The sequence below is a fragment of the Lepidochelys kempii genome, chromosome 4, assembly GCF_965140285.1.
Source record: "Lepidochelys kempii isolate rLepKem1 chromosome 4, rLepKem1.hap1, whole genome shotgun sequence".
Classification (NCBI taxonomy): Eukaryota; Metazoa; Chordata; order Testudines; family Cheloniidae; genus Lepidochelys; species Lepidochelys kempii.
The window spans coordinates 51249251-51383728 of NC_136383.1; the positions used below are offsets into that span (position 1 = coordinate 51249251).

The 134478-nt window shown below is 43.2% G+C and overlaps 1 protein-coding gene across 4 annotated transcripts; it reads right to left on the minus strand.

The window, feature by feature from the left end:
• Positions 1-18899: 18899 nt before the first annotated feature.
• Positions 18900-103607, minus strand: TBC1D9 (TBC1 domain family member 9). 4 transcript variants are annotated; one of them, XM_073341201.2, is made up of 21 exons: positions 102582-103607; positions 81006-81116; positions 65167-65285; positions 62763-62991; positions 61256-61517; positions 60066-60273; positions 55977-56183; positions 52701-52871; positions 51971-52121; positions 48518-48732; positions 40337-40454; positions 39004-39289; positions 36709-36838; positions 32877-32975; positions 32689-32757; positions 30894-31134; positions 29795-29860; positions 26634-26720; positions 24741-24815; positions 24513-24613; positions 18900-21145 (listed from the first exon to the last, which is right to left on the minus strand). In XM_073341201.2, the coding sequence occupies exons 1-21, from the start codon at positions 102706-102708 to the stop codon at positions 20432-20434; spliced, it is 3786 nt and encodes a 1261-aa protein (XP_073197302.1). In that variant the 5' UTR covers positions 102709-103607; the 3' UTR covers positions 18900-20431. The 4 variants fall into 4 exon arrangements, with proteins under 4 accessions (XP_073197302.1, XP_073197304.1, XP_073197305.1 ...); XM_073341203.2 differs by lacking the exon at positions 81006-81116; XM_073341204.2 differs by lacking the exon at positions 55977-56183.
• Positions 103608-134478: the final 30871 nt, after the last annotated feature.

Genomic DNA, 134478 nt, shown 5'->3' on the forward strand with positions numbered 1-134478 from the left:
ATAAATGAACTCTGATGCCCCTCCTTTCCATTGAGGGGAACTGCTCTACAGTCACCTAAAGTGGAGCATCCACAGGGACAGTCCTTGAAGAAGAAGAAAAGGTCACTCACCTTACGCAGTAACTGAGGTTCTTCGAGATGGTTGTCCCTGTGGCTGCTCCACTATCCCCCCCACCCCCGTCCCCACTTTGGAGTTTCACATTGATCCTCTGGGGTAGAGGAGGAACTGGGGGATGGTTGGCTGTACATGCTAGGTAACCGCTCGGAGCAGCATGGCCAACGGGCACCGCTACTACAAATCTCTGATTAGAAGCAGAGGGCGCCAAGACACCTAAAGTGGAGTACCCACAGGGACAATCATCTCTAAGAACCTGAGTTACTGCACAAGGTGAGTAACCTTCTCTTCCCACATAATTCATCACACAATTAACTCCCTCACCCCCTTTGGGGTACCAGCGTAGGAAGACAAAGTATTCTGAAGGTAATGATATTGGAGATCTGTGTGTCACTTTGCTGGTGGAAGAAGTTGTGCCCCCCTGGACTCGGACGGAGGTCTAGTCCAAGCCCTGAAAACTAGATTAAAGTCCCAGGCTGGAGCGGGTGGTGTCACATGGGGGAAGAGAGTCCCAATGCCCTTAAAGAGTCTACACATTAGTGGTTGAGCAAACTCCAAGTGGGAAGCCATTTTCGCCAAGAGATGTACCTTAAGGGAGCTGAGTGAGAGTTTAAAATGTAGTGCAAAATCAGAGGGAGGAAAGATGAGGTTGGGTCTGTCTGTTTGGAATGGTACAAACTTGGAGTCATTTCCATTGTGTAGACAGGTATATGGAGTGGTCAGCTTGTGGTTGTGTTGCAACATGTGTTTCAGCTTGTCAGAGCATTCTGCTTCTAAGCCTTGGAACAAAGAAAGATCCAAACCTGGAGGCAGAGGACCCATGGGATGGGGTGAAGGGTCAGCCCATTGTTTTGAGAGAGCGGGTGAGGAATGGGCTGATATCAGAGGAACAGGAGGGCATATTGCCATCTGCATCAGGTAAGGGAGCCAGACTTGTCATAGTCAAGAGGGGTAATCACAATAACTCTCGCTTTGTTTCGTTGAATTTTCAACAGAATCTTGGATAGGGTAGGGAACTGGGAAAAGACATACAAGTGAGCCCTGTCCACTGGGAAGATGAAGGCAACTGCCAGTGAATGTTTCCCCAAAGGGTGGCTATATCTTGAAGCACCTGTGAATTCAGTATACACTCATTGTCGTGAGAAAATTCCAACTGAAACGGTTGGTTATCCCGTTCTGTATCCCTTGTAGATAGACAGCTGAGATGAGCACACTGTGATGGGTGCATCAATTCCAAAGTTTGAATGCTGTCTTGCCTAGGGAGGGAGATCTGGCAGCTCCTTGGCAGTTTATACAAAACATACAGGTCACATTAAGTCCATCATAACCTTTGTGTGTCGTTTTTGATGAAAGGCAGAGTTTGTGCACAGGCACTCCTGACAGCCTCTAACCGCAAAACAGTGATATGGAAGGTCATTTCTGTGGAAGGCCATTTGTCCTGAACCTTGTTGTGTAGGTGAGCTCCCCAGCACACTAGGGAGACGTGTCCCAGGGTGGTGAATGTGGGTAGTGAGAGGAGCGCTCTCGCTTGTACTGCATCAGGTTCGTGCTGATAAAGTTCAGTCACTGTACCGGGGTTAGTATGCCACTACAATTAAGTGAACCTTGGAGACTACCTTGTGTGGAGCAGTCTGTACCTATAATGATCCTGCCCCAAAGGTAAGCAGTAGGAAATCTCCTGTATGATGGTTGTATTGAGATATGGAAGTAGGCACCCTGTAAGTTCAGGGTTAGAAATCAATCTCTTTGCTCTAGAGCTGGTCCAAACTGCTGTGAAGTAAGGTAAGGTGACTTCTGAGAGGCGTGACAGGTGTATAGATGGCAGCTGATGCTGTAAGGTATCATTATTCAGGCCCCCGACCAGCTCATCAAAGTGCTTATAAGAGGCAGTTTGAGAGGTCATGGACTGGGGTGCAGACTGTTCTCACTTCTGAGCCTTGGGCCTCTTACACTGTGGCTCATAACAGTACAGAGATGGTGAGTATTGAGAAGATTGCAATCTGTGGTGTGGTTGAGAGGTAGATCTTCTCTTCTGTTCCACAGTGTAGATTCCTAAGGAGTATAGTGCAGTCCGAGAATCCTTCAGGATGTGGAGAGAAAATCTGTCTTCTCCGCAAAGAGTTTGGCCCTTCAAATTGGAAGTCTGTAGCTATTTGGGCAATCTAGAGAGGTGTAGCTAACAAAAAAAAAACCAAAAAACACAACAACCCACAACTCACCTCAGTACCACTGTCATGGAGACTGGGCGGGCAGCTGTTAACAGCTACATCCAGTGGTGTCTCTAGGACCGGTCTGGCTATTAACTGACCTTCTCTAAGAACGGTCTGAATCTGTTCTTTTTGTGTTTCCCAGGATGTTTTTGAAACATCCTGGGTTTCCCAAGATTAAACAAAATTGTTTTGGCCATGACAGTTTGGTAATTTATGACTCTAAACAGTAATGTTGTTGATGAATACGCCATCTTGCGAAGCCTGATCACATGGAGTTGACTTGGCATTATGTTGCTTGCTTCATGTATTAACCACATCCACTATGATGGAGTTGGGTTGCGGATGTTGAAAACAAAGTCTGCCTCTTTGGGTAGAGATGTAGGGTTGTTTTTGTTTACACTCTGTTGCTGGTTGGTGCGATGGAGGCTGGCTCTGCCAGATGATTTTGGTAGGATCTAGAATCGGCTCATTAATTGGGAGGACAGTTCTACATGAGAAGGTAGTGTGCAGAATTTCCATCAACTTGCGATGTGTATCTGCCACCTCCTGTAAGGGAATCTGCAGCTCGTCTGCCACCCTCTTGGTAAGATCCAGAAAGTTTTTAAATTTTCACCTCGTCTTGCGGGGTGGGCAGCACAGTCTCATCTGGGAGAGATGAGGAGAAGTGTGCTGAAGAGGTAGCTTCCTCTTCAGATGTGGGGTTTTTTTTCCCCTTCCCCCTTCTTTCCTGTTCTGAAAAAGCTTTCTCCTGTACTGGTTCAGGTGCCAGGCTGTAGCAAACCATCTGGTGGACTCCCTAAGAGACACCGGAGATGGTCGCGCCATGTGTGTGTCTATATCCGAAGAGTTACAATATGGCCTTGGGAGGGAGAGGCAGAAAGGCAGGCACGGGCGGTTGGTGTGATGGAATTGGGGGTAACCCTTGTAGTGTGATGGTGGGCCAGCTTGAGGGGCCAGGGAATGATCTTCTCCTGGCCAGTGTCAGATTCGTCGGTGGGTAAGGGTGCCGCTGACTGGGGTATTGGCAGTATACAGCCCAGTGCTAAGAGTGATTCTGGGTGCCGGGACGTGCTCGATACCGCAGTCCTGGTACCAAGTAATGAGGGTTGTGGTTCTTCCCCAATCATCAGGTCTCCAGGGTACCAGAGCTCATGCAGTACCATGGGTTCATTTGGTACCACAGAGGAGGGTCTGTGGTACATTGTCAGTACTGATAGTTGGGCAGAGTACTCCCTAAATGAGAGTTTTGCCCAGTACAAAAAGTTTGTTGGTGCCACATTTTTAGAGATGGTATGGTAATTGCCTCTCCCTGGGTACTGAGGCCACAGGTCTCCAGAATATCAGAGTACCTGTGTTACCATGGGCTCATCCAGAACCCCAGAGGAGTGTCTGTAGTTGGTATCAATGGTTGGGAAGGTGCAGAAAACTTCCTAGATGGGAGTTTCGTTGCATCTGGTACCAAAGGGTTTCTCTATGCTGCTCTTTTAGAGATGGTATGGTAACTGTCCCCTCTCCTTAGGGGACGGTAGAAGCCCCTGGTGTCTGGGTGTGGAAACAGAGCTGACAGCAGGGCTTCTCTGTGTCGCTCTTTTAGCGATGGTACAGTAACTGTGCCCTCTCCGTGCAGTAGTTGCCCAGAGTAGAACTCAGAGCAGCACAGAGCTCACAGAAGCCCCTTGTTGGTGCAGAGCTCAGAGCAGGGCAGAGCTCACAGCAGGAAGCCCCTTCTCAGGTTTCAGCTTTGGTGCCCAACCGTGTGGCAGCTGAGCTCACAGCAGGAAGTTAGAATCATAGAATATCAGGGTTGGAAGGGACCTCAGGAGATCATCCAGTCCAACCCGCTGCTCAAAGCGGGACCAATCCCCAATTTTTGCCCCAATCCCTAAATGGCCCCCTCAAGGATAGAACTCACAACCTTGGGTTTAGCAGGCCAATGCTCAAACCACTGAGCTATCCCTCCCCCTAAAGGTTCCTCTACTGGTATTGTCCTACCGAGATGGCCGCACTGGGGAACTCCCCTCTGGCTGGCCAGCTGCTCAGAGGAGCCTTTCCAGGGGGAGTCTGCTGGTGCCTTCTTTCTCTCTCTTCTCCTCTTCATCTCTCGACCCCTTTTGAAGTGAAGGGCTCCGAGGATGATCTGGGGTCAGCACCCACCGGAGTTCTCTGCAGACTGAAGTGTTTTCTCAAGAGGGAGGAATTTTTACTTCTGCTCCCAGCTCCTGTGAGGCTGCCATTTTAGGTGTGACAGCTAACGCACTTCTGTGAGGGTCTCCCAGGCACAGTGAGTGTCTGGCCATGACAGGAACTGACTCCTGGCAGGAGAGGCACCGCTTGGAGCAGAGAGAGCCAGGCAAGCCCTGGGCAGGGGCGGGGGTCATCCTCCAGCAGGGAGGAATATGCGCAAGAACATCCTCTTTACTTTTTTTTTTTAACTGAAAAATAATTATGAATCGGGCGGGGGGGGGGGGGGGGGGAGAATGCCTCCAGATAGGGAAGGAAAGTAAAGTTCTTTTCCTTTTTCTCTTTTCTTTTTAAACCAAAGGAATAAAATAAAATGAAACAAAACACTAGCCTGAGTACTTTTAAGGAGAATAAAGGTAACAAAACAAACCCTACTTATGCTAATGACACAGATAGGGGCAACTGCTCCTTCAGGCAGAGGCCAAAGGCGGTAGAGAAGGAAGTGAGGGGGGGTTCCCCTTGCAGCGCTAAATAGCCTGGAGGCAGACCATGAGGGAGGGAGAATACATGCGCAGGCTCAACGGACACTGCTACCAGAAAGAAAAGGAGGACTTGGGGCACCTTAGAGACCAACCAATTTATTTGAGCATAAGCTTTCGTGAGCTACAGCTCGCTCATGAAAGCTTATGCTCAAATAAATTGGTTGGTCTCTAAGGTGCCCCAAGTACTCCTTTTCTTTCTGTGAATACAGACTAACATGGCTGCTACTCTGAAAACTGCTACCAGAAATCTCCAATTAGAGGTGCAGGGGCACACAGACACCTAAAGTGGAGTACCCATAGGGACACTACTCGAAGAAGGAAAGGCTCATCCTCATTTTTCACATATTGGAACAACTTACCACAGGTTGTGGTGGATTCTCCATCACTGACAATTTTAAACTCACAATTGGATGTTTTCCTAAAAGCTCTGCTCTAGGAATTATTTTGGGGAAGTTCTATGGCCTATGTTATACAGGTCAGACTAGATGATCACAATGGTAACTTGTGGCCTTAGAATCTATGAATCTGTACTCAGCACAGGATTGGAATACAAAGATGAGTGACAATTAAAATGATTACTAATATGAGCCAGTGGATTTTCACCAGTCCCAGTTCGGCAGATGATTACTAATGTGACTTGACCCTCCAGATAAGCCACAGATCCCACAGCTCCAAATGTCACCATTGCCTGGTGGATCAGGATGACCACCACAGAAAGGGTGACGGGTAGAAAGGGCACCAGAGAAAATGTAGGAGAACCAGGAAAAAAAAAGAAAAGAAGGGGGTTGTATCTAGGGCTGTCAAGTGATTAATCGTGCTGTTAAACAATAATAGAATATCATTTATTTAAATATTTTTGGATGTTTTCTACATTTTCAAATATATTGATTTCAATTACAACACAGAATACAAAATGTACAGTGCTCACTTTATATTTATTTTGGATTACAAATATTTGCACTGTAAAAAACAAAATAAATAGTATATTTTTCAATTCATCTAATAAAGAGATTGCAGTACAGTACTTGTATCATGAAAATTAAACTTACAAATGTAGAATTATGTAAAAAAAACAAACAAACCCTGCATTCAAAAACAAAACATTGTAAAACTTTAGAGCTTACAAATCCTCTCAGCCCTACTTCTTATTCAGCCAATCACTCAAACAAGTTTGTTTACATTTGCAGGAGATAATGCTGCCCACTTCTTCTTATTTGCAATGTCACCTGAAAAGTGAGAACTGGTGTTCTCATGGCACTGTTGTAGCTGGCATCACAAGATATTTACGTGCCAGATGCGCTAAAGATTCATATGTCCCTTCATGCTTCAACCACCATTCCAGAGGACATGCATCCATGCTGACGACGGGTTCTGCTTGATAACGATCCAAAGCAGTTCAGACGGACACATGTTCTGGCTCAGATGATGAAAATGATGCTACCAGTAGAAGGTTGATTTTCTTTTTTGGTGGTTCGGATGCTGTAGTTTCCGCTTCGGAATGTTGCTCTTTTAAGACTTTCAAAAGCATGCTCCACACCTCATCCCTCTCAGATTTTGGGAGGCATTTTAGATTTTTAAACCTTGGTTTGAGAGCTGTAGCAATCTTTAGAAATATAACATTGATATCTTCTTTGCATCTTTGCATTTTGTCAAATCTGCAATGAAAGTGTTCTTAAAACGAAAATGTGCTGGTTCATCATCTGAGACTGCTATAACATGAATTATGTGGCAGAATGCAGGTAAAACAGAGTAGGGGACATACAATTCTCCCCCAAGGAGTTCAGTCATTAAGTAATTAACACATTTTTTTTTAAATGAGCATCATCAGCATGGAAGCATGTCCTCTGGAATAATGGCCAGAGCATGAAACGGCATACGAATTTTAGCATATCTGGCACATAAATACCTTGCAATGCCGACTACAAAAGTGCCATCCGAACATCTCTGTTCACTTTCAGGTGACATTGTAAATAAGCAGCGGGGAGCATTATCTCCTGTAAATGTAAACAAACTTGTTTCTCATAGCGATTGGCTGAACAAGAAATAGGACTGAGTAGACCTGTAGGTTCTGAAGTTTTACATTATTTTGTTTTTTGAGTTCAGTTATGTAACGAAAAAAAATCTATATTTTTAACTTTCACTTTCATGATAAAGAGATTGCAGTACAGTACCTGTCTGAGGTGAACTGAAAAATGTTATTTCTTTTGTTTCACTTTTACAGTGCAAATATTTGTAATAAAAATAATATAAAGTGAGCACTGTACACTTTGTATTCTGTGTTGTAACTGAAATCAATATATTTAAAAATGTAGAAAAACATCCAAAAATATTTAATAAATGTCAATTGTTTAACAGGGAGATTAAAACTTCAATTAATCACAATTAATTTTTTAATCACAATTAATTTTTTTGAGTTAATCATGTGAGTTAACTGCGATTAACCGACAGCCCTAGTTATATCAGTATTCAGTTTATCACCATCTACAACCAAAAGTCTTTAGTCCAGTTTCCCTATAAGATCTCTTACCTCTCAGGCAAGTCCACAGCTCATAGAATAATAAAAATGTAGGGCCAGAAGGGTCCTTAAGAAGTCATCAGCCCAGTTCCCTGCACTGACACAGAACTAAGTACACCTAACCTGTTCTTAAATACCTCCAATGATGGGGATTCCACAATCTCCATTGTGTTCTAGAGCTTAACTACCCTTAGCCCTGGTCTACACTTGGACTTTAGGTCGAATTTAGCAGCGTTAAATCAATGTAAACCTGCACCCGTCCACACAATGAAGCCCTTTTTTTCGACTTAAAGGGCTCTTAAAATTGATTTCCTTCCACCCCTGACAAGTGGATTAGCGCTTAAATCGGCCTTGCCAGGTCGAATTTGGGGTACTGTGGACACAATTCGACGGTATTGGCCTCCGGGAGCTATCCCAGAGTGCTCCATTGTGACTGCTCTGGACAGCACTCTCAACTCAGATGCTCTGGTCAGGTAGACAAGAAAAGAACCGCGAACTTTTGAATCTCATTTCCTGTTTGGTCAGCGTGGCAAGCTGCAGGTGACCATGCAGAGCTCATCAGCAGAGGTGACCATGATGGAGTCCCAGAATCGCAAAAGAGCTCCAGCATGGACTGAATGGGAGGTACGGGATCTGATCGCTGTTTGGGGAGAGGAATCCGTGCTATCAGAACTCCGTTCCAGTTTTCGAAATGCCAAAAACCTTTGTCAAAGTCTCCCAGGCCACGAAGGACAGAGGCCATAACAGGGCCCCGAAGCAGTGCCGCGTGAAACTTAAGGAGCTGAGGCAAGCCTACCAGAAAACCAGAGAGGCGAACGGTACTCTCCGGGTCAGAGCCCCAAACATGCCGCTTCTATGATGAGCTGCATGCCATTTTAGGGGGTTCAGCCACCACTACCCCAGCCGTGTTGTTTGACTCCTTCAATGGAGATGGAGGCAACACGGAAGCAGGTTTTGGGGACGAAGAAGATGATGATGAGGTTGTAGATAGCTCACAGCAAGCAAACAGAGAAACCGGTTTTCCCGACAGCCAGGAACTGTTTCTCACCCTGGACCTGGAGCCAGTACCCCCCGAACCCACCCAAGGCTGCCTCCTGGACCCGGCAGGCAGAGAAGGGACCTCCGGTGAGTGTACCTTTTAAAATAGTATACTTGTTTTAAAAGCAAGCATATGAAAGGATTAATTTGCCCTGGCATTCGTGGCTCTCCTGGATGTACTCCCGAAGCCTTTGCAAAAGGTTTCTGGGGAGGGCAGCCTTATTGCGTCCTCCATGGTAAGACACTTTACCACTCCAGGCCAGTAGCACGTACTCGGGAATCATTGTACAAGAAAGCATTGCAGTGTATGTTTGCTGGCATTCAAACAATATCCGTTCTTTATCTCTCTGTGTTATTCTCAGGAGAGTGAGAGATCATTCATGGTCACCTGGTTGAAATAGGGTGCTTTTCTTCAGGGGACACTCAGAGGTGCCCATTCCTGCTGGGCTGTTTGCCTGTGGCTGAACAGAAATGTTCCCCACTCTTAGCCACGGGGATGGGGGAGGGTTGAGGGGGTAGCCACGCTGTGGGGGGAGGCAAAATGCGACCTTGTAACAAAAGCACATGTGCTATGTATGTAATGTTAACAGCAAGGTTTACCCTAAAAGACTGTAGCCACTGTTTTATAAAATGTGTCTTTTTAAATACCGCTGTCCCTTTTTTTTCCTCCACCAGCTGCATGTGTTTCAATGATCACAGGATCTTCTCCTTCCCAGAGGCTAGTGAAGATTAGAAAGAAAAAAAAACCACACTCATGATGAAATATTCTCTGAGCTCATGCTCCCACACTGACAGAGCACAGACGAATGCGTGGAGGCAAATAATGTCAGAGTGCAGGAAAGCACAAAACGACTGGGAGGAGAGGTGGCAGGCTGAAGAGAGGGCTGAAGCTCAAATGCAGCCGCAGCGTGATGAGAGGAGGCAGGATTCAATGCTGAGGCTGCTGGAGGATCAAACCAATATGCTCCAATGTATGGCTGAGCTGCAGCAAAGGCAGCTGGAGCACAGACTGCCGCTACAGCCCCTGTGTAACCAACCACCCTCCTCCCCAAGTTCCATAGCCTCCTCACCCAGACGCCCAAGAACGCGGTGGGGGGGGGGCCTCCGGCCAACCAGCCACTCCACCACAGAGGATTGCCCAAAAAAAAGAAGGCTGGCATTCAATAAATTTTAAAGTTGTAAACTTTTAAAGTGCTGTGTGGCATTTTCCTTCCCTCCTCCACCAGCCCTCCTGGGATACCTTGGTAGTCATCCCCCTATTTGTGTGAGGAATGAATAAAGAATGCATGAATGTGAAACAACAATGACTTTATTGACTTTGCAAGTGGTGATCGAAGGGAGGAGGGGAGGGTGGTTAGCTTACAGGGAAGTAGAGTGAACTAAGGGGCAGGGGGTTTCATCAAGGAGAAACAAACAGAACTTTCACACTGTAGCCTGTCAGGTCATGAAACTGGTTTTCAAAGCTTCTCTGATGCACACCACGCCCTCCTGTGCTCTTCTAACCACCCTGGTGTCTGGTTGCGCGTAACCAGCTGCCAGGCGATTTGCCTCAACCTCCCACCCCGCCATAAACGTCTCCCCCTTACTCTCACAGATATTGTGGAGCACACAGCAAGCAGTAATAACAGTGGGAATATTGGTTTCGCTGAGGTCTAAGCGAGTCAGTAAACTGCGCCAGCGCGCCTTTAAACGTCCAAATGCACATTCTACCACCATTCTGCACTTGCTCAGCCGGTAGTTGAACAGCTCCAGACTACTGTCCAGGCTGCCTGTGTACGGCTTCATGAGCCATGGCATTAAGGGGTAGGCTGGATCCCCAAGGATAACAGGCATTTCAACATCCCTAACAGTTATTTTCTGGTCTGGGAATAAAGTCCCTTCCTGCAGCTTTTGAAACAGACCAGAGTTCCTGAAGATGTGAGCGTCATGTACCTTTCCCGGCCATCCCACGTTGATGTTGGTGAAACGTCTCTTGTGATCCACCAGAACTTGCAGCACTATTGAAAAGTACCCCTTGCGGTTTATGGACTCGCCGGCTTGGTGCTCCGGTGCCAAGATAGGGATATGGGTTCCGTCTATGGCCCCACCACAGTTAGGGAATCCCATTGCAGCAAAGCCATCCACTATGACCTGCACATTTCCCAGGGTCACTACCCTTGATATCAGCAGATCTTTGATTGCGTGGGCTACTTGCATCACAGCAGCCCCCACAGTAGATTTGCACACTCCAAATTGATTCCCAACTGACCGGTAGCTGTCTGGCATTGCAAGCTTCCACAGGGCTATCGCCACTCGCTTCTCAACTGTGAGGGCTGCTCTCATCTTGGTATTCATGTGCTTCAGGGCAGGGGAAAGCAAGTCACAAAGTTCCATGAAAGTGCCCTTATGCATGTGAAAGTTTCGCAGCCACTGGGAATCGTCCCAGACCTGCAACACTATGCAGTCCCACCAGTCTGTGCTTGTTTCCTGAGCTCAGAATTGGCGTTCCACTGCATGAACCTGCCCCATTAGCACCATGATGCATGCATTGGCAGGGCCTATGCTTTCAGAGAGGTCTGTGTCCATGTCGCCTCCTCGCCCGGTATCGCTCTGCCAGGTTCTGGTGCTGCATATACTGCTGGTAATGCGTGTGGTGTTTAATGTGCTCCTAATTGCCAAAGTGAACTGAGTGGCCTCCATGCTTGGCTTGGTATGGCGTCCGCACAAAAAAAGGTGCAGAACGATTGTCTGCCGTTGCTCTGAGAGAGGGAGGGGCAACTGATGACATGGCTTACAGGGAATTAAAATCAACCAAGGGGGTGGCTTTACATCAAGGAGTATTTCAGGCAGGACTTCACAGAGGGTTCCAATAAGAAATGGTGCACCTAAATAATTGTTCTTATTGGAACAAGCAGGTTGGTCTGGCCTCTGATTGATACATGGCTAGGTTTACATACGGTGACGGTTACGTGAGCGGGCTCCATGCTTGCCGTGGTATGGCGTCTGCGTGAAAAAAAGGCGTGAAACGATTGGCTGCTGCTGCTTTCACGGAGGGAGGGAGGGAACGGGGGCCTGACGATATGTACCCAGAACCACCCGCGACAATGTTTTAGCCCCATCAGGCATTGGGATCTCAACCCAGAATTCCAATGGGCAGCGGAGACTGCGGGAACTGTGGGATAGCTACCCACAGTGCAACAGTCCGGAAGTCGACGCTTGCCTCGGTACTGTGGAAGCACTCCGCCGAGTTAATGCACTTAGAGCATTTTCTGTGGGGACACACACACTCGAATATATAAAAATGATTTCTAAAAAACTGACTTCTATAAATTCGACCTAATTTCGTAGTGTAGACATACCCTTATAGAGATTGAAGTGTTCGCCACTGAATGCATCCGATGAAGTGGGCTGTAGCTCACAAAAGCTTATGCTCAAATAAATGTGTTGGTCTCTAAGGTGCCACAAGTCCTCCTTTTCTTTTTGCGGATACAGACTAACATGGCTGCTACTCTGAAACCTTATAGTTAGTTTTTCCTAATATCTAACCTAAATCTCCCTTGCTGCAGATTAATCCCATTGCTTCTTGTCCTATCTTCAGTAGACATGGAGACCAATTTAACTGGTCTTCTTTATAACAGCCCTTAGCATATTTGAAGACTTATGAAGTCCTCCCTCAGTCTTCTTTTCTCAAGACTAAAACATGCAAAGCTTTTTTAACCTTTCCTTTTAGGTCAGGTTTTTCTAAATATTTTATCATTTTTGTTACTCTTCAATTTGTCCACTTCTTTCCTAGAGCGTGGCACCTCAAATTGGACACAGTACTCCAGCTAAGGCTTCACCAATAGCAAGTAGAGTGGGACAGTTACCTTTCATGCCCTACATATGACACTCCGATTAATATTAGCCTTTTTTTCAACTGCATCCATTGTTGACTGGCCATATTCAATTTGGGATCCACTATAAGCCCCAGCTCTTTTTCAACACTACCACCACCAAGCCAGTTATTCCCCATTTTGTATTTGTGCATTAGATTTTTCCTTTCTAAGTGAAGTACTTTGCACTTATCTTTATTGAATTTCATGTTGTCGATTTTAGACAAATTCTCTAATTTGTCAAGGTCGTTTTGAGATCTACTCTGTCCTCCAAAGTGCTTACAATCCCTTCCAGCTTATCATATGCAAATTTTATAAGCATGCTCTTTACTCCATTTTCCAAGTCATTAATGAAAATATTGACTAGGACCAGACCCAGGACTGACCACAGTGGGATCCCACTAGGTACACCATCCCAGTTTGACAGTGAACTATTAATAACTATTCTTGTAATATAGTCGTTCAACCAGTTGTGCACCCAATTTATAGTAATTTCATCTAGACTACATTTCCTTGATTTGTTATGAGAATATCATGTAGGATTGTATCAAAAGCCTTACTAAAAAGCAAGATCTATCACCTCTACTGCTTCCCCTTTATCTACTAGGTCAGTAACCCTGTCAGAGAAGGAAATTAGGTTTGTTTGCCGTAATTTGTTCTTGACAAATTAATGCTGCCTATTCCTTATTACTTTATTCTCTTTCAAGTGCTTAAAAATTGATCAATACCTGGAATTATACTGGAATGAATTAAAGTTAGGGTGACTGGTCTATACTTCCCCTGATCCTCTGTTCCCCTTTTTGAAGAAAGAGGATGGCTGAGGTCCCAGAGAACTTGAGAAGGGCAAACATAAAATCTAAGAGTTGTCCAAAGTAATTGCTAATGGTTCCAAGATTGCTTCAGCTAGTTCTTCAAGTACCTTAGGATGAATTTCATGATGCCTTGCTACCCTGAATATATCTGACTTATCTAATATTCCATAACCTGGTCTTTCCCTAGTTTGGCTTGTATCCTTTCTCCCTTGCTGTTAATATTAATTGTGTTGAGTATCTAGTCACACCTAATCTTTTTAGTGAAGACTGAAGCAAAATAGAATCATAGGACTGGAAGGGACCTCAAGAGGTCATGTAGGTCAGTCCCCTGCATTCATGGTAGGACTAAGCATTATCCAGACCCTCCCTGACATGTGTTTGTCTAACCTGCTCTTAAAAATCTCTCATGATGGAGATATCATAACCTCCCTAGGCAATTTATTCCAGTGCTTAACTACCCTGACAGTTAGGAAGTTTTTCCTAATATCCAACCTAAACCACTGTTTTTGTAATTTAAGACCATTGCTTCTTGTCCTATTCTCAGGGGTTAAGAAGAACAATTTTTCTCCCTCTTCCTTGTAACAATCTTTAATGTACTTGAAAACTGTTATATCCCCTGAGTCTTCTCTTCTCCAGACTAAACAAACCCATTTTTTTCCAATCTTCCCTCATGTTTTCTAGAGCTTTAATAATTTTTGTTGCTCTTCTCTTGACTTTCTCCAGTTTTTCCACATTTTTCCTGAAATGTGGTGCCCAGAACTGGACACAGTGCTCTAGTTGAGGCCTAATCAGTGCAGAGTAGAGCAGAAGAATTATCAAAGGTCTTACTACAGTGTAGATATACCATATCTACCATTTCCCACCTATCCACAAGGCTTGCTACCCTGTCAAAGAAAGGTATTAGGTTGGTTTGATATGATTTGTTCTTGTCAATTCCATGATGACTGTGGGTCATCACTTGATTATCTTCTAGGTGTTTGCAAATTGATTACTTATTTACTCCATTATCTTTTTGGGTACTGAAGTTAAGCTGCCTGGTTTGTAGTTCTCTAGGTTGTCCTTATTTTCCTTTTTATAGACAGGCAAATATAGTGCCATTTTCTAGTCCTCTAGCATCTTTCCTGTCTTCCATAACTTTTCAAAGATAATCCTAATGGCTCAGATACCTTCTCAGTCTTTTTGATGTCATCACTTATTAGCTCTCTTTTCCTGCTAAGTAGATGACCTAACTTTCCATAGTCTATCTCTTGTTCCTAATGTATTTAAAGAAACTCTACTTATTGCCTTTTATGTCTATTGTGAGGTGTAACTCATTTTGTGGCTTAACGTTCTGGATTTTTGTCTCTACATGCTTGTGTTATTCTTTTGTACTTCTCAGCAGTTAGTCCTTATTTCCACTTTTCAAAGGATTCCTTTTTGATTTTCAGGTTATTAAAGAGCTCCTGATGGAGCCATATTGGCCTCTTACTATTCTTCCTATCTTTCCTTCACCCTGGGATAGTTTGCAGTCGTATCTTTAATTCTGTCTCCTTGAGAGACTGCCAGTTCTTCTGAACTCCTTTCTCCCCGCTTAGATTTGCTTTCCATGGGACCTTATCTACAAGTTCTCTTAATTTGCTAAAGTTTGCTTTTTGAATTCTACTGTGCATATTCAGCTGCTCTCTCCTTTGAATAATGAAGCCATCATTTCATGATCACTTTTACCCAAATTGCCTTCCACCTTCAGATTCGCTACCCATTCTTCCCTGTTGGTCAAAAGCAAATCTAAAAAAAATGGCTGTCACCCTAGTTACTTCTTCCACTTTCTGAAACAAAAAAATGTCCCCAATACTTTCCAAGAAGTTATTGGAAATTATGTATTTTGGTGTATTCTTTTTCCAGCAGTTATGTGGGTAAGGCCCCTCATTAATACAAGATCTTCTGTGTTGGATATTTCTGTTACTTGTTCTAGAAAGCCTCATGCACCTACTCTTCCTGATTTGGTAGTTTATAGTAGACCCCTACCATGTTGTCATCTGCCATAATCTTTGCCCGGAGACTTTTCACTTGTCTGCCTCTCACCTCCTTCTGGAGGATAGCAAAAGTGTATATATATTCATGAATAATGAAGCACTTCCTTCCTTCTTATACTGCCGGTCCTTGAACTAGAATGCTCTTCACCAATATTGCAGTCATGAGACTTAACCCACCAAGTCTCTGTGATGCCAATTAAGTCATAATTTAGTTTATGTACTGATCCTTTCAGTTCCTCTTGAACTGCATTGCATTTGTATATAACCATCCAAGATGCTGGGCAGATTCCACCATCAATTTCCTTCTTGGTCGTATGTCACTACTGTAATTTTCCATAGTCCCCCTCCCTGCTGCAACATCTAGCCCTCTGTAAGGTTGTCTTTTTTGGGGGGGGGGCTTACCTGAGGGCATTTGTCACCTGCCCCCTTTGAACCTAGTTTAAAAGTCTCCTCACAAGGTTCACAAGTCAGTGTGTGACTCCCTTTCTTGGTCAGGTGGACCCCATCTCTTTCCAGCAGACCTTCCTCCCAGAGCAGCATCCCATGTCAAGGAAGTCAAAGCCATCCCATTGACAACATTTGCACAATCATGCATGCATCTTCAGGATGCATGTGTCCCTGGCTGGGCCCTTACTGGGAGGATGGACAAGAACAACCTGCACCCCAGTTCCTTCCCTCTCACTCCTAGAGCTCTGTAGTAACTCTTAATGAGCTCAGTGTCATACCTGCCCATGTAGATCATCCATGCCCATATGGATGAACGGCGTGGGGTAGTGGTCAGAGGGATGAATGATCCTCAGTTTCTTTCTGTAACATCCTGAACACAGGCTCCAGGCACCTCTTGAGAGATCATGTCAGGTTGGGACATGGATGTTGCTGTCCCCGAGAAGGGAGTCCCCAACCAGCAGCACCCTATGCCTCCTCTTCTTGGGTGCAGTGGCCATGAGCTTCCGAGCTTTGGAGACAGGTGGCGCCTCCTCAGTTATTGAGATCTGTTCCTCACGTCCTGTTGCCAATACAGCATATTGGTTCTTCAGCTTGACAAACGGGAACTGGGTAGGGTGTGGGGCATTGTCTACTTTTTGAGGTGGCCAGCAGCCTGACTTCCCCCCCACACCCCTATAGAGCCACTGGTTTGCCTTCCTCCTCCTGAGCTGCTGTAATCATCTGTGGTCAGCAAGCATCCTCCATCCCAGATGTTTCCAGGGGCATCCTGTCAATGAAGTCCTTGCACTCCCAGATGCTATGCAAATGAACCACCTCTGCCTGCAGCTCTCTTACCTGGTTACTGAGGGACTTCACCAACAGAAACTTCACACCAGGTGGCTTCCAAGGAAGGCAAACCCAGTCCATGCCCAACTCTCCCCAAATTCAGTGCCTTTTTCCATGAAGTGATTGCATCCACTCATGCCCATTTCTGGAGCTATTTTTATCACTCGTGCAACATCTGTCTTCTTAGGTGTTGCCTGTCCACTCTCTGGAATTAAGTGGGTCTGGGCTTATGTAAACCCCAGATTTCTCTCACTTCCAGCAGCCTCTGGGAGGAGTGGTTAACTGGAGTTAGGGTGACCAGATGTCCCGATAAAATTGGGACTGTTCCGATTTTTAGTTCCTTGTCCCAACCGATGCACGGTTGGGGAAGCCATTTGTCCCGATATTGTGGGGTTTTTTTTTGCGCTTCAGCAACTCCGCTCCAGCCACTTTTGGTTTTTTTGTTTTGCTTCCCCCATGTGACCCAATATTTTGTCCGTTTCATCTGGCCACCCAAACTGGAGTCAGCTACATCTTCTTATGCCAACTACCAATTACCAGCCAACCTTTCTAACCCACTCTTGGCCCAATTACACAGGAAACCAAGGCCCCCCTCCCCAAACAAAAATAAACACAAAATTTCCTCTTACAGGGAAAAACAGCTCATTAGGTAGGAGAAGCCTTTCCCCCTGCTCACTGCATACAACTTTTCTGAAGCTTGCTTCTCTGCCCTCTTTTTTCTCTCCCATTGGAAAAGGTTTCTAAAGGTCACAGGCTGCCCTTAATTAGACTCAGGTGTCCATAATTAACCTGAGATAACCTCTTTCGGGTCACAGGAAAAAGGGCTTTAACCATCTAAGGCTGATACACCTGCCTTCAACCACCCTTCCAGGGCTCCTTCACAGAGCCATGAGCGTGGGCATGTACCTGGTGCAGGTTATCCCGTTCCTGATGTGGTGTGCGGGAGACCTTGACGCATGTCTGTCTATAGTGTGCCAGGTTGCAGCCCCTATTCCGGCTCCTCCAGAACCTCATTAAGGTTTTGGCTTCACTTTTCTATATATGCACACCCAATCTGTGGCCCCACATGGTCACGGGACCACCTCATCAACCTCCTCCTAGCCATGGCCCAAGTGGCTATTAATAACACTAGGGAGAGGTTGGCTGAGGTGGGGGGGGGCTGCGACTGTGGGACCCGTTTTCATTCTTTCATCTGTTCACTCATCCGGGCAGAGGTCCTCTGGGCAGTGTCCGCTGGCTCTTTGGATGCTTTTGAGGAGCAGTGGGCACTGTCTGGGGTTCTCTGCTCAGTGTCCCCTTCTGGTTCCCTAGTTTTGGCCCTTTGACCCCCCCACACCTGCTCCTTCCCCCACCCTTCATTGTCCCCTGACTTTAGTTGAGTTCTGGGCTCAGTAGCTCCTCCCCAGGCTGTGAGTGGGCTTATGCCTGCCCACTTCCCAGCACCCAGTAGAAACACCCTTCCAGGGCTCCTCCATGGAGCCATGAGCATGGGCATGGGCATATATCTGGTGCAGCTTATCCTGTTCTCTATGCCTGTCTCTTTTGTGTCATGAGGGAGATCCTGGCACACGCCTACCTTGAGTGCATCAGGTTGCAGACCCTATGCTGGCTCCTCCCAAACCTCCTTTTGTGTTTTTGGCTGCACTCCTCCCCCTACATTATACATGGACACCCCATCCGTAGCCACACAAAGTCACAGGACCTCCTCTTCAACTTCCTCTTAGCGATGGCCAAAGTGGCAATTTCTAACACCAGGGAGAGGATGTTGGCTGTGGGGGTCCTCTGCGACTGTGGGGCCTATTTCCATTCCACTCTCCGCTCACTTATCTGGGCAGAGTTCCTCTGGGCAGTGTCCGCTGGCCCCCTTGATACCTTCGAGGAGCAGTGGGCGCTGTCTGGGGTTCTCTGCTCAGTGTCCCTTTCAGATTCCTTATTTTTGACACTTACATCTGTCCTTGTCATTTTGTCTGTTGTCCGCCATACCTGTGTCATGGGCTCAGTGGATCCTCTCCATAGGTTGGGGGAGAGTCGTTCAGGTGTGGGTGGGCTTACGCTCACTTCCTGGAACCCAACAGGACCACCCTTCCAGAACTGTCAGGGCTGCCTTTTTCACAATACATTAATGCCTAGTTCACAATGCATATGCATACCTGCTCTGCTAACAGTCTGACTTTGTAGACAGGCACCTCAGTTTAGCTGTACCTTTACAAAAAAACAAACAAACTTCATTTTTGTAATTTAAATAGAAGAAGAGTACATATCAACTTGTGCCTTAGAAACATACAGCAAAAAATCACGTCTATAAAATCAATTAGGTTTTTTAAAAAGACACAATAATTCTAGCTTTCTAAATTTAAACACAACAGGGAAAATGTTTAATGAAATTCTGCAATGTGAGAAACTTCCGCTGAAAGATTGTCACATCTGAGCATATTCCTGTTACAAACACACAAATATTGAAAAAAAATGAAGTCCTGAAACAATTGACATTTTGTGTGCTGAAATCAATAGTTGGAGATCCCAAGTCATTTGCTCCACAGAATTTCCACTGCAGAACTGTGTATTAAAATACAATCACCTAATTTCCCATTGAGCATGGGTTTAACAGTTTAAAAAGGAACCAAATTCTTTGCTGAGTGTATTTAATTTGTTCACATATAGCCTATCTGTGGTTAAAGATCACATCTGACAGTTTTTAAATGATTCTTTTAAAACAAAAAAATAATTAAACAGCAGCTTTGGATAACAAAATATAGAACAGTTACATGGATATAACGTACAGTGATATAAAAGAAACCCAACAGTTTTCTGGTGAAAATATTTTGAAGACAGCAAATAAAACGTAGGCATGTAGGAATGATCCCGAACTAAATAACTGCAAATTAGAAAACATCAAACAACATAAAAAAAAATCTTGAATATTTGTATAAAAGAAACAAGGATTCAAAGTGCAGGTGCTCCAGCTTTCATGTTAACATAGTCAGTAAATTGATACAGGATAATATATTATATAGAGTGACAGTGTTCTCAGTAAGACTTTAAAACATTCAGTTACATTATTTTGCAGATTTTTTTCAGTTTACGTTATCTCTACTTTCCAGTGCTGTAAATGAAGACATAGGCAATACAGGTTTTTCATTTCTTACACTACCGAAGATATATGATTAGGTTGGTGGTAAAGGTTAGTTTTGCGAGCTGAATAATATTAGCTATGCTGCAGATCCAGCTATAGAAGTACTTTTATACTTAAATGTTTAAAAACATCTTTTCCACTTTAAAAAAGGGATACTCCCAATCTGTTGAGAAACCTGTCTGTAACTTCCTTAAGCAAAGAAAGGCAGGTCCCAGGAAATCTCTCTGGAGGATGTGTTTTATATATTTAAAAACACAAAATCAAAGCACTCATTAAAACCATTAGCCTCTTAAAAGAAAAAAAAAGACAGACATCCCCCAGGGATGCTGAATGGCATTTACTTTTCTTTCAGGTCCTATACAGATTGAGTGTCCCCTTTACATTTTAGAGAGCTCCCGTTTCTTGTCAAGAATCAGGCCTTTTTGATACGTCTGTTTTAAAAACGTACACAAATATCTGTCATTCCATTTAGAGTTACAAATTGAAAACTAATCTTTACCATTTTTACACCGACAGCAGGGTTAATAATTCACACATTTCACTGACAACTGTATTTTTTCTGTATGTTGAATAAAAGGTGCATTCTTGTAACATTTCTCACAAAAAGTGATTACAATTCAGGGGAGTTACATCTGCACCCCACCATTTTCACTTTAGTGAAAACTATCATGTTTTAAAATACCAGGACCTGTGTCAGGTACTAATAAATATGTAAAAAAAAATTTAAAACAAGAGACCCCCGACTGCCCTTTCATCCCGACAAAGTAGAGATCTCATAGTCACTTGTGGAAGTTATTGGCTTGCCCATCATCCGTATGTTCTTTGCATTAGTAATTCTAGCCATCATGGCCGCAGGCTTGTCAAAGTACCTCACCAGCGCTGGTTCAGTCAAGAGGGAGGCTAAAAATTGCTCAAAGGTGATGGCCCAATCTCTGTCAATGCTAGTGCTTCTACGCAGAGAAGTGTTGTGGCTGCTTTGCACCAAAACTGTATCTTCACCTATGTCCTCACAGTGAAGCTTTTCCTCCTCATGCGAGCCTGCACTCAGTACTGAATAGGAGGACATGGAGCTGTCATCTTTAGTATCATCATCAGAAATAAGCATGGAAGAACAAGCTCCATTGTCCCTGGGAGAAGAGTCTTCAAGCTTAATGTCTTCCATCTGTGCACTCAACGCGTTATCAGTGCAAACTGTCTCCTCCTCATTAGCGAAGGATTCACGCTGGTCAAAACCATACTGCTGGTTCCCCTCCTTCTTCTGAAACAACATGCTCTGAATAGCTTTGCTGCAGTTGTTACTGCTACTGTCTGTATTTTTTGTGGGCTGAACAGTGAAGAGCTTACCAACTTCACCAATCTCCAAAAGCAAACTTGTCACAGCAGCAGTGGCATGGTATAGATCTTGTTCATTGGGATCTTCACTGAACATGTTGTACATTGTCTTGCACAGTTCAATAAATTGCCCCTAAGAGTAGAGGATAAAATTAATTTTAGTTAAAGGAATGGCAGCACATATAGTCTTTGAGATTTGGGTATAAATCAGTTTAAAGAAATGTATGTGACACACTGGGGATCAAATAATTCATATGATGAAGTAAAAGTTAGAAGTAGTCTAGGTATTTTAGAATATTTTCTAGTATTCAAGAAAATTATGTATTTCTCCAAGACATTTCCATCAAATTGCTGGATTGAATTATTCTCCACCTCCCAAGCTAGTACAGTTTCCCCTGCCTTAGCCTCAGGCAACAGTGGAGGAGAGTCAGTGCTTCTGGTTGCTCATTCAGCATTACCCTTCTGACCAGAAGAATAGTGGCACCAATCTTAGTTCTCACCAAGCCATAAAGGAGAGAATTAAAAATGGAGCATTTGTCCTATAGGACTCCCAACAACATGAAAGTGTAGAGTAGGACCAGGCACCATTGAGTGTCAGGGTGGCTAAAAATCAATAATTATAAATATTAATTTTAAAAAAATCTGATTTTTTAAGTTTAAATTAAATACATTTTTCTTTTTAAAAATAGTCAAACCACTGAGCTGGTGGAAGTCCTTGACTAACCACCTGGAACTAGAATTTGCTGAAGTGCTAAACCAGTTTTGACAGCAGTAGCCTTTTCTGCAGATGCAGAGAGAGTATTTTCTTCATTTTAATTTATTCAAGTAGTTCAATTCAATGTCTAGTCCACTGGAAGTTCAGAAATTGATTCTGAGTTGGTAATGCAGGCTTATTTTCCCTTTACCAATCTATAAATAAAAACAAGGTGTGAGAGGACGACATCTACTAGTTCTAAAAATCTTAAAGGACATTGTGACCATAAACTTCAGTTCAATCACTAACTAGAGATAAAACTTTGTTTTCATTAATTAATTAAAACTATCTTAAATATAGTGGATACATAAGGATGGAAAAGTAAGTTTATCAAAACATGCTTTTGCATTTAAAACTAACCGGTTTATTAAACATTTTAAAATGCTGTTTTAGGGCATTTTTAATTCAATTCCAATTTCCATCCAAATGCAGCTTGACATAACTCATGAGTAAAAAATTAACCATCTAGTAAACAAGAAAAGCATCATTCACCATTTTGTAACATAAAAGAAGTAAAAATTAAGAATCTGATTTAAATGTTTTGTTTACCCAGGGTTTTCAGAACCCACAGCAGGGGTAACTTAACTGTTTCACTCCATGTGGTGTCAGGAATAAATCAAGGGGAACACAGCAATTCTGTCTGATAAATGATTAATGCAAGTAAGCGTGCTTTATCTAAAACTGCAGTTTATGAGATTTAAGCACACACAAACATAAGCAATAGGTTTAGAACATCCCAGATATTTACCTAAAATCTGGAACAGTATTGAGTAATCAACAATAGGTATGCAGTGGCCACTTGCTCACCCGCTGGGGAGGAAAGGTGTTACGAAAAATGTCTCTCAAGATGACTTCAGAGGACTGTTCCAAAATACACCATATTAGCTAGTCTTTTATAACTTCTACAAAACACATGGGTCATTATGATCCCTACTAAATCATCACTTTTCCTAACTTTTAATAAACTTCTATATCAAAGGTGCTCTGACTCAAGGTCTTCCATCCACCAAGGTTTTCAGTCTCACTTGTTGACTTGATTTTCCCCTCCTCCCATTCTGATTAGCAGAAATTGCAAGCTAGTTTTGACCTTGCCTCTAAAAGCCTGCTTTCCAATTAAACCTTAACTATGTGGTGTTCTATTTTATTAATTCATGGTGGCTGAATGCACATAATATGGTTGCAGTTGGCTTGATCACATTCTGGGGTACACACACCCCTCAAATCCAGGGTAACAGTGTGTTAGGCCACATAAGAGCTTAAATAAATGTGTATGGATATAGAATATTCTTCTGGTTAGCAAAAGGAAGCACCAAATTTAATGTAAAGGCCATATTTAATTGCAAATCAACATATTTTAACAGTTACCAACCAATGAGAATCATCTTTTCTTTAGGAAAATAACTAAAAAAAAATATCAGGTTTCCTGCTTGCTGGTTTAAATCATGATTTAAATTGGTGATTTTAATCACTTTGATTTTAAATTTAAATCAATCTTCCCTATTGATTGAAAATGGTAATCCAGATAAACAGTGGCGTTTCAGTCTTTAAAACAAAGTAATCAGATATGGAGGAAATATATTGCATAAGTCCGAAGAGGGAATAATTAGAATTAATGGGATGAAAAGAATTGTTTAGGCTCTATGAGTGTGTGTACCCTGCAGCTGGGAGCATGCTTCCCACTGTGGGTCGACAGACATGCGCTAGCTCTGCTTGAGCTAGTCTGCTAGCAGCAGCAGCAGGAGGTAATGCAGTCGCCCAGGTGGTGGCTCGGTGAATCCGTACCCAAGGCATTGGGCAGGCTTGTACTTGGGTAGCTAGCCCAGGTCGCTGCCTGTGCTGCTGAGGCCACACTAGCTCAATCAGAGCTAGCGCGTGTCTGTCTGTCCGCACGGGGGAGCGCGCCTCCAGGTGCACTGTAGACATACCTTTAGACTGTGGAATCCTCTCCCAATGGAAATGGCAGAAGGCTCATCTCTTTAAAAAATTAAAGATGGATTGGACAAACTACAGGACAATTTACTGTAGGGAATAATCCTTCACTTCCCCCTAGTGAAAGGAATAGCTGCCCAACAAGGCTATGTCTCTACATGTAAAACACTACAGTGGCACAGCTGTGCCCTGTAGCGCTTCAGTGTGGACACTGCCTACGGCGATTGGAGGGCTTCGCCCATTGGTGTAGGTAATCCACCTCTTTCATAGACCTAGTGCTGTGTACACTGGGGATTAGGTCACCTTAACTGCACCACTCAGAGTGGGGATTTTTCATACACCTGAGCAACACAGATAACTTAATTTTCTAGTGCAGACCAGGCCATAGTCTTTACAATCTCAAACTTTAGTGGGTTTAAGGAATGAAACAGTCAGTCAATCAGTTTTTCCCCTCACAAGAATTTGTCAATAGAACACAGGAGATCATTATTTTTGAATTTCTGGGATTGGTACTCTCCTTCCAAAGCATCTTTTTATAAAAATTCCACAGACATACATGAATGATATACCATTTATTTTTATCTTGTAACAGAAGTTTGGACGGCCTGATATTGAATATTACCAACTTGCACCCTTTGTTCCCACCATTCCTCACCCCCAAATAGCCATTCTAATATTTGCAATATTTTTAAATCAAGTTGTCATATGAACCTGCAATTTGAATACTAACATTTGCTCAATCTACTATATATTCATTTTGGCATGCGACCAAACTTCTAGTGTTTATGAAAAATAACTAAATGTCAACAGAATTTACCTGATTCAGTTTGGGTAAATCCTTTGCATTCTTTACTTTGGATTTATTCTCTTGACTCCACATTCTCAGGTAGTTTCGATTTTCTTGTGAGTTTTTCTTACCTAATGTCAGTGAAATTGGCCAGAAAAGAGGAAGACAAAGTCCATCATGAGGTCCTGCATTAGCATTTTTTCTTTCTTCAGAAGAATTAATCTTTCAAGCAGTAAGATATAGAGAGAAAATATGTACCTTTGTCTGGTTTCAGGCTCACTGTAACAAACCCATCGTCTGCCCCTTGTTTGTTCCTGCTGTCAAGGCCAACAACTATTGGAAAATATTTACAAAACGAGAGATTTATTGTAGATTCATGTGAACTGTATTCATGTTTACAGAGCAAAACAAAGTAGAATAAGCAAAGTTTTACATTTATGAAAGGACACAGTCAAGAACGATAGGACTAAACCATGACCATTTTTGCTTATTTTTACATCTGCTTACAACTTCCATGTAATTAATAAAATAAAGACATGTACAAGGACCATCTTTGTGTACAATACAATGCCCAGGGCCATGATTAAAGATTCCACCAAATAAATATCACCACCATCTGCTTACAGTGATAGCCATATGATAACTTGAATTTATAATGTACATCTAATTGCTTCTCATACACTCTGTCCACTAAGCGATCTCCCAGGAGACCACTTCTAATATTCCAGTCAATCATCAGCTATAGTTTCAAACAACCTTCAGAAAAAAATGTTTTCTTCTTTTCCCAAAAATTATAGAGGCCCAATGTGCATGAGGGGCAATATTCAATCCTCAGACAGTGACAGGCACTTCAGGGTTGGAACCAGGAGCTTTAAACCACTGGAAAGGAGAGATTTCCCCGCTTCCTAATGGGGGACACAGCAAGCTTCAGACTTCAGAAGTTGTTGTATTATGATGTATTAAAAATATATTTTAAGTAGATTTTAGAGGTTTCTTATTATAGCTTCTCTCTTCATCCAAGCTCTGTACAGGGATACACGTGATATTTCCTAGATTCCAAGGCCAAAAGGGACCATTCTGATCACCTAATCTGACCTCTTGTGTAAGACAAGACACAGGACTTCCCCAAAATAATTCCTAGAGCACATCTGTTAGAAACAAACATCCAATCTTGATTTAAAAATGGTCAGTGATATAGAATCCACCACAACCCTGGGTGAATTATTCCAGTGGTTAATTGCTCTCATTGATAAAAATGTACGCCTTATTTCTGGTCTGAAATGGTCTAGCTTCGACTTCCAGCCATTTTATAAGCTGTTTTTTTAGGCAGAAGGACCTAAAATTTAATAGCAACAAAGGATGAACTTTTAAAGGGTCTCAGCATTGGCCTAAGTCAGCTCCTATTGACTTCACTGAAATGTCCACTCAAAACATCTAAAGACCCATTAAAACACTGCCAAAATGGTTTATCTTTAAAATATGACACACATGCAGATTAAAGAATGCATTCTATGTTATGAAATTTCAGAGACCCTAATTTCTGCAGCTGCTGTTCCATCTTCAGCCCCACTCTTCCAATCGCATTGGGTGCTGAAGCCACTGGAACCAAATAAATAAGATCTGCAGGCTGGCAGTGAAACCTCTTCCGCAACACACAGGGGATGCACAGGCACTATGCTCATGTCTATCCCCAGTCAGCCCTTGTGAAGGCTCTGCACACCATGGAGAGATTATACCTTATAGCCAGATACAGCCTCTCACTCTCTCAGGGTACTGTCCACATGCATCAACACATTTAAACAAGATTCTACTCCCTTCACAGCTTAACATACTAATTTTGATCCTTCACAAAGTCAGACATGCTGAACCTGTGACTACCACCACCACCACACTGATGGCATTATCCTCGAGAGTAATTCTTCATTACAGCATTGAAGGGAGGCCTTATTGAAAACACACACACATCTTCAGATATCACAGAGAACAAACACTAGTCATATACATTTGTTTTTGCATAGAATATTTTATTTCTTCATTTTAATCCAATGAGAAAGTAGCCATTTAAAAGTAAGGTTATTAGTGTTAACAAGTATTTAGGGTCTTGAACACCGAAAAGACAAGATAATGCTCTTGCAGAGAAAAGTCACCTACCATGTGTATACTCTGGTGTGATGTCTTCAAAAAAGTACTGAGTTGCTTCAAAAGCAGAGTCTGGCTCTTCTTGCTCAGGAGATGGATCTGTGTGATGAGAGAGAGCGAGAGAGAAATTACTGCATTGTTTAATTAGAAAAACAAAGTAGATTTGTGTCAGTGTAGAGTTTCACATTTTAAGAAGCATAGTACCACATAATGAGGCTAACCCCACTTAGGATAGTAAAAAAGACAAATAACCCCTCATGTTTCAGAGAGAAGCCAACCACTACCTGATGTAGTTAGAAAGAAGCTACTTCTGTGGGCAGATTATTTCATAATTGTCCACTAAATGGATTTCTTGTACCTTCTTCTGAAGATTCTGGTACTGGTCACTCACTGGGAGAGACATGCACTAAATGCCTGAGTCACTAGGACATTTCCGACCTATGTACCCTCAAAGTCAAAGCACTGGTCTGCTGTGCAAAGTGCAAGTAAATGGGTCTTACACAGGAGATCCCTGTGGTCTTAGGGAAAGGAATTGTCTGCTTCTTTAGGGTGCAAAGCAGTTTCTCTGAGCAGGTACTTCAGCCCATAGGTGGTACGAGTGGCTGCTGTGGCTCCCTGACCCCTATGGGGGATTTGGCCCATTGATCCAGAGTATTGGGTCTTTGCCCCTCCCCTTCCTGCACTACATAGCTGTCAGAGAGCTATTCCAAAACACTACTCTGTGATTCTCAATGGTATGGATTCCTTGCACCCAACCCCACCTCTCTAGTCACCACTGCAGAGTAGAACTGTAGCAGTTCTGTTGTGTTTAAGGGATTGCATCTTTCGTTCTAATAAGTTCTTCCTGGGAGAAAAACTGAATGCTTTGCTCATTAATAGAGAGGCACTGAATATCCTAACTTGTGTTGCGCGTCTGAAACTCTTTCTGCATCAAAGGTTTGGCTTGTGTGCCTGTGTAATTGAGCTTCTCAACTCTAGAGCAGTTGGGATATGAGCTAGGTACCTTAATGAGGGATAAGACACCTATCAGTTCATCACTTGGATAGAGGGCAGTCCCCTCTCTTCAGTGGATACATGTTACTCGCACCGAGCCAAACTGCCTGCCCTCAGTTTGGGCCTGGCATGAGTATTAGGAAAATTGAGAGATATGTAAGTTTGACTCCCACACCCACAAACTCTTTTAGACTTACACTCATGCTACTGATGCATCTAAACTGGTGTCGCTTACAACTCCAAGAGATGGCTCAATTGGGTACAGTGCTCTATCTTCTTAAAGGACTCACCTATCCTCCCACCCCTCCTGACCAGACATGCCAAACCCGCAAAAAAACAAACAAAAAAACTCACAGAAATTGGGCTTGTTTTTAGCTTAATTGGCTTGTGAGTTGCTTGTTGGCTAGTTTTTGGCTTGTAGCTTGTTACTTCTTTTTTTTGATCTGCTCCCAGCAAGCAAGGGTAAAGGGGGGGCAAGCAGGGGCAAGGAGGGGGGGAAAAGAGAGTCAGGGGTGCACAGCGGGCCCACCACAGTCCCAGACTGCAAGCCAGGGGGGGATCTAGTCACAGAGAGTTGGGGTTCTTAGGGATTGGCTTGTTTTGGCTTTGTTTTGAAATGGGATTAGCTTGATTTTTGGCTTATTGTGAACGTCGGGGTGCTTATTTACCCCGTGAAAGTTGGCAACTGTGCTCCTGACTAGTAAACAGCTGTTTATTTAGACTTTCCTGTATTCTCTTAGAGCCTTACTTGGCCTTTCATCCCTAAACTTTTCTTACTCTATTAATAGAATCAGAACTGGAAGGAACCTTGAGAGGTCATCTAGTCCAGTCTCCTGCACTCTGTGGTAGGACTAAGTATTATCTAGTCCATTCCTGACAGGTGTTTGTCTAACCTGCTCTTAATCTCCAATGGTGGCGATTCCACAACCTCCCTAGGCAATTTATTCCAGTGCTTAACCACCCTGACAGTTAGGAATTTTTTCCTAATGTCCAACCTAAACCTCCCTTGCTGCAATTTAAGTCTATTGCTTCTTGTCCTATCCTCAGAACTTAAGAAAAACAATTTTTCTTCCTCCTTCTTGTACAACCTTTTACATACTTGAAAACAGTTATGTCCCCTCTCAGTCTTCTCTTTTACAGACTTAAAAAACCCAATTTTTTCAATCTTCCCTCATAGATCATGTTTTCTAGACCTTTAATCATTTTTGTCCCTCTTCTCTGGGCTCTCTCCAATTTCTTCACATCCTTCCTGAAATGTGGCCCCCAGAACTGGATACAATACTCCAGTTGAGGCCTAATCAGCGTGGAGTAGAGTGGAAGAATTACTTTTTGTGTCTTGCTTACAACACTCCTGCTAATACATCCCAGAAGGATGTCTGCTTTTTTTGAACAGCGTTACATTATTGACTCATATTCTGTACATCTGTGTGAATTCTAAGCAAAGAGTTTACTCCTTGCTTGCTGGAAACAAAGTAGGCCCTCCATAGCCTATCACAGGCTGGAAAGGCAAACCAAGTGCTCTCATTTTCATAGCTACCAGGACTTTCAGCTTTGTGGTTAGTTTTATTTGACTTGTAATTCAATAAAATTGTGTCCTAAATAATTTGAGCAATTAATGAGTATCTTCATTCATGCTTGCCCCAGAGGCAGTACATATTAGAGACGAGGGGCTCCTTACGTATCTTCCAGCACTCAGGCATCTTCAGCAAGGTACTTAAGCAGGTGTGTAATTTTAACCACATGCAGCCAGTGGGACTACTCACACGCTTAAACTTATGCACAGGCTTAGGTACCTTGCTGACCTGGCTTCAGACAGGACTAGTTTCTTCGATGTGATACCCACAGTGAGTCAGTGGAATTATACTACCCAATTTGATGGGCACAACAGCAGCCACTAACACTCAGGAAAACAAGCAAATGTCTATAAAAATGGCCCATTTATGATGAGCAGAGCAGAAGACTGAAGTATGCATGAAGATCCCCTGGACTCATCGTGAGGTGAGGACAGAAGCTCTTCTGTTTGACTGCTTCATGAACTTACTATCGAAAGGAAATTTCACTCTCCCATTTTTTAGCTGGGAAACTAGGGTTTTTTAATTGGGAAAAGAGAGATTAAGGAACTATATTCCAATTTTCTATTTTGACTGAGAAATCAGCTATTTTAAATGTCTTTTACTCACCAGGCAATACATGCATTTTATAGAGCAGCTTCAGTTTCTCTGTAAGATCTCCATGACATGCTGTACCTAAACAATATCCCATTGAACATATTAGTGTTATTAGCAGCTTTTATCAGAAGAGTTCTTAGAGATTTACAAACATTTATGAATTAATCCTCAATTATCCTGTGAGGTAGGAAAGTATCTCCATTTTACACAGGAAAGCTGAAACAGAGAAGTTAGGTGACTTGCTTAAGATCACATAGTAAATCTAGTCTGTGGACTAGGAATAGAACACAGACCACCTGACTCTGAGTTCTGTGGTTTAAACACTAACTCACTTCTTTACTAGAAGAGTGTTTACATTTGCAGCTCTCAAAAATAGTCATCATCACATTACTACATTGATGGCCATAGGGTTTTCTGTTTAAGAACAACTTTTTTGTGGGAGCCCCAACTGCACCCACAGTGACCAAACAAGGGCATCCTAGGACTTGGCTCAATTAGATGTTTGCTAGAAAAGACCCAGGATAACAAGACTGTGATCAAAGAGTAACCAAGAGATAAACTATTCTCTGCTATTATGTTAGCCTCAATCGAAATGTTATTTGGCTTGTGGAAAAATGAGTAAAATGAAATTCAAGTACTTCACGGCAATTCACTAGATGTTGGAATTTTTTATTAGAAAAATATTTAGATATTCAATATTATGTATTTCTAGAAAATTAGATAATTTCAGTTAGATGGAGATTTATTTTACATTACAGCTGACTATGAAAACCTAATGCCATTAAGTAGAATTAAAACAGCAAATATTTCTTGGGAAATATCAACGAGTGCAATCTACTGGAAGCATAAAACCAAAAATGCAGAAAGATATTAGGCCAGAATACCAAGCCAGCCTTAACCTTTTCCTCTTTGGAAACCAATGTTAGTGACATCATAATGTTATTTTAAGTATAATTTTAATGTTTGTAACTCTCTAAATTCCATCTGTTTATATTAAACTAGTGCCAGTCACAGTTGGAATAATATCAGGGTTTCTGACAGACTGGTTCACCCTGAGTAATGGACTGTATTGCTCAGGTTAATTCATTCCTATTGTATAAATTCTCCTTACTTAGCCCAGAGACAAATTCACGGAAGTTGATTAGAGAATCTCCATTGTCATCCAGCAGTCTGAATAAGCGTGCAGCTAGCACATCGGAGTGAGTCCCACATGCCCAAGGAAAGAGGAGAGCAAACATCCCCTTGAACTGCTCAAAATCAATACGGTACTGTTCCAGATATGGCAGGCTGGGGTCATGACGGTCAAAAGCATTGCTGTTCCCTCCCCAGTAGCAGCTAGTCAGATGTTCTGCCTGAACAGAAGGCAAATGCTGTAAGATTACCATTGTTTCTGTAAACAGCTCAACAATATCACTAAAAATAAATACATTTAAAATAACATTAGCATTTGAGTTTAGCAGATTCATTTCTGACCAGCACTGACATTTCTTAAAAAAAAGAAAAAAAGAAACAAAAAGACTTCCCCTTACACAGTGCAATGCCAAATTCCTTTATGAAGCAGAAAAGAATTCAGCTCTGCTTCCCAGAAAAACATAGTAGTAAAAATTTTTTGGTCAAAGCGAGATGTGACTACATATATATACACACACACCCACACACACAGAGATATGATACGCTCAATCTTGTTTTTTCACAGCTACATATTGTTTCAAGTTAGGAAAGTAGCTGATTACAAGATACTTGTAAAACAGAATTTTGCTGTCTTTAGTTTAAAGATTTCCTTGGCATTTGCAGAAATACTTGCTTTGTCTTAGCGCCTAATCCTTCTCCTATTGAAGTCAATAAGGGCTTTAAAATTGATTTCAATGGAGGCAGAAGCAGGGAAATAGGCCCTGATCATGCAGTGTGATCCTGGATTCTTTCACAGGCTCACCAATTTCACAGTCCTGAGTATACTTGGGTGCAGGAATCCAGTCTAGAGACTCATATTGCAGGACCGGGACTGTAGTAAGTATGGAGACTAGTTACAGGAGATTCACGAGAAAATATGTTCTCTTTACCAGAATATTCAAGAAACTCAATCCTGGCCAACCTACTGCAGTGTGTGTCACTCACGGACTGAGCAAGGGTAAGGATTAACTGTGAGGATAATTAACAATTGAAACAACATACATCGAGATATGGAGGATTCCCTTGAAGTCTGTAGATCAAGACTGAATGTCTTTCTAAAGGATATACTCTAATTTAACCAAACTTTATGGACTTGAGGCAGGAATTACTGAGTGAAATTCTATGGCCTGTGGTATGCAGGAGATCAGATTAGGTGATCATAATGGTCCCTTCTGGCTTTGAAATCTATGACTATTTTTACTCCTCCCCAGCTTTTACTTACTATTAGAACACTACTTCAAGAGAGCCTCTGGACAGAAAATTAAACTGCAGAAGGTTCAGTATAAATTAAAACCATCAATTGTAGCATGTAGCAAGTACCATGCAAAGTAAAGTTACAGGCTGTCCAATTTAGCTTAAGGAAGATATTTTGGGGTCAGATTTTCAGAACTATGCCCACAAATCAGGTAGACAGACAAAGAAGGTTTTGGAGGCTGACTGAAACTGTGACCCAGAATGTCGGTCTTTCCCTTACTTTTCTACTAACTGATGTCTTCAGGATAATACATTTTTCTAATCAAATTAGTTTGAAAAATAATTATTTCTTTCGTTTTAAAAAATGGCTCTTTTGTATTTCAATTATATCTAGTTGCAAATTCCAGTTTGTGTCTGGGCACACGACAACACCGAATAACTCACAAATTTAGATCAATTCATTAGCAGACAGAGTTTTCATGTCAAATCTAAATGTTTATTTTTCCTGTATGCACGTGATCTTATCTTGACTACAGCTTTACCTTGAAAAGAGCATAGAGTTCCTCCAGTTCATCAATAGTAAAAGAAGTCTCAGTCACAATGGTTCGCACCTTTGGAAATGTAACATTAAAAATTAAAAGCTTCCTATATATGTGCCATTTGAAAGATATTTTTATTTCAGAAATCAATTGACCTTAATCTTAGCAAGAATATTTTTCCAAGGACTTACCACATTGCGCTTAGTGGTGTCCTCAAGAGTCTGGATCACCTTCAGTCTTTGTTTAAATCTCATCTGTTCAATGAGATCTGCTCGTATACTTCCAAATTTCTAAAAAGGAAGACAAAATGGATCCTTTAGATTGTGTGCTAGTACCTGGAATACTTTGATTTCCTTTTATGCATAAAAAAATAAAAAAACAAACAATTCATTCTGTAAGCGTTCAGAAATTATGTAAGATGAATATCTCGGACAAACATTGTGTGACATTAAAGACATTTTTCTAAACATATGACTTACAAAACAGCTGAGTTTTCAGGAATTTGTCATTAGATTTTCTTTTCCTCCACCATTTCATTTCCATTTGCCTCCCAAGCATTTCAGAAGGGATATAAACCCTCATGTTTTAGGGCATCAGGTAGAAGTTCGCTTAGAAAGAAACTTCCCCTATAGGCAGTTACTCCATAGCTATTAATGCAGAATTACTTTCAATTTCCTCTAAAACACTTCTTATTTGCCACTGTTGGAGACAGGATATAGGGCTACATGGATCATTGGGTTGATCTGATATAGCAGTTCCTATATTACCAAACAACTGTCCAAATCCAAATATGAGGAATGAAATTCAAATTATGGGTAAAAAATTTCGAGAGTGCTTAAATGACTTAAAAGCTTAAGTGTCACTTTCAAAAGTTACCTACTTACCTTTTTTATAGGACTTTTCATCTGAAGAGATCAATGTGCTTCACAAAGGAGGTCAGTTTCATTATATTCCCATTTGACAGGTAGGGAAACTGAGGCACAGACAGGTGAAGTGACTTGCCCAAGGTCACTCAGCTGGTCAGTGGCAGAGAAAGGAGAGAACCAAGGTCTCCTAGTCCAGGGCTCTATCCACTAGACCAAAGTTCTCTCCTCAACGTATGCACAACTTCCAAAGAACATTAATATGCTACACCTGCATGCCAGGTGAAAGAGAGTGCGGGCAAAAATATAATACTGAGAACAGTACTCATTGTTCAATGGACCTACAGCACTGGCTCATGCTCTCACATCCATGAAACTCTGTCCCACAGATCTGTTTCTATGGGCTGTCAATAGAGATTTCCCCCAACACGAACATCTCTGTAATATGGCCTTTGAAGAAACCCAGGGACAGCTTTTAGCACGAGAAATAGCACCAGCAACCTAGGGTGCCACATATAAAAGTCATGGAGAAGCCTGCTGCTGCTAGTGCATCAGATTGTGATATGCATTCCAGAGTGAGGAAGTGGGGGGTACCATCTTAAGTACATCAGGATCGGTTAATATATTCTTAGGCAATCAAATAATGTTCAAGCTGTGACATTCCTAAATCATCTGTACGTCTACAAATCACATGAGAAGTAGCAGGATGTTTTCCCTGCTTTATTTGTTAATTTTCCAATTAAAATTGGAAAGCTTTTGAAAGACAGACAGTTAAAGAGCCCGGTTAAATAGTTACAAGTATTTTTAAACACAAAAGTGCAGATGAAAGTATGGAAAATCTTTAAAAAAAAAAAAAAAAAGTCAAGAGTGAAATTTTCAAAAGCAACCAGTGACTTTGGAGTCTAGGTCCCATTTTAAAAAATGACAGGCACTTAGGAGACAAAGTCCCAGTTTAAGTCAATGAGTCCTAGAAAATGGGACTTAAGAGATTTTGGAAATGCTACCCCAGCTCTTTAATTGTGCAACAAGTTTGCAGGATTGCAATTACTTTTATAGTAATACAGAGTAATACCAATCACTGTGGATTGTGATTTTATTACAGGATCAGATAAAATGAGAGGTTTTGCATTTTAATAAATCCAGCATCTTCGATAATAGCAAAGAAAGTCATTAGCAAAATAGAATGCATTTGTTGATATGTTAAGTGGAAAGTCCCTCTGCCTCTGTAAAAAAAATCCTCCACCCCCCACCCTACAGGTACAATGTTCTATTCCTGCCTCATATACCATGCTAGGGCATTGGTTCAATACGGACTTTGAGAAGAGTTCTACCCATTGAATTGCCAGCACTATTTTCTGAAGCACCTGAGTTTTCACTAGAGGTTTCTCATCCAAGTGCCCAACCCTCCTTAGCTTATGAGATTGGACAGGATCACAGCAGTGTGATAAATGGCTAAATATTATGCTACAGTTAATAGCATTCCCTCACTGAGTTCTCAGATTCATCGTTTCCCTCCTCCCTTCCCCCAAGGCAAGTGTCATGGGATAGTTGGTCAGATAGAGTCTGCCTTCCTTCTGGAACAAAAAACATATTATATCCCTTACTCTAAAGGAAAAACAGTCACCTTTCACTGTACATCTTGCTATTTTTATACAGCTTTTAATAAAGGGCAAGTGACAAGGGTTACATTGTTATCCATGTGCCTCTGACAAGCTAAAATACTAAAAATACAGCAAATAAATGTTAGCTTAATGGCAGCTGGAGATTTCCTGATATTTACAACACATTTGTCTCTTTTGTATGTTTATACCAAGTCCAACACAATGGGTCCCCAATCCCAATTGGGTACAAGAAACTTAAGGCCAGGAACGTAAGGGTCACTGAACAACAGAGGGCCCTCATTGTCTCTTGAAAATTTTGGCAGTTTAATACCAGGAAACACCACCACCAATACATATATACTGCAAGCTGATTTAACAGCCTACTTTCAAATAGAATACAAGTAAAAAAAGATGCAAGTTTATCTCTGATATAATTCCACTGACTTCAGTGCCATTACACTAGGGATACATTTGGCCTTTTTTCTGTAAGTTTCTATTCAACTAGAAAGAGCTATGAACTTTTGTACTACATATGTCCACAAAAGACAGATTGTGGCTCCGCATGAGGCCAGTTTATTCATCTAAATATAGTCAAGGCCACAGAAGCGCTCTTAAATGGTGTGGGATTCAAAACAAGGCAAAATGGGACGGCAGCTTTATATAAATGTCTGCCCCTCCACTGCCAGTTTGTATTCTTACATCATTAGAGAGGGGGGAAATCCTCACACCCTCAGATTTAATTCACCCTCAATGTGGAATTCACTATTGCTAAAGCCTGCAGCAGATTTCTGGTGCCTTTTACACAGCTCAAAAATAATTATTTTTTCTGAGACGTGGAGGACATAGGGAAGGTATCTGAAATACCTGTCAGGGTTTTAGATGGCTAGGATCATTCTACATTTTGATTTAAAATATTCATTAGTTCTACATGGCACAGGAAAGAAAAGAACCAATGAATTTCCCATAAAGGAGAATTTGCGCTCCTGTTGTTGGTCCTGAGTTAGAAATCAGCGTTTAAAAATTAAGTGTCAGGGATATTTTCTGAAAGTTTTATTGTGTAAAATTTAATTTAAGGATTAGACAAAAATCCTTACTCTTTTGATGTTCAAAGTTTTAGTCCATTTTTTCTTGGACTTTACTATGTACTTTATGAACATTAACTAGTTAGTCTGGTATTGTGGCTTTTGCCAGGAGTTTTCCAACGCTGAGTTATTTCTGCCTTTGTCAAAATTAGAACTGGTTGGAAAAACTGACAGAACCATTTTCTGTTGGAAAATTCTGTTTCAACATTTTGGGAACATAAACATTGATTATTTGTTCTGAAGCAATTTTGTATTATAATATATAATATTGCTATAATATAATATAAAATAAGTTACATCAAAATGAAACATTTTGATTAATCCAAAACAATAGTGTTCAGAATACTCCTTTGGAGAACTTTGAAATGTTCAGGTTTTGCTCTCATTCAAAATAAAACCAAAATTTCAATATCTCAAAATCCTTCATGAAACAGAATTGTTGTCCTCAAGCCAGTTCTAGTCAAAATCCTAAATTACCTCATAGGAAGTTCTGATGAGTCTGAAGATATCCACCTCAGGATAAGGCTCTACATCATCGCTGAGGAGTGAGTGAAGGTGAGGGATTGGTGGCAAAGTACTGTCCTTATTAGTCACACTGTCCAAATACCTGATTGGGAGAGAAGAAAAAAAACCTAACTGAGAAAACTTGGGACACATTTTTCCTGAGGATCAATAGCATCAGGATTACATATAGACTGACTTTACATAAGTATGATCAAACCACTCAATTATTCTGTGATTTGGACAAAGATACCTATTTTGCCAACTCGTAACACTCCATTTCTCCCCAGAGCTGCATTAGTTGTTTACCTAAACCACATTTACCAAGAAATATATAAAATCCATCTGATCACAATAAGATGTCCACAATTTGCCAGTGATTTCCTCAACAGAATTTTGAAATATTTTTGTTTGAGTGGTCTTACACAAATAAAGATGTGTGGGGCACTATCCACCTCATTCCTGTTGGAACAGGGGATGGTGTACTTGATTCTCAATACCCCCTGCCTCTCTCATCCCCTAAAGAGATTAAAGAGTATCAAGTGCTTATCCTTCTTGCCAGTGTAGCTGCTGTAAATCACCTTGCAGCCACAAAAAACTTCCTTTCATAACTCCTCAGCAACGGTTGGGGCTTAGTTCTGAGAGGAAAGATGAGATGACCAGGGCTTTTTTTTTTTTTTTAAATAATACTAAGTAAATTATAAAAAACCAACACACATAACATCAGCACTCGTGCTTGGCTATAAATTACCCTGAGCCTCACTTAAAAAAAATTAAAGAACCTGATTCAGCAGCACCTTGAAATCTAAACATTGACACAAAATGTCAGGAAATCAAATGTGTCATTCAAGGTTACATAAAGTGGTCTTAGTTCAGAATGAATGACTCATCCAGGTTTACTAACCTGCCTCACGTTTTTATCCCTTCATGAGCCTTTCAAGATCTATTGCATTCTCTGGCAAGTCTATTTCCAACAATAGTTACCCCTGAATTCAGGTATTTTTCCTACTTGCACTTAAAAGTTAACAGTCAAAAGGATGAAGTAACAGATTCCAGATATCTAACCAAGACCTGCTGAAGATCCCTACAAGACAGGTTCAGAAGAATATTCTAGAAACTACAAAGGAAAAAAAATGGTTTTGTTGAGCCTGGCTAATAGGAGCAGTTGTGCATAATTCCTTTGTAGACTTTTAAGGTGGCTGTAATTTTCTGAAACTTTGTTCCACTAGGGCAGTGGTTCCCAAATGTTAACCACCTGCGAACCCCTTTCACGAAAATATCTAATCTTGCAAACCCCCTCCTAAAAATTAATATTTCCAGGGATTTTCTCCTTTACCTGAGCATAAATGATAGAAGCAGTGATCTAGAAAATAATTTTTTATGACACGTTTATTACACACTATTTATTATTACATCATCATCTATCATTATATTAGTAATTTTATTACATTATGAAAACAGCAACACTCTTCCAAGATTTCACTTCTGTACCTCGTATCACTTCGATTAAGCCTCCTACATGTTTCATCAAGGAGTACCAGACATGAAACAGCATGAAAGTATTTAAGATGACAACTCAATTAAAGAGTTCGTCCCACAAGCATTCGGGTCTTGAGCAGTCCAGACAAACAACGCAAGACTACAACGAAGCTTAAACTTGTTCTGCCAGGAAGTCATGGTCACGGGGCTCGGGCTGCTGGCTCCCAAGCCTGGGTGCCTAGGGACAGCTCTGTCCACGATTAGAGAATTTTTTCTGAGAACCCTCTGATACATATCACAAACCCCCAAGGGTTCATGAATCCCAGTTTGGGAACCACTACCCTAGGGGTATGTCTACACTACAGCGGCACAGGTACAATGCTGCAGCTGCATCTGTAGTGTCATCATATAGATGCTTCCTACATCAACGGAAGGGGTTTTTCCATCAGTGTAGTTAATCCACGTCTCGATTTGGTGGTAGAGCTTCCATTGATCTAGCCGAGTCTACAGTGGGGAATTAGGTCAACCTAAATACATCACACAAGGCGCAAAATTTTTCATAGCCCTGAGTGATGTAGCTAGGTTGATCTACTTTTTAGGTGAATACCAGGCCTAGATAAGAAGATATGGTCACTCAGAAATATATGAAAAGCCTTTTTTGACAAAGGAACACATAACTCCTGTTACAGACAAAAAGGATTTCAAGCATCTAAAAGACATCATCAGCTTCTTGGTAAATAAGTTAAATGCACTAAAACCGGAAGCAGAGCTTTGGTTTTGTTCAATAAATACCTTCCCAGGACTGTCATTGCTTCTCCATCATCTTTACAGTTCAGCAGCTTGTCCACATTAGCATCCAGCACAGCAAGAGCTAACTGGAATATCACCTTTATTCCTTCATAGAAGAAACAATCCACAACCACCACAGCACTTTCAAATGGCATTACACTGAGGAAAAGCGTGAGGAACCAGGACAGTGAAATTGTGGAGATAACACCCAAGTCCTGCATGCAGTCATAAAGCTGTGGAACACAGTCCCGGGCCAGCTCTTCAAAAACACCTTGATCCACCAGAGCTCCTGTTGGAAATAAGTAACATTGGGCACGCACAAATTTAGGATCAAATGAATACACATTTAGACCCATCTGGGAAAAATATTAGAAGAACATTCTCCAAGATGCTTATATACATTTCCTTACCACCAGAGAAAGGATAGATCCTTCTCTGTTATTAAATTGTGATAAGCACCAAAAAAAAGCAAAACACTATTATACAGAAAACAAATATAATAAACACAGAGCCTAGAAAAAGGAAACAGGGTTTTTTCTTGTTCTGAAACCCGTTCTTTGGCACCTGTAGATAAGGCACCCACCATTAATGGTGGAATTCTACTTCTCAGCATCGCAGGAGTGGTGGTGGGAGAGGCAAGATAGGGGGAGGAAGGAGAAGAGTTTGTTAGTTTTTTTCATTATTAAGGAAAATTTAGTGGTTGTTCCCTGTGGTGGCACAAAGCTGAAGAGCTTCTATAGAACATACACACCACACAGGCAACAGCAAACACAAGTATCTCCACACCACTACCTCTGGGACTGAGTGGGTAAGCTCAGTCATTGGTGCCTTTGCTAGGTAAGTAACAATGATTTTTGTTATGGAAGTGGATTGAAAGCATCAATTCATTTCATGCAAGCCAACAGCCAGTCATAAGACAGTAAAGGCTTTCAGTTATTAATGTCCTTTCAAACCAACAACCTAGAGGTGTGTGGTAATACAACCTTCTCCTGTAAACTACCCAACCCTGCCCCTCACCACATTCATTTGGTAATTATATTATATCCTCTGTTCTCTACACTTAAAATTCTAGCCTCCAACCTCCTTCTGACCTCTTTAACCTAAAACAAGTCAAGTCGAGTCCATTGTAGAATTCTGTTTTACCTCAAGCAGGTGAAGAACTAACACAAGCAGAATATCTACTTAGGTAGCTGCTTCCAAACTTCTGAACTAGCTATTTCATTCTCTCATCTGTTAGCAACAGTTCTGACCATCTGATTATTTCAAAATAAAAATTAACAGAACAGGCTTCTGGATATTTAAGGACTTTTTGGAAAAAACAATCCCCTTAACATACCAACAACTCTTGTATTGTAGTAGTCTGGCAGCATGCGTTCACACAAAGCCACAAGCAGCCAGAAAGCTTCCTCCTCTTTTGCATACAAAAGAAGTACTGAAGTGACAATATTCATGGCCTACAAGAATGAAAAAATAAGTCACTAGATGTAATTTCTAAATTCTCTTGGCATATCTAGTGCTACAAAGTCTGAACAGATAAGAATTTATGCAAAGTCAGAAATTAGCCATGGATCTACCCTGAAGAAATTTCACTTAAAAATTACTATATATTCTGCTATATTCACCAGTCCAAATTCTTTTGGAAGTACAGCAAACAATGTTTTCCTAATGTTCCTAATGAGAAGTTTCTTCAAAACATCTGAAAATCAAGACTCTGGATGTTATTGCTTCTTTGCACAATCAATTTATTGTTCATTCTTCACGAGTTCAACTGTTGAGTTGTACTGAGGGAGGTGCATTCTCTCCAGGGCTGCGGCTGAAGGAACTGTGCCTCATTCAACCATAATGCCTCTTGGAGCCCTGGGGAGTGCAGATTCTACACCATTTTTTGCAAGGATGCAGTCTACACACCCCAGGCTTTCTGCCAGTGCAAAACAAAACCAAAAAACCCAATGGAGGTCATGCTCTCCACTGATGAGGCAAATGTTTGTAGTAGTGGTGCCAGTCTTGAGCACAATGGAGCAGAAGGACTGTAAGTATGCTCAGTCTGTGTGTGTGTGTGTGTGTGTAAGGAGGGAGATGGGGGCAAGGATCCTTGTGACCCATTTCCTCCATCTTACACAAACGTCTGGCACAATGTTGCTCTGTGTTTGTTTGCTCTCAGTCATTTTAAGTGTTTGTCTAACTCCTTTGTCAAGGCCAGAAGGCCTGAAAAAATGACCTACTTTGATAATATTTCCACGTGAGAGTTTGAATCTTGAGGAACAGATTGGTTATTTTAAATCCTAACTTAATAGGAGAGATGACAGATGGTGGGCAGGTATAGTACCAGTTTGTTTTCTGTGACTGTCCCAGAAGAACACATTTTTAAAGTTATTTCATTGTATTTTAACTCCCCCAAAATGAAAGTTAAATATTTTTAAAAACACTAATTTAGTTCTCAGTTAAAAACTAAGAAATTCTGATTCAGATCCCTTTTCAAGGTCTGTCAATTCATATATACTGATCCATTCCCAACACTTCATTATGATGCAGTCACACACTATCCTTTTCTCTTTAGTCTTGTTTACTATTTATATAATGCTTTAGAGTTTGTATACTTGCTATAACTGTCACTAGGTTTGTGAAAGAATAAAACGTACTTTAATACCATGATCCAGGACTACTTATAATTTCACTCCTGACTGTGAGGGCCAGGGTTACAAGTGTGCTCCTGTTGCCACTATTCCAGTGTTCATTGTCCTACCATTCCCCCTCCCTTTTTTTTATTATTATTATTAACAAAAGATACTTCAAGTAATGTTGAGTGATTTCTTCTTTATGAATTGATGATGATGGTTAGAATACTTTGCATCTCCCTCTGTATTTTTCATTCAGGGATATTGAAGTGCTTTACAGTCAGGGATTAAATTAGGCCTCACAACACTCTTAGAAAATCAACAAGTATTATTCCCATTTTGCAATCAGGGAAGCTAAGGCACAGAGATATACAAAAGGAGACTGCAGTCTTGTACTCTAACGGTTGTGACCAGATAATGCTTCCAGACTTCGAAGAGAAACTGCTGCTCAATCTTAGCTACAGCAGAGCTGCACTCTGCTATAATAGCTTATGTGATACCTTGTTGTTTTCCTTAACACTGCTTGCAACTACGGCAAAAAGAAGGTTTTGAAGCAACTAAGATACGATGGAACATTTGAAATACAAGGAACTTTTTCTTGAAATGGAACGCAAAGTTTCTTACCTGATCATTTTCTGTTAGCAGCTTCTCTCTGAATTCATTACTCATGGGCCAAAGCCCCCTAAATGTGGCGTTTGGAGGCAGTCCAATGTTGTGCTGGAGACTCCAAGACTAAGCTCTGCCCTTCTGCTCAAGCTACCAAAAGAGCTCCTCCACAGCTGCAGATAACACTAACAATTGGTTGCTGGAATGTAAGATAACTTGATACACTATATTAATTTAACCTTAAGACAATATATGTATGAATCTCCCTTTGGAGAAAATGTTCAGTTTATATTTTTATTTACAAGACCACCAGGATGGGTTGAATTCAGAGAGAAGCTGCTAACAAGGAAAATTATAATGTAAAAATTTTTTCATTTTGTTGCACATGCAGCTTCTCTCCTCATTCATTACCCATAGGAAGTAGTGAACAGTGAATCCCAGAAGTAGGGACAGAGTTTAATTATCGTAGTAGCACAATAGCCAGGAATTGCAGTACCCGGCCCACAAAAAGCAAGAGTTAAACTAAGAAGTTATGTGGAAACCAACCCAGTAGCACCTTTGCAAATCTTCCCCAGGCTCATACACTTCCCCCCCCCGAGGGCCTCTAGGAATTTCTGTTAATAGTTTCCTAGATGCGTAGCATGCTAACGGATGCAGGATTTTTACATCTTGGCTGCAGCAACCTGAGTCCCTAAGGCCTTGGCATTTTGGACAGAGTAAGATGAACAGGGTACAACTGGCATATGTAATCTATACACTAGAGATGAATCTTCAGAGCTCTAGGAACGCCCATTTATGTCACAATCTTCCGAAGGGTAGAACCAAATGACGGGAGACCTATTTCTCAGGAATTGTGGAAAAAGGAGTTTACCTTGAGCAGAAAGGTTTCTGGAGCTGTAAGAATATTTTTTTCCTTATGACAAAGGCATATCTTGTATGGATATGGAAATTAATTCCAAAACTTGCCTTTTTCAGGTAATGGTGACTAGAAAGGCCAGCCACAGGCTTGTCTAAATTAGTCAGTGTAATTAAACTTGGCAACTGATATTCAAATGGAAGATCCAATGTGGTTGGCTACAAGGCTGGTATCCACATCTCTATGGTGTTTGGTTGCGGGACTCCAAACAAATCTCCTGGAAAAACTCTAGTGTAGCTGAGATCACCAGACCTTTGGGATTATGATCATATTGGTATTACAGAAGCCTCTAGAGGTCAGGGTCTATTGTGCTGGGCAGTAGAGGTACAAAGAGGCAGTTCCTGCCCCAAAGAGCTTCCTGTTTCCCCTCACACCTGAAATGTAAATTTGACCAGATCAATGAATGAAATATCCTGGTTGAGTTCTCTCTGAACACCAAACTGTATCAGAGGCTAAAGGAGAATCCATGCTGAAGTACTCCATGCTCTTCTGATGCTCAGGCTATTAGCGGTAGATGTTCCCAGTCTGAATGAAGGAGTCCCAGCTTCACAAGGTCTGGTGTTTTCTATAGGTACAATGTGGGGGTCTTGGCTATCTAGCAAGTCCAAAGTGCCTTCTTACGAGGAGGACTTAAACTCTCCCTTTTCCTCTTTTCTGTATGCGTTATGTACGCAGTGTGGAAAGGCAGCAGATTCTTCTCTTCCCAGGCCTTTATTTCCATTGCCAAGGAGCAGCTTCGTTCCGTGGTTTCAGAAAGGATATAAACACTTATGACTCAATTCTAAGCCAACCTCTGATGGGAAGTAAGAGGAGACTTTCTCTGTGAATACTATAATTGCCTGCTATGTGGTTTCTTGCACCTTACTGGTCACTGTCACAGACAGGATACTGGACTTGATGGACTACTGGTCTGACCCCATATGTCCACATGGCCATGTTTGTGGGTTTTGCCTTGTCTTTTTAATTTAAAAAGACACACCCTGATAGAGATGTCAAAATGAACTGAAGGATACATATGATAAGATTTTGGAAATCTGTCTTCCAAGTACGCTTGCTTCCATATGAGTACACATGCGTCTAGAGTTGGGTTGGCTTTCAGCACGTTGTTTGAAATTACCTGCCCACAAAGAGGCACTGGATGTTATCTGAGAATGACAAAACCATGCACTTGAGGCAATGCGAAGTTAAGTAAGTCCTCAGAAGGAATTTAACTAGGTGCATTTCGAGAAATCCTGCTCAGGGGATGAAGCTGATGCATAGCACCCTAACATTTGGAAACAATTGGCTACTGATGACCCCTCAGGAAATGATGGATGCAATGAAGTTTTGGATCTTTGCAAATCTTTACCATTATGATAAAATTACAACCAGGACCAGGACCTCTTGGAGAGCAGTTCTCTGCATTGGGATCAAAAGTTCCTCTGGATTTTCAAGAGCTAATGGCAGTTCTTCCTTTAGGAACAGGTCTGTTTCTCTGGATGCGATACTGATTGGTATGTTGCCTATGCCTGGGTATAGATGCATTACATACAATCTGTGCCTACCACCGCCACTTATGATTCTGGGTGCAGAAGGTAGATCAGAAGGAAGAGTCCTCCACAGGAATTCTGAACTCTCGCACACAAATGCTCTGTGTCATACTGAAGGAAAACTGATCTAGGTTTCTTTGAAAGCATCTTCTCCAGATTCTTCCCTCTCCCAGGGTAACAATCCTTTCTTGGATACCCTTGGTGTTAGAAGCAACCAATAGTTGCTAATGCTGCTTTCAACAGTGGGCTGAGGCCTGTCCGCAATCTCAGACAGAAATTTCTCTACCGTTTCCCCCAATAGCTCCTCTGCACAACATATCCATTTAGGACAAGCAACGGCAATCCAGGGATGTAACAAGGCTTTCTTGTAGCCACCAAGTGAAAATCCACTGCTTGGTACAAATCACAGGCAGAACCTGAGACGTCTTACTCCAAGCAAGGCTCAGACCTCTAGACAGTTAGCCTCTTGTTTTCCACAAAGAAGGCATTCTTTATTAAACATATGAAAAATGTGTGTTCTGAAGGCTACAGCTGAGGCTTTGAAACTGCTGTGCAATGTATCATTAGTACTATGGTCCATGGAGTCTTTTGGAAGGAAGTCCCCTTATGCAAGTGTGACTATGTCTTTGACTGGTGGACCTACTGCTGCAACAACCTTAGACTCCCCAAACTTATGAAATTTCTTTGTTTTATATAAAACATTTTAGTTTAATCAGATATCCTCATTTCAAACTTATCAACAGGAAATGTGTCTAATAATGCTTGAAGAGGAAGATATTTTATTAACATTAATGAGTTCCTTGCAAGCTACTGCCAGACATCCTTGTAGGTTTTTGTGTTTTGTTTTGGTTGGGATTTTTTGTGTCCAATGCATGTGTGGTACTTCTTCCCTGACTGTTTATAGGGAGGAGGTAGTACACTATTTATCCTGGCACGGTGACCACACAATAGAGCAGGGGTGGGCAAACTTTTTGGCCCGAGGGCCACATTGATGTGCAAAACTGTATGGAGGGCCGGGTAGGGAAGGCTGTGCCCCCCCAAACAGCCTGGTCCCTGCCCCCATTCGGCCCTCCCACTTCCCGCCCCCCTCAGAACCCCCGACTCATCTAACCCCCCCCCACTCCTTGTCACCTGACTGCTCCCTCCTGGGAGCCCCCTGCCCCAAACCGCCCCCCCGGGACCCCACTCCCCATCTAACCCCCCTGCTCCCTGACCTATCCACACCCCCTACCCCCTGACAGCCCCCCCACCCAGGATTCCCACGCCTATCCAACACCCCCTGTTCCCCGTTCCCTGACTACCCCCCCACAGAACCTCCGCCCCATCCAACCACCCACTGCTCCCTGTCCCCTGACTGCCCCCCGGGACCCCCTACCCAACCCCCCCCCACTGCGCATGCCACCGCCACCCCCTTACCATGCCCCTCAGAGTGGCAGGAGCTCGCAGCCCCGCTGCCCGTGCGGCGGCATATCCACATGGCAGGGGGAACAGCGGGGGAAGGGCCGGCAGTGAGCCTCCCGGGCCAGGAGCTCAGGGGCCGGGCAGCAGCGTCCCGCAGGCCAGATGTGGCCCGCCGGCCATAGTTTGCCCACCTCTGCAATAGAGGAAGGGATACTGTTGATACCGATACCTCAATTGTGGAGGTAGCTTGCTAGACGTCTCCAGGGAACATGGAAGGCTGCCTTGCCTGCTTCCCCAGGCTGCAAAACGTCCAAGTAAGTGTAGTAGGGGCAACTTAGTACAAACTCAGGACTTTACACAGGAAAACAGACTCCCTTTGAACATGGGAAGGGATTTCTCACTTACCCCTCTGTAATCCCCTTGTGGCGCAGAGGGATGTGGAATCCTCATGTGCCTCTGTTCTGGTCACAGACTGAGTGACCTCCTAAGGCTTTAATGTGGAGCCAGCTCGGGGAGCAGGGGAGGGGTGGAGAGAGAGAGAGAGAGACACACACACAAACCCCTTTCCCTGGCAGAGCAAGGAGTTATTGCTGATGATCAGAAGGCACAACTCCCATTCTGCTGCTGTCTGAAATCTGAGCTCATCCCCTGGCACAGTGCGGGTTCTTGGGCTGAAACTCAGAAAGCCCCAGGCACACTTTCCATTCCTCTGCAGCCAGAGGCAGAGCTGCACAGGAGGAACAGGCTCCTCTGCAAGCCTCAACATGCTGAAGCGTGTGGGAGAGGCAATGGGAATGATACAGAGCACCGTGATCCTAGGAGACAAGCCCTAGCAAACACTCCCTCAGGGGACAAGGCCAAGGAGGAGGGGTCTTACCCCGGATTTTCACCTCATTTGTTCATTAACAATACTTGCAAAGACACACTTGCTTTTGCTTCTTGGAAGTTTCTGGTGTTTGCAAGACTTACCCCAGAGTTAATCCCGATTCACAGTGGGAGGAAGAGCCTCTGCTTCTTTCCCCAGGGAGCTGCAGGGTAGGGGAAACTCTGGATCCTTTCAGGGTTTTTACCCCTTCCAGCACAGATCTGTTCTGCGACCAACCCCCTGAGCTGGCCAGATAGCTTCCTCCTTGTCCTCAGATGCTCTCCCCGAAAATTCAGAAGCAAATGATTGGTCTTTTCTGCACTGGAGTCATGGCTTCTCAGGACAAGGTGGGAACCTGACATGCCAGTCTGATTCTGAGCCCCATGCCCTAGCAGTGCAAAGGTAGGCTGGCTGGTCACAGGCAGGGCATCATTCACCCCCTGTAGAACCTGTAAGTGCTGCCTCACAAAGGCAACACGGATTAGATTTAAGCCAGGTGTTTGCAAGACAGCTTTGCCATGCTTGAGTGGGGGCAGAGGAGTCCAGCAGGGAGGTGCTGCAATGGCAGATCCAGGTGGTAGGAACCACAGTGCTGCTATTTATCTAATCTGGGGGAAGAGGAGGAGGAAGGTTATAAGTCACAACTGCCTGAAAACAAAGCAAAGGAAAGGTTTTAAAATTAAATGGTCTGGAGAAACTGAACCACCAATTTGTTCCACTTTTGAAAGGAGAAAATCGGTTGCTTGTCCTGAGCTGAAGGGCAGAGTTTAATCCTGGAGCCTCCAGCAACAACACTGGGCTGCCGCTGAATTCCACAGGTGGGAGCAATAAATAGCCCATGAGTAATGAACGAGGAGAGAAGCTGTGCAACAGGCAAAAATGTTACTAAAAGGACTTTCAGGGTCATTCACAGAACATCCCTTATTAAGAGTTCATTCTGACACTTTTTGATTATTATTTTAATTAGATGCACTTGGGGACAGATCCTTAGTCATCCTTACACTGGCCACTATATTTATGGGCACACAAATCTGCATATACAAACCAGTATGCACAACCAGTTAGTGCCTCTGGAACCTGAGCTTGCGAACAGTTATGCTAGCATAGACTCCTGTGCAGAGTCCAACTGAAGCGAAGAGGACTCTGTGTAGATCCAGGGTTCTCAAACTGAGGGTTGTGACCCCTCAGGGGGTCGCAAGGTTATTATATGGGGGAGTCACAACCTGTCAGCCTCCACTCCTAAACCCTGCTTCTCCTCCAGCATTTATAATAAAGTTAAATATAAAAATGTGTTTTAATTTATAAGCGGGGGGTGGGGGGGTCACACTCAGAGACTTGCTGTGTGAAAGGGGTCACCAGTGCAAAAGTTTGAGAACCACTTATAGATGCAGGAGTCTGTACTAATGCAACTCTTTGCAGGATCAGGGTTTTGTGCAAACAAATCGGGAACCTAAATGTTCATGTGCATGATCAAATATATCAACTGTGTACATTAGCATGCAGCCACTGATTGAAAAACCAACAAAATAAATAGACAGGAATAGGAATTCTAGATCTTGAAAAGATGGCAAGACATTTCCATTACCTGACAATATCCTATGTTTGGATTTCTGAAAGCATAAGCTGTTAATACTCTCCTCAGGGCAGCAATACCCATCTCATTCTGGAATGCAGGGTGCTCTGGGAGAGAGCGGTGCAAATCTCTCTCAATCTCTTCTGTGGCAAGGTTATACTTCCCCATAGATTTCTCCACGAGGTCCTCATAATAGCCAGGGTGGGTGGCCATCTCATTAATGGCTCCTAGGAGCAGGAGAGAGCAACAACAATGAAGCAGGATAATTAAGTAAGGGCTAACAGACATAGTATAGTCACATTATTTTCTTTTGTTCCCTTAGTTCAGACATCTTGAATGGAAATTTTAAAATAGAAACAAAGTTTGAAAATACGTTTAAAATGTTATAATTTTAAAGAGGATAAATTTGGCCTGGCACTCATAAAAACACCAGCTGGTTGCCTTTTCCTTTGGGTACATTTTAAAAAGCGGTTTCACATAATGATAAAAGACAAAAATAAACCCTTTCCTTCTGTAGGGCAGAAATGCTCAGCATGCTGAACAGCAGTGGAGCTTTAACAGCTGCCACCACCACAGTGTCCTTCCCCAGACTGGAACGATCTGTATGCTACTGGTAGCACACTCCTAGCCTACTGGCTGGCACCCTGTTCACATGCAGACTACCACGAGACCACCAGCCACATCTATCTCTAAGTCATTTACAAAATAGCTGCTGGTTCTATAGAGCTTTTCATCTTCAGAGCAATTTTTAAAACATCGTTCAGTCAATTCTCACAGCATCCCTGTGAGCACATAGTATTATCCTTATTTTGAAGAGAAAAAAAGAAGCAGGGAAGTTAACTGACTTTCCCACAGCTACAGAAAGAGTCAGTGCTGGAGCCAGGATTAGAACTCCGGAGATCCAGATTTGCAGCCCTGTGTTCAAACCATTAGACCACACCTTCCTCAACCAAAAAGTCTCTATTTAAAATAACACCAACCTTTTTTCTGTCCAGTATACCTGCTCCCTCTCCATGACAAATATCTCCACCTATAGGTCAGTTTTAATTTAGTTATGAAACATGGTTAAGGTTTGACCTACTTCAAAAACTAGAACCATATCTGAAATGAGTTTAGAGGACAACTGTGTTGGTACCAGGAGACCAGGTATAGATGTATCTGTAGCATATACAGGGACTTATTGTCCAGAGTTTTTTCCTTAATGTGAATTATTTCCCCTTTTCATTTTAAGCCATTTAAACTGTTTTAACTCTGGTAACTAGTGCATGTTAGGCTAACTATCTTCCTCCAGTTGATTTGTTCCCCAGACACTAATGGACATCTTTGCTCATCCATGGGCTATGCTGTCAATCCGTCAAGACACAGAAGGATGCATCACATTTATATAAATGTGAGCAAATTGTAGCTATCCTATCTACAAAGGTCAAATCTGTACAGATTGTATCAACCACCTCTTTTTGACCTCACTTTAGCTATGATGCAAATGATCATCCCCTCTTACACTGTAATAGCTGTTTAATATATGTTTGAGGGGGTTCTATATTTTAAACCATTAATTCATTTTACACAAGCAAAGTATAAACTTGAATAACTGACAGATAACAAGCAATTACCAAAGGATAAAAGGTCAAGTGGCTGACTGATGTTCAAACTACATGTCGAAGTCTGAATAGGGAAGTCTGCTTTCACTGTCTATGCAAATTGGAATAGCCATCTAGAAGCTAAGATAGCTGAACATAAGAACAGCCATATTGGGTCAGACCAAAGGTCCAGCTAGCCCAATATCCTGTCTTCTGACAGTGGCTAATGCCAGGTATTCCAGAGGGAATGAACAGAACAGGTAATCATCAAGTGATCCGTAGACTAGGGACACCATCCCTGCCCATCTTGGGCTGAGAGCCATTGAACCAAACTGCAAACCCTGTATATAATGGAAACCACTTCAAGCCAAGGGTGCGACAGCAGCACCAATGGCTCTGCTACGTTTGATTCTCCACCTGCAGGAGTAAGGTTCCTTCTGAGGGACCTTATGCCAGTGGTGTAAGTCAGAGATGCTCCTGTGCAGCCCTAGCTTCACTTGACCATACAGCCCTGAGTTAAGGAGCTGCAACTGGCTCACTGCAGCACCCTCTCCCATCCCTTCCATCTAACTGCAGCTCAGAAAGAATGGAGAATCAAGCCGTTGACATACAGTGGTTTAATAATTTAAAGGATCATCCATTTTCTAAGTGCATAAAGATAGTCTGGCTTACAAGACAGAACAAAGGGCCTGGAGCTTGGAATTCCTGAGTTCCAATCTTTGCTCTGCCAATGACTCATTGAGAGACCTTGAGCAAATTATTTAACCTCTTCATATTGGTTTCCCTATCTGTAAAGTGGGAACAATACTTGCCAGCCACACAAAGGTGCTAAGGAATAGAGTTATTATATAGCATGTTCCAGCTGCAAAGCACAAAATATTACTACTCATTATTAAGGATAAGATTTTGCCACAGAGATCACAGAAGTCATGGATTCCATGACTTTCAGAGACCTCTAAGACATTTTTTGCCTCAGCCCCGGGCCCTGGGGCAGTGAAGCTGAAGCTATTAGCTGCTGTGAGCCCGGGAGCTCTGAACTGTCCTAGGTGACAGGGGCCCTGGAGTTTAAGCTGCTGTGGGTAGTGGAGGTCTTGCAGCTCTCAGCCACCACAGCCAGCGGGAGCCCTGGAGCTCCAAGCTACCTGCCCTGGAGTTGTCAGCCGCTGGGTGCGATGGGGCTGCAAAACTGTCAGCTGCCATCACGGGCGGTGAGGGCTGGAGCTTTTAGTCTCTCCCTCCCCCACCTATTTTTAGTAAAAATCACAGACAGGTCACAGGCTTCTGTGAATTTTTGTTTATTGCCTGCAACCTGTCCATTACTTTTATCAAAAATAACCATGACAAAATCTTTACCACACTCATTATATATGAGTGACAGAATCAAGACATCCTCACAAGTTAACCTGGTCAAAACGTACAAACAACTTGGCAGTTTCATTGGGTCCAGGCTCAGTGAATACCTTGTTTATAACATTGCTCTGAAGAGACCTGTAACTTCATTGTTTTGACCTGCTCCTCTACTTGCCGAGGGATTTTTAATTTTCGTTTTTGAGGCCTCAAACCACTGTAAATTCTTCAAGGCATGGACTGGTATCATTTTGTGTAGCACTGGGTACACTGGGCCAGATTTTCAAAGGTATTTAGGTGCCTATAGATGCAGGTAGGTACCTCTGGGATTTTCAAAAGCACCTAAATCGGGTTAGGTGGCTAACTCCCACTGACTTCAATGAGAGTTAGCCACCTAACCTTATTTAGGTGGTTTTGAAAATCCTACTAGGTGCCTCCCTGCACCTTTCGGAGCCTAAATACATTTGAAAATTCAGCCCAGTGCCATCTCTCATACTATAGCTCATGACCTATGACAAGGTTCTAAACTGGAACCTACCTGAAAGCAGCAGCCAAAGTTCCCCTCTCATGATTTCTGGAATGCCTTTCAGCACAAGGTCTCTTGTTTTCTCTGTCCGATACATGCAGAGACCCTGACCATACTCAGCAAAGTGAATCTTCCAGGCTTGTTCTTTCAAAAACTCTTTTGCCTAAAAATAAATAAGTTCTGAGAAGGTGTAGTAGCATTTTGGATGCATTAACTGTTAGAAGAAAAAAGAAAAGTGCCCAAGCCCCATAACTAACTTTAATTATTAGGAATAGGAGGGAGGAAGTAGTCTAGCCATAACCTGATTCTCTAATTTCATGTTGCTCTCTCCCATTTCTTATTTCTCCCCAGCACATCTTGCTATAATGAGTCTTGAAAATAGGTACGAAAGCCACAGGAAAAATACTGTATAACAAACTACACAACATACTATTAGTTCTTTAACAGTTACGGAAAGGATGCCCTGAAGCTGTCCCCAAATCTTAAATACATTATCACGTTGCACGAAATGCTTTTGAGTTTTGGCATGCGTTATGGGGAAATTCTGCCACTAAAGTACTAGGAGTTTATTTTCTGAAAGATACCATCACTGCAGGTGGTTAGCAGTGCAAACTCTTTTTGGCCAGCAACAGGGAAAAGTTAAACAACTCATTCTGGAATGTTAACTTTTAAAAAACTTCATTTAAAAACCAAAACACTTTTCTAATCTGGCACAGTTTACAAAAACAGCAGCGAGATCTACCAATTTTGGGTTGAACTCCTCAGGCGACCTCCGTCGATACATCGTCATTAAGGCCTGCGTTGCTGTTGGAATACTGTTACCATTGAGATTGAACTGTCGCTCTCCATCTGCTTCAGAGCCGAGACTTCTTTGAGGGCTGGAGGAAACTATACTACTTGGTCTTGAATACACCTGTAAAAACCAACAGCCACAAGCTGTTCATGGGTGAGAGATTGAGAATTTTGCTTATACTGCACTGAAATTATGGACTCCTAAACGCCAACTCAGTTTGAGCAAATCAAACCTCCAAGGTGCAGCTCAAGGGTAAGCATCTGGTAGCAGCAATTAAACTAATTTCAAACAATGAAATGAATTTTTAGTTTTCCAATCAAATCAGTTCTAAGCATTTACTTCAACACACCAAAAATCTAACCATACAATTGAGCTGGTTTTAATTTTTCAGTGACTAAGATTATATACTTGAAGTTGCAGAGGCAAGGTTGTTAAAAATTATGCACCCAAAGACATTCTACGTTAATTTCTACAGACAATAAAATGACTCATCTAACAGGATGTTTTGCACCACTGTATAGAAATACCAAATTACAACAGAATTTTTCTCTTGTTCTTTCTTGTTTTTATTAAAAAAGCAGAGGAATTTCACAATGGCCAAGATTTTGAAATGTTATTAGTAACTTTGAATGACCAACCTGAGGCACTTTAAAGGAAGTTTTCCAACACAAAATGGTAATTTGACAGAATAAAGATGTTTGGCGGTTTCCTGCCAGCCCACTAGCGGGCATGCAGCTTGACTTCCCAGATGGCCATCTCCCTGCCCAGAATTTTTCAAAAAATTCTGTTTCAGTTCTCTCAAAATAGAATTTTTCAATATTCCATTCCATGGAAAATTTTGCATTTCCGATTCTTTGATCTGATCTGGAATGAAATTTTTTTTTAAATGAAAAATTTCTGCAGAACACAAATTCCAGTTCTGGCACAGCTCTACTGAAAACCTTTACTCTTAAAATCAGTCCCCTTTGAGGGGCCTCATGTTGAACACCTCAAAACAGAGGTTTCCATGATCACTAGTCACCTTTTAAAATCTTGGCTAATAACAATGGTATCTTTTCCACAGTGTTTGACTCAATGAAAATGTTTACAGAAAACAAATGTGGTTTAGAATGAATTCCTGCAATCATGCCATTGAAATTCTCAATCATTTAATTAAATCTTAGAAGGTAATTTGATAAAAATATGAAAAATTTGAAATGATCATAATACATAGTACTTATCTAGCTTTTACACTGAAACAGTTTAATATTAAACTCAAAAGCCAACAAAAAACATACAAAGACCTTAAAATTATTATTATTTATATTACAGTGGCCCTTGCATGCCGCAGCCAGGATTGGCATCCCACTATGCAAGGTGCACAAATAGGTTCCAATTAATGTTTTGGTTAGAATAAGCGGAATCATTTGTGATGAAAGGGACTCCATAACTGTCAGCATTCTACAAATTTTACAAAGCTGATTTCATATATACATATACACTAATATATACACACACATATACACTTACACACCCTAATATACACACACACACACACACGAAATATATTTATAGGTGTATTACAATTACATATGCACTTAAATTACTGCATATCGATTACTATATATTACTGAAAAGCAGTCTTTAATCAACCAAATATTTTATACAACAGCAGAAAACAAAAAATATATTGGTCAATTGATACTACCTGTGCAGGAGAAATTTTAGATAGAAAATAATTATCCAGTGAGGACTTGGCCAGGACACTAAAGTTAACAAAATCTCCTCTCACCAAAAAAAAAAAAAAGTTAAATGGGATTTTTAACAAATGACTTTGGTTTTAAGACCTAGACAATAAGCAGCACAGAGCCACTTAGCATCATGTTGTGCCAAGGGTTTAGTATGGATTCAGAGCAAGAGCTCTACATAATAACCAATATCACTTCCTGCAAAGCCCTGTTTTTGTTTCGGAACATTGTGATCTCATCAGATCTGTCAAACCAATCAATCAATCTGAGGCAGTATGGCAGACTCATTTCACATGACGCTAATACTCTGGGTGTTTAGTTTCTGTCTCATTTCACCTTTGATAAAAACTAAAATCTGTATGCTTAAAGTGGCTTACATATCTTTTTTTTAATTTTTTTTTAAATAAACAATGACTACCTTTACACCAGTAAAAAAGGGAGACAGTTCATAATTGGACCATATGATTTTAGAGCTTTATTTTCTGTTAAAATGTTTAAAAGTCTAGTGGCAATGGAGCAGCAATTTAAGATTGCTCAGGTTAAAAATCCTTATTTTCAGAATTAAAATGTAATCTTGGGCAAGTGAGGAGTTATACAGAAGGTGACAGTTTAAGGCAACACCTGTTCATTTCTTCCAGGTGCTACAACAGTTAGAATTCATTTGGAACTCACATAAGTTGACAGTTGTCATATTTTTACTGAATGTTCCACCACAGTAATTTTAAAACATGGAAGGAGGAATTTGAGCTGCTCTTCTGTACAGATGATGGTAGATACTCAATGGCCAGTTAAAGGTCTTATTTACAAGCTGTATTCAGGATATTAGAGAGACAAGGCGGGTGAGGAAATATCTTCTGTGGGACCAACCTCTGTTGGTGAGAGAGAGAGACAAGCCTTCAAGCCACACACTTACTGGACTGGAAAAGAGCTCTCTGTGGCTTGAAGGCTTGTCTCTCTTACTAACAGAAGTTGATCCAGTAAAAGATATTACTTCATCCACCTTGTCTCTCTCATTTACAAGCTTGCAAAACACCCAGCACTAAAAATTGGAGCCTCTAATCATAGAATATCAGGGTTAGAAGGGACCTCAGGAGATCATCTAGTCCAACCCCCTGCTCAAAGCAGGACCAATCCCCAATTTTTGCCCCAGATCCCTAAATGGCCCCCTCAAGGATTGAACTCACAACCCTGGGTTTAGCAGGCCAATGCTCAAACCACTGAACTATCCCTCCCCCATCACACAGCAGCTAACGCCATTGTCAAGGAGAGTTGGCAAGTTGGGAATTTTTTTCCCAGGTTTAACCCTAAAAATAGATTCCAGAGTCATAATATTTCAATCTGTAAGATGAAGATATGAGGGTCTTAGCAGAAATGACTTAAGTTTTTATAAGCGTTAGTCTTTACACAGAAATCTCAAGAAAATGTCTCACACATGGACAAAGAAACTACAGTTAAATTCTCTTCTGTCAGTGAAATGAATTACATTTTTTCCACACACCTCATCATCCGAACTGTTGTAACTTCCAGCAATCTCTTTTTCAGAGTATGTTTTTGGAGTAGTTTGTAGAAGGAAGTCAGAGATCCTTTGCACAAGAAAGTCTCTATCCTTCAAGTTGGCAAAGAGAAATGTCATTTTGTTTTTAGTGCTGATGGATAATGGGCTGGGCAACACACTAGAGCTGTCTGCCTTTTCCACTACTGACACCTAGGGAGAAACAATAACCACTGGTCATGGCTTTTCAACAGTTACCTTGATAAGCACCATTTTCAAAGTTGAATCTTAGGGATCATCTTTGAAACCAATGCAGCAGTTTCTAGTACACTTTTCTTTTTCTTTTTTTTCCTTTCTTTTTTTTGCATTTTTTATAGACAAAATTGGCATCATCATGCATCACTACTCCTACTGGAAAAAACAGCATCTGTAGTGAAACAAAGATCTCTGCACTGAAAACAGAAATTGATGGGAAGCCCTGGTGTAGGTGAACAACAGTCTTTTCCAACGCAAGCCCCTTGCTTTCATGAAACAAAAGCATGGCTTTGTAGGCTCTAGATCGTCACACCTTACTTAGTTTGTTATATCATACTTTATCTTTAATAGGTTTTCAGTACAACCGCCACATTTCCACAGTATGTGTCCTATGAGCTCCCTAGAGGCCACACAGTGCTCTCCTACTCAGAGTTACAAAGCGAAGTACAGAGTGTGCCCCTCAAGTGCTACTTTTTCCTGACTCAGCAAGATTTCAGAGGATCACAGCCTCATAAGGTAAGCTGTACCTTTGATATTTCAGCCAGGGCCTCAGCTGATGCTGCTTTATTATGCTAGCTCTGTGCAGAAGTGCATTTGGTGGATTTTGTTATATTAAACTAAAAAATGGAAACTTTTTTTGGCTTTAATGGTGAATAAACATGTCTTAGAATCTACCTCTAATTTACTGCTGACAATAAATGCAAAGAACTATTTACAATTTTTAAACACTAAATCACTGGACCAGATACTCCAACCCACTATGAATACAGACATCTATTCCAAGGACTTCTTTCTACAACATCAAGGAACCTGCAATAAGTAGGGAACTTTCCCCATCTCGTCCTCTCCCCAGGAATCTCTTCAAAATCTGGAGAAGGGCAAGATGCTTTTTCTTGTAAGGATTTTGTCTGGCTTTCTGTTGTTAATTATATATTCACTAATCAAACTCCACCCTGTATGCAGTATTCAGAGCAAAACCTACAAAGCACAGCTCAATATTTCCATCAAGCTTCCGGAAAGGTAAATCACAACATAGAACACCCACTGATCAATTATACACAAACTATAAATGTGTGATGTATGTTCTATGCTCGACTGATTATGCAGTTAAAAAAACAAAATCAATCAAGTTCACAGAAAGACCTCTTCTCCAGAGCATACAGCACAGCTGTAAGTGCTTTTAACCATCACTTTTATACATGGATCAGAATCTTCTAGGTAATAAAAACTGCATTAGGCATTTCAAGATAAGAGAGAGCACATTTTGGTTTACCAAGGTTTTTTTTTTAAAGTAGCAATCCACGATCAGACATTAGCACAATACCTTAATGTTTCATTAGTTAAAAGGGCTAGATAATTTGTTTTTCATTTAACATCTCCTCTGAAGTTGTATTCAAAGACTGCAATACATAGCTCAGTCTCAAAATATTTCCCATTCTCCTCCCCAACCAACCCAAAAACCTTCTGTTTTTCAATGAACTATAAATCAGCTCTTTATTAATGCAAAAGAGCCTCATTAACAATATATTTAAGTTAACTAAAGAGAAATATTCCTATATTAGGTTTCAGAGTAGCAGCCGTGTTAGTCTGTATCCGCAAAAAGAACAGGAGTACTTGTGGCACCTTAGAGACTAACAAATTTATTAGAGCATAAGCTTTCGTGGGCTATAGCCCACTTCATCAGATGCATAGAATGGAACATATAGTAAGATTATATATATAAAACACACACATACAGATAAGTTGGAAGTTACCATACAAAACTGTTATTATCACTACAAAAGTTTTTTTCTCCTGCTGATAACAGCTCATCTTAACTAATTAGCCTCTCACAGTTTTGTATGGTAACTTCCAACTTATCTGTATGTGTGCATATCTTACTATATGTTCCATACTATGCATCCGATGAAGTGGGCTGTAGCCCACGAAAGCTTATGCTCTAATAAATTTGTTAGTCTCGAAGGTGCCACAAGTATTACTATATTACTTTTCCGTTCCACTTAAAGAGCTGTCTGAGGGCATTCAACACAGAGGAAGCACAGATAAACACAGCGCCAGACTGGATGGGTTATAGCCAGGATGCTGTAGCATCAGCAGAAGCCACAGCAGACATGCTTCCTTCTTAATGACAGCAGACAATCACCTACTCCCCTCTCCAAGTGCAGACACATGCCCACCTAAAGCATTGGTCCTTGAGGCTGTGGCTGCTGATGGGAGTGAGTGGTGCACTCAGAAAATGAAAATTTTACTTTCTGACCGCTGCTCCAGGGCAGGTGCTTCTAAAGGTTATTGGGCCTGAATGCCTTTGTGCCTATCTGCAAAGGTGTTTCTTTGCTCTAGTAAGTCAGAAAAGGCTGGAACTTAGGGCCTGATCCAAAGCCACATGGAGTCAATAGAAAGCCTCCCACTAACGTCAAAGGGCTTTAGATCAGGCTCTTAAAGTGCTGCAAACACCAAGTTTATTATTGTTTTCAATGTCATAATTACTGAACAATAAACCTCAACAGTTTACACAAAACTTTTAATAGTTAATATGTATTTCCTCTGAGAGGCCATCTGAATCCAATGCTGATAGCTATAGCTGCTGCTATCAGAAACAGCTGCCAGTTCCACATCCAAAAGAAACTACAGTGCTTCACAAAGGCATGTGGATTTTATACCCACACCCCAAGATATTTTCTCCACTAAACTTCATTGGCACAGTTCATTGCTCCTCTTGAAGTCTCTGTAAACGGAGCACTGTGAATTTAAGGTCTGATTGTGAACCGCCAGGATTTAAAAACACTGATACATACCACTGAGAAGCTGGACTTTGAAGTTTCCAGTGGAATAGCATTTGATTTTTTCTTAGTGATTTGTGAAAAATAGTACCTCAAAATAATCAGTAGTTTTTCAGATTAGGCAAAAATATAGGCCATTTCTCATATGGGCTGGGATGCGTTTAGCATTCCAAGCATCCTGGGCCAACCTGCCCTGGCTACACAGCAAGTTACACTCTTACTTCCCAGTTAAGTCACCATTTTAAACAAATTTCCACATCCCAAAAGGCATGCAAGCCATACAATTTTCTCCCCATCACAACACAATTACATAGAATTTTTAATTACAATATGCTTAAATTACTTTTATTATTAGGATAATTTTAAGTTCATATTAAAATACAAAGGTTGCGTCTATCAATCAGGAGTATTCTGTAGCAGTTTATTTTAAACACAAATGCTTCAATGTAGATTTTAAATTGCAGGCAACCATATTTAAAAGTAAAAGACCACTGTGCAAATATGCAAATAGGAAACTAACAAAAAATTGACTAATGTTGCCTATATGAAAACTCTTCCCCACCCCTAAAATACCAACCGAAGCCATTCTTCATAAGAAGCAATTCACTGTGTTACCATTTCTTTAAAACTGGCCAGGCTGGCCCAGGATGCTATTAAGCATTTCTGTTTAAAACGGACATTCAAATCTTACCATTTGACAGTATTTTTATTGAAATAGGTGCTGTTGGTCACCTCTAAAGAAGTTTAATGCCCCACTTGGCTGGATGGACAAAATCCATGCTGTTGCCCTTAAGTATAAAGAATATAAACCAGGGAAGATAGAGGAATCCTGAGGGCTGGAAGGAGGAATAGGAAAGAGTCCCTGTGAATCATAGTTGTGTGCGCATAAAACTAAAGTTGCTACTAAACTGGTGCTACTTTGTTTACCACACTACCATGATGTGACAACAGGACAAAGGGATTAAACAGCTTCCCAGCATAACGAAAATGAATGCTCAGATCCATCTTAAAGGTAGACAAGTAAAACAATTTACTGTAGATATTCAGAATTGACACTCACCTCTCGAAGGGGGATAATGAGGCTACATAAGTTCTCCTCCTTACTCGTAAAGCAGATGTAATTTGTAGAAACAAACATCTGACCCAAAATGTGCATTTTATTAAATGGAGTCCACAAGGTGCAATCTGTGTGTCCATCTAATTTCTCATCTTTGGGAAGTCGGAACAGTGCACGGTATCTCTCACTCTTTGCTCTAGCATCAAGATCCCTAAAGACAGTGTTTTAGGATATACAATATTTACATAAAAATACATTTCAGATATGTCTTTGCAGGTCACATAGTAAATATATACTTGGAACCCATTTATTTATGTAGCTGTACACAAATGTGAAAAAAATCATTAGGAAAGTTATTTCTATGAGACAGCTTTATTAATATCTTGGTACAGGTACAGCCTTGGAATTTCTTAATCGTCTATAGATCCATGGTAGGTCTTTCTAATGTGCTACATATATTCTATCACTGTTTAACACGAGGGAGTAGTGTTAAAAAAAAATTAGAGCGAGACAATGCACCTCAATTGTTACTATGTAACAAAAGAAATGCAACTAAAATAGAAGCTAGACTACAATACGTTTCATTAATATATTTAAAATGTAAAAATAATTAACAAGGAGCAATTCAGCTACACTGTAATAATACCATTAGAGAGAGAGAGAGAGAGAAATAGAAATACTTTCTGTATTGCATTTGGCACTTTTGACTTTTCTTTTTGGCTCTGTTTTACTGTCAGATGTAAGAGTTACAAGCAATAAGTTCTGGACAGAACAAACTAACTATACCCACATCTGTTTGCCAGTTATAGGACTAAATACGCACAAATGGGCTTGATTCTCATTTATGTTAAGACCCCTTTACATGGCTCTGGCAGGGTAAAAGGGCCTTAAAGTGGGTATGCGTATGCATTGTAAGGCCCCTTTAAATGGTCATAGCCTTTTAAATGTTACTCAGTGTATATGAGAATCTGGCTCAAATGTTCTATTCTTATTTTGGTAACATGCCTATAAGGCCTAGGCAGATTTTTCCATATCCACCTTCGATGGCAGACTAAACAATGGTGTTTAAGTTACTCTCCATCTCTCACTATCACTACAAAACAATAATGCTTCTTGAATTAAAAACTACTAGACAAAATTTGGAAGTAAAAGGGTATATGAGGTCCTAATGATTAGAAGTCAGTGTTACCAACCGTTTCAGTGCAGATACTTTTTTAGGAGATTTCTTTTTCAGTTTTGGTAATGACTTGTCTTGTTCAAATCCTTCGTTATCCAAGAGCTGTCTCATAGCTATGTTGGCAAGCTGTTCCATTAATTTGAATGTCTCACTGATATTGAGGAATACCGAGAAGTAGTGTTCACTTGACCTTGTGCTCACTTTGATCATGTCAGGAAAAAGCAGCGTAGCATTCTTCTCAAGCTGAGTGATATCAACCCAGCGGATCACTAACTTTGCTGAACAAAGAAAACAGAAAAGATTCAGCACAAGAATGAATCATGAAAAAAGGCTGGCACCCCAAAGCATTTTTCCTCCTTCGTGTGAGAGGGAGGGCATTAGTTCACCGATTTGATATTGTGTGTGTCACAGAATGAATTCAGATTGGATTTTCTTCTATCTTGGCAAGGTGGAAGAACAGAACAAGCAGAGCAGCCAACTTGGCAAAGCAAAAAAGATAAAATTTGGCCTCCTTGTTACCTAATGTTTCAGTGTGATTTATTTATATATGAAATATTACACACAGACACATGCACCATGATAGTGAGGGATCACAAAGGCCATATTTACCTCTTTTCTTTGCCAAGATGTCTGCCCAGACTCTGATCTCCCTCTGCCCCACTATGAGGTCAGCAAATGCAATCTGGGCACACCAAATTGGCTGCTTACTACACTGCCTCTAACATGCAGAGAGGTCAACTAATAGAATCATGTTTTTCAAAAAGTTTGTGAAAGGCCTTACTTTAACAATGATTCAGTGTACCAACAGCTGTGACAAAAATAAACTGAATTTATAAAAAGACCATAGGGATATTCATATAAATCTGTATGTAGACAGCAGCTCTTGCCATGGAAGCAATTGTTTGTCAATCATTCAATTTCAATTGTCAGACTGCTTTATTTTAGGATTACATATGAGGCAAAATGACATTAATTGTAATAAGTTATTCTGCGCTTTATTATAACTTTACATGGTATCTTCACTGTGTTTTGGTCAATAGTATCAGGTATCATTCAATTTGTCAGAGAGAACCATTAAGTTTTGCTTTATAGTAAGACACATACAGAGTACCATATATTGTCCACAGGATATTTGAATCTGCTCAGAGGTCTGGAGTATTAGTAGTCATCCTGATGGAGATGTATTTGGGGGCTGAGTGACAGTGAAGCAGTCAAAGGCGTAGGGTACATGCAATTTATCATGAGGCTCTTCAACGGATTCCACAGATTCTACCGTGTATATGATTTTTATATTTATATATTCATAGAAGTATCAAAACAATGTTGAATTCTCTGTGTACCTGAACTACATGATTGGTGTGGTTCAGAAAGTTAGCTCCCTGGGGTAGGGATTATGTTTATTTAAATTTTTGCACAGGACCAAGCACTCTGTCAGTATCCAATAAATTAACAAAAATAAACTGCAGCAGATTTCCTATCCATCCTCAGATGGCCAGACTGACCTGCCATTGTTAAAAACATACCTTCTCTTCCCATGAGAAAGGAATAGAAGCAAAGATGGTTAATGCTGAGGTACATCCAGCCCTGACGGGGGACCTTCCCCTTCCAATAACTACAGGAGTAGTAGTTCACCAGTTTCTCTTCCTCTGGCATCCCAAACAGCTTGTGAAACTTCACTATGGCTTCTTTAAACTTTTCTGTGTCATCATCCTCTTTGATACCATTGATTTTGTTGTACTCTGCGATGATACCCTGAAGAGGAAGAAAACATGAAGGATGTTCGCCACCAAAAGATATTTGACATCTTTGTCAGACATTAAACTTTGAGTTTAAATGCCATGACCGTTACTCTGTTGTCAGAGAAGTCAGTTTCCCTCACCCTTACCTTTTCAGAATGTACTACCCACCTTCTGTTCATCAGTTATCTTCTATCCTACAAGCCAGACTTTCTGATGTCTTGACCTCTTACCTTGCTTATGTCCCAGATAACTATTCAATCACACTCCTGCATTTCTCAGTAGCACTACCCCAACTATTACACTAGTAAAGAGGTTAGGAGGAGTCACTGCAACTTGTCAAAAAAAGTTCACAAATATTGCATCTTCATTTTTTCCATCACATTTTGGTGAAAAATTGTAGAAAAACTGAATTTTGGAAAAATGTCAACCAATTCTAGTGAGTGCAGAGAGACTAGGTAAAAGAGACAAATGTGACTTTGATTGTAAGCTCTTTGGGGCAGGGATTGTCTTTCTGTTCTTGTTTGTACAGCACCTAGTACAATGAGGCTCATGTCCATGACTAGGGCTCCTAGATGCTACGTTAATATAAACAGAACACTATAGGAAAACAAAATGTTGTTACTTTTAGAACAAGGAGCAAGGAGAGAGGTATGGTTATCTCCAAGAAAGCACCTGGTCTTCTTTTGATTATCCCAACAGAATGTGGGAAACACCACATGCTATTTCATTCACGGTGTGGTGAGGGGATCAAAAACATAATGAAGAGCACAATTCAGATGCTGGTAGAGCTGTCCACTGGTTGAGAACAGGCTAATGGCAGCCCTGAAAGTGCTTTCCAGTTGTCCTGTTTTAAGCCACTGGATCTACCTCAAATACCCCCAACTTGATAGGACACCCATGTCCTTTTCCCCAGCCCATCCCAGGCACAAATATTGTTTGAGTAAATAGGAATGGACTTTCACTAGAGCAGAGGAGTTTTAGTCTAAATAAAAACAGATCAGGTAGAAACTCCACCATTGCTACTTTCTTAGTGATAAAAAATAACTTATGACCCTTCTTAATAGGTGTTAAATGAAAGGCTAGTACTTGGTAACTGAAAGGATAGAAAATTTCTTGTTTACTAATTGAACTATTACAACATGGAAAAAAAACCTAATAATCTAGAACATATCCCTTCTTTAACTTAAGGTTAAAAGGGAAAGTGATTTCATCCCTTTAGGTTAGCATAAACTACTTTGGGGAGCGTAGTGGGGGTGGTGAAGCCTTCTTTGTTGTGCAAACATGCAGTTGTACAGGAGTTTAAGTAGTAACACTCTTCTTAACAAAGCTGTGTTTGACACAATAGCGGTCTCATGGAAATAGGTATTTTAATGCTACAGGTTTAAACCATTTATAAAAGGGGTCTATTGTATTTATTTCTGATCTGCTACTGAAATTTACTGAAGCACAGCTGGGTTTTTAAGAGGTATAATTATTACATGAGAGGTTAGAATGGAATCAGATGGAGCCAACAGGCTTCATCACACACAGTTTATGTACCAGTATATATATTTTGCTTAGAAGTGAGATTCTGTGCAGAAATAACTACACTGGTAACCACCACCTTTATTTCAATATGACTGCATCCACGCTAAATATACCGGTGTAATTAAAGTGGTCCAATATTTGTGCATAGACAAAACCTATGTTATTCTTCTAAGTTTCTGTATGTAATAGAGGAAAACATTATTCATTCTAGACAGAGACAGAATTATCAGTTGTTTTAAGTGCTTAATGTTCTATTGGTCAGTAGCGTTAATAAACAAGTGTGTTTATTTTCAAATATTCATCACACATTTTTAAAATTTCAAAGCATGAGTGAATCACAGAAATTTTTTGGATCTAAACATTTGTTTCCAGCTAAACATTTGTTTCCTTTAATCTACTTTAGATGTTGAATTAAAACCAGAGGAGAGGATAGATGAAGTGGGGACTCCCACATATAAATTATTTTGATTACACTGATATAGATATTTATGCTCCAGCAAATTTCCCTAATCTAGATATGCACACAATATCATTTGGAATGTTGCTTTCCTTTCAAGGAACACAGTGGTGTATAGATCACTGCGTCAGATGCGATGAGACATTACAGTTCTATAGTCACATCTATAATCAACAACAATTTCTATGTACATATATATGCTACCTGTATTTTTCCTCTGACAAATGTGTTTATGTCATTTTCATTTTCAAAGATTGAAAGAGTTTGCAACAGATTCTGTTCAAGCCATTCCCAGTGTTCAGTGATTTCCTTCCTTGAACAACCTGCACAAAAGAACAAAGTAAATAATTCACCGATGTCTAAAATTTGTTCACCATGATTCCCAAAAACAAACAAGATATAAAGCAAAATGAAAGAAGTAAAATGTTTCACACAATGAAACAAATGTCATAACCTCAGTAAATTGAAAAATTCTCCCCTAACCCCCAATTTCACTACTAATGATTGGTGGTAACTCCCAACATGAACCCACATGGGTTATTTTAAAACTTTTCTGTATCAGTACTTAGTTTAAATATCAATGAAGAATACTACATTAAAAATCCTAAACATAAGGACCTTAGTATATTTGTGGAATTGTAAATGACATGCTAATGAGATCTAATTACTGAAGGTGGTGGCTGCATTGTTAGGAGCACAAACCAAAAGATAACTGTACATTATACAAATAGTTCTTGACGGAGGTAAATCCTAATATAGGATACAGTTACCAAACTTCAAGATCAAAATCATGTTTGAAACAGGCAATCAGTGGAATTTGTCAATAGGTATCTCAGACCATAAAAGAAAGAAATTTTCAAAACTTCAGATGGAAGAATATCTTCATCAAAAGAATGTGAATTTTGACAGCACTCTAAAGGGAGGCACATCTTTTGTAACGATGTCACTTTTACAGTGAAAGCTGAGACAGACAATATCGGGCTTGGTTTCTAGGGAGCGGGGGGGAGTCAAACAAGATTTCTGCCATGGAGAAACACATACACGTACATTCTGTAAATGAATATAGGGCTAGAATGAAGGAACTTTTCATGGATCAGGCATTCAATAGGCAACATTTTACTTTGGTTTTCTCTGCTGTAAGCTTCCACTAAACACCACTTTTCCTTTATCTAGCTAGCACTGGTTTTGACTATTATACAATATTTTCAGAAATAGAGATGCTTGTGCTGTCAGAGATCTCTCTGTCCTGATATGGAAGGCAGGAATAAATCCATAAGTACTAGTTTTAGGCACCAAGACACCTGCACAGGAATGGCTGGATTTTTGTACAGACAACGGCTTAAACATCATGGGTAGCCTAACCTGCTACACCATGATAACACTCTGACATGAGCATGCTGTTCTCATGCCCTCCATCCACACTGGCTGTGATAAGCAATACAGCTATCTGGGCATAAATACAGAGATTCACAGCACCACAACTCACTGCACCACTCTATGCTCTTATTCACAGGTGTTGCAGGGCAACTTGTCTCCCCACTCTACGGATGATGAGTGAAAACGGCCTAAACCCTGGAAATTCTCATCCTGGCAGGACCCAAGATGCTATGGTGGTGTGCTGTTATATGCGAAAGGCATCAATCCTGCTCAGTCTAATAACAGACAGATGCTATTTTTTATGGAGGCAATGTTTCTTTTTTGTGCCTCTGAAGAAGCTGCTGCCGAGGGACAGTGGTGGGTATCTTCGGGTAGGCCTACACTGCAATGTAAACCCAGGGTTAGCAGACCATGAGTTGTTAGATCCTGGGTTTGTTAACATAGGATTTGAGCATCCACACTCGTTTGTAACCCCAGGTTAGGAATTGTTGAACCCTGATCCCACCCTGGGGCTCCAGTGTCTACACTGCATTATGTGGGTCTGAGTCCAACTACCCGTATCCCAGACTTCCTAGCACCCTCCCAAAATGTTGCTGCTCTAGCTTAGGGGTGGGCATACTTTTTGGCCCGAGGGCCACATCGGGGTATGAAACTGTACGGAGGGCTAGGTAGGGAAGGCTGTGCCTCCCCAAACAGCCTGTCCCCTGTCCCCTATCCGTCCCCTCCCACTTCCTGCCCCCCTCAAAATCCCCATCCCATCTAACCCCGCCCTGCTCCTTGTCCCCTGACTGCTCCCTCCTGGGACCCCACCCCCTATGTAACTCCTCGCCCATCCCCGCCCCATCCAACCGCCCCCTGCTCCCCGTCCCCCGAACGCCTCCCCCGAACCTCTGCCCCATCCAACCGCCCCCTTCTCCCTGTCTGCCCCCCCCAGCCCTGGCCCCCTTACCATGCTGCTCAGAGCGGCATGTCTGACCGCCACAGCGCCTGGCTGGAGCCAGACACGCTGCCACGCTGCCCTGCATGAGCAGGCAGCCCCGCAGCCCAGAGCATTGCCCGTGCAGCAGTGTGGCTGCAGGGGAGGGGAGACAGCAAGGGAGGGGCTGGGGGCTAGCCTCCGGGACCAGGAGCTCAGGGGCTGGGCAGGATGGTCCTGCGGGCCGGATGTGGCCCACGGCCCATAGTTTGCCCACCTCTGCTCTAGCTCATTGTTCGTGGTGCAGTGTGGGAAAGCTTAACTGTCCAGAGGACAAAGGATATCAGCCCATGGGATTATGGAATACTTTTGGCAAACTCCCAGAGCATGAGTCCACTGTGGCTGCATCTACACTGCATAGCATTAGAGCTTGAATCCTGGATCCTGGTTTACTTGGGCTCAGACTCTCCACCCCATGGGGTCCTGTGACCGATCCCTGGGTTACTGTGATTTGTTTGTAGATGGAGGTGGGGTTCATTTTGAGCCAGAGTTTGAATCCTGGGCTTACATTGCAGTCTACATAACCTTAGAGGCTGCTTTTGGCCCGTGCACGGTGAAGCCAATGGTTTACCAGCAGAAGCACAACAAAAGAAAGGGACAATGGGGTGTGGGACGGAGGCAGGGACCAAGCACATGTTGTCTCTCACGGAAAATCATGGTTTTCTGCTTCTGGATCTGAACCACAAGCACACTATGGTGTGACCACAATGAGACGGCAACATTGGATGACCAGCAGTGGGTCCAGAACTTTTGTATGAGGAAAGCCCCACTCCTGAAGCAGAGCACCCAGATGAGTGAGCCAATCATGCTCCAGAAGCACGTTGCTATTGCCCTGTGGAAGCTGGCAACCCCAGACTGTACTAGATTTGTTGTTAATCAGTTAGAGGGAAGCAAATCCACAGCTGCCGCAGTGGTCATAGAGGACTGCAAGGCAATTAATGCTGTGCTATCTTCCAGGTTGATAAAAATAGGAAATATTCCTAAAATAAGTGTGGGTTTTGAATGGATGGGCATGATGCCATGGCGTTCTAAAGGTTTGTTTTGTTTCAATGTGGCGAGCTGGTATGTGGTTCCCCTGCCCCCAACAGCACAGTCACTGATGGGAGGTCAATGCCACCTGTCATATTAGGTGACACAGCGCACCTTTCACTGCCATGGTTGACGAAAACCTTATCCCGATGTGTGCCAACTGGACAAAAGGCAGTTCAACAACTCACTGAGCAAGTTCAGGATGGTAGTGCAATGTGCCACTGGCTTGCTGGCAGTGCTTACAGGCTCATGGTAGTCTGTTTAATGCTATACCCAGGAATCTCAATGGCCACTGGGAATATTTTAATACTTTCTAAAAATAACAATAATAAACTGCACTAGTGGGAGTGTGCCTTACCACGGAGAGTTATTTGGATGGTAGTGCCTTCAAGGAGTGTATTACAGCAAGTTACATTTTGCCCAGTCTGGCTACTGCAAAAGAGCCAGGTGAATGCATGCTGATACACAGGTTTCTTACTGAGCATTTTTCTGCTTTATCTAACAACGGATATGGGTAAAGACAGAGATCGCACAAGGAGGGTCGGACCAAGGACACCAGGCAGAGATATCTGAAGGTAGATCCTTATGGTCAGGGATCAGAGCACAGACAGATGGCAAGATTGCATACAGGAATACATTCCCAGAGGGCTTGGGGGAGGAGACTGGAGAACGATCATGTATTGATTCTTTGGACTGGCTGTGGCAGAATGTTTTCACTGCCATTATCTTAGGTTAGCAATACACAGCATAAATTAACTTGGGGGTTTGCCCTACATATCAGGGTACAGTGGCTGCCTTGCCACGTAGCACAGATAGAGGTGCGTGGATGTGTGAATGTCAGATGTGTTAAGGGGAAAACTATAGTTGAACCCAAGTTAGGTCCGCAATGAAGACAAGACCAAGATGAATCTTAAGCAGATATTTTCAGAACACAGGTTCTCAATGTGTGAACATTAATATCTATACCCAAAACCTCCTTCTAAGATTATGTTCATCCAACCAGGAGGGAACAGAATCAATACCCACATGACCTGGGTTTCCAATCACAGCTAATCAACAGCTCAAATTATAACTAGCAAATAGTTCATGAGCAGCTAATTGAATGTAACTACAGAATTCAAAAAGAAAAGGAGTACTTGTGGCACCTTAGAGACTAACCAATTTATTTGAGCATGAGCTTTCGTGAGCTACAGCTCACTTCATCGGATGAAGTGAGCTGTAGCTCACGAAAGCTCATGCTCAAATAAATTGGTTAGTCTCTAAGGTGCCACAAGTACTCCTTTTCTTTTTGCAAATACAGACTAACACGGCTGTTACTCTGAAACCTACAGAATTCAAGAAAGTCAAGCTGCTCATGAAGTGACAATTAGAAAGAGACTAACCAGAAGTAATTATTTGCTACCAATTACTTCAGTTTTAATATGAACATAGATTAAGGTTATAACAATATATTATAGCTGTGTTACAATATAAAAGCTTTTGTAGGTGATCTTGATGCAACCATGCACAAACCAATTATTTCCTAACCCGTCAATTATAAATGTGATGTGAATACTAACCCAGACCTCACTGACACAGTTTTAGTGAAAGCAATGGAATGAGATCATCTATGCAATTCCTAGGGAGTATGACAGATATGGTAATTTCCTGCAATATCCTTGAAAAACCTTAAAAACCTTATTTATTATTGTAGGCCAGGATTGTATGTAGCAGGGAGATGTGACCAATGTAACATTCAAAAGACTACACTGAAAACGTGTCAGACAAGTATGGACTTTTGGGACAACGAGCGTTAAGTGGATTTCCTGGGGATTCCCTAGGGAGAGGGTAATGCAAATTACCCAACTCTTGTTACGCAAAACCCTACCCTTTTGAAACTATCCTCTGAAGAGAGGGTCTTGGTCTGCTAATTATCTGTTACTGAAGGCCAAGATCAAAGGCCTAAGTTGTATAAAGAAACAGCTGCTCTGCCCAGCCTGGGTTCTGGTTCTGAAACTGAGAGACAGTTATGAACTTGCAACCATGGGAAACCCAGTTGTGGGTTTTGAGGAACTGACACTTATGAGAGTTCGAGGCTGGAATCATTATGACCCAGTCTGGTAAGCTCTTTAGCATGCACCAAGGTTCTTCTATTGTTTTTTTAAAATTTTCCCAGTAATGCTTTCACTTCAAGAATAAAGGTGCTTGCTTATAAAGAATTGTATAGTAAATTTTAACTGTGGATAATTATGCAGTTCATAGCCTCTGGAGAGGAAGCAAAGTGCAGACACTAGTCTATTTACAGTCTGGCTTGCTGGGAATATAACTGTATAAAGCAGGGGACTGTGAAGCCTTGAAAACTCCTGCTTAGGATGGAGAGAGATTAAGGTCAGCAAAAAGCAGTGACAAACTGTGTAAGTTATGGACAAAAAACAGACCACCAGCAGCATGACTGCTCTTCTCCTACACTGCAATGAGGTACAGTTTGGCCACACCATCATAAGGGCTCTGCACTTCTTTTCTAAGGGCTTGTCTACATGGCATAGCAATACGCACCACAACGGCATGAATTCTAATGCACACTGTGTTGTGCACTAACTGACCCATGTAGACCCTGCTGGGAAGAACTAAAAGTTCCCTTGCGTGCGTTAACATGCACTAGGGAACTTTTCGTGCATGCCAGCAGGGTCTACTTGAGCCAGTTAGCACAACAAGTTGGTGTGCATTAGAATTCACATGCCTTTGGTGTGTACTGTGTAGACTAGTCCAAAGTCATCTATTTCTCATTTGTGGCTCATCAAATTTCAGGTTATTTTCATCGCTTCTGTAGAGAGTTTCCTATCAAGTCCTCATCTCACACACCCCTCCATCTCATTTTTACATTACTTTGTTGCCAATATCTCATGCTTTACTCCTCAAAACATTAACTGGTCTGCCACAACTCTGTGTGAGAAATGAAAGCAAAATAAACAGCAACTCCACCAACCTCAATAACCATTTCAATATAATTATGGGCATTAGAAAAATGTGAGTCAATTAAGAGTTCTCAGATAGGTCTCTGCAAGTAGTGTAAGAGAAACAAATGAAAAACAAACATTCTCATGAAAGTGCCACCTGGCAGTAAACTCAAACACGGGCAGACGAGGTCATAAAAGAGACACTATCCTAATCTCGTAGCCCAAATTGTTTACCTAGTGAGATGGATCAGTTAATCCACCCACAATTCGCATTTAATGTTGAATAGAATATTTGATGTTGGGCAGAATTAATGAGCAGGATGTGCTAACAACACACCTTTTATCATAGTCTAGATCAGTGATTTTCAAACTGCGGGTCGTGACCCAGTACTGGGTCATGCAATGGGTTGCGGTGGCTCTCGTCAGCACCGCCGACCGGATCATTAAAAGTCCTGTTGGTGGTGCTGTCCGGCTAAGGCAGGCTAGTTCCTGCCTGTTCTGGCACTGCGCTGCTCCCTGGAAGCAGCCAGCAGCAGGTTCGGCTCCTAGGCAGGGAGGCCACGGGGCTGGCCAGCGGGAGCTGCGGGGGGAGGAGCGGTGCCTGTGGGCAAGAGCCACGTGGAGCCGCTTGTGCACCTCTGGCTAGGAGCCAGACCTGCTGCTGGCTGCTTCCAGGGAGCAGCATAGTCCGTGGGGACAGGAGAGGCAGGAAGCCTGCCTTAGCAACCCCACTGCGCCGCTGATTGGGAGCCGCCAGAGGTAAGTCCCAACCCTGCGCCACAATCCCCTGCCCTAGCCCGGAGCCCCTTCCTGCACCCTAAACCCCTCATCCCTTCTCCACCCCAGAGCCTGCACCCAAAGCCCGGACCCCTCTAGCACCCCAGCCCCCTGCCACAGTCCTGAGCTTCCCCCCCAACCCAGAGCCCCCTCCTGCACCCCAAACCCATCATCCCTGGCCCCACCCCACAGCCCTCACCCCAAACCTCTGCCCCGAACCTTAGTCCCTCGCCCGCCCCAAACCCCTCATCCTCAGCTCTGTTGGATTACAGACATCAACAATTTTCTTCAGCTGGGTCACCGGAAAAAAAAGTTTGAAAACCACTGGTCTGGAACAGAGCTCTCCAACCGTTTTACTTACAAGATCACTTTTTGAATTTAAGTGCAACCCAGGACCAACCCCGCCCCCTTCCCAAAGCCCCGCCCCACTCACTCCATCCCCCCTCCCTCCGTCGCTTGCTCTCCCCCACCCTCACTCACTTTCACCAGGCTGGGGCAGAGGGTTGGGGTTCGGGAGGGGGTGCGGGCGCTGGGCTGGGGCCGAGGGGTTTGGAGTGTGGGAGGGGGATCCGGACTGAGCCTGGGGCAGGGGTGCAAGCTCTGGGAGGGAGTTTGGGTGCAGAACGGGGCTCCAGACTGGCGTAGAGTATAGGGGTTCCGGCTCTGGGGGGGGGTCAGGGCAGGGGGCTTGGGGTGCAGGAGAGGGTATGGGGTACTGGCTCTGGGAGGGGGCTCAGGATGGGGGTTGGGGTGCAGGCTCCTGCCAGATGGCACTTCCCTCAGGCGGATCCTGGTCAGCGGCACAGCGGAGCTAAGGCAGGCTCCCTGCGTGCCCCGGCCCCACGCCACTCCCAGAAGCGGCCAACACGCCCCTGCGGCACCTGGCGGGGTGGGGGCAACACGTGGCTCTGCACGCTGCTCCTGCCTGCAAGCACTGCCCCCACAGCTCCCATTGGCTGCAGTTCCCTGTTCCTGGCCAGTGGGAGCTGCAGGGGCGGTGCTTGCAGGCAGGAGCAGCATGCAGAGACCTCTGCCTCTCTGCCAAGGGGGCATGCTGACTGCTTCGGGGAGCGGCGTGGGGCTGGGACAGGCAGGGAGCCTGCCTTAGTCCTGCTGCGCTGCCGAACTTTTAGTGGCTGGAGATCACGATGGACTGGCAGAGGCTCCAGGATCGACCAGTTGATCATGATCTACAGGTTGGTGATCACTGGTCTAGAAAAACTTATTCTACCCTGTCTACACTTGGTTTTAAAACATATTAGCTACCACATATTAAAACCATGACTTTTCGTGCCATGGACAAGCTTTGGACCAGCTTAGCACATTTTAAAGTATGCACTGTCTTATATACACTAGACTTAAAAGGTAACACACTCCAACACACCTTTAAATTCTAGTCAAGACTAACATTTAAAATTAAATCAGGTCAACTTTTTATATAGCATAAGGCAACAGGGAAGAGAGAGGATGTTAGAAGATAAAGGGGACAATAGCTACTATGCATAGAGCAGAGACTATCAATCACATTTCCCCTCCCCAAGGTGGTACACTTGATCACACGTTACATGGCTGAAATGTGGATATAATCTCTGCCAGTATGCTTGATATGCTAATGAATTCTGTCATATCTTCAACATCAGAACTGTTTGCGAAGTATGACGGACTGGGATATAAGAGGAAGTGTGAGGACAAATGGAAGAACTGTACACTTGAAAACAAAAAGGGACATTTCCATATGTCTGTAAATACTGCAAAAAGAAAAAAAGGGGGGAAAAAAAAGCAGCTGTCTGCAGCAGAGAGTCTCAGAACCCAGGTCTACGGATTCGGGCTCATGCTATGGCGCTAATATCATCAACGTAGCTGTTCCTGCCCAGGCTGGAGCTTGGGCAGGGAACATTTACACTATTATTTTTAGCACCGGAGAGTAAGCCTGAGTCTGTATACCAGGGCTCTGAGACTTGGTGCCATGGCTTTTTTGTTTTGTTTTTGAAGTGCAGACATACTCTGTAACAGTTTGAGAGTTTTCATGCATGAGGAAATTAATCAGGAGAACTATACCAGCATAATTATATAAATTAAGTTACATGGACATAACTCCCCATGTGAGCACTCCCATTCTGGAATTAACACACTTTAAGCTTCTCTAGCAAAATTACCAATAACATCTGTTCTGAGCCTGTTCAACAGAGAGGACTCTGACCCTCACAGTCAGTGTCAGATTAGAAACAGTGATTTTACATAAAGTTGCATTATATGAATCCATGTTAACAAGCCCCCATTACAGAGTTAAACAGCTTCAAACATAACCAACTAGCATGCGATTGTAGACAAGATCATTGGGTTTCTTCTCACCTGTGAAAACGTTATGCTGCTGAATAAGTAAGCCAGGAACCAAACATGTGATTTCCACAGCTCTGTAAAACTATTCATGGGAGCCAACGATTAATGCATTATGGAAGGCAAATGAGGCTGTAATGAGTTTCAGTAAAAATGGGAGAGTGCAAGTGCCAAATAATGAGTGGCACACTTGTAAGAGAACAGTAAAGAACAACTGTGAAATGAGAGATGGAGTTACACAGCTAAACACTGCAAAATCCTTTGTACCACGTGTGACGGGGTCGGTCACAGAGACCCTCTTGGGACTCTCACCTGATGTGCTAAGACTACCTCTGACCCCATTTTCTCTGCCAGTTTGGGCCTTCAGAACCCTGCCTTGTTGAGCCAGATATGCTAATCTGCTGCAACACAGACCCAGGGTCTGAACCACGCCCCCAAAGCTGCAGACTTAACTGACAACGGCATAGCACCCAGACACCCAATGGGATTCAAACCCTAAATAAATCAGTTTTATTCTGTATAAAGCTTATACAGGGTAAACTCAAACTGTCCATCCTCTATAATACTGATAGAGAGATATGCACAGCTGTTTGTTCCCCCAGGTATTACTTACTTACTCTGGGTTAATTAATAAGCAAAAGTGATTTTATTAAGTATAAAAAGAAGGATGTAAGTGGTTCCAAGTAACAACAGACAGAACGAAGTAAGTTATTACCAGGCAAAATAAAACAAAACAAAGTCTAAGCCTAATACATTAAGAAACTGACTACAGATAAAATCTCACCCTCAGAGACGTTCAAATAAACTTCTTTCACAGACTGGACTCCTTCCTTCCAGGAGACTTGACCCCCAGTCTTCCCTTAAAACCTGATCCACAGGTGAGGGGTCTGGCATTTCAGATGCAGATTCTTCATCCTCCTCCTGGGGAAAAGCCTCCCTACAAAAGGTGGGCAGACCCTCCTGTCCCCCCCTCACCTTCCATCTGGACTTCCCTCTCTGGGCTCCCCTCTGAGGCAGACACTTCCGTGTCCCCCAAAAGGGAAGGTGACCCTGGTCCAGCTGTGGGCTCACAGCTACCAGCTATGACAAACCCTTCACTGGTCAGCAAAATCCTCCCCCCCCGCCCACCACTTCACTCAGGTTGGGCTTGCTTCCAGCTACAGAGTCCTTGGGGGTCTGTTCCCACTGTAGTCATTGGGACCCCAACTTTCATCTCCAGGATACATGTCTCTGTGCACCTCAGGGCAAGACTTGTCCCCTGCTGACCTAGATTCATAGATACTAAGGTCAGAAGGGACCATTATGATCATCTAGTCCGACCTCCTGCACAACGCAGGCCACAGAATCTCACCCACCCACTCCTGCAAAAAAACCTCTCACCTATGTCTGAGCTACTGAAGTCCTCAAATCGTGGTTTAAAGACTTCAAGGAGCAGAGAATCCTCCAGCAAGTGACCCGTGCCCCAAGCTACATAGGAAGGCCTCTTCCAATCTGCCCTGGAGGAAAATTCCTTCCCGACCCCAAATATGGCGACCTGCAACTTCCTGGCAGTCACCAACTGGGACAGCCTCCCTGTTACAAGGTGGAACTTTCCCCTCCCCCAGGGAGATGATTATAGGACAGGAGCTGGCTTTATCCAGCCCTTCCCGCAGGGATCTGCCTTGAGCCTCTGGGCTACAGGAACTGGTTACGACCATCCCTGCTCCCAAAGCTGCACTTTTCACTGCTCCAGAGGAATTAAAGAGACACTCCCCTACTCCCCCCTGCAGCCCATGCAACTTCAGCCTCCCCACTGGGGCTTTTAGCACAAGATTCCTTCTTGCTGCTAACAAACCCTGGGACAGATTCTGCCACATCAAGGAAATCATTCCCTAGTAGAAACAGTACAAAATTGTGTGCCACTGCTGCAACAGTCAGCTCAGCTTGCAAATCACCAGTTTCCATGTGTACCTTAGCTAAAGGCGCAAGGACTTCGTAACCTCCCACCGATTCTAATTCTGCCATTTTCGTTGGTAACAAATCCTTCTCATGGATTAGGTCCCTCCTGACTACAGAAATTTCTGCACCAGTGTCTCTCCATCCTTGGAGCAGTTTGCCATTAAGTTTAACAGCATGCATATGCTCACTGCTTGGTTGTGTAGAAGCAACCTTTACAAATCCTGTGTGGAAAGAGGCAGCAGCCTGGGATACCCCCTGTGCTCTGAGAAGCAGCAGCTTCATGTGTTACCTGCTCTCTGTTCCCACTCAGCCAAGGACATTTATTCCTCAGGTGCTCAGTGGACTTACAATGGTAGCACCTTCTGGGCTCCTCTGCTTGTACAGGAGACTTGGGACGAGTAACAGGGGCATGGGGAGATGAACGCCCAGCCTCCTTTACCCAGGGGTAAAATGGTGATTCTGCTTTCCACCAACCTTGTACCCCTTTGCCAGTGGTTTGTATTTAATTGCAGCTTGTGACTGCTCATAAGAGTCCGCAAACTCAGCTAATTCCCCCACTGCATCCACCTTTTTGTCCCACAAATACTGTTTTACATCATCACTGCAATATTCAGGAACTGTTCCTGAGTAATTAAATTACACATTTCTTCCAAGCTTGTAACGCCTTTTCCCCTCACCCACTTGTCTAACAAATCTTTCATTTCATTTACATAAGCCACATTACTCAATCCAGATCCCCTCTTAACACTCCTGAATTTAACCCTGTAGGTTTCAGGTGTAATCTGAAACTGTTTCAAAACCAGTTCCTTAAATTTACCAGAGTTTGAAGCATCATCAATAGGCATCTTATTGAATATGTCCAGAGCTCTCCCTGTCAATTTGCAACTAAAGTGGTCATTTTTTGATCTTCAGGAATCATATGGAGAGTGCACAGTTTCTCAAAGATGATGAAATAATCGGCAATATCACTGGATTCAGTATACTGCGGACATAACTGCTCCCATTTGTGGATTTTTGGGAAGCGGAGCCAACTGTTGAAGGGTTTTGTCTCTTCCACTCCATTACAGTCAGTTCATGCTTCTGGGTCTCAATCTGGGCCTGTATCTCTCTGTCTTTTAACTCCAAGGCTCTTTTGTGATCAGTTTCCTCCCTGGCTGCCTCTGCCTCCATAGCCCTTGTGTGTGCAGTCTCCTCCCTGGCTGCCTCTGCTTCTTTGAGCCTCATTTGAAACTTGCAGTCCTTTGCCTTCTCCTCTACTTCCAGTCTCGCAAACTCTAGTTTTGTAGCTGCCTCACTGGTAGTCATTTTCCTGCTTTCTTGTGCTTATTTCCCTCACCCGAAATAAACAAAGAAAATAACAAACCAGTAACCACTTTGTCTGTTCTCTAGCCACCACACTCAAAACTCACTTAAAATCACTACTAGTGTCTCAAATCAATCAGCTGTGCACAGATCCTGCTCAACTACGCCACTGTGACAGATTCAGTCACAGAGACCCCCTTGGAACTGTCACCTAATGTGCTGAGTCAGGGTTTCTCTGCCAGTTTGGGCCTTCAGAACCCTGCCTTTCGAGCCAGACACGCAAGCCTGCTGCTCGGTCCAGACTAGAAAGAAGTTTTGTCTGTGAAAGAAGCTTATTGGGACATCTCTGAGGGTGAGATTTACCCTTATTCAGTTTCCTACTGTATTAGGCTTAGACTTGCGTGTTTTGTTTTATTTTGCTTGGAAACTTACTTTGTTCTGTCTGTTATTACTTGGAACCACTTACATCCTTCTTTTTATACTTAATAACATCACTTTTGCTTATTAATTAACCCAGAGTAAATAATTAATACCTGGGGAAGCAAACAGCTGTGCATCTCTCTCTATCAGTGTTATAGAGGGCGGACAATTTATGAGTTTACCCTGTATAAGCTTTATATAGAGTAAAACAGACTCATTTGGGGTTTGGATCCCACTGGGAGCTGGGTGTCTGGGGTGCTAGAGACAGGAGCATTTCTTAAACTGTTTTCAGTTAAGTCTTTAGATTTGGGGGCATGGTTCGGACTCTGGGTCTGTGTTGCAGCAGGCTTGTGTGTCTGGCTCAACAAGGCAGGGTTCTGAAGCCCAAACTGGCAGAGAAAATGTGCTGAGACTACCTCTGAGCCCATCAAGTGAGAGTTCCAAGGGGGTCTCTGTGACCGAACTTGTCACACCATGTAGAACAGTGAAAACTTTGAAGAGGTTAAAAAAGAATCACTTTCTTCTCAAATGGTCACAGAAAGACACAAAATAATCATAGTGCAGTGTTCTCAGAAGATACACAGATGGCCAATTTCAATGCAGCACAGATGAAGCATCTGCACTCAGGAAGATAGATTTTACTTCTCTTTATAGGCCATACTATTCTCTTTAAGCGGTCAGACTTGAGCTACTACAGTCATTTAACAAAAACAACTTATAATCAGTTAGACATACAAAACCTAAAACTAGCTGAAACTCAAGAAGCAATCAATAAAAGAAACTAAGGCCAGTGGGTACATATTCTAATATCTTCATTGTTAAAACTTGTTAAATTTTTCTAACTAGGAATACAAATTCTAAGGATTCAAAATAAAGTAAGAGTATTTCTTAATCCAATTAAAAATGTGAATTAAGTAACATCTATAGAAGCAACTGGAAAACCAGTTCTTTTTCTTAATGTGTGAGCAGTGTTATGGTCTTTGAAGAAGTGCTGTACTCTTGTTAGTTTTGTGATTTAGGTTCTTGTGGGGAGGGGGAACACATAAGCAGCAGGAGAGCATGCTCTCCGCCTCAATCTCTCCTTTTAGGGAGAATGTTGGGGACAACTTTGGTTCCTGGGAACTAGGCATTAGTGTTCAAGCTGAGAAAAGAGGGGCTTATTTGTATGGTGTTTGTGACCACTTATGTTCAAGGAGCAGTAGATAGAGTAAACAAACATGTTACACTAAGAAAATTCCCTTCCTCCACATCACTGGTTTCTCCTCCCACTGGAAAGCAACCTGCATGGCCCTGCCATCTGCTACACCATGATGGAGGAGGGGACAGTAAAACAGCAAGTTAAATGAGAATTCCAAAAAGTCTTTAGTAATAAATGCAGCCATTTTTATAAAAGGCAAGTTATACTACACCGATATCAAATTAAAATCCACTGGAAATTTGTACTAACAGGTGTGTGTGTGTGTGTTGGTGGGAAATCAACAGTTGATTAGCTGAAACCCTCTTTCAGTTACAATTACCATCAAAAGTGCAAGAATATCTGAATAAAAGCTATACAAAAAATTCCAGAGTGGATTCAGAGCAGGACACAACACTGAGATTACCCTGGTCAGACTCATGAATCAACTATTTCTAAGGATACACAGGGAGCGCCTTTTATTAGATCTACTGGCAACATATAATATAGTGGTTCTCTACACCAGGTATGACTGCCACTCATACAACAGTGAAGTAGTTTAGTTCAGATCCAATGGAGAGATCTGAGTCAGTGATGGTGGATGAATACTCATCGACCTCTGCAGGAAATGTGTATGGATCCTGCTCCCCAAGAGTTGGGTTTTCAGTCCAATGTTCTTTAATAGCTATGTGCTATTGAGATTTGGTACTGGATTACAAGGTGGCCAAAAATGACCCCAGCAACACAGAAGTATACCAACTGGTTTAGGAAGGAGGTGTAAGGAGAATAAGACTTCCCCACGTCTCTCTCAATTTTTGATAGAGAATATTCAGAGGCAGCCAGGAAAGTCTAGGGGTGGTCATTAAACAAGGTCTGACTTTATAAAACATCAGCAGCAAAGGTGAAGGATATTTTTTATCACATTAAGGCCTGATCTACACTAGAAAATTAAGTCAGCTTAATGACATCAGTCAGACATGTGAAAAACCCACATCCTGAGTGAAGTAGCTAAACCGACCTAACCCCCAGTGCAGACAGCACTAGGTTAACTGAAGAATTCTTTCATCAACCTACCTACTGCCTCTCCTGGATGTGGATTACCTATGCCAATGATAGAAACCCTCCTGTCGGCATACTTAGTGTCTACACTGAAGCGTTACAGCAGCGTAGCTGTGCCACTGTAGCATTTCAAGTGTAGACAAGCCCCAAACATGTCACCAGATGGCAAACTTCCCTCTCAAATTGAGATCTAGTAACCAGTTGAAAATTTGCACAATCAGTATGCAGTATTATCGGATTAGTAATAGCATTGCTGAATTATAGCAATGTGCTCTATATTCAGATGCTACTGTTATGATCAGGTGTGATCAAACAGATTCACAACTTATTTGGTGCTTCATATTTCACACTGCAGGCCTTAGAATTACATGTTTACAAAATGTTATTTCTGCTGAAAATCCTAGTTATATAGTAAAATAGCAATCTAAACAAAAACTCTAATGATAGAAGAAATGTTTTGCAGTAGGTCCTAAATTTTGAAAATCCAACATCAAAAATGCTTCAAAGTAATCATATCTATTTAACAGTGTTTCATGCACATACATTATGTGGCTTGCCGATTTCATAAGTACTTCCCCCAACAACAGACTTTCAGTTCCAGTTGATTAGTAAGGTATCACAAAATGACTGCACTTAGATGACAGTAACATTCCATTTGTTACATAGGACATGCCCCACTATCACCAATATAATTCTGTTTCAGTGTATTTGTTCTTACCACAGGCAACAGTCCAGTAAACCAAGGAGTCTGGCGCCTGGTAGAGGATTCGGTATGGTGCTACCCTAGCACTGGAGTCCAGCACAACATCCAGAGTGCCCACTAGGAGACCTGTGGAACAGGAAATTCTGTTGGTGAATGTTGCCTGCTAGATTATCTGTTGCATATTAAAATTACTACATGACAGATCATTTTTGCCAACAGGTAAAATATCTATAGTCAAAATAGATTTCAGCTTTTACACAGGAGTTGATGTTAGTTTAAAAAAGAAAACATACTAAAGAAGAATAAAAGTCTTTTGTTTCCTTTTTAAGAAAAAGCACATTTTAAAACGGTTATTTAGCTGTAGCTTCTCAGTTCCAAATTCTTTAGGCATTTCCTTAAGACCCCACAAGAGTTAAAATTTGGAATTGCAGGTAGGAAAAGAATAATCCAAAAATTTCCAGCACAAGTCATGTACTACATTCTCTGGAATGGCTGTTGAAAACAAGCCTGGTCAGGACTATACTTAAGGGCTATTTAATTGTGGTGTAGATGTTCAGGCGTGGGCTCAGGTCTAGGGCCTTACAAAGTGGGAGGGTCCCAGAACTCACGCAGCAGCCCAAGTCTGAATGTTTACCCCGCAATTAAACAATCCCTTAGCCCAAGCCCCATGAGCCCCCATCAGCCAGCACAGGCCAGTGTCTAACTGCAGTATTAGACACACTCATACAGTCAAACTCTTTTCAACAGCAAAGAGGAGAATAACTAACAACTTATGAACATATCAAGTAAGCGACATCAACAGTTGTGTATCAAGTTCTACTGGATGTCTCCCTGCCCTTAGGGTAGCTAAAGTTCTTCTAATCTGGGGTTTTAGAAGATATTCTGCAAAGGAAAGACAAAAACAAAAGCAAACACAAACAAGAAATGGAGGAATTGTTTTTATATTCTTGATTACATATAAAGAAGACATGGAAGATTTCCCCACCCTCCACAAGTTGGATTTCATCGGTTTTTGCTAGATGTTATGAGGAAGGAGGAGAGGGTGTCTCAAAGAGCAGTACTGTGAGCGCTCTTGCATTGTAGCAAAAGAAGGGTAACGTACCATTACCAATGGCATCCTTTCTCCAGGCATTCATTAGATACTCTACTTAAACATGAGTCAAAACAACAAGAAGCCCCAAAATATGAACACTAACATTCACTTCCCCTTTTAAAGTGCTCATTTTCAGTTTTGTGATGTCATCGTTGTACGACTTCTCCATTGTGCTTTCTTTCCTGGTAGACAAAACTGGAATTTCTAATGTGAAAAAAGAAAAGAACCCTTTCCTCACCCTTCCTCTTTTCTGGGACAAAGTATCCTTTCAGGCTCTCTTTAAACATCAGAAAGATACAAAGAGCACAAACCGATCGTTTTCCCTTTTGAGTTGCTTTTAAGTCCAAATGTCAATTAACATTTGGAATTATCCCACCCACAGTCAATGTACAGTGATTCGGAGACTTTCATTTGATGTATTTCAAACAAACTCATTTATAGTTCTTCCTGGGCCAGATGGGCTGGGAAGTAATCTTCTCCTCCCACTGCATTAATGTCCATCAGCCACCCTTTTTGTTTAAGGAGTCTCAATCATCATGCTGAAAACAGACCTGGATATGTTACCAGAACTTTGGCAGGCAGTGCTCAAAGGATGCATGCCTATAATAGAAGCTGAATAGAAAAAATAAAAGAGATACTCTCTATTAAACAAGAGATACTCCATATTAACTGGACAAGTTGGCGTCATTTGACACACCTTTGCTTCACAAAGTCGAACTTCTTATTTGACTTTTTGACGACTACTGTTTGTTGACCAGATAGCTTCCCGAAACGTTCTACAAAATACTCCTAGATAAGTTTCGACTCCATTCAAAAATCAATGGGCAAGAATAATTTAAATTGTTCCTCTAAAATGTGCATTATCTTGCACTCATCTACATTAAACAATTTTGCCATTACAACAACAAGGCCCCGATCCAATAAAGCCCTTAAGCACATGCATAGTTTTAGGCATATGCATGGTCCCTTACAACCTTAAAAGGTAAGCATGTAAGTGCTTTATTGGACTGGGGTATAGGGCAACATTTTCTACAAGCAAAAGTGAACTGCCAAGGGGCTTCTGCTCTGTATTTGCATTAAATGTGTTGAAAGTGTTGTAAAGCATGAAGAAGCTTGAGTGTAACTCCATGAATTTGCAGACAGTATTAAAAATGCAAGTCATGAGGCAATAGCCAAATGAATTATTTGTAGGCCATGTGTGCTCTCACTGTGATAAGCAGCACCGTTAAATCTCCTGATTTGGGCTGCAAATTCCCAACTTCGTGCAATTAAAAATTTCTCAATTTCTTTCCTGCTGCTGCTCTTCCAAAGCTTATATGGTGTGAGAGTGGTCCTGAGAAGTCTGCTACCACCGCCACAAGTACGTCACAGCTGAAATCTGAGGACACTGGAGGCAGCACAAGCCCATTGATGTGCTCAGCGGTGTCAAGTCAGGAAAATACCCTCCTCTCTAACTCATTCTCACTGAGCTGTTGGAGATGGGGGAAAGAATAAAAATTATGGCGTAGGGGTGCTGAATCCTTTTTAACTGGAGAAACAGATTGCAGAGATGCTACTGCTGGTGAGGCTAGGGGAAGGAATATTCCTAACACTCCACAAAAAAACAGAGGATTTCAGTGAAGCTCTTCTTTTCCAGATCTTCACTCTTAACAGGTATTTTATGGTTTATTTATAAAACTGAACACAGTATTTTGATAGCAAGAAACATTGCTTAGAAATTTGGTGTTTTTTTTTAAATAATGTGGTTATTCAGATGTTATGAAGCCAATTAATATTGCCTGTTCAAATCTTACAATTACCCTTGAAGGCTGTCCTTAAGGAACTGCTCCATTTTACTCCATAGGTCAGTTTTTTTAGTGCAGGAAGGTGATGCAAGCAGAATGAAATAACTGTTTAAATTGATTCTCTCTCTCTAAAGAGCCTTGGAATGGAAGTGATTGTATTAATTGTTTATTAAAAAAAAAAGTCTATTTTAACCATCTCCCAGTTTAACAACTCATGACAGAGCAAGTATATTCTGCTACATAATAGCAATGAATAGATTTGAGAGTTCAAACGAAAAGATGAAATTGAAAAAAAAAATCTAAAAATATACTTCTTAATTCACATTAAAACCCTCATTTACCCAAAATAATGTATGACCCTAATCATGGTTACATCCTCTTGCATGAGTTAATCCTTGAATTACACAGCCATTTTTATATCCATGAAAAGTTATGGACAAACATGATTACTGTTTGGACTTTTGTATAGTATTTCAGAATGTTGTCTGTTAACAGAAACCTTACAACAAAATAAAGAGATTTCAATTTCAGAGTACTAAAAACCTATTAACCCTTATTCATATGACTAGTTTTCGTTGTGAGCAAGAATTACTCGAGTAAGGGTTTATAGGCTCAGCCCCATAGTAATTAAAATGAGGGCCTTGATCCTGCAAGCACTCACACAGGTGAGTAGTTTAATGCACAGAAATAATCCCATAGACACAGATGTTTACAGGATCAGAGCCTGAAATACTACACTGATTCTGCAAGTTACTCTGTGTGGGCAGACTGCACTTGCATGAAACCTCATTAATTGTAAAAAGAAAAGGAGTACTTGTGGCACCTTAGAGACTAACCAATTTATTTGAGCATGAGCTTTCGGCATCCGATGAAGTGAGCTGTAGCTCACGAAAGCTCATGCTCAAATAAATTGGTTAGTCTCTAAGGTGCCACAAGTACTCCTTTTCTTTTTGCGAATACAGACTAACACGGCTGTTACTCGAAACCTCTCATTAATTGTAGTTGTCAGTCTGCCTGGAGCCAGTTGTGGGTCAGAGCCCGAATTAGCATTACAGGACATTATTAACTTCCAAATAAACATATAAAACCACACATTCTCTCTCCTGAATATTTTGATCTACTATTGTTCAAAGTAACTTCTAAAATAACTACACATGAAAGATACTAGAGGAAAAACATGTTTCTCTTTTTTCAGTTTACTTTATGCTCTTGACAACACGCTGCAGCTTAAGGCCTTGTCTACACCTAGGCTGAAATACTCAAAGACACCTGAGAAATGTATTTAAGACAACTTAAGCCCCAGTAGAGTCATCTATAGTCACAATCACCTCTTGATGGGGGTGGATTCACTACAGGGACAGAAAAAGCCCTTTCATCATTGTAGCAAGTGTCTACACTACACTACAGTGGCGTCAGTTTCCTCTATTTGTGTAGCTCTCTCACAAAGCAGGAGGAGAGGAAAAGCACTTACAAAAAGCAGAAAAATATAGTTGTAAAACCAGAAAAATTGGCAGGGGGAGTCAGGCGAGGCCCGAGCTTGTAAAGTGTCAAAATAAACCCCGCTGGCCGACACCCTGAGAGCCCAGGGCTACAAGGTCCAGATCCACGCCCTGATCGTGGGAGCCTTGGGCGCATGGGACACCCACAATGAGCCAGTGCTGAGTGTGCACGGAGTTGGTCAGCGCTACATCCGGCTCATGAGACAGCTCATGGTGTCCGACACCATCAGGTGGCCCAAAGACATCTACATGGAGCACATCGCAGGACACAGTCAGTACCAGGTCAAGTAACTGAGACCGTCAGCCAGAAAAATAACCCACTTCCTTCCCTGATGAACCAAGGGATGCACCCCACCCATGTACTTATGTGCTACACCAATACAGACTTGGACTCTAAATACATTCTATGCGTGGTGTACCCGAGCCCACCTATCCACTGACGTTTTAAAAACTCCCGCATCCCAATCTGGGTCTATGCTGGTTATGTACGACGTATGTATCTTATGAACCTTGTAACCGAAACTTGTATATCCTTTCATAATTTAAGCCTGACCCCAGATGTACAGTATCTTCCTTCCTAACTTGTGTACATTTGATTTTAAACATTAACTTTAATAAAAAATTTCAATCCAAAACTACTTTTAACTTATAAAAAAAATATCAAGGAAGAGATCTGACATTGTCCTTTTAAACTATTCTCGTACCCAAATCTCTCAAAATGTCCCTTAGTTTGAGGGATGTCGGTAATTTTAGACTCCCAAGTTCCCTACATTCTTCACAAATTTGGTGTCCCTTTACCTTTATTGCTGAAAATTACTATATCAGAAATAAAGAATCATGAAATTGAGGTTATAGAAAGAGTTATTGACACTAAAGGAAGGAATTCTAGAGCATTTTACATTTCCTGCATGAACAATGTGTGTGCCCACTGCACAATGTGTCTCACATTTGGGCCTGGCAGGTTGAGAGACATGCTAATACTATCATGGGAGACTGACAAGATACAGAGATAAGAGACTAGTCTGTACTGGCTTATTTTATTGCACTTGTGTCCTTTACAGCCAAATAAAATAATTCATTTTCATAGATTTTAAAGCCAGATTAGATTATCTGACCTTGTGTATACCATAGACCATTAAATTTCACCCAGTTACTGCTGTACTGAGTCCAGTAACTTTTATTTCATTAAAGCATATCTTCCAGAAAGACATCCGCTCTCGATCTGAACACAGCAAGAGATTTAACAGAGACAATCCTGATTTCATTGTGATCCCCTCTTTCGTGGATCTGTAGACACTGCTGGCTTGGTTTTCAGAAGTGCTGATCACCTACCTATCCCATAAAAACAACTGGAGATGCAAGTGCTCAGTACCCTGGTTGGGAGAAGAAGAGAGATGAGGGGACAGGACATGCACGTCTTATACTACTGCTATATGTATAAAAATAATATCATTAAGACTAAAGCTTGATAGGTCTTCTGATGTTTGGATACTCAAATATGCTAACACCTATTATAGCAGTTGAGAAATAAAGCAGTTGAGAAATTTACAGAAATAAAAATTATTTGCATGTTATTAAGAGGACAGAGATCAAACCAAAGTCTTCTTGAAATGTTTGCCATGGACAATGTTTCTCAGCCCCATTTTTTGCCTCTCTTTAAGTATATTCAATAATTACATTTTTAAGTAAAAATAGCTTCTGCAGATTTTGATGCAGCAATTGGTGTTTTGACTGAAAGCATATTATATTCCATCTAAGCAAGTTTTTAAAGACAGTCCTATAGAGTAATCCTCCATTTGTTTGGTTTTATGAAAACTTTATATTTGAAGATGTACACATGGGCGCACACAGTCCTCTGGCCTCCTCCCCGTCTTAGGGTATGTCTACACTACGAAATTAGGTCGAATTTATAGAAGTCGGTTTTTTTGAAATCAGTTTTATATATTCGAGTGTGTGTGTCCCCACAGAAAATGCTCTAAGTGCATTAAGTGCATTAACTCGGCGGAGCGCTTCCACAATACCGAGGCAAGCGTCGACTTCCGGAGCGTTGCACTGTGGGTAGCTATCCCACAGTTCCCGCAGTCTCCGCTGCCCATTGGAATTCTGGGTTGATATCCCAATGCCTGATGGGGCTAAAACATTGTCGCGGGTGGTTCTGGGTACATATCGTCAGGACCCCGTTCCCACCCTCCCTCCCCCCGTGAAAGCAAGGGCAGACAATCATTTCGCGCCTTTTTTGTCTGCTGCCAGCCAAAGATGTAAAGGATAGATGGAGTGGGTCAGAACAAGACATAGACCAGATTTGTTTTGGACTCATTTTCCTCCTCCCCTGTCTAGATCACACTACAGTCAGTCACAGAGAAGGCGCAGCGAGGTTAATCTAGCCATGTATCAATCAGAGGCCAGGCTAACCTCCTTGTTCCAATAACAACGATAACTTTGGTGCACCATTTCTTATTGGAACCCTCCGTGCAGTCCTGCCTGAAATACTCCTTGATGTACAGACACACCCTTTGTTGATTTTAGCTCCCTGAAGCCAACCCTGTAAGCCGTGTCGTCAGTCGCCCCTCCCTCCGTCAGAGCAACGGCAGACAATCGTTCCGCGCCTTCTTTCTGTGCGGACGCCATACCAAGGCAAGCATGGAGGCCGCTGAGCTCATTTTGGCAATTAGGAGCACATCAACCACCACACGCATTATCCAGCAGTATATGCAGCACCAGAACATGGCAACGCGATACCGGGCGAGGAGGCGACGTCAGCGCGGTCCCGTGAGTGATCAGGACATGGGCACAGATTTCTCTGAAAGCATGGGCCCTGCCAATGCATGCATCATGGTGCTAATGGGGCAGGTTCATGCTGTGGAACGCCGATTCTGGGCTCGGGAAACAAGCACAGACTGGTGGGACCGCATAGTGTTGCAGGTCTGGGACGATTCCCAGTGGCTGTGAAACTTTTGCGTAAGGGCACTTTCATGGAACTTTGTGACTTGCTTTCCCCTGCCCTGAAGCGCATGAATACCAGGATGAGAGCAGCCCTCACAGTTGAGAAGCGAGTGGCGATAGCCCTGTGGAAGCTTGCAACGCCAGACAGCTACCGGTCAGTTGGGAATCAATTTGGAGTGGGCAAATCTACTGTGGGGGCTGCTGTGATGCAAGTAGCTCACGCAATCAAAGATCTGCTGATATCAAGGGTAGTGACCCTGGGAAATGTGCAGGTCAGAGTGGATGGCTTTGCTGCAATGGGATTCCCTAACTGTGGTGGGGCTATAGACGGAACCCATATCCCTATCTTGGCACCAGAGCACCAAGCCGGCGAGTACATAAACCGCAAGGGGTACTTTTCGATAGTGCTGCAAGCTCTGGTGGATCACAAGGGACGTTTCACCAACATCAACGTGGGATGGCCGGGAAAGGTGCATGATGCTCGCATCTTCAGGAACTCTGGTCTGTTTCAAAAGCTGCAGGAAGGGACTTTCTTCCCAGACCAGAAAATAACTGTTGGGGATGTTGAAATGCCTATATGTATCCTTGGGGACCCAGCCTACCCCTTAATGCCATGGCTCATGAAGCCGTACACAGGCAGCCTGGACAGTGGTCAGGAGCTGTTCAACTACAGGCTGAGCAAGTGCAGAATGGTGGTAGAATGTGTATTTGGACGTTTAAAGGCGCGCTGGCGCAGTTTACTGACTCGCTTAGACCTCAGCGAAACCAATATTCCCACTGTTATTACTGCTTGCTGTGTGCTCCACAATATCTGTGAGAGTAAGGGGGAGACGTTTATGGCGGGGTGGGAGGCTGAGGCAAATCGCCTAGCTGCTGGTTACGCGCAGCCAGACACCAGGGCGGTTAGAAGAGCTCAGGAGGGCGCGGTACGCATCAGAGAAGCTTTGAAAACCAGTTTCATGACTGGCCAGGCTACAGTGTGAAAGTTCTGTTTGTTTCTCCTTGATGAAACCCCCCGCCCCTTGGTTCACTCTACTTCCCTGTAAGCTAACCACCCTCCCCTCCTCCCTTTAATCACCGCTTGCAGAGGCAATAAAGTCATTGCTGCTTCACAGTCATGCATTCGTTATTCATTCATCACACAAATAGGGAGATGACTACCAAGGTATCCCAGGAGGGGTGGTGGAGGAGGGAAGGAAAATGCCACACAGCACTTTAAGCACAGCACTTTAAAAGTTTACAACTTTAAAATTTATTGAATGACAGCCTTCTTTTTTTTGGGCAATCCTCTGTTGTGGAGTGGCTGGTTGGCCGGAGGCCCCCCCACCGCGTTCTTGGGCGTCTGGGTGTGGAGGCTATGGAACTTGGGGAGGAGGGCGGTTGGTTACAGAGGGGCAGCAGTGGCAGTCTGTGCTCCAGCTGCCTTTGCTGCAGCTCAACCATACACTGGAGCATTCTGGTTTGGTCCTGCAGCAGCCTCAGCATTGAATCCTGCCTCCTCTCATCACGCTGCCGCCACATTTGAGCTTCAGCCCTGTCTTCAGCCCGCCACTTACTCTCTTCAGCCCTCCACCTCTCCTCCCAGTCATTTTGTGCTTTCCTGCACTCTGACATTATTTGCCTCCACGCATTCGTCTGTGCTCTGTCAGTGTGGGAGGACAGCATGAGCTCGGAGAACATTTCATCGCGAGTGCGTTTTTTTTCTTTCTAAGCTTCACTAGCCTCTGGGAAGGAGAAGATCCTGTGATCATTGAAACACATCCAGCTGGTGGAGAAAAAAAAAGGGACAGCGGTATTTAAAAAGACACATTTTATAAAACAGTGGCTACACTCTTTCAGGGTAAACCTTGCTGTTTACATTACATACATAGCACATGTGCTTTCGTTACAAGGTCGCATTTTGCCTCCTCCCACCGCGTGACTACCCCCTCAACCTTCCCCCCTCCCTGTGGCTAACAGCGGGGAACATTTCTGTTCAGCCACAGGCAAACAGCCCAGCAGGAATGGGCTATACTGAGCGTCCCTGAAGAAAAGCACCCTATTTCAACCAGGTGACCATGAATTATATCTCACTCTCCTGAGAATAACACAGAGAGAGAAAGAACGGATTTTGGTTGAATGCCAGCAAACATACACTGCAATGCTTTGTTCTACAGTGATTCCCGAGTATGTGTTACTGGCCTGGAGTGATAAAGTGTCCTACCATGAAGGACGAAATAAGGCTGCCCTCCCCAGAAACCTTTTGCAAAGGCTTTAGGACTACATCTAGGAGAACCGCAAATGCCAGGGCAAAGTAATCCTTTCACATGCTTGCTTTTAAACCATGTATAGCATTTTAAAAGGTACACTCACCAGAGGTCCCTTCTCCGCCTGCTGGGTCCAGGAGGCAGCCTTGGGTGGGTTCGGGGGGTACTGGCTCCAGGTCTAGGGTGAGAAACAGTTCCTGGCTGTCGGGAAAACCGGTTTCTCCGCTTGCTTGCTGTGAGCTATCTACAACCTCCTCCTCCTCCTCATCTTCTTCGTCCCCAAAACCTGCTTCCGTATTGCCTCCATCTCCATTGAAGGAGTCAAACAACACGGCTGGGGTAGTGGTGGCTGAACCCCCTAAAATGGCATGCAGCTCATCATAGAAGCGGCATGTTTGGGGCTCTGACCCAGAGCGGCTGTTCGCCTCTCTGGTTTTCTGGTAGGCTTGCCTCAGCTCCTTCAGTTTCACGCGGCACTGCTTCGGGTCCCTGTTATGGCCTCTGTCCTTCATGCCCTGGGAGATTTTCACAAAGGTTTTGGCGTTTCGAAAACTGGAACGGAGTTCTGATAGCACGGATTCCTCTCCCCAAACAGTGATCAGATCCCGTACCTCCCGTTCGGTCCATGCTGGAGCTCTTTTGCGATTCTGGGACTCCATCATGGTCACCTGTGCTGATGAGCTCTGCATGGTCACCTGCAGCTTGCCACGCTGGCCAAACAGGAAATGAGATTCAAAAGTTCGCGGTTCTTTTCCTGTCTATCTGGCCAGTGCATCTGAGTTGAGAGTGCTGTCCAGAGCGGTCAGAATGGAGCACTCTGGGATAGCTCCCGGAGGCCAATACCATCGAATTGTGTCCACAGTACCCCAAATTCGAGCTGGGAACGTCGATTTAAGCGCTAATCCACTTGTCAGGGGTGGAGTAAGGAAATCGATTTTAAGAGCCCTTTAAGTCGAAATAAAGGGCTTCACTGTGTGGACGGGTGCAGGTTTAAATCGATTTAACGTTGCTAAATTCGACCTAAAGTCCTAGTGTAGACCAGGGCTTAGAGAAACCACATCCACATGAGTGGACACTTGTAATTGCACACAGACCCTTAGACAAAGAGGGTTTCATGTGAAGTAGAACAAAGGTGACTGCAAGATCAGGGACTTGGACTCTCTGGCAACATTTTTTGGTTATCTAAAACCAGGTTAGACACGGTCACCTGGATGATGAAGCACAGTAGCCCTTCAAACCTTAAAGTCATTGCATGATACAGCAACAGCTGTCTATTACACAAGCTATTTGTCAAAAAGCTGAGGACTACAGCAGACTGTGAAACTTCCAGTTCAACTTGCAAGTTTTAACTCAGTGATTTTTTGGACTTTTCCATTCAATCCCAATGATCCATTACTCCCACAACATTCAGTATAATAGGCATCCTGCACAAAGAAAAACTGACTCTTACTGAAGACATACTGAGCTGCCATGACTGATTTCTCACTGAGTATGGTCACTAGGGCCTTTGTGGAGCCATGATCGTAAACTGCCATAGTAACTCTCTGCAGAGGATTCATTTCAGGACTATGCAGAGCTCTTCTTAATTTGCATAATTTTACATGTGGCCTACCAAAATAAAGATAACTCACATTTTTCTTTCTTAATATTTATTTTAAAAATTTCCATCCATTACTAAAAAAAGTCAGAATCACTCTACAAAAATAACCATAGTGTACAATCAAATGGACAATTTTCAGGTCATCTTCAGTCAAATATTTATTTTTTTCTATTGCAGTTTAGTATGTAAATCTTTAAGACATAAGAGCAAGTCCAGCACTACATGTTGTATCAACTAAACTCAAACAGAATAAAGATTTAGCCAGATTGTGATGCTCCCCCCTCACCCCTTCCATCACATTGGTGAGCACTACTCAAACAAACAGTCCCATTGACCTCATCGGGCCTACTTACAGAACCACTCGCTTCTATGACTGGGGAGGAAGGGGAAGTGTCCCAAACTGACCCTAGGAGAGCATGCAAAATCATATCACTTCTTAGTAATTTTTCAAAACATTCATATTACTTTTCAGTGTGACGTTTTAAACACTAAATAAAAGATGTACAATCAATGGCCTCCCAATACATGAAGTGTGTTGATGGTTCCCTTCTACTATACATCGTGAGCCCATAATGGATACTTCTGTAAACAGTAATTGTTAAAGACCCTGTCAGAGCTGCGGACAACTGCACCTGTATTTCTCCCTCCATGGCCAGCAAGGGCACCCACTTTTAGTCTTCTGGCTCCTCCCAGCCATCACTTCTCTTGGGCAGAGATTCGCCTCTCGCTCCCGACGATTAGTTTTTTTCAGGCTACACAATTCCATGCCTTCACTGTAGCAGCGAGCCAGAATGCCTAGACAGGCCAACTTCAGTGTTTTGCTTTCTCTTCAGAGACTATAAGCAGTGTAATTGCCCAAAGTTACAAGTTACCACATAGCTCTAAGCAAACACATTTATTAAGCTGAAAGCATTAGAGAGAAAACATTAAAAACAATAAAAAAAAAACCTACATGCATCTTAATAAGACTACCAGAGATCACCCATCCAACTCCAACAACGGGGTTATTCTGTGGTCATAAGTTCATAACAGCTTTATCTCAGGACAGTGATCCCTCAGGAATGGGTGAGGGCTAGTCTACACTGGCAGCGCTTTAACGTGGCTTGTGTGGTCGTGGCACAGCGCTGGGAGAGAGCTCTCCCAGCACTCTAAAAAAAAACCCCACCTCCACAAGGGCGCAGCTCCCAGCGCTGGTGCACTGTCTACACTGGTGCTTTACAGCACTGAAACTTGCTGTGCTCAGGGTGGCGTTTTTTCACACCCCTGAGTGAGAAATTTGCACCGCTGTAAATTGCCAGTGTAGACAAGCCCTATGTCTTTCCTTTATACAGCTTTGGCCTTTGATCTTCAGATTCCAGGAACAGATAATCAGCAGAAAAGAGGCCCTTCCGCAGGGCACAGCTTCAAAAGGCTGTGTGCCTGCATAACTGGAGGTGGGAATTTGCATTCACCTCCCCCTAGAGATTTTCCAGGCAAACCACTTGACACTGTTTTTTCAAGTCCATTCTTGTCTGACCCATTATTCAAGATAGTCCTTTGAAGTTCACACTTCCAAGTGCTCAAAATAATATATTACCTTTGCATTCAATACAGTGGACTCCACAGATACTTAAACTTAATTCAGTAAGGTTTTTCAAGGCTATTGCAGGAAATTGCCCCGTCATACTCCCAGTACAGTTGCTAAAGATGTAGGAAGCTCCACCAAAGGATTGTGTAGGTCTGTAGAACTAACTACTTTGTCACCCCTAGAGGCAATCTTTGATGAAGCTATGCTGATTTACACCATGACCTGGCCCTAAGAATTAAATTTTGTAAGATTTAATAGGCTGTGAAGAGTTGTCCTAAAGCTTGGATGTCATTAGCTAGGTTATAAAAATAGTGACTCACAACAACAACAAAAACAAAATAGCCAAGACATTCAGTATGAGAAGATAATTTTAATTTTCCTTAGTCACAACAATGAATCATTATTTTCCCCTACTTTTGCAAGGCAGTCCTCGTGGCTGATTAGGTAATCAGCTCACTCATTTATTTTTATTACAGGAAGAGGTCCAATGACATACCTGTTAAAGGCCAGCGTAAATACTCAAAGCTCCATAGTTAATATTATGATACAAATCCAATTTGCCTTACTTGTGTGAGTAGTTCTATGGACTTCATGAATGACACTAGATCAGTGGTTCTCAACCAAGAGCACACGTACCCCTGGGTGTATGCAGGGGAGTCTTCCAGGAGGGCACATCAACTCATCTAGATATTTGCCTACTTTTACAACAGGCTACATCAAAAGCACTAGCAAAGTCAATACAAACTAAAATATCGTACAATGACTTGTTATTGTATACATATACTCTGTACACATATACTGAAATGTAAGTACAATATTTATATTCCAATTGATTTATTTTATAATTATATGGTAAAATGAGAAAGTAGACAATTTTTCAGTAACAGTGTGCTGTTTTGTATGCTTATGTCTGATTTTGTAAACAAGTAGTTTTAAAGTGAGGTGATACTTGGGGGTATGCAAGACAAATCAAACTCCTGAAAGGGGTACAGTAGTATGGAAAAGTTGAGAGCCACTGCACTAGATTAATACATTGATGCCATTCTCAAAAAGTTAAACTTCTACTAGTTGGAAAACTGAACATTCTAGTCTGACAATAGTGCCGACAGTGTGGTCTAGAAGCAACATCCTGTTGAAGGTGGCAAGGACTGGGTTTAACTTTTGAGAAGCAAGGAAGGTGCTGAGATTTCTACCAGGGTGCCATTCCCACATTCTGCTTGGGGAGGAAGTGTCGCAGCAACTGGCTAGGTGACTGATAGATATGAAGATTCTGTTTGAAGAGGACTATGTTAATGGGAACTAGGAATCTTTCAGTTCCGCATCTACAGCATCCACAGAGCACTTTGGTGCATGGGCTCACACCCCATAGTCCAAACCCTGGGGCAGTGTAGACAACCCCTTAGAGAAGAAGAAACCCTTAGATTAGCAAAGCCTATGTCTTCACTAGCAACATTAAAGCGCTGCCGTGGCTGTGTAGTTGTGGCTGTAAAAAAAAAAAAAAAAAACCACCTCCACGAGGGGAGTAGCGACCAGTGCTGGTGCACTGTCTACACTGACACTTTACAGCGCTGAAACTTGCAGCGCTCAGGGGTGTGTTTTTTCACACCCTGAGCAAGAAAGTTGCAGCCCTGTTAAGCGGCAGTATAGACGAGGCCTAAGGGCTTGCCTAAAAGGGAATGTTTTACCAGTAATTATACATTTAGCTTGAATTCCTTCCCAGGCAACATCAACTAAGCCCAAAAAAATAACCCCACCAACACAAGAATAAGAGAGTTCACATGGGGGTTATACCGATCTAACTATATCCATTTAAATTCATACCTTAGATTATACAAAACCAAACCAAACACCCGCCTCCCCCACACAACATATCTTCCAATGTAGACAAGATCTAATCCCCTCTCAACCTTCTGTTTTAAAGTCTTCTACCCATGTGAATGCTTTCAGTGCCTGCCTCTGCTGCTGTTCACACCTTTTTCCCCAAGCAGTCTTCATATGAAATTGACATGGCTCAACAGTTTACTTGATGACCACAGGCTTCTGAATATCCAAAATGAAACTGACCTAAGTCTAATTATTTTCACTCTGCTGCTGTTTGGCAAAGCTACTAGCAGCACTGGAGCAGTCTGGCTGCAAACTGAGAAAGACAAAACTGAATTTACGTCCATGATTGTCTTTGTCAATGCTAGGTGCTACATAGCATTTTAAAATGCTATCACTTGTTTCCCCAGTGTAGACAAACCCAGAGTATGTATAGGCACAATAACTGCAGATGCCTTTAAAATTACATCAAAAGGGGTGTAAGAAGGTCTGGTGGTCTTTCCACTGAGCCCCCAGGTATCTCCAGTTTAATAGACTCTGATGCAGACATTAAGTCATGAGTGATATATTAGAAGTATATGGGTTCCAGACGAAAACCCAACAGACCTGCTAAGTTGTTTTTTTTCCCCCCCTTTTAAATAAGAAGTGGAGAGGGATTGGGTGCAAGGAGTGAAGAAAGAATATGGCAGAAGAGGGAATATTAGTCTGGGTGTGTGAAAGTTGACAGCTGATTAAAATCAAAGTTCCGATACTTAAACAAACACACTCATATGCCTCAAGGAAATAAATGGTGGCCTACGTATGTGCAATATGTTATTTGCACAAACTGTATTATTTCATTTCAAGTTGCATAAAGCACATGTTCCTCATCAAAAACAATGTATCTACTGAGTTTGAAATATAAAATCCTAGCAGTCTGTGCTAAACAGGAATGAAAAAAACAGGTGCAAAATTTGCAAAAGCATGAAACATCTTTCATAGAGTCAGGTGACAAGTTGGACTAAAGGGTGATTTTTCAAAAATGCTTTCAGTATCTACAAATAAAGGTTTATAAACAATGCTTTCCTCAATCACAAGAAATCCTTTAGTTGTACTTGGGAGGAAACCGTATTCCTTTTCCAAACTTGGGGTATCATCATCATCTTGGCATAAGCTCAACAGTACCACATAATGGTACTGTGCACGGTAACAATGACACTTTCATTTCATGTCACTTAAACTTGGCATTCACCAACAAGAACCAGTCAACCAGTCTCTTCCCATTCCTACTTTCCAATGGAACAGCGACAATCCTCATTCCCCACTACAAAGAAATATTTGGTGAGAACAGACAGACAATGTTACACCAGCAAAATCAGCCATCTACCAATTAAGTACTAGAAAGATCTTTGGCAACATTTTCTGGACTTACAGTACTACTTCGCAGCTTGCAATGAGCGCTTTCATACATGGGGTGATCCAGCTGCTAACAAAAATACTTGATTTACAAAACAATTCATACCACAGACATGACTCTTGAAAACAAACACAAAATCTGCTACTTGCCTAGAGATCCAAACATACTTTAATAATTGGTCCCTTTAAAAAAACAAAAAGCAACCACACTTCATATCAAGCAACCACATTTTTAGCAAAAGGAAGATGCTTCTCCTCTTTTTTGTTTATACAAATCAGCCACAGAAACCACAACCCCGGACTTTCTACCTGTGCACTTTATATGAATGTGTTTAATATCCAGAGTCTTCTCTTTAATCTATTTGTTGTGTTAAAATTAAGCTCTACATTTGAAGGAAAAAAATCTGGTTATTTCATTTATAAATGCCTAAGGCATGCACAGGAATTTTATATCAAGGATTGAGCTCTGTGCCACCATGGGGAAGATCCAAGTTCTACTTCATCTCTCAATCTCTCACTGCCCAACTACCCAAGGGTGAAAATCCCATATAGACATGTGACCCTCACAGGGAAGGAGCACTTTGTGCTGCCCAACCACAACCACTTTGTATCCAACTAGGTCTGGCCAAAGATCTCTTAGGTCAAGAGAACTGGTTGCTGTCAAATTGGGAGAAGAATGGAAATCTGAAGTGTGGAAAAACAGAAGATGTCATAGGGATATGGGGGATCCCTACCACCATCGAGGAAGATAATACAATAAAGGTCTTTGCCATATTGATGAACAGAGAGAATATCAAACTCCATGTCTGAAGGTCAGACACTTCATAAGACATACCGAAAAAGCTTGCAAACCTAGTATAAAAAGTGACATGTGATTTCATTACGAACAATGTTAATCAAACACTGATTTTTTTTTAAAACCATGAAAATAAGCTTTTAGTTTTATCCTGAAATATTAATGAAGTGATTCAAGATAAAGGGTGAGTTTACAGAGCGGCTATTAAAACCCAATTTACCAAAAGCCATTTCCATTCCCGCTCCCCCCCTTATTGAAAGAAAAAAAAACCTCAACAACTCATATCTTCTATTAGGGCTTTTCTGCAAAAGAAAGTTGCGGTGGTATAATCTAAACTGATTTTTAAACCCATATAGTTACACTGCTACAAAAAGCTATGTGGGTTAGTATATGAGTTCAGAAGAGCAATTTTTACTAAACCAAAATAATCAGTTTAAGCTATTAAGTTATTATAATTTATTATTTGTATTGTGGTAGCTCACAGGAGTCCCAGTCCTTGACCATGGCCCACTGTTCCAGTCACTGTGGGTATGCCTAGACTGCAGCACACCTGCAGCTGGCCTGGGTCAGCTGACTTAGGCTTGTGGGGTTTGGGCTGTGGAACTATAAAACTGCAGTGTAGACACCTGGACATGGGCTGGAGCCCAGGCTCTAAGGGTATGTCTACACTGCAGTTAAAAACCCACAGCTGACCCAGGTCAGCTGACTCAGGCTTGCGGGGCTTGGCCTAAGGGGCTGTTTAATTGCAGTGTAGACATTTGGACTCGAGCTGGAGCCGGAGCGCAAAGTCTACACCGCAATTACACAGCCCCTTAGGCCAAGCCCCATGAGCCTGAGTCAGCTGACCCAGGCCAGCCTTGGGTGTCTAACCACAATGTAAACATACTCTTTGCTAACATAACAAAAAAAGTGGTCCCTGTCCCAAAGAACTTACAGTACAAGTACCAAGCTAAACCAAAATAAGCCACTCATACCAAAATAGGAGTACCAAACAGGGGTTTGCGGATAGTTAACATTCACACCTTTAGTTATAGTGGTGCAACTTTCTTGTGTTAACAAGTTCTTCTTTTAACTAGTCTGCAAGACAATTGCAATTTTAAAACCTAAGGCAAAACTTCCTCGTGTGCCAGTACTGGGGAAAACAGGTCATCAGAAGTCATCACAAGAAGGAAAAACAAAAAATGTTTGCGTCTTCAGGACACATTTCTGAGATAAACTGTGTCTCCTTTTTAGCATGAAGAATGCAGATAACTCTACCATGGTGAAAACCTTATATACACGATATTTTCAGTTGTCTAAGTATGAATGATTTGTTTTCCCACAGTGACCACCTCAAATTTTACAAACTGTTATTTGATGCCATATCCACTGATGGACTATATTTTCGGGCATGTAAATGGATAATCTAACCAACCTAATTTCAGAACTGTGTCACTGCAAACAGAATTATGAATGAAAGAAAATATTTCTTTAAGCAGTACCATCCTGCTAATTACACTTGCATGTTTCTTTAAACAGGGGCAGATAACTGCTCTGAGAGTACAGTACTATAGTCACAATTTTCAGGATTTCTAAGGGACCATCCCAAATGTGATCAGTTTTTCAAGATACATCCTCTATTGACTGTGTAAAGTTTCAGTGGAGACTAGGTGGGTGAGGTGATCATTTTTATTGGACTTCTGTTGGAGAGAAACACAAGCTTTTGAGCTTACACAGAGCTTTTCTTCAGGTAAAGTTTCAATAGTTTATACTCTAGGTAGGGGGACACTTAGGTTTCTAAAAGCAAAAAAATTTTAAGAGTATTTTAGTCAGGTTTACCTAAGTATATGACAAAGTTAAGTGGTGCCAAGAGTTCTCTCAAGATATATACACTAGAAAAGTTTCATTTCCCCCTTGATTGGTTCTAGATTGCAAACACTAAATTATACTATAAATTCTTTGGAGTAAAGACTGTCATCTTCTTGAGTGGATCTACAGCACCTGTCACACTGGGATCCTGTTCCTGATTGAGAATTGTGGGCATTACCACTAATACTAATGATTTTATGAAGGCTATTTTTATATACTATGCATATTTGTTTAGGTATGATCCTATCAGCAAGCAGTATCCATATCATCTCATGGAAAAGGCTACAAAAATATTTCTTGCTAAACAAAAACAAAAAATCAAAAGCCTAAAGATAATATTTCAAGTGTGAAGAACTGCTAGTAGTAAAGGAAAGATTTAGTTACTTATTACCATTACCACATTCCCAGGTGAAGTGCAATTCAAGGCAAGGCACATATACAAACAAACATAATTGAACAGCAGTTTACAACAAATATATGGGACTGTATAGAAGAGTTTGTCATAGGACAATATGCACTATATATTGTATACTATATACACTGGTGTTCACGTGGTTCACTTAATGGTATACAATACATCTCAAGAATCAAAACTCCAGAAGAGAACATCTAACTTCAATACCCATTTTTTCATGTTCTCTGTGCGTGTATCTATCTTCCTACTGTATTTCCACTGCATGCATCCGATGAAGTGGGTTTTAGCCCACGAAAGCTTAATGCTCAAATAAATTTGTTAGTCTTTAAAGGTGCCACAAGTACTCCTCTTTTTTTTCTGAACTTCAGTTTCCCGTCCAATAATGTGGGTCTATCAGACACTGAGAGAAGAGGATGCAGTGGCCTGGTTTACTCCAAAAGAATGGAACAGTCCTACCCCTACTCAACGATGTAAGTAGAGACTCAAAAGAATACATTTTCAGAAGTGGCCACTAAATCTCTACAGTTATATCATCACCCACATACACAATTGGATATGTATGTAGGCTGCATTTTTTTTTGTAGGCCAGTTGAGAATAAGGCCCCAAATGTTCACAATAACTGTTCCTCTGACTGGAAAGATACTACATTATTAGGATAATGGAAAGAATCATAAGAAGCAATCATGCAATCCAGGGGATTAGAATATGTGATGAATTCTTTGCCAAATTTACGAGTAGCAGACTACTGAGGGGAGAGAGTCATTTAAGATGGATTTGTCACTCGTGTCCATAATTTCCATGAAAGGAAATGCCAGCAGCCAATATGGAGTGATTGCCGATAATTTACCATGGCCAAGGAGAAGCAGTATTTCAGCCATTCTTTATGAAGCAAATAGGTAGGTTCAGGGATGCTGGAACAATTTATATAGTGGGGGTGTTGAGAGCCATTGAACCAGACTGTAAAACTCTGTAAACGATAGAAACCACTTCAAGCCAGGGAGTGGGGTAGCACCCCTCATTGCACCCCCAGCACCCTAGTTCCAGCACCTCTGAGTAGGTTCATCAACATACAATGCTGATGGCTGAAGAATGAACAAATATCCCTGAGCGTGTCACTATAATTGGAAAAATCACCCTGCAAAGGCACTTATTAGATTGTAAATTATTTTCAAGCAAGGACAACACACCAGGCCCAAAGAAAAATGAAATTCTCTAATAAAGCTACACAGAGCTTAGCTCCAAAAATGCAAGCACTCCACAATGTTTATTTTGACTAGTTTAGAGGAATTTCATTTCAGCATACACGGATTAAAAAACAAAAATCTTAAAAGAATAAGTTTCACTTATTCAGAGATTTGTATTGATTCAGGAAGAACGGCTGGTAATAAAACTGAGTTGAGTTCTACATTCCCAATTCATGTATTTTTTTAATCTAGAAAAATTCATAATTTTCAAGACCTTTTTTGTGTTATACACACACCCATAGGTAGGGAGGGCACTGTTGAATCAAAATATTAAAGGTGTACGTTACATAATATTTAAATAAAAATACTATCAGGGTGAGATGATCCCAGTAATGTAAAGCTTTCAATGCTGGTGGTAATAATTTATACTGGTCAAAATATACTAAATATTTAGAGAACTCATACAATCATAATATGAATGAAAAAAGTTACTCTTCTGAGAACACATACATCATCTAGGACATCCCAAAGGGACATACAGTAGAGATTCAAAAGCAAAACTGTTCCCTTACTGCCAGATATGTATACATGTTTATGGTTTTTTTCTAAAATCAATATGTACTAATAGAAAAGCAAGCTCATCAAAATACATCTGCAAATTGCACCTGAATGTATCAAGAGATCAAATACCACTACTTTATTTTCTAGATAATATTATGCAATTACAAATATCACAGAAATTGTAAAGTACCAGGGAAACCTTTACAGTATTTACAAATAAAGACAAATTATTTAATGCTACCCTAATACTACTGCACTCTGGTAACTGTCAAGTAGTAACCCTCCACTGGAATAATATTTTCCCTGGCAGAGAGATAAAAACTCTTGCGAATGTGGTGAAAAATAGTTACAGCTCCCTAATCACAAAACTTTATGATTACATTTTCCCCCAATACCATTATTTTAATTCACACAGTTCCCCTCACCTGAATTCACCCTCTCTCCCTTGACACCTCTACTGTCTTATTGTTACTGATGTGGGAAATGATACTCCTCTGACAAATCATTCAAAAAACAATGACTGAACAGCTGCAGCACTGGATATATGACTCCTGTGATTAAATAAGCGATGATAAAGCCAAAAAGAAGAGAGGCAGGCGGGGATCTGGTGTCAAGAGTCAAAAGCACTGTCTGAGAGAAAAGACGATTTTCCCGGTTACCTGTGTCGGGAACATGCACTGCCTAGATGGGGCATCACTCCTGTTCTAAATACAGTCATTTCACCAAGTGCTAGATGCTGAGCTCAAACAAAATTAAGACTGGGCCAAATCACCTAAAGGCAAAGTAGGCTTGAAATGCACAGCATGGCTACACAGAGAGGCGCCCTCTTCTCCCTTACCAGCCAGTCCTCCGCCGCCTCCATCTCCTCCATGCCCCTTCCTCCTCTGCAGGATGAAGTAAGGGTTGGCCCTCTCCGTGACCCACAGGGCGTTTGCCAGCAGCACCTCCCCGGGGTTCACCCACATGTTCCCGGCAGAGACAAAAGGCAGCTTGATGGGGCTGGTTTTGAAGGTTTAACTCATTCACGGAGCCGTGGCGCCAGGAGGATGCTGGCGAGACGCAGGTCACATTCAACGCGCCGTCCGACCCAGCTGAGAGATAACAAAGCCCCAGGCAGAGCGAGCGAGCGAGCGAGCCAGGGGATGGAAAGGAAGCAGCGGCCCCCCTGTGACCGCCCCACCGCCGACTCACTCACCCGACCGAGCCCGGCCGGCCGCTCCCGATCGGCGCGCTTACACTGCTAAAGCAAAGGCGGCAGCAGCAGCGAGAGGCGGCGGCGGCGGGATCAGCCACGCAGCGAGGAGAACAGCGGTGACATCAGCACCAGCCGCCGCGGAGCCCAGCCGCGCTGCCTCCCCTCGCCCAGCCGCGCTGCCTCCCCTCGCCCAGCCCTGCCTGCGCCATGCACCAAGCACCCTCGCGGGCAGCAGCGCCACAGGAAGGCTCTGATTGCAGAAGTGGCGGGCGTCCCTCCCCACCCGCAATACAAGCACAGGCTCAGAGGCGACTCTGCTCGCCACGTACAAGCTGGGCACAGCACCGCAGCTGCTACTCTAATCCCCCGGGGCACACCCCTCTCCAAACATACACGGGGCCCGCCAGCTAATAAGCCTGGACTGGCGTGACGAGCTGCACAAGAATCCCAAGAGAGAGACGCTCAGACGTCGGGCGGCGGCGACAGCCCTCAGCACGTTCAGCTCGCTGGGAGGAGCACTCGGAGCTACGCGGGTGCCTTAGGGGACACGCAGCGCCCTCTCCATCCCACACAGCTCATGCATTAGCTTCGCGGCCACCAACGAGCGGCGTATTCGCTGCTGCACAAGTAGGCAGGTGACGGGGCGAGCGCCCCACCCGAGCAGCGCAGCGCAGCGCAGCGCAGCTTCCCCCCCAATCCCAGGCACGCACCCAGAGGTGCCCTGGGCAGAGCTCCGCAGAACAGCCCTGCCGGCCTTAAAGGCTGCACTAATGCTTCGGAGCAGGCGCCAGGCACGGGCGCGCGCGACGAGCTACTCCCGGTGTTAAATGCACCAGAAAGGCCTCCGAGGCGCGCGCGCTGCGGGCTTGCAGCCCCTACCGGCCCGGCTGCGGGAAGGACGCGCACGGCCCCGCCCACTGCACCTGCGCGCGCGCCCCCTCTCTGCCCTGGCGCAGCGGCGTCTCTGGCCCCGGGAGGTGCATCTAGGTTCTCAGTGGGCGGAGCGGACGTAGCAGCGACCAGCCTAAAAGTCTATTATGGGCGTTTCTTGCTTCCTGCAATCCCAAGTGACAGTCACGCGCCGCACCTGTCATCGCGCCTAGCAGCCGGGGAGGCTCCCCTCGCTCCATCCCGCTCCTGCTGGTGGGCAAAAGCCCCGCCCAAATGGACCTCACGTTCCTATCATAGAATCATAGAATCTCAGGGTTAGAAGGGACCTCAGGAGATCATCTAGTCCAACCCCCTGCTCAAAGCAGGACCAATCCCCAATTTTTTGCCCCAGATCCTTAAATGGCCCCCTCAAGGATTGAACTCACAACCCTGGGTTTAGCAGGCCAATGCTCAAACCACTGAGCTATCCCACTCTTGCTCCACCTTCCCCTGTGCTGAGTGTGGCACTGGCTCCACAACACCCAGGGAACTCAACACAACCGTGCCTACAGCAGCCACCACTGGTTGTATGGCAGATTGAAGGCACTTGATCTGTGTTTTGCATTGGAGCCAGGACCCCATGTAGCACTGATCTGTTTGTGTTAGGCTACAAGGTTGTGGGGATGAAGACTTTAGGTTTTCCTTCAGCTGCTGCAAAGAGAAATTGAAAAAACTGAGATTTTCCCTCTTGGTGAAGACTCAAGCTTTCCCCTTTCTGCCACTTGTGTGTGTGGGGGGGGGGGGAGGAGGGGTATGAGAAATGACATGAAATAAAGTTTTTGCATTACAGATGAGTAAAATAAAAGGATAAACTAGCTCTATTGGCTACAATATTCAACTTCCCAAAGGGACCATTGTGTTCATCTAAACTGACCCCCCCCCCCCCTATGATAGAATTACTGGCCTGGTGGATGGGGGGAAGCAATAGATGTGATATAGCTTGTTTTTAAATAAGGCTTTTGACACAGTGACACATAGGAAAATCTATATAAAGATAGTTAAGCTCTAGAATAAGCTTCCCAGAGAGGTTATGGAATCACCATTATTCAACGTTTTCAAGGACAGGTTGAAAAAACACCTGTCACGGATGATCTAGGTTTACTTGATCCTGCCTCAGCACCGGGGGCTAGATTTGATGTCTCAAGGTCCTTTATAGCCCTACATTTCTATGATTATATAACACACACCATAAAGCGCCCTCCTCCCCCACTTCCTAGACCATATCTTTAAGAAAAACAGCCAGTTAAAAGTGGTCAGTGATGGAGAATCCAGCATGACCTTTGGTGCCAATGGATAATTACTCTCAATTAAAAACTTAGACAAATTCAGACTGGAATTAAGGTGTATCTTGGTTTTAGATCAAGAAAATTATCTATCCTCAAATTTAAATGAACCTCATCAATGAGGGGGTTTAAACTGTCTTCCTACTTCAATCTCTCTTGATATGCCCATTCTCTCTATTGTGCTCTATTGTAGCCAATGCCATTTTCATGGCTGTCAGCTGCACTAGTCATAACGCATTGCAGAGATTTTGGATACACTTTTGAGGGACTGAGAAGTCCCTACATGCTTGACCTTAAAGCCAATAGAATACCTCCCAAATATTAGGCTATGTATACTTACAGCACACTATAAATAATTATACTATCCAGTCTTCCAGGCTGTAAAGTTTCATTCTTGGTATTTACACAGAGACACTTAACTCCTAGCCTCATTTATTGATAAAAAATATTATTGGGAAAATGAAATTAAGGCTAAAACCCCCCAGTAAAACAGTTCTGTGCAAACCTTCACTTTGCTTCTTACTCACTGGTCAATAATACCAGGGTGAAATGTGTGCAGCAACATTATATGTAAAGTTACGCTACCATCCTACATGGGGAATTCATATGTTCAAACCCACATAGCCCCAAGTAGGCAGGAGTGGTTAAGCAGGTCTATCTTAAACAAAAGAATGTGTGGTTAGCACCAGTTTACATATAAGTAGTAAACAAGATCCTTGAGAGAGCAAGAGGGAGCCAAGGCAAATCTGCATTTCACTATACACAGGGGATAAGAAAGAACACGGAGGCATCTTCACCCCCAGACTCCACATCGCCACTTTTACTGTTTGAATGAACATTGCTATGAGAGGCAATCCTCAGAAGAATTCACTTCAAATGGGAACTGGACTATAAAGGTGAGGAGCACAAAGAGCCCCAGTATTCTCCCTATTGCTATAGCTCACATTCCTGGGTGCAATCCAGACTAATGTGTCATTACTTGCCCTGCAACCTTGAGTGCCTCACAATTCTTTGTTAGGTTTCAGAGTAACAGCCGTGTTAGTCTGTATTCGCAAAAAGAAAAGGAGTACTTGTGGCACCTTAGAGACTAACCAATTTATTTGAGCATAAGCTTTTGTGAGCTACAGCTCACTTCATCGGATGCATACTGTGGAAAGTATAGAAGATCTTTTTATACACACAAAGCATGAAAAAATGGGTGTTTACCACTACAAAAGGTTTTCTCTCCCCCAACCTCACTCTCCTGCTGGTAATACCTTATCTAAAGTAATCACTCTCCTTACAATGTGGATGATAATCAAGGTGGGCCATTTCCAGCACAAATCCAGGGATTAACAAGAACGTCTGGGTGGGGGGGAGGTAGGAAAAAACAAGGGGAAATAGGTTACCTTGCATAATGACTTAGCCACTCCCAGTCTCTATTCAAGCCTAAGTTAATTGTATCCAATTTGCAAATGAATTCCAACTCAACAGTCTCTCGCTGGAGTCTGGTCTTGAAGTTTTTTTGTTGTAATATCGCAACTTTCATGTCTGTAATCACGTGACCAGAGAGATTGAAGTGTTCTCTGACTGGTTTATGAATGTTATAATTCTTGACATCTGATTTGTGTCCATTTATTCTTTTACGTAGAGACTGTCCAGTTTGACCAATGTACATGGCAGAGGGGCATTGCTGGCACATGATGGCATATATCACATTGGTGGATGTGCTGGTGAACGAGCCTCTGATGATGTGGCTGATGTTATTAGGCACCTGTGATGGTGTCTCCTGAATAGATATGTGGGCACAGTTGGCAACGGGCTTTGTTGCAAGGATAGGTTCCTGGGTTAGTGGTTCTGTTGTGTGGTATGTGGTTGCTGGTGAGTATTTGCTTCAGGTTGGCGGGCTGTCTGTAGGTAAGGACTGGCCTGTCTCCCAAGATTTGTGAGAGTTTTGGGTCATCCTTCAGGATAGGTTGTAGATCCTTAATAATGCGTTGGAGGGGTTTTAGTTGGGGGCTGAAGGTGACGGCTAGTGGCGTTCTGTTATTTTCTTGTTAGGCCTGTCCTGTAGTAGGTGACTTCTGGGAACTCTTCTGGCTCTATCAATCTGTTTCTTCACTTCCGCAGGTGGGTATTGTAGTTGTAAGAATGCTTGATAGAGATCTTGTAGGTGTTTGTCTCTGTCTGAGGGGTTGGAGCAAATGCGGTTGTATCGCAGAGCTTGGCTGTAGACGATGGATCGTGTGGTGTGGTCAGGGTGAAAGCTGGAGGCAGGTAGGTAGGAATAGCGGTCAGTAGGTTTCCGGTATAGGGGGGTGTTTATGTGACCATCGTTTATTAGCACTGTAGTGTCCAGGAAGTGATCTCTTGTGTGGACTGGACCAGGCTGAGGTTGATGGTGGGATGGAAATTGTTGAAATCATGGTGGAATTCCTCAAGGGCTTCTTTTCCATGGGTCCAGATGATGAAGATGTCATCAATATAGCACAAGTAGAGTAGGGGCGTTAGGGGACGAGAGCTGAGGAAGCATTGTTCTAAGTCAGCCATAAAAATGTTGGCATACTGTGGGGCCATGCGGGTACCCATAGCAGTGCCGCTGATCTGAAGGTATACATTGTCCCCAAATGTAAAATAGTTATGGGTAAGGACAAAGTCACAAAGTTCAGCCACCAGGTTAGCCGTGACATTATCGGGGATAGTGTTCTTGACGGCTTGTAGTCCATCTTTGTATGGAATGTTGGTGAAGAGGGCTTCTACATCCATAGTGGCCAGGATGGTGTTATCAGGAAGATCACCGGTGGATTGTAGTTTCCTCAAGAAGTCAGTGGTGTCTCGAAGGTAGCTGGGAGTGCTGGTAGCGTAGGGCCTGAGGAGGGAGTCTACATAGCCAGACAATCCTGCTGTCAGGGTGCCAATGCCTGAGATGATGGGGCACCCAGGATTTCCAGGTTTATGGATCTTGGGTAGTAGATAGAATATCCCAGGTCAGGGTTCCAGGGGTGTGTCTGTGCGGATTTGATCTTGTGCTTTTTCAGGAAGTTTCTTGAGCAAATGCTGTAGTTTCTTTTGGTAACTCTCAGTGGGATCAGAGGATAATGGCTTGTAGAAAGTGGTGTTGGAGAGCTGCCGAGCAGCCTCTTGTTCATATTCTGACCTATTCATGATGACAACAGCACTTCCTTTGTCAGCCTTTTTGATTCTGATGTCAGAGTTGTTTCTGAGGCTGTGGATGGCATTGTGTTCTGCACGGCTGAGGTTGTGGGGCAAGTGATGCTGCTTTTCCACAATTTCAGCCCGTGCATGTCGGCGAAAGCATTCTATGTAGAAGTCCAGTCTGCTGTCTCGACCTTCAGGAGGAGTCCACCTAGAATCCTTCTTTTTGTAGTGTTGGTAGGGAGGTCTCTGTGGATTAGTATGTTGTTCAGAGGTGTGTTGGAAATATTCCTTGAGTAGGAGACATCGAAAATAGGATTCTAGGTCACCACAGAACTGTACCATGTTCGTGGGGGTGGAGGGGCAGAAGGAGAGGCCCCGAGATAGGACAGCTGCTTCTGCTGGGCTAAGAGTATAGTTGGATAGGTTAACAATATTGCTGGGTGGATTGAGGGAACCATTCCTGAGGCCCCTTGTGGCATGTAGTAGTTTAGAAAGTTTAGTGTCCTTTTTCTTTTGTAGAGAAGCAAAGTGTGTGTTGTAAATGGCTTGTCTAGTTTTAGTAAAGTCCAGCCACGAGGAAGTTTGTGTGGAAGGTTGGTTTTTTATGAGAGTATCCATTTTTGAGAGCTCATTCTTTATCTTTCCCTGTTTGCTGTAGAGGATGTTGATCAGGTGGTTCCGCAGTTTCTTTGAGGGCGTGTGGCACAAATCCATTACAATCTACATACCACACAGACTATGCTGACCCTCGCCCCCTTCCCCCCAGACGTTCTTGTTAAACCCTGGATTTGTGCTGGAAATGGCCCACCTTGATTATCATACACATTGTAAGGAGAGTGATCACTTTAGATAAGCTATTACCAGCAGGAGAGTGGGTTTGTGTGTGTGGGGAGGGGGGGGAGAAAACCTGGATTTGTGCTGGAAATGGCCCAACTTGATCATCATACACATTGTAAGGAGAGTGATCACTTTAGACAAGCTATTACCAGCATGAGAGTGGGGTGGGAGAGAAAACCTTTTGTAGTGGTAAACACCCATTTTTTCATGCTTTGTGTGTATAAAAAGGTCTTCTATACTTTCCACAGTATGCATCCGATGAAGTGAGCTGTAGCTCACGAAAGCTTATGCTCAAATAAATTTGTTAGTCTCTAAGGTGCCACAAGTACTCCTTTTCTTTTTGCGAATACAGACTAACATGGATGCTACTCTGAAACCTCTACAAGTGTAGACATTCTTATTCAGAATTAAAGCAGCCTTAATTTGGTTTAATTTAATTTAATTTAATTCACTTCCAAAGTGAAATAAACTAGACCAAATTAAGACCACTTGAATTCTGAATGAGCGTATCTACACTGGGGTTTAATGTGGTTTAACTATAGGGCTTGGCGACACTTGCAAGTTAGAGTGCATTGAAGCGGCCCCGGGCGCCTAATTCATGACGCATTCACACTGGCAAGGAACGTGGAGTGCCTGGATTCCGCAACTGGAGTGCTCCTGGTAATTCACCTTGACGAGAGGCATAACGCTTGCTGTGCCCTGGCTGGAGCGCCGCAGCACCAGTGTGGACGCCCTGGTCTGTTAACGCGCTCTCATCGGCCTCCAGAAGTGTCCCACAATTCCAGTTCCAGTCACTCTGGTCATCAGTTTGACCTCTACTGCCCTGCCCTCAGGTGACCAACCATCAGACCCGCCCTTTAAATTCTCTTGGAATTTTGAAAATCTCCTTCCTGTTTGCTTAGCCAGGCATGGAGTGCTTTCAGCAATTCTTTCCAGGTGACCATGCCTCCATGTGCCAGGAGATCCCCAGTATGGAGCAATGGCAAGGTGCTGGACCTCATCAGTGTTTGGGGGGAGGAAGCTGTCCAATCCCAGCTGCGCTCCAGCCATAGGAATTACGATACCTTCGGGCAGATATCAAAGGACATGATGGAAAGAGGCCATGACGGAAAGGGGCCATGACTGGGATGCACAGCAGTGCAGGGTTAAAGTGAAGGAGCTGCGGAATGCCTACCACAAAGCCCGCAAGGCAAACCGCCACTCCGGTGCTGCCCCCGCGACCTGCCGTTTCTACAAAGAGCTGGACACAATACTGGGGGCAACCCAACCTCCACTCCGAGGACCACCATGCACACTTCAGAGCCCTGTTCAACAAGGCAGGAGGAGGAAAACAGGAGCGAGGGTGCTGAGGAGGAGGGAGACACCCCGGCATCCCTAGATGCACGCAGCCAGTAGCTGTTCTCAAGCCAGAAGAAAGGTCGCCAGTCACAGCAGCCAATGCTTGGGGAAGGACAAACACCAGAGAAGGTGCCTGGAAAGCGGCTTTTATTTTGGGAAGGAAGTTGTTCGGTGCAGGCTCTTGGGGCGAGGAGGGTTAGGGCTGTATGCATGCATGCCTAAATGCAGAATAGGATGTTGATGTGCTCTCTCATATCACGGTAATCGGCCTCAGTAATCTCTTCAAAGGTCTCATGCAGAAGGTGGGCAATGCACTTATGCAGGTTCCTTGGGAGAGCTACTGTACTCCTTGTCCCAGTGAGGCTAACATGTCCATGCCACTGTGCCGTGAGGGGCGGTGGGACCATTGCTGCATACATGCAGGCTGCATATGGGCCAGGGCAGAAGCCACATTGCAGTAAAAGACTCTCCCTGGCTTCCCAGGACATCCTCAGCAGCGAGATATCTTCCAGGATGAACTCCTGTGAAAAATGTGGGGACAGTGTTCAGTGTAGGGGCCCGCTGCACCTGTAGCTCTCCCCAAGGCACAGAAACCCAGAGCACAGTACAGCCATGAAACAAATCAGTCCCCCTTGCCCCTGTGCTTACTCACCATTTTGGGACTCCTGTGGGTTATGTGCACTCACTTTGGGACAGGCAAATTAAGCTATTGTGTAGACTGTGCTTGTCTCTAAGTATGGGTGAATCATTGCTCTGTCTGGTATGAACAATGCTGCCTCTGTTAAGTGTTGCATTTTGCCTTTACAGATGCAACCTTGAGATCCCAGCCATTTGTGTTACCACCAGACGAAAGACTCCGAAGAATTAGGAAGAGGCCATGTAGAAGGAAAGAAGACATGCTGCATGAAGTAATGCAGCAGTCCCTTAATGAAAGTCAAAAAGCACAGGAGTGGCAGAGTGAAAGGAGGATCTGCCAGCAGAATGTGGATCGCTGGCACCAAAGCACGGAGAGGCTGCTAAGCATTATGGAGCTCCAAGAGGACTCAACACAGGTGCTCATAGCCATGCAGGCAGAACACTACTGCAGGGGGGTTGGGGGGGCCGCAGGTGCAGCCCTTGTCCCAAAACTCTTTTCCTTGTGCCCCCATGTCACCTCCAACCCACTTTCCCCAACATCTGGATTCTTATCGCCACCAGCTGCCTCAAACACCTGTAGCTTCACCACCCAGCCCTGAAAACTACGACCCTTACCCACTGCACTCACCCCCATCACCAGGCATTTTAGCCAGCTTGAAGTGCAGCACTCATTGCACAGTACTCCAGACGGAAAGGCTGAGTATGATAACAGGACATGCTCAAATCTGTGATTGAACCGTTCCCCACCTCATCCCCTTGTCCTTTGTGTTTCCCAAACAGTTGTGTTTCTTTTCAATAAATGCATTTTCTTTTCATTAAATGGATTTTTTGCTTTGAAAACATTCTTTATTATTGCATAACGTAAAAGATACCTTAGCTCAGGAAAGAAACAGGCACTGCAAGTCAGCGTATCATACATAGCAAACACAGATTCCTACTAACTTTGGAATGACTGCACTTCACTCCCGTGCAGGGCACCAGGCTTTACTGGTGGCTTTCAGCCCCAAATTGCTCCCTCAAGGCATCCCTAATCCTTGCAGTCCCATGCTGGGCCCCTTTAATAGCCCTGCTCTCTGGCTGTTCAAATTCAGAGGTTCAACACCTGAAGGCTGAGTTCCATGCCTGTGTGAATCTTTCACCCTTCACTTCACAAATGTTATGGAGAGTACAGCACGCGGCTATAACCACGGGGATGCGGTTATCGGCCAGGTCCAGCTTCCCGTACTGAGAGTGCCAGCAGCCCTTTCAACGGCTAAAAGCACACTCCACAGTCATTCTGCACTGGCTCAGCCTGTTGTTGAATTGCTCCTTGCTGCTGTCAAGGCTCCCTGTGTAGGCATTCATAAGCCATGGCATTAAAGGGTAAGTGGGGTCTCCAAAGATCACAATGGGTATTTCGACTTCCCCTACAGCAGTGATTCCCAAACTTGTTCCGCCACTTGTGCAGGGAAAGCCTCTGGCGGGCCAGGCTGGTTTGTTTACCTGCCGCGTCTGCAGGTTCGGCCGATCGCGGCTCCCAGTGGCTGCGGTTCGCTGCTCCAGGCCAATGGGAGTTGCTGGAAGTGACGCGGGCTGAGGGACGTACTGGCCGCTGAAGACAGCGCCACCACCACCAGTGCAGAAGTAAGGATGGCACAATGTGGTATTGCTACCCTTAATTCCGTGCCGCTGCTTGCGGAACTGGGCCCTTGGCCAGCAGCTGTCATTTTCCAGCCATCCAGCACTGAAGGCAGCACAAAAGTAAGGGTGGCAATACCGTGACACAACCCCCCCCCCCATAACTTTGCAACCCCTCTGTGACTCCCTTTTGGGTTGGGTACCCCCGTTTGAGAAACACTAGTCTCCACCGTGAAGTTTGTATAGTACAGGGTAAAAGATAAAAGCACACAAGACCAGATTTCATGGGGGAGACCCCCTTTCATGGTCCATGATGCATTTTTCACGGTCGTGAATTTGGTAGGGCCCCACTTATGAATCACTGGAACTATTTAGCAAGGGTCATGGTGGATTCACCATCATTGGCAATTTTTAAATCAAGATTGGATGTTTTACAACATTCTAGTTCAAAAAGAATTATTTTGGGGAAGTTCTATGGCCTCTGATATATAGGAAATCGGATGCGACAATCACAGAGGTCTTTTCTAGCCTTGGAATCTATGAAATCAGATCAATTAATTGGTTTGTACTCATTTCCAAATGAGCCCCATAAATAAGTTATCAATGTTTGACTGAAGAATGTTGTGATATCTTTTATGAACATTCATTTTTGTACAGGCCTAAAAGCCCATACACCACACGAACTAAAAATGAAGAGAGTGAGTTGGTGTTTCTGATTTCTTCCCCTTCCAGACATGACCATCAACCTCACCTTAAGCCTCCTAGTAGTTTGGGACACTTGTTTTTCCCTTACCTCTGATTCTCAGCTGTCCCCAAGCTACCAGGAAGAGTGGTTGATATTGATATTCGCTTAATTCAGTAACAAAAACAAATTAAACTAAACTGATATCAGCCATTCTTAAACCCAGCGTAAGAGTGCCCACACAAGGGGGTTGGGCCAATTTAACTAAATCAGTGTGGAACCGAATTTAGTTAAATCATGGCAATTTCTGGGTGTAGATCAAGCCTGAAAGTCACAGAGGGAGCACATTACCAACATCCCAGTTTACATTATGATAGATGTAGCTTTGCAACAGATAAATATAGAAATTGCATGTTTGTAAATGAAAGGCTGGAATTGGCAGAATATTCCAGAATGCACCAAAAATATCATGGAATCTGACTACCATTATTTTTGTGCCCATAGTTTTCTCTTGCTCTCGCTGTTGATATAGAATTCTATTGCTCTGGGTAGTTCAGAGGGACACCTGATGATCTGCCTCATGTAAATTATCTCAGCAACAACCTGACACCAGCAGCTCCTGATGGCCCCAGCTCCCTCCTTAATGAGAGCAACAACCTCTGTACTTGTGGGGCTGTGCAGGGAGAAGGTGATGCAATGATGTCACAGGGAGCTCCACTTTATAAGGCTCTGGTAGAAATCTTAGATGGCCTCCCGAGAGGACTTCAGAGTGATTTCTCAGTTCATTATAACCATCTTCCCCCTCGCTCCCCTCAGCCTAGCTGCACCTCTACTCTACACATTAAGAACTATTCGCCATATCCAAAAAGTTTCAGATTGATTGGTAGCTCCCCCCCCCCATCTTTCTCTAGAGAAGTATAATTACAATTTTGTTCCCCAAATAAGAAGTGTTTGATTTTCCCATCCCTGCTGACCTCAAAAATAGGTAAGTGGAATTTCTTGACATTTCCTTTCACCTGAAAAAAGCCTTCTGTGAGTTGAGACCACTTATAAGTTTCAGCTCAGAAGGAAATGTTTTGGGAACATTATAAACATCTGAAAACGTGGAGTTACCATGCCAACTGGTTTTCAACCTGATCTATACTACAGTTTTCACTAGCTCTATAATTATACTATGAAACATGACTGATTTACTTGGAAACTCAGGCTGGACTCAACAACAACATTTCTAGAATTTGTTGAGTTACTGAAAATAATTCTCCCAGCTAGATGCTTCTCTCTACTCACTTATCCTTGTGCAGCAGAACAAACATAGGTGGCAATTGTGAAAGGGGAACAGTAAAGTTGTGTGGCAACCAGAATCCCCCCTCTGAAAAATTTTAAGATTTCATTATCTGTTTTTGTTCCTAATCAGGATGAAAACAAAACAATTTTTTAAAAACATTTTTCCACTAACTGGAATTTTTGTTTTGGCTCAAATCAGCATGTTTTGTTTAAATTTTGACTTTTTAAAATAAATACAATTTAAAAAAATTCAAAATGAAGACATTTCAAGACAAAAAATTGGAATATCCCCTTCTCAAAATGTTGAAGCAGATCATCATCAAAACATCATTAAAAGGCTTTGTTCCGTTTTTGAAACAAAAAACAAAAAATCAACATGTTCCCACAGAAGTTCTGCTGGAAAATTTTTCAGCCGCTCTAGGGAACAGGATTTCTCTGACATTTGCCTCAAAGCCCTTCTAGAGACATCTCTTTTTATCATCACAATCCAGGAGAGAGTATAGTAAGGGCAGAATCAGTGAGGAACTAGTCTGAGCGGAGTGCTTGCTTCCTAACTGGGTGGATTCTGAACAGGAAATCTGTGTTGGAGTTGATTCTTCTGGAAGCATCCTGGGGGATTTAATAGGGTTTATGTTTTACAGAGACAACAGGCCCTTTTTCCATAATGTTAATATACAAGTATTCTTTATTGTTATCATGCTAGGAATTATGGTCAACCTTTCTAACTTGAGCACCTAAAGTGAAATACCTAAATTTACATGTAGGCCACAAAGAGACTGATTTTCAGAGACGCTGAACGCCCACAGCTGCAATTGTCTTCAACTGGAGCCATGGGTCCTCAGAACCTCTGGAAATCAAGCCATTTATGTTGGACCCTAGATATGGGTTTAGATGCTTAATTTTAGGCACACAATTTCCAATTTGGGAACAGTTGTTTGAAGAATTATGGACCAAATCCTCAGCTGGTGTAAGTCTGTGTAGGTCCAATGGAGGGAGGTAGGGGAAGAGAGAAAGAGAGAAACATTTAACAATTAGAATAAATATTAATTAAAAATAGATGTAGCATTTGTTTCTAAAGAATATACTTAACAGCAGTCAGTATAAAAAGAGGAACAATTCACAGTTTAGATTTGAAGGGAAGTTGGCAAGAAATGTACTGCATATGCTTTCACATGAAAGAAATGCTGCACAATACTAAGTTGTGACACAGTTTAGGGAAACTCATATCTTGCTGTTTTATTTATTTAAAAAATAATCAAGAATCTTTACATTCCTAGGAACCAATCATTTTGCAAACAGGAAGGTCAAAGGTCAGGGCTAAGCAGCAAAGAGATTTGAGAATCTGAGTCATAGTCATCCTTGATGTAAATCCATTGAAGCCAAGAGAGTTACAACTGGGGTACATTTAACCCTGTGATTTTAAAGAAAGTCCTGTTTGAAAGGCTAACAATAAATTGTTTGCTCAATGTCCAAGTCTTGACCCTGAGTAGGGGTTGTTCAGAGCTGCAGTCCCAGTAGCCTAACTCCTCCTTGTATCCTTTACAGTAAGGCACTAAGAGTGAACAGCTCCCATACTCACTGTAGTGCAGTGAGGACTCACCACTGCAGCGCCTCCTGCTGGTCATCTCAGGAATTAGCTCTCCAGCATACAGAGCACCTTCTACTAGCCAGTGTCTCGCCTGTCACTGGCCTCGTGTCCCTCCCAGACCCTGGTGCCCTTTTCCCTCAGGGTTCTGCAACCACAGTACCCCACCATGGTCTGGGTCTCCCCTTCCAGGGGAACCCCCAACCCTCTAAGCCCACCTTGCCACAGTGGCTACTGCCAGTCATCATCTAGCCCCTGTTCTCTGGGGCAGACTGCAGCATAATGGCCACTCATCACTGACAAGTGGGTTGGACCAGCTACCTCTGCCTATTCCCAGGTTACTTCTTTAGTCCCAGTACCTGCCTTGGGCCTTAACCAAGGCCTCAGTCTGGGGAGCTCCAGCCTGGCCTTTCCCTAGCACTGGTCAGTCTCAGGTAGCCTGTGTTCCTTCAGGCAGTTAGGTCAAAACGGAGACTGACCCAGCTCCCCCCTGGGCCCTTAAAACAGGGCCAGGTGCGGCCTGATTGGGGCATGGCCCCAGCTGTGGCTGCTTCCCCAATCAACCCAGGCTTTTTTCTAGGAGCAGGGTAACTGCCCTGCTCCACTCACATACAAACTGTGATTACCACTGGCCCTTGTGCAGAGAGGTGTATTTGCATGAACAAAGTTGCACCAATGCAAGAGGCAGCCACAATCTAATCCATACAATGTAGTCCAACACACACCAAACAGAAGTGGATTTACCTTTATATGAAAATATAGGAAGAAATTGAGGGCAAAGAACTAACAGAATGATGAATTTATAATTAGAAAGAAGAGTCTATTCAATTTGATTTGGGATAAACAAAACCACTTTGAAATAAAAGATATACATTTGAAAGAGCCCTCAGAGCCTGCACTACTAGGGGGAGAACCCCACCAACTGCTGAAATCACTGAGAGCTGGGTTAAGTGGTGGGACCTCAAGATGTGGCATTGCTGTAGAAGGAGAAAGGCGAGTGGAAGCAGAGTGAACAAAGGGAAAGGGAGTCCTTTGATTGTCCTTTTGCCCTTTGAAGATTATTTTTAAAACCATTCCCAGTCCCTGGTGTCTGACGTCTCCCCACTCTCAGCCATGCTGCATGCAGAAGCTGGGAGAAGCACAATGGCTGAAGGATCCACTCTGGCAGTTGCCCGAGTAAATGCAGTGTCGCCTTGCAGTGGAGAGGCAAGCAGCTTGTGGTATCGATCAGACAGTTCGGGGAACAAAATAAAGTTGTTGTCTCTCTTTCTTTCCCTTTCACCACTGTTTGCTGGACACAGGGGCTGGATTTTCTGGTGATGCAAGGGGAGGGGTTGGGTGGTTCAGGGATATGGAGAGGGGTGACCATTAGCAGAAACATTTCTCTGGCATAGATTGCTGGTTCACCTCCACAGGACTGGAGGCACACCTCCCTTTTCCATTCTGGTAAGTTGAAAACCTGTGTGTTCTCTAGATGATGGCCAGCTTTTAAAGAAGACTCTTAATACACTGTAAACATTATATATTTTTATAAAACATCACTACAGGTGTCTTACCATTATTAGCCTCTGCTCCTTCCTCAACGGCTGCAAAAGTGGTCTGAGAATCAGGGATAGTGTAGTAGTCAGTCCTGAAATGCTAAAAAGTATCACTATTGTGGCCCTCTGCAGCACAGTCATGTTATGTAGGGGGATTTCTTAGCTTCTTTGTATGTCTACACTACGAAATTAGGTCGAATTTATAGAAGTCGTTTTTTTTGAAATCGGTTTTATATATTCGAGTGTGTGTGTCCCCACAGAAAATGCTCTAAGTGCATTAAGTGCATTAACTCGGCGGAGCGCTTCCACAGTACCGAGGCAAGCGTCGACTTCTGGAGCGTTGCACTGTGGGTAGCTATCCCACAGTTCCCGCAGTCTCCGCTGCCCATTGGAATTCTGGGTTGATATCCCAATGCCTGATGGGGCTAAAACATTGTCGCGGGTGGTTCTGGGTACATATCGTCAGGACCCCGTTCCCACCCTCCCTCCCCCCGTGAAAGCAAGGGCAGACAATCATTTCGCGCCTTTTTTGTCTGCTGCCAGCCAAAGATGTAAAGGATCGATGGAGTGGGTCAGAACAAGACATAGACCAGATTTGTTTTGGACTCATTTTCCTCCTCCCCTGTCTAGATCACACTGCAGTCAGTCACAGAGAAGGCGCAGCGAGGTTAATCTAGCCATGTATCAATCAGAGGCCAGGCTAACCTCCTTGTTCCAATAACAACGATAACTTTGGTGCACCATTTCTTATTGGAACCCTCCGTGCAGTCCTGCCTGAAATACTCCTTGATGTACAGACACACCCTTTGTTGATTTTAGCTCCCTGAAGCCAACCCTGTAAGCCGTGTCGTCAGTCGCCCCTCCCTCCGTCAGAGCAACGGCAGACAATCGTTCCGCGCCTTCTTTCTGTGCAGACGCCATACCAAGGCAAGCATGGAGGCCGCTGAGCTCATTTTGGCAATTAGGAGCACATCAACCACCACACGCATTATCCAGCAGTATATGCAGCACCAGAACATGGCAACGCGATACTGGGCGAGGAGGCGACGTCAGCGCGGTCCCGTGAGTGATCAGGACATGGACACAGATTTCTCTGAAAGCATGGGCCCTGCCAATGCATGCATCATGGTGCTAATGGGGCAGGTTCATGCTGTGGAACGCCGATTCTGGGCTCGGGAAACAAGCACAGACTGGTGGGACCGCATAGTGTTGCAGGTCTGGGACGATTCCCAGTGGCTGTGAAACTTTCGCATGCGTAAGGGCACTTTCATGGAACTTTGTGACTTGCTTTCCCCTGCCCTGAAGCGCATGAATACCAGGATGAGAGCAGCCCTCACAGTTGAGAAGCGAGTGGCGATAGCCCTGTGGAAGCTTGCAACGCCAGACAGCTACCGGTCAGTTGGGAATCAATTTGGAGTGGGCAAATCTACTGTGGGGGCTGCTGTGATGCAAGTAGCTCACGCAATCAAAGATCTGCTGATATCAAGGGTAGTGACCCTGGGAAATGTGCAGGTCAGAGTGGATGGCTTTGCTGCAATGGGATTCCCTAACTGTGGTGGGGCTATAGACGGAACCCATATCCCTATCTTGGCACCAGAGCACCAAGCCGGCGAGTACATAAACCGCAAGGGGTACTTTTCGATAGTGCTGCAAGCTCTGGTGGATCACAAGGGACGTTTCACCAACATCAACGTGGGATGGCCGGGAAAGGTGCATGATGCTCGCATCTTCAGGAACTCTGGTCTGTTTCAAAAGCTGCAGGAAGGGACTTTCTTCCCAGACCAGAAAATAACTGTTGGGGATGTTGAAATGCCTATATGTATCCTTGGGGACCCAGCCTACCCCTTAATGCCATGGCTCATGAAGCCGTACACAGGCAGCCTGGACAGTAGTCAGGAGCTGTTCAACTACAGGCTGAGCAAGTGCAGAATGGTGGTAGAATGTGCATTTGGACGTTTAAAGGCGCGCTGGCGCAGTTTACTGACTCGCTTAGACCTCAGCGAAACCAATATTCCCACTGTTATTACTGCTTGCTGTGTGCTCCACAATATCTGTGAGAGTAAGGGGGAGACGTTTATGGCGGGGTGGGAGATTGAGGCAAATCGCCTGGCTGCTGGTTACGCGCAGCTAGACACCAGGGCGGTTAGAAGAGCTCAGGAGGGCGCGGTACGCATCAGAGAAGCTTTGAAAACCAGTTTCATGACTGGCCAGGCTACAGTGTGAAAGTTCTGTTTGTTTCTCCTTGATGAAACCCCCCGCCCCTTGGTTCACTCTACTTCCCTGTAAGCTAACCACCCTCCCCTCCTCCCTTTAATCACCGCTTGCAGAGGCAATAAAGTCATTGCTGCTTCACAGTCATGCATTCGTTATTCATTCATCACACAAATAGGGGGATGACTACCAAGGTATCCCAGGAGGGGTGGTGGAGGAGGGAAGGAAAATGCCACACAGAACTTTAAGCACAGCACTTTAAAAGTTTACAACTTTAAAATTTATTGAATGACAGCCTTCTTTTTTTTGGGCAATCCTCTGTTGTGGAGTGGCTGGTTGGCCGGAGGCCCCCCCACCGCGTTCTTGGGCGTCTGGGTGTGGAGGCTATGGAACTTGGGGAGGAGGGCGGTTGGTTACAGAGGGGCAGCAGTGGCAGTCTGTGCTCCAGCTGCCTTTGCTGCAGCTCAACCATACACTGGAGCATTCTGGTTTGGTCCTGCAGCAGCCTCAGCATTGAATCCTGCCTTCTCTCATCACGCTACCGCCACATTTGAGCTTCAGCCCTGTCTTCTGCCTGCCACTTACTCTCTTCAGCCCTCCACCTCTCCTCCCGGTCATTTTGTGCTTTCCTGCACTCTGACATTATTTGCCTCCACGCATTCGTCTGTGCTCTGTCAGTGTGGGAGGACAGCATTAGCTCGGAGAACATTTCATCTCGAGTGCGTTTTTTTTTCTTTCTAAGCTTCACTAGCCTCTGGGAAGGAGAAGATCCTGTGATCATTGAAACACATCCAGCTGGTGGAGAAAAAAAAAGGGACAGCGGTATTTAAAAAGACACATTTTATAAAACAGTCGCTACATTCTTTCAGGGTAAACCTTGCTGTTAACATTACATACATAGCACATGTGCTTTCGTTACAAGGTCGCATTTTGCCTCCTCCCACCGCGTGACTACCCCCTCAACCTTCCCCCCTCCCCGTGGCTAACAGCGGGGAACATTTCTGTTCAGCCACAGGCAAACAGCACAGCAGGAATGTGTCCCTGAAGAAAAGCACCCTATTTCAACCAGGTGACCATGAATTATATCTCACTCTCCTGAGGATAACACAGAGAGAGAAAGAACGGATTTTGGTTGAATGCCAGCAAACATACACTGCAATGCTTTGTTCTACAGTGATTCCCGAGTATGTGTTACTGGCCTGGAGTGATAAAAGTGTCCTACCATGAAGGACGAAATAAGGCTGCCCTCCCCAGAAACCTTTTGCAAAGGCTTTAGGACTACATCTAGGAGAACCGCAAATGCCAGGGCAAAGTAATCCTTTCACATGCTTGCTTTTAAACCATGTATAGCATTTTAAAAGGTACACTCACCAGAGGTCCCTTCTCCGCCTGCTGGGTCCAGGAGGCAGCCTTGGGTGGGTTCGGGGGGTACTGGCTCCAGGTCTAGGGTGAGAAACAGTTCCTGGCTGTCGGGAAAACCGGTTTCTCCGCTTGCTTGCTGTGAGCTATCTACAACCTCCTCCTCATCATCATCTTCTTCATCCCCAAAACCTGCTTCCGTATTGCCTCCATCTCCATTGAAGGAGTCAAACAACACGGCTGGGGTAGTGGTGGCTGAACCCCCTAAAATGGCATGCAGCTCATCATAGAAGCGGCATGTTTGGGGCTCTGACCCAGAGCGGCTGTTCGCCTCTCTGGTTTTCTGGTAGGCTTGCCTCAGCTCCTTCAGTTTCACGCGGCACTGCTTCGGGTCCCTGTTATGGCCTCTGTCCTTCATGCCCTGGGAGATTTTCACAAAGGTTTTGGCATTTCGAAAACTGGAACGGAGTTCTGATAGCACGGATTCCTCTCCCCAAACAGCGATCAGATCCCGTACCTCCCGTTCGGTCCATGCTGGAGCTCTTTTGCGATTCTGGGACTCCATCATGGTCACCTGTGCTGATGAGCTCTGCATGGTCACCTGCAGCTTGCCACGCTGGCCAAACAGGAAATGAGATTCAAAAGTTCGCGGTTCTTTTCCTGTCTACCTGGCCAGTGCATCTGAGTTGAGAGTGCTGTCCAGAGCGGTCAGAATGGAGCACTCTGGGATAGCTCCCGGAGGCCAATACCATCGAATTGTGTCCACAGTACCCCAAATTCGAGCTGGGAACGTCGATTTAAGCGCTAATCCACTTGTCAGGGGTGGAGTAAGGAAATCGATTTTAAGAGCCCTTTAAGTCGAAATAAAGGGCTTCACTGTGTGGACGGGTGCAGGTTTAAATCGATTTAACGCTGCTAAATTCAACCTAAAGTCCTAGTGTAGACCAGGGCTAAGAAAGGAAAAATACAACTCCCCTTGTCTTTGAAGTGGTAGGACCTTTGGCTGCCTAGGGGGAAACCATTCCAATGGGAAGGCAGGAGCAGCACCAAAGCAGAAACAGATGGAGGATGACTCTGGAGGTCCTGGCCATTGTTATGGATAGGAGAAACCAGGAGCAGTTTGAATCCCTCAGGGCTCAGAAGGATCGGGCTCCTCAGCAGGAGCATGCACTGCTGAATCAGTTCCTGAAGCAGGACATATGCCAGAGGGAATGGGACCATGTGGCCATTGCTCCTCTCGATCTGGCACCACCCCCTTTTCCTGCTACTTCTCCTCCAGCTGCCACCCTGGGTGCTGCTGAGGCAGAGGATCTAACCCCCAAGTGACTGGGAGGAACCTGCAGGATTCCTGGGACAACACCCTCTGTTAGGACTCAAAACCCCTTCAACGGGAACCCTCCTGAGCATGCAGGTGGGGAATGATGAGCCCCATGCAGTTTCTGAAGCCCAGCCTGTATTTGGCCCCCAAATGCTTCACTGGAGATGTCCCCGTTTGTCCCGTTGGGCAGCCCCCCGTCAGGGTGAGTGGGAGAGGAAGGGCAAGAAGATGGGCTCAGAGACATTGTTTGCACGTTGCTCAGGGAGGCCACTGTGTTTTCATTTGCAGTTCCTTTATAATAAATAAATAAATTAAATAAAAAAAATAAAAGAACCTTCACTTTAAGTTACATGTATCACTTTTAATAAATATTACATTTCCTTGACTTGTGTGTGACCCTTCCTGACTTCCAGGACATTTTTGTCTGGTGCGGCATAAGGCCCTATGATTCAGAGCACATGACTTTGATTTGTGTAACTCTCTGGTGCTGTAAGACTGCAAAGAATTCTCTGTCCCTCCCATGCCCATTTGACCCTGTCCTCCCAGGTTCATAAATATCCAGATTCCAAAGCATACACCCGAGGGATGGGGAAAGTGAAATGCGCGTAGAACGCACTGGTAGTTTTAACAGCCACAGAAGTCACAGAACAGAAAAAGGAGCTTATTTTTGGCTTGGTTCATGTACAGAACAAGGAAGCACAATTAAAGACATTAGACGTTGAACAGTGAGTGAGGTCATATCTACACACAGACCTTATAGCAGCACAGCTGTACCGCTGCAGCTGCACTGACGTAAGGTCTCCCGTGTAGCCGCTCTAGACCAACAGGCGAGAGCTCCCCTCATCGGCATAAATTAAACCACCCCCAACAAGCGGCTGTAGCTATGTTGGCGGGAGATGCTCTCCTGCCGACATAGTGCTGTCCTCACCAGTGCTTCTGCGAACGAAACTTATGTTGGTCAGGGGTGTGGTTTTTTCCACACCCCTGATCAATAAAAGTGTTAACCAACAAAAAGTGCTAGTCTTGAAATAGCCTTAAGGGCCCCCGTTCCCTACCCCCACCAAACTTTGGCCCTGGACATAGTCATGTACAATAGCTGATTAGTGCTGTTATCACCACTATCAGTGAACAGTGAAAAAAAATAATTTCTGAAGCCCCTCCCAAGCCCTTAAAGAGCTATTTTGAAGGTCATTTAAAGCATAGAGTGCTCCCTACAATGTAGTCTTGAAAACAGGTGTTAACACAAATGCAGCACACAATGATAGCAACAGAACTAGGCCGACAACCTTTATAGCACAAATGCAAGCCCTAAGGTGGTGGTGCCCTGTCACAATTGTCAATAACGAGTCAATAGTTATATAGTTACAAAAACATCAGCTACAGGGGAACAAAACCCTCACAAAAGTATGGTAGTGCATAAGTATGCGCCAATGTTCTCTCTTGTGCGTTTTCAGCAGCTGCATAGAATGTGATTGTATCCCTTGGCACAGGCAGAAATCACCCTTTAGTTCCCCACTGTTGCAGGATGTGTGAACATATGGCATCCTGGATTTCCCTTGCCCGCTGGGAACCAAGACCAATGTGCACATGCATAGGATCCAACTGCCTGAACAGGCTTTGTAAGCCAGTCCTGTCTTGCACTCACTCAGTATGGAGATACTCCCCTTTACCCTCACACACATGGGGGAGGGCACAGCAGGCCATGCTTATGTGAATAGTAGTGGTCACATTGGCATTCAGATGGGTGTTGGACACATCGCTAATGAGCTTTCCACCACCCACTAGTGTACTCCACAACCATTCTGCAGCTACTCAGTTTGTGATTGAATTCCCTTTTTCCTGGGACACTGATATTGAGGTACGGTTTCATAAGCCAAGTGAGGAGTGGGGTTGTGACATTGCACTCCATATGTTTTATGGAAATATGTTTATGAGTGTGAATATGATGTAACTGGAATATGCTTTATGCAAAAGGTCTCTTGTAAGGTATCATTACCAATCTTATAATCTACTGAGGGTGTTCATCATATTTGTATGAATGTATCCTTCTTGTATCTGAAGCTAGAAATATGAAGCATTACTCTAAAGTCCTATTGTAACTATGCAAAGTGTGGGCTATTAATAATGACTTGGAATCTTGATGGCTCCCATTAACCAGGACAATTGGTTGTAAATGGCTCTGTTTACTTGCAAACCTTCCTGGGTACATGCAGGCCAACTCTGAAAGAATGGAGAATGAGGTCTTTCAGTGACATGTGATCATGTCACCTGATACTAGAATCCATCTTAAACTTGGTGCTTTTCCATTTAGAAGGAAGGGTGGGAACCCAGACAGAGACAAAGGATTCACGCCTTGTGCCAAAGCTATAAAAGGGGGTGGAACAGAACAAAGGGGGCTGTAGTCATGAGAAATCCTCTAGTTACCACCTGAGCTGGAATGAACAAGAACTGTACCAGGGGAAAGGGATTGGGCCCAGACTAAGGAGGAGTCTAGTCTGTGAAAGAAGCTTATTGGAACATCGCTGAGGGTGAGATTTTATCTGTAATCAGGTTTCAGAGTAACAGCCGTGTTAGTCTGTATTCGCAAAAAGAAAAGGAGGACTTGTGGCACCTTAGAGACTAACCAATTTATTAGAGCATAAGCTTTCGTGAGCTACAGCTCACTTCTTCAGATGCATATCGTGGAAACTGCAGCAGGCTTTATATATACACAGAGAATATGAAACAATACCTATTCCCACCCCACTGTCCTGCTGGTAATCAGTTTCTTAATGTATTAGGCTTAGACTTGTGTATTTTTGCTTTATTATGCTTGGTGACTTACTTTGTTCTGTTATTACTTGGAACCACTTAAATCCTACTTTTTATTCTTAATAAAATCACTTTTGTTTATTATTGAACCCAGAGTAAGTGATTGATACCTGGGGGAGCAAACAGCTGTGCATCTCTCTCTCTCTGTCAGTGTTATAGAGGGTGGGCAATTTATGAGTTTACCCTGTATAAGCTTTATACAGAGTAAAATGGATTTATTTGGGGTTTGGATCCCATTGGGAGCTGAGTGTCTGGGTGCTGAAGACAGGAGTACCTGCTGAATGTTTTTCAGTTAAAGCCTGCAGCTTTGGGGACATGGACCAGATCTGGGTCTGTGTTGCAGCAGGCTAATGTGTCTGGCTCAAGAAGACAGGGTTCTGGAGGCCCAAGCTGACAGGGGAAACGGGCTCAGAGGTAGCTTCAGCACATCAGGTGACAGTCCCAAGGTGGTCTCTGTGACCAAATCTGTCACAGGGGTCCCCCAAATAACTGTTGGCAGGCATACCAGAGAGAACCATGTAGTGTCTGTGGAATAAAGTTCCTTCTTCCCCCCAAGTACAATCCTGATCTCATTAGCACCCTGACATCATGAAGCTTTCATATGTTTCCAATGTATGTGATCATGAACCTGTCTTTGTGGCCTACCAAGCCTTGCAGAATGACTGAATAGTAACCTTTTTGGTTCACATACTCACTTGCCCCTTTTAGTGGCCAAAATATTGGCATGTGGGTGCTATTGCTGGTCCCTGCTTAATTCAGAAAACCCATCCTTTGAAATCCAGCTACAATTTCTGGTGCTCAGGTTATGGCAATTACCTTGGGTAGATGACAATATTGATTGCCTCACCAACCCGTACAACCACAACAGTGGACTTCCCAACCCTGAACTGGTTTGCAGCTGACTGGTAGCTTTCAGGTGTTGCTAGCTTCCACAGGGCAATAGCCACTTGCTTCTACACCGGTATGGCTTTCTGAAATCCAGTGCTCTGACGCAGGAAGGTTGGGGGCAAACTCTTCACAGAGCTCTGTGAAAAAAGTCTGTTCTCTCATTTGGAAGTTCTGAAGCCACTGCTCATCATCCCAGGTTTTCAAAATGATGTGATCCCACCACACTGTGCTGGCTCTCCTGGACCAGAAGCAGTGGTCTACCCATGGGCATACATACCGGCAGTCACCATATCTGTTCCATGGAACTGGAGTAGATTGTCAGTCACCTTCTAGGTCACCAGTCTTCAGCATGTCAACAAGTTCTGTCCTGAATCTCAAGGATCGAATACTGCATTGCAAGAAATGTTTATCATGCAAGAAGGAGAAGGAGCGGAAGCAGAACCACATCATCATTTGCTTGCTCATTGTCTTCCACTCAGTATGGCAGGAGGGAAGAGATGAGCAGGAACTGCTGTCAAATGTGTGAAGGTGGCAGATAGTACCAACACAGAGCAAGGGGGTTCCTAAATTGTCTCCTGTGACACACAGAACCCTGGGATACTGCCCTTGAAATGATAGTGCTAATGTTGTATACCAAAAAGAGGTACTGTGGACACAGGGAAACCTATGGACACAGCAAATACCTGTGTCCAGTGCAGCATATGTGGACACTTGGCATGGGTATGTGGAATGTGCGTGAGCATGTACATGGTCAATTACCTGACCATGCTTGCTAGTGTAGAAGTAGGATAAGTGAACGACTCATCATTGCCTCCTGACATCAGGGCACAGATCATAGCTTTGTCTTTGACCCATCATACTAGTTTCCCTTCAGGGGCTGGATCAGCCATTTCCTTTAGGATAGAGGGAGGTACTATTCTTCCTTCAACTAGGGCTCATGAGGGTGGAAATTAAAGAGAAGGAATGGGAAGGACTGGAGAAGGGGGAAGAGTGGAATAGAAGAGAGAAGAATGTGGAAGAGTCTAGGAATAAAGGGAAGAGACGGGGAAGCAGAGAGAAAAAGTGATGAGGAAGAGGATAGAACTTAATGGAAGTGTGTGTGTGGAGAAGAGAAAAATGAAAACAAAAAATGGACAGAAGGAAGCAGCAAGACAATATATCCAGCAAATTTAAGGTTGGTCAAGTCTTCTGTTCATACTAGTGTCTCTCTCTCATTGGGGGATTGACATAAATTTTGCATCAGTTTGTAATGTACATGCAAAGCAGTTTCTGCCCTCGGGCTCTAGGCACAATGCCCGTGCTGCTGTCAAGGTTGTGTATTACTTCTCTTTGCAGAGCTGACTTTCTGTTTGTTCGTAGCCACAAGCTTCTCTCTCTCTCTCCTACCACTTCCTCCGAGGAACCGTCTTTTTCTAGGGTGGTTTTATTCTGGTTTAGGCTTTCAGCAAGCGCATGGCAAGCTAGTCTGCTATAGATTCACACCCCTGGCTTGCCACACACTAACTCACTCTGTAGACAAGCCCTCAGTTGCAGGACTCCTTCCTGTTACTTCCAGCAGTTGCTATATTGGACCACTGCTGTGAGAACCTATTACTGGGGCCAATGAGTGCTACTGCTTCTCCACTCTCTCTCTGTTATTTTATGGGTGGGTGGGTGCATTAATGTGAATGGGAAGGAGGGGGGAGTGTTTATGCGACAAGGCATGGAAACTCTATTTTACTAATGAATTCATTTGTTTTTCTATTTTTAATACCAAGTGCATCATTTGTCTCTGGGCAGAGGTATAAATATAAACAATATGACGTTAGTATATCAAATGACAACTGAAATGAGATTTCCCTCATAAGAGACAGAAGTACAACTATATCCATCTCAAGCAAAAGCCTGAATAAGCGGGTAGGTTTTCACCAACCCATGAAGGTTAGCAACTCGGAGACAATGATCTTCCAGTAAGAACACCCAACTCCAATCCCTAGACATGTACATCTGGACTGTTAGTGAAAGCACATCAGAGGGCCTCATGTACACAGGGAAAAGGTAGCTAGGACTCAAACCATTTAGGGCTTTACAGATTAATAAACACCTTGAATAAATTGTAAACAAATATCTTAATTCTTTTTTAATGGAGTTTGAAAGTGAATCACCAGAGTCCAGTGACACCCCAAAACAAACACCCTAAATATCAGAATGTCTGGACATGAACAATTAAAGGATCCAGCCAGCTCCCCACTGCCACAGAATCCTTCATCTCTCACTTTAACCCCACCCCAAACATGCATCACCCAGCCAGCCTGCTTTAGCTCTGCCTTCTAATACAGCCGGAAAAGATCAAAACAATAACATTTAGAGGATAAAATCCTGTTTCCAATTCAAGGGATCCTCCAATAATTTACATTTCCCTGAACCAACATTCCATGCCCTCTTTTCCCTGATTCCATCCCGTGTCCCCTGTCTATCGTTCTCTCTGCTCCTGGAGTCACTTTCATCTGCTCATTTTTAGTGTCCTGCAAAAAGTGTTCAGCAAGATTAGTTTATTTTGGGGGAAGTTAGTGGTGGTGATGGGAGCAGTGCAGTGATTATAACAAACAAATGGGACTTTTGATGGGGCCAGGGCTAGCTTTAACCTTACCTAAAGAGCATCATATTTTGTATTTTGATGAAGGAAAAATAAAGGTCTGTGTGAATTATTCATAGGTTCTGATTAACCACAATCTTCAATTCACTCAAGCAAAATCTGTGAACGCTGTTGACAGCGGTGAAAGTATTCCAGCAGAGGTGAGGGACAGGAGGTAAAAATAAGGCCCCAGTCCTGCAATGAGCTCAGGGCAGGTGGACCTTAAGGGCCTACACAGAGCTGACTGCACAATCAGGGCCTATGTTTTCCATTTTCTTTTGTGCACCTGATTCTGAACTGCACCTGCAGGGTGGTGAGTGTCCTGGACTCCTATTGATTTGTGATCAATGGGAGTTCAGGGCTCTCAGCACCTCACAGGTTTGGGCACCAGACAAATAGATTTTACATTTTACTGTGATATTAATTCAGCAGCAATATATCTGGCATCTGCACAAAATAGACTAGACAGTGTTAAAAACTTTAGTGCCAACTAAAAAAGTGTGGTGGTTATTTTAGCGTAAGAATGAGTATTCTAAGATTTCCTCCATGGAAATGTTTGAGGTATGTCTACCTTGCAGTTAAAGACCCACAGCATGGCCACAGCTGATCTGGGTCAGCTGGCTCATGCTTGTGGGACTCAGGTTGAGGACCTACAAAAATGCAGTGTAGACATTTGGGCTCAAGCTGGAGCCACAGCTCTGAGACCCTCCTCCCTCACAGAGTTGCAGAGCTCTGGCTCCAGCTTGAGTCCAGATGTCTACACTGCAATTTTTAGACCTGCAGTCCGAGCCCTGTGAGCCCAAAACAGCTGACCCGGGGCTCAGACTTGGTGCAACAGGTTTTTCATCTCAGTGTGGACACACCTGAGAGTCACAAACTATAGTTCTGTGCCACCCTTTCATATATTGGTAATACCAGGTCAGCAGGGAGTTGGGGCAATGCAGAGATGAGTGCTCATTGACAAGGAAAATGGAAACTCACCACATAAAACCCACATAGGACAAGATATTTCTTCGTATGATTTGTTGTTGTGTAAGCTAAGACAATCCATTTTAAAAAAAACCTCTGTGAGAGTATGTTTGTGAGATACACTCCTCTGGATTTTCCCTGGGACTTTCCAAACTGCATGTGAACATGAGTAGATGCGGTCAGGAAAGTGACTACAAGTAGTATCATTGGCTTCCATATTATTCACTGCCGGTGACCTTCATGTGTTATCTGTTCAATTTACAGATCAAAAGATGACTTTTCGAGCTGCTGGCTCTACAAACAAAGCCTGGGATTTCAAAATTATGTCAAGTTCTTTTCTGCCTGTTACATCATCACCAGTGCAAGCCAAGCTTAGCTGACAAGGCATAAAGGCAGAAGAACCTAGCACAGCCACCCATATACTGGCTTTGTAGTACTAATAGCATATGGGCAGCTCCACTCCACAACTGACCATTTCTAACACTCATCTAGTCACAGCAGACATGGTCAACCATATGTCAACTGACGTTGTGAGTGCACACCTAGCAAACTTCCCTTAGATCTTAACTTGTAGCTGGGTCATTAACTACACTTCTGCCACCTAATGCAAACAAAGCTGTGTACCAAGCAAGGAGCACTGGGATCCCTTCAAAACTTGCTGTTCATCAGCGGTGCTCCTCACCTCCCTTAAATCCTGCTAGGACAGCTCCTCTCTGCTTAGCGTAAACAAAGTCCCTCCCTCTGTCTTAGGGGTAGGTGAACTAGCCCTCAGGAGCAGACAGGCTACTTCTGCACAGCAGCTGTAAGCAGGGTAGACAGACTCAGGTAGTGGGGCTTCAGATAGTGCACTGAAAATAGCAGTGTGGACATGGCAGCTTGGGCTCTGAAGCCCAGCTGGGCCACTCGACTTGAGAGCCCAAGCCACAGCGGCCATACTGCTATTTTTAATATGACAGTTCAAGCCCTACTAGCACAAGCATATCTACCTGGGCTGTGAGGCTCATTCCCAGCTGCAGTGTAGATATACTCTGGTTGGCCAGCCCTAGCTCCTCTCCAATTTATATGGGCCTCCTCTTCTGTACCTGATTTTGGGGTTGTGGGTAGGGAGAAAATTGCCTTATCTAGGGCAAAATAACCTCCTCTGGGGGACTAAAGTTACTTTCCCCATGTCAAAATTGGCCTCTCTCCTCTTGGGAGCACAGAAAGGTCCTGTCCCGCCCTCACCCCCACACTTTCTGTGGGACTGTCCACCTCCATCCCCTGAAGGTGAAAGAAGAGACAGGAGACTGAAGGAGAGAAAAAAAAACCCTAACAACCCTGCTTTGACTTGGGGGGATGGAAATCCTGGGGTCCCATCTTTTAGTTAAGATGGGAGAGGGAAAATGGAGAAGACCCACTTCTGAGAGGGAGAACGAAAGTGTGGCACTGTGTTTAAGCATGGCAGAGTGTGTGTAAAATTATGGCAGAGTGAGCAGAAGAAGCATCAGGAGTACAGAGAACTAAGGGAATGAGAGTGGAAGGGTAGGTGGGGTAGAGTTTAAACCTATAAAGGAGAAAGAACAGAACACAGATGGGGAAGGAATGAGAGAGAGAAAAAAGAAAAGATTAATACCACAGAGGAAGATGGTGTTGAAAGGAAAGAACACAAACTAGGAAAAATGGGGTTCAAGGTGGGAAAAGAAAAGGGAACAATTATTACAGGTACAGAAAAGTACCGTGAAGGAGAATCATCACATAAGAGAGAAAAGTAAACTAAGGCATAGTAGGAAGAAAGTGGGATGGAGGAGGGAAAAGGGAAAAGAAAAAAAACAAGGGTGGTAGAAAGTGTTATAACTTAATAATAATAAAAAAACAAAACAAAAACCAGAACGTGCCAAGCCCTAGGATTCTGGTAGTGAAGGAAACATTTATCTTTAAGAGATTCGCAGTAAGTAAAATGGCTTTGTCAGAGCCAATAAATGTGTCAATGTACAGACCAGAGATTTGCTCCTGAAAGACAAGTTCTCCTTACTCTCTACCACCTTGCTGTGTAAAAACAAGGGAAGGGGCACTTACTCCTTCACAATAATCTACCACAGAAGTAGTAGTTTTGTAATAGATTGATATGCCATATATAAACACAGGAGGGACTTGTGGCACCTTAGAGACTAACCAATTTATTTGAGCATGAGCTTTCGTGAGCTACAGCTCACTTCATCGGATGCATACCGTGGAAACTGCAGCAGACTTTATATACACACAGAGAATATGAAACAATACCTCCTCCCACCCCACTGTCCTGCTGGTAATAGCTTATCTAAAGTGATCATCAGGTTGGGCCATTTCCAGCACAAATCCAGGTTTTCTCACCCTCCACCCCCCCCCCCCCACACAAATTCACTCTCCTGCTGGTGATAGCCCATCCAAAGTGACAACTCTTTACACAATGTGCATGATAATCAAGTTGGGCCATTTCCTGCACAAATCCAGGTTCTCTCACCCCCTCACCCCCCTCCCAAAAACCACACACACAAACAGGAGGGACTGTACTTCTGAGTTTGTTCTGTATTCATTAGAGTGAGTGGTTAAACTTGTTTATGAAAGTATAGCATATTTTTAGAAAAATTAGGTACTTAAAACCCATCTATTGTTATTTGTTACATGCAGAGTCCCATAAGTGTGCAAACATAAAAAGAAAGCCCCTATTCCAAAGGATTAATAATTTAACTCTGATAGAGCAGCTAAATTACCAGTTTAGATGCAAGATACTGAGATTCTCTTCCACCAGCAGTTTAGAGCCTACCTACCTTGTAGATTTTTCCCACTTTTGTAATAATTTAGTAACAAATCTGACTGCATGTGGTTTTTGGTCACAGTTATAATTTTGTTTGTCCTCCTAATGCTAACACTCTTCCACTGATGGGCCATATTGTTTTATCGGATGTTACTAGAGCTCATATACCAGTCATTTAAATGACTCTGTGGAGAGACAGTTTAATTTGTTCTCTTGGCATAAGTGGCCATGCCTTTACAACTTAAAGAGGGGTGTGTATGTAAAACTAGGTTTTGCAGAAATGCTTAGCTAGTGGATGAAGGGCTAAAATCCATATGCTGTTTATGTTACAACCTGATATATAGACTGTGTCCGCTCTTTTTACAGGCCCAAAATCCAGAGCTTGGTCAAGAAGACAGAGGCCTAGCAAATAGTGAACAATATTTGCTAAGAAGCAGAACAAACAAAGGACAGCTTTGCTTTTTGCTAAGATAAGCTTGGTCAGCAAGAAGCCAGGTGGAAATTATAACTGTGGGCTTTATCTCAAGGTTGAGAACAGACCATGGGAATGAAAGGGGCCCTGTTTTTTCTGTAGAAGAGATGCCCTCCTACACACCAGCCTTGAGTTTATGGAAGAGGTTCAAAAACATATCAGTATGAGATACGATATCCTCCCTCTCACAGATGTGCACCTCTTCTCCAAGCGATTGCCAGTACCTGTCTTAGAAACACAAATGAATAATTAAAAGACAACCTTTATTGCTATATACTTTTCATTTGTCCTTTTGCTTTAACTCCTAGGTGTGTACCTGTTGGACAATCAAGGGAACTACTTCATTATCTATGGATCCCAAATCAGAATTCAACATATATTATACTAACACACTTTATATATTGTTTAATGGAAAAACACCTGTGTACTAATTAAGTGTCATGTGTTAACCTGAAACCACGGGCGGAGACAGTAACCTTTTGACCATTGGCTACTGTGCTTATCTTGTCTTGCTGCTAGACCTATCCAGGGGTTTGGGACTGCCTACCCCGTCATTTCTCTCCGCCCATGGAAAATCCATATAATCCATTGCAATCTATTGTTTGGCAGTGTTTCTGAGCCTAATAAGTAAGGTGACACTCCATCAGCACTGTACGTAATAAACCCACGTGCTTGATTCTACACGATGTCCATATTTGTTCCTTCAGGGAGTGCCCCTTTGAAATCTGTAAGCTTCATGACATAACCATTCAGGGATACATTGTGCTATCAGGGAACAATCCCTCCCCAAACTTTCTAGTGTGCCAGCTGCACCATTCTTGTGCTAGTGTGAAGGGTCAGACAGCACCACAAAGAAGAAGCAGGGACTGTAATTGTGACTCCATCACTTTCCTGCATGGAAGATTAAACAGCTTGCTGACTCCCCCTGCTTTTTGCACACTAATGTCACAATTTGGCCTTCAAGAATGAGATTCTTGCATGTGTGCCTTCCAGTATTAAGAATTGACAAGGCTGGTTAACACCTGTTCTGTTGAAGCCATGCTGAACTGAGCTGTGTGCTCAGAGACTCTGGTGTTGAGTACCACACAAAAAAATCTTAAGTGTGGTTAACACATTATCACAGCATTCAACTTTATAAGAAGGGCTGTAGCTTGTCAGGCTGCCAATTGGTTTTAACATAGTTTTTCCTAAGGTGTAGGTGGGACTGCTTAGGTGTGTTTGTTTAACTACCTCAGCCTGTTCTCCTTCCACCCAGGA

Excerpts from the sequence above, each read along its gene's own strand:
- TBC1D9 (XM_073341201.2), bottom strand. The coding sequence starts at position 102,708 with ATGTGGGTGAACCCCGGGGAGGTGCTGCTGGCAAACGCCCTGTGGGTC. Across the intron at positions 62,992-65,166 it reads TTGTCAGAGGAAAAATACAG|GGTATCATCGCAGAGTACAA; the intron begins GTAGCATATATA and ends CTTCCTCTTCAG. Across the intron at positions 48,733-51,970 it reads ACTTTGGCTGCTGCTTTCAG|GAGCCATTAATGAGATGGCC; the intron begins GTAGGTTCCAGT and ends TCCTGCTCCTAG.